The sequence below is a fragment of the Oncorhynchus nerka genome, linkage group LG3 (genome assembly GCF_034236695.1).
Source record: "Oncorhynchus nerka isolate Pitt River linkage group LG3, Oner_Uvic_2.0, whole genome shotgun sequence".
NCBI lineage: Eukaryota > Metazoa > Chordata > Actinopteri > Salmoniformes > Salmonidae > Oncorhynchus > Oncorhynchus nerka.
In genome coordinates, this window is record NC_088398.1 from 57,943,846 (window position 1) to 58,081,334 (window position 137,489).

At 43.0% G+C, this 137,489-nt stretch overlaps 2 protein-coding genes and 1 non-coding gene across 3 annotated transcripts; all 3 read right to left on the reverse strand.

Moving 5' to 3' along the window:
- Positions 1–506: 506 nt before the first annotated feature.
- LOC115111403 (pre-mRNA-splicing factor CWC22 homolog) lies at positions 507–51,504 on the reverse strand. The gene is made up of 20 exons (XM_029637421.2): positions 51,398–51,504; positions 49,959–50,049; positions 42,116–42,375; positions 41,071–41,126; positions 40,815–40,901; positions 40,302–40,544; positions 37,966–38,094; positions 37,620–37,788; positions 37,248–37,437; positions 36,350–36,556; positions 29,559–29,621; positions 29,140–29,247; positions 28,206–28,290; positions 21,634–21,694; positions 10,853–10,930; positions 8,654–8,806; positions 4,252–4,379; positions 4,008–4,109; positions 3,241–3,416; positions 507–1,724 (listed from the first exon to the last, which is right to left on the reverse strand). The coding sequence occupies exons 1-20, from the start codon at positions 51,458–51,460 to the stop codon at positions 1,000–1,002; spliced, it is 3,174 nt and encodes a 1,057-aa protein (XP_029493281.1). The 5' UTR covers positions 51,461–51,504; the 3' UTR covers positions 507–999.
- Positions 51,505–72,005: 20,501 nt separating this feature from the next.
- LOC115116879 (U7 small nuclear RNA) lies at positions 72,006–72,062 on the reverse strand. Its single transcript, XR_003861609.1, has one exon. It is a non-coding gene; the product is annotated as a U7 small nuclear RNA (small nuclear RNA).
- A 20,633-nt stretch (positions 72,063–92,695) lies between these two features.
- LOC135563034 (uncharacterized) lies at positions 92,696–96,404 on the reverse strand. Its single transcript, XM_065005717.1, has one exon. It carries the CDS (start codon positions 96,402–96,404, stop codon positions 92,820–92,822), a length of 3,585 nt encoding a protein of 1,194 aa, XP_064861789.1. The 3' UTR covers positions 92,696–92,819.
- Between the last annotated feature and the right edge of the window lie 41,085 nt (positions 96,405–137,489).

The window sequence follows — 137,489 nt, forward strand, 5'->3', positions numbered from 1 at the left end:
TCTATCTGGAGATCAGTGTGAAGACGTATGTAAATTATGTAAGAGGCATGTATTCATGCATATTGTATACTGTGTGTGATAATGACAGGGTCTTGAATTAATTCTTGCAAGTATGTTCAAAATGATCCTTGAATTGATCTGTATTAACGATCACCTGCTTGGTGTCGAAAAATGGCAGCGATTCAAACATTTTATGAACTGGCTGATGTTCTTTAATCACAGGTGTTCAGTTTAGACGGCACCCGATGTTTTTAAGTGGACAATGTGTGGCTCAGTCGGTAGAGCATGGAGCTTGAAACACCAAGGGTCATGGATTGGATTCCAGCTGGGGCCAGCCATACGTAAAATGTATGCACGCGTGACTAAGTTGCTTTGGATCAAAGCATATGCTAAATTATAAGGACACTGCCATGCATTGCTCTGGTGTATTTCCCCTCTAACCTGTTTCAATATAGTGCAAACAAGTTCAATATACTGTATAATATTTAGTAATAAATCAAGTACAATTGAACTGTTGAAAGGTTTTTAATATGTTGTCTTATTCTTTTTACCCCCCCCCCTCAAAAATAGGTTGCACTAATACAAAATAGGTTGCATCAAATGCAAATTTCACACATTTTCTTGACATTACCAGTCTTACATTGATAGAAAGAAACCTTCATATATACACTACTTCTGCAAGCAGAGCTTTGTACTGTTATTGTTCCAATACAACCACTGAACCATTTCTAAGAAAGACATTTCATTGGGTGATATAAAACATACATTTTATGCATAAAATGTATACATTGAGAGGCACAGAACTATGGCAGAGGATGAGATTGATGAGTCCAATTTACAACTGGCTTATGAACAGTATGACTACAGCGTAGGCTCTGTTTCAACGTTCACACTAGCACACTACTTAGAATGAAGTTCTGGACATGTACTTGTAGTATGCTAGTATGGACATTGGAATGTAAGCCTACTATATTTCCTTTTTGAATAACGTCAGTCCAGCTATCTCTGTCTACGTGGGGAGCTATCCCTGCTCCGTTCCTCATTTCTCCTGGGTTCTCTGTATCTGTCAGAGTGATGGCGGTTCTCCTTGTCCGCCCGCTCTGCTTGCTGCTCCACCCCGTTCCTGGAAGAATCCATGTTTTTCTCCTTGCGGCTGCTCTTCTCCCGTGACTTTGACCTCTCTCTGTTTCTGTACCTGGCTGGTTCCTTCTCTTTCTCAGGGCTGTGGTGTCTGACTCTGTCATGGTCAGCCTGGTCAACCTGGGGTGCTTGGCGTTTCCCATCATATTTCCCCCCATCGTCCCGGTTGTGCCTGCGGGACTCTGGATGTCTGTCACTGTCCTCGTAGTCTCTGCCTCTGTCAGGCCTGCCACGAGGCTGCTCCTCATCTTGGTGCCCCCCACGGTCGCGGTGGGGTCTCTCATACGTGGGTTGCGGCGCGTCTTCTTCTCGACCCCTGTGGCGAGAGAATTTGTGGTGGTCCTCAGGCTCTGGTCTACTCCCACCGCGCTTCGCCGCCTCCTCCTCATCGCTACTGCTGTCATCGCGGCGACGGTTGTCGTTTCTCGGACTCTTATTGGGCCGTTCCTCCAGAGGTGACTTCTGATTTGAGGAGGTATTTTTGGAAGAAGCCTTAGACTTGGTCATCTTGTCTTTCTTCTCGTCTTTGTCACTCTTCTTATTTTTTCTCTGGCCCTTGCTCTTCTTACGCCTCGAGTCAGAATCTGTAAAACAGTAAGTACGTCTTAGAAGCACGAGATAATTCCAGATTTTGAACCTAAATAAATCCAGAAGCATGCAGCACACCACATTGCAATCCCATAGAGCGAGACATTATATATGCTGTAAAATAAAATAGAAAGACAAGAAAAATCACCCAATGACAGTCTGTCATCGCCCAACATCTGCACACACAGATTGTCCGCCAAATGGCACCATATTCCATATATAGTGCACTTCTAGGCCCTGTAGGTCCTGTTCAAAAACAGTGCACTAAATAGGAAATAGGGTGCGATTTCGGACACAACCTGTGTGTGCAGACAATGTGTGGCGATGACAGACTGCTTTTAGCAGGTGCCTGGAGTGCCCTACTCTGCCATGTTAACATGTCACTCTACCCTACAGAGAGCAGGCCAGGGACACCCAACACCACACCAGTCAAACAGTCACCAGACTGCCAGAGCACTGACTGCAGGGAGGGTGTATTTGTGTGTGTGTGGCCATTGCAGGGACTGACTGACTGTCTTTACATGCATGTTTTTCATAGATATTTGCATACAAACACACAGGATGAATGGTAAATAGCCACATCAACATCACAGCAGGAAACACCTCTAGTATCTCAAACAGGCTTGATATCATGTTCAGGACAATTGAGAACCAACAGAAGCTCAGAGGACATTTCAGTGCAAGGTCATTTCAGAACTATTTATTTGATGTGAAAGCAGGGATTGTGTAGAGAACATCTTTCTCCAGGACAATTTCTGCTCTCTTCTCAAATAGGACATTTCAAGTTCTGCTCTGACAGACATTTTTCTTTAATTGAATAAGTGAATACAGACAGGTCCTCGGTTGGCTGTGGTTGCATGTCATCAGCAAGGGACTGACACGAAAAGCCATCTTAATGTCCCACAATCAAACAAGAGGTTGCCTAAACAGGTCTTTGGATAAAAACCTTTGCAAAATGGAATTTGGGGAGAAGCATTTTCCAGGGAAACAGTGAAGTCCTTCAAACATCCAAGTTTCATTTCAATAGAGCTGGTCAATTAAAATAATTAGCATGCCGAGTGAGAGGGGCTGAGTACAACACAGTGACATTCTTCAAGGTGAGGCAAGCAATGACCCATAACCCAGGCGCGCGCACACGCACACAGGCAACAGGCTGTGCCACCCTCACATCAGGGACAGGACCTCCCCGACACAACACAGCACAACACAGGCATTATAATTAGGTAGAGGTGAATGTGGAGGGCAGACAGTTAATAAATACTAAACTATCGAAGGATGAATTAAAGGACAAGCACTTTGAATTCCTCAGAAATAATTCAGATATTGCTGTTAGAAGAGGGCTGGTTGTAAATGGATTGCAACTACCTAAGTGTTTCAATAAAAAGCCTAGTTAGGGTAGCCTGGTCCCAGATCTGTTTAAACTGCTGTTTGTGCTGACAATGACCAAAGTCAATACAGTATAAGAAACAGCTCTGGGACCAGGCTACTGTAAGGGTGGTAAAATGACTGTACCTGAGCTGCTGCTGGATGAGGAGGAGTCACTGGAAGAGTCAGAGCTGTCACTGTTGCTGCTGTCACTGTCTGAGGAGGACGAGTCAGAGGACGAGTCAGTGTCAGACGACTCCACTTCCTGGTTCTGGGTCATGATAATCTTGGGGGCGTTCTTTAGATGCTCACGGAGCTCATCCCTGTGGTAATGAAGAGGAGAGATAGAGCAGGAGAGAGAGCGAATGAAAGGAGAGAGAAGGAGCGAGTGGAAATTATGACACTGGCAAGAGATCACAGGAGGCTGGTTACGCAATACACCAGCCTGTTATAGAGGCCAAGGTTGTGGGTTCAAATCACACAGGGATCACAACACAGAAGGTTGGTGGCACCTTAATTGGGGAGGACTGCCCTATAAAATCAGTTTTATTTTTAAATACATTTCGTTGATGACCTATAAGTTCAATACATTTTCGGATATTGTTGAATTCCGTTTTTGTTGTGTGGATTAAGTGATTCAGTCTGCGTTCTCCGTATCAGATTTTATAGTGCCCTAGTAACGGCCGGAGCGGAATGAGTTGAATGGTATCAAATACATTAACATATGGTTTCCATTAGTTTGATGCGATTCTATTCACTCTGTTCCGGACATTATTACGAGCCTTCCTCCCCTCAGCATCCTCCTGTAGATCACAAACATACATCAAATCTACGCACACATTGAGCCGTCGCTTGGGATGAAAGCATCTGCTAGGTGGCACGTACTATCATATTATTAGGATGGAGGCACTTACGTAAGTCCACCCAGGCCGATAGAGGTGAAGAAATTAATGGCGAATCTGGTGTTCCTGGGGTTGTCACGAGGAAAAAGACCCTCAAAGAAAGGCTGCAGCGTCCTGGAAGACACAGAAAAGACCAGAAGCAGAAAATAGAAAAAAAAGTCATTTTCCATTCAGTTAAATTAATTCAACTTTATTTTTCCTTTCATGGGCAATAAAGAAAAACAGAGCCAGACAACAAATATCAAGATTGACTTACATATCCTTGAGTCGTTCATTGAGCCTGGGAAGTCCCATATAGGCACAGAGCTCCTGAAACAAGATCTTGACGAAGATACGACTGGATGAGGTGGTGGTGTCCTCACTGACTTTAATACATTCCAGCACCTGAGAGAGAAAAACCCAGACGGTGTAACTAGATTAGTAGCGGTTTAAAGGAAATCAAATCACCAACCCCAAAAAATCTTGGCTGACCGAAAGTCTTAAGGTTATTTCGGCCTATCGATTGGTTGAAATGTTTAAACATGTATTATTCCATATAGACACACCCTATGTATTTTAATAAAATCAACTATATGCTTCTGATTCTGTTTGATTAAATAAGACAGAAATTACTCAAGAGGGAGTCAGAGATCAAGATAACCCTTAACCCGACTATCCTCCTCCCGCTCCTGCTAGCTTTCGCAGATTCTGCCATTACTCTCCTGAAGTTGCCGGTAACAGGCTACACGAGGAGTCGGCAACCTTTGTCATGTGGCATGCCAATTTATCTGAACATTTCCACCAATCAACGTGCCAGTTATGGTTTTCATATGCACATTTTCTTCTAACAATTAAATGTATAATAACGCCATCGTATCTCAAAATCATTGTCATGTGGTTAATTAAAATGTATTCAAATCTGAATGAAAATGATAAAGCTAAAATGTTGCATCTATTGCCAACTATGTAAAAAATATCCTACATAAAGCCCTTTATTTTATTTTATTGCAGCCTGCAGGTAGAACAAAAATATTCTGATAAAAAAACATAAAATCACACTGGCTACACATGGCCTGTCTGCAACGAACTTGAAACATTGTATAAACTATAAACTTTGGTCCAGCCGTGCCAGTGAGCTCGGGACAGACACAGCTTTAGGCTATTTTCCATAAGGGATAAGAGGTCATCAGGTAGACCTATTTAAAAAAATAAAGTTTCCACTGGATCAGAGCATGACATTTTCCCCTTTCACGCTCAGTGATTATCGAAAGGCAGAGAGCTGGAAAGACCTTCCAAATACATTGAGTGTCATTCTCAATGGATGTTTAAAAAACAGACTCCACAGCTCATTAGTGGTAGTGCGTTAAGACAATTAGAAATAGCATCAGATCCCCAAATGAGCACATTTATATGCCTACATTTACATGCAGGCCAGGTAGCCAACTTCTATGCGCAATCAGGTGCCTGTCCTTACTCATCATTGACAGTAGCGCTTTCTCACAGGTGTAGCATAGGTTGTGCGCTCTGCAAGCAACGTGTCTACTGGCCATGAGTACGGTAAAAGACTAATAATATACTGAATGCATTAACAGAAATTACCATAACCAAACAAACATTGTAGATGAGAAATTACAGGAATTAACAGTAAATGTAGGCTACTAGTGGTGATATATATAGTGGAGAATAGACACTAAATCAAGGAAAACAATTCACACAATTAAGTTACGAAACAATGAATGTGCACAAATTGGCGGGAGAGCGCATTGGATAGACTTGCATTGTGCGGTATCTTGTGTGCCATAAAAAAATATATATATACAGTACCAGTCAAAAGTTTGGACACCTACCCATTCAAGGGTTCTTCTTTATTTTGACTATTTTCTACAATGTAGAATAATAGTGAAGACATAAAAATTAGGAAATAAAACATAATGGAATCATGTTGTAACCCAAAAAAGTGTTAAACAAATCCAAATATATTTTAAAATTAGTAGCCACCCTTTGCCTTGACAGCTTTGCACACTCTTGGCATTCTCTCAACCAGCTTCATGAGGAATGCTTTTCTAACAGCCTTGGTGTTCCCACATTTGCTGCTTTCCCTTCACTCTGCGGTCCAACTCACCCCAAACCATCTCAATTGGGTTGAGGTCAGGTGATTGTGGAGGCCATCTGATGCAGCACTCAATCACTCTCTTTCTTGGTCAAATAGCCCTTACACAGCCTGGATGTGTGCTTTGGGTCATTGTCCTGTTGAAGAACAATAGATAATCCCACTAAACTCAAACCAGATGGGATGGCGTATCGCTGTAGAAGGCTGTAGTATCCATGCTGGTTCAGTGTGCCTTGAATAAATCACTGACAGTGTCACCAGAAAAGTACCCCAACACCATCACCCCTCCTCCTCCATGCTTTACGGTGGGAACCACACATGCAGAGATCATCTGTTCACTTACTCTGCGTCTCACAAAGACACAGTGGCTGGAACCAAACATGTCAAATTTGTCTCCTATTCTCATTGGTGTCCTTTAGTAATAGTTTCTTTGCAGCAATTCGACCATGAAGGCCTGATACACGCAGTCTCATCTGAACAGTTGATGTTGAGATGTGTCTGTTATGTGAACTCGGAAGCATTTATTTGGGCTGCAATTTCTGAGGCTGGAAACTCTAACGAACTTATCCTCTGCAGCAGAGTTAACTCTGGGTCTTCCTTTCCTGTGGTGGTCCTCATGAGAGCCAGTTTCATCATAGCACTTGATGGTTTTTGCGACTGACCATGTCTTAATGGACTGTCGTTTCTCTTTGCTTATTTGAGCTGTTCTTGCTATAAAATGGACTTGGTCTTTTACCAAATAGGGATATCTTCTGAACACCACCCCACACCTTGTTACAACACAACTGATTGCCTCAAACACATTAAGAGATGGTTTGGGATGAGTTGGACCGCAGCTGTACATTTCAATGAAACATGATGAAGCCCCAAAATTGCCCTCGCTAGAAGCCTGTGTTTCAGACATAAGGAAGTGGAAGGCTGCAAACTTTCCACTTTTAAACTCGGACAAAACAGAGATGCTTGTTCTAGGTCCCAAGAAACAAAGAGATCTTCTGTTGAATCTGACAATAAATCTTGATGGTTGTACAGTCGTCTCAAATAAAAATGTGAAGGACCTCTGCGTTACTCTGGACCCTGATCTCTTTTGACGAACATATCAAGACTGTTTCAAGGACAGCTTTTTTCCATCTACGTAACATTGCAAAAATCAGAAACTTTGTCCAAAAATGATGCAGAAAAATTAATCCATGCTTTTGTTACTTCTAGGTTAGACTACTGCAATGCTCTACTTTCCGGCTACCCGGATAAAGCACTAACACTTCAGTGCTAAATACGGCTACTAGAATCCTGACTAGAACCAAAAAATGTGATCATATTACTCCAGTGCTAGCCTCCCTACACTGGCTTCCTGTTAAGGCAAGGGCTGATTTCAAGGTTATACTGCTAACCTACAAAGCATTACATGGGCTTGCTCCTACCCATCTTTCCGATTTTGTGCTGCCAAACATACCTAGAAGTACACTACGGTCACCAGACGCGGGCCTCCTAATTGTCCCTAGAATTTCTAAGCAAACAGCTGGAGGCAGGGCTTTCTCCGATAGAGCTACATTTTTATGGAATGGTCTGCCTACCCATGTGAGAGATTCAGACTCGGTCTCAACCTTTAAGTCTTTACTGAAGACTCATCTCTTCAGTGGGTCATATGATTGAGTGTAGTCTGGCCCATGAGTGTGAAGGTGAACGGAAAGGCGCTGGAGCAACGAACCGCCCTTGCTGTCTCTGCCTGTCCGGTTCCCCTCTCTCCACTGGGATTCTCTGCCTCTAACCCTATTACAGGGGCTGAGTCACTGGCTTACTGGTGCTCTGCCATGCCGTCCCTAGGAGGGGTGCGTTACTTAAGTGGGTTTAGTCACTTACGTGATCTTCCTGTCTGGGTTGGCGCCCCCCCTTGGGTTGTGCCGTGACGGAGATCTTTGTGGGCTATACTCGGCCTTGTCTCAGGATGGTAAGTTGGTGGTTGAAGATATCCCTCTAGTGGTGTGGGTGCTGTGCTTTGGCAAAGTGGGTGGGGTTATATCCTGCCTGTTTGGCCCTGTCCGGGGGTATCATCGTATGGGGCCACAGTGTCCTCCCGTCTCAGCCTCCAGTATTTATGCTGCAGTAGTTTATGTGTCGGGGGGCTCGGGTCAGTCTGTTATATCTGGAGTACATCTCCAGTCTTATCCGGTGTCCTGTGTGAATTTAAGTATGCTCTCTCTAATTCTGATTTGAAGAAGCACATAAAAGTTCATGTGGAATTTAACAATCACACCTGTTAATTGTAATGCAGTCCAGGTGACTACCTCATGAAGCTGGTTGAGAAAATGCCAAGAGTGTGCAAAGCTGTCAAGGCAAAGGGTGGTTACTTTGAAGAATCAAAAACACTTTTTTGGTTACTACATGATTCCATAAGTGTCATTTCATAGTCTTGACATCGTCAGTTTGATTCTACAATGTAGAAAAAAGTCAAAATAAAGAAAACCCCTGGAATGAGTAGGTGTCCAAACTTGTGACTGATACTGTATATTTTCTACTGGTTATAAGTGCACCATATAGGGAATAGGGCGCCGTAGAGCGCAACAATACGTACACTCCACGGGACTGAGTCTGTGTACAAGAGATGGGCGAACATTCTAGCAACGTTCCTCAGTTTATTGGTCTCTAGGCGATGGATGGTTTCATACTGCTCCATGAAGATGGCCTCAAAACTCTCCATGTAGTCCTTCTTCAGCAGACAAAACCTCTGAGAAAATAACAGTCACGGTTAAAAATGTTAGTTGATCATAGAATAAAGTTGTTTTTAAACTTAGTGCTCTTGAAGGAGAGTGGTAAAGGCCACATTAGTGAACTGTACTACTGTACCCTAAAGCTTACCAACAAATGTAATTTCAAGGTTGATGAAATTCCCATTTTCCCCATGCAACATAAACAGATTTCAACTAAATAAAAGAATGTCTCAGGCATAAAAAAGTATTACATTTTAGTAATTTAGCAGACGCTCTTATTCAGAGTGACTTACACGAGCAATTAGGGTTAAATGCCTTGACAGATGTTTAATTCAGTCGGCTCGGGGATTCAAACCAGTGACCTTTCGGTTACTGGCCCAACGCTTCTAACCGCTAGGCTACCTGCCGCTACTATGAAATATACACTGCTCAAAAAATAAAGGAAACACTTAAACACAATGTAACTCCAAGTCAATCACACTTCTGTGAAATCAAACTGTCCACTTAGGAAGCAACACTGATTGAAAATAAATTTCACATGCTGTTGTGCAAATGGAATAGACAACAGGTGGAAATTATAGGTAATTAGCAAGACACCCCCAATAAAGGAGTGGTTCTGCAGGTGATAACCACAGACCACTTCTCAGTTCCTATGCTTCCTGGCTGATGTTTTGGTCACTTTTGAATGCTGGCGGTGCTTTCACTCTAGTGGTAGCATGAGACGGAGTCTACAACCCACACAAGTGGCTCAGGTAGTGCAGCTCATCCAGGATGGCACATCAATGCGAGCTGTGGCAAGAAGGTTTGCTGTGTCTGTCAGCGTAGTGTCCAGAGCATGGAGGCGCTACCAGGAGACAGGCCAGTACATCAGGAGACGTGGAGGAGGCCGTAGGAGGGCAACAACCCAGCAGCAGGACCGCTACCTCCGCCTTTGTGCAATGAGGAGCAGGAGGAGCACTGCCAGAGCCCTGCAAAATGACCTCCAGCAGGCCACAAATGCGCATGTGTCTGCTCAAACGGTCAGAAACAGGCTCCATGAGGGTGGTATGAGGGCCCGACGTCCACAGGTGGGGGTTGTGCTTACAGCCCAACACCGTGCAGGACGTTTGGCAAATTCGCCACTGGCGCCGTGCTCTTCACAGATGAAATCAGGTTCACACTGAGCACGTGACAGACGTGGCAGAGTCTGGAGACGCAGTGGAGAACGTTCTGCTGCCTGCAACATCCTCCAGAATGACCGGTTTGGCTGTGGGTCAGTTATGGTGTGGGGTGGCATTTCTTTGGGGGGCCACACAGCCCTCCATGTGCTCGCCAGAGGTAGCCTGACTGCCATTAGGTACCGAGATGAGATCCTCAGACCCCTTGTGAGACCATATGCTGGTGCGGTTGTCCCTGGGTTCCTCCTAATGCAAGACAATGCTAGACCTCATGTGGCTGGAGTGTGTCAGCAGTTCCTGCAAGAGGAAGGCATTGATGCTATGGACTGGCCCGCCCGTTCCCCAGACCTGAATCCAATTGAGCACATCTGGGACATCATGTCTCGCTCCATCCACCAACGACATGTTGCACCACAGACGGTCCAGGAGTTGGCGGATGCTTTAGTCCAGGTCTGGGAGGAGATCCCTCAGAAGACCATCCCCCACCTCATCAGGAGCATGCCCAGGCATTGTATGGAGGTCATACAGGCACGTGGAGGCCACACACACTACTGAGCCACATTTGGACTTGTTTTAAGGACATTACATCAACGTTGGATCAGCCACATTTGGACTTGTTTTAAGGACATTACATCAACGTTGGATTTAAATTTTGTGTGACTCCAAATCCAGACCTCCATGGGTTGATAAATTTGATTTCCATTGACAATTTGTGTATGATTCTGTTGTCAGAACATTCAACTATGTAAAGAAAAAAGTATTTAATAAGAATATTTCATTCATTCAGATCTAGGATGTGTTATTTTAGTGTTCCCTTTATTTTTTTGAGAAGTGTATATTGTGGTTATATTTTGTTATATTTCATATAATAAAACATGTAAAAATATATTAATTTGGTCTACTTACCCCTGCTAGAAGACCAAAGAACTTCTCGTATGTCCTCTGTTGGGCACAGCAGTCCAGAATCATGTTGCACAGCTCTTTCTGTTGAGAGAAGACACACAAAAATAGCTTTAATCTCTGGCACATGGACATAGAGAGGCGATTCTGGCCGAGCCAGGCAGGGCTGCACCTACGGGATATAGAAAATACCTTGTACTGGCCTGGAGTGGAGACCCATCTGTTACAACCTCCTGCAGTCAGCCAGAGGCTGCTTCTGAAATAGGACCCTATTCTCTACATAATGCCATTTGGGCCTGGTCAAATGTAGTGCGCTGTAGAAATAGGGTGCCATTTTGGACAGAGCTATTGTCTTTCCTCTCTCATTCTCCAACAATTATCACAGCCAAGCAGGTTATTGATTTCATAAGATTATATTTTCGATGAGGAAGCCAGCCTTGGGCGACCATGGGCTGCGGTATGATCAATCTTCACACTAACGTCCTGGACAGGCCATGACAAAATGACACTGGTAGTGAGGAGAGATAGGAGAAAGTAAATATATTGGGATAATAATAGGAGAACTATGATATGGAGATGGGAAAATGTATTTGTTATTTGTTTGACTAAAATATGAACACATTCAGATAACACAACACCTCAATGTCTCTCTCAGCACAGTTATTATAATAATGATGGGTATGAGGCTAGGCGCTATATGTATAGTTTGTTACGGAGAAGCCATTCTGTCTGGCGACGGTCTCGCTCTCTCTGCCACAGAGGAAGCCCTGGCAGAAGCATCAGGAGACTTATGTTGTTGTGTGATACAGAGATTGAAAGTGTGATGTTCACACAGTGTGCCCGATTCACACGCCGTCCATGCCTGGTAACACGATGGGAATGCAATGAGACTGCTGTCTGTCCCCCATCTCATCTCAGCTGCTTTCCACCCGGAGGACATTGAGGGTACCTCCCAAATGGCACCCTATTCCCTTGTTTAGGGATGGGCAACTTTGATCGGGTGGGGGCCACATGAAATCGTAACGCATCATGAGGGGATGCAGTGGTTTGTGGGTCTGCATACCCACATCCATACCCAAGTCCAACCTTGAAGTGGAAGCAGCAACAACAGCCTAGGTGCGAAGTGGTAGGTCACACAAGCACACAGAACGGGACCGCCGAGTGCTGAAATGCGTAGCACGCAAAAATGGTCTGTCCTCGGTTGGAACACTCACTACAGAGTTCCAAACTGCCTCTTGAAGCAACGTCAGCACAATAACTGTTAGTCGGGGGGCTTCAGGGAATGGGTTTCCATGGCTGAGCAGCTGTACACAAGCCTAAAATCACCACGTACAATCCCAAATGTCGGCTGGAGTGGTGTAAAGCTCACCGCCAGTGGAAACGCATTCTCTGGAGTGACAAATCCCGCTTCACCATCTGGCAGTCCGACGGACTAATATGGGTTTGGCGGACGCCAGGAGAACGCTACCTTCCCGAATGAATAGTGCCAACTGTAAAATTTGGTGTAGGCGGAAAAATGGTCTGGGGCTGTTTTTCATGGTTCGGGCTAGGCCCCTTAGGTCCAGTGAAGGGAAACCTTAACGCTACAGCATACAATGACATTCTAGATGACTCTGTGCTTCCAACTTTGTGGAAACAAATTTGTGTAAGGCCCATGCCTGTTTCAGCATTACAATGCACAAACAAGGATGCAAACTGCTGAGGGCCCAAAAGGGTGACTTTTTTTTGTTGTTGCACTGAAACATGCAAAAGAAATCCCTGATAGGGGGAAATGCAGGTTAACTAATTAAACAAAGAATATGATCTACATGATCAAGTGGTTAATGTGAACCTAACTCACAGCTAAAAAAAATAAAGAAAGCAATCCAATGTTATTTGTTGCCTAGACTTTACTGAAAATGACACGTCTTGAGAAAAAAAACAATAAACTACTATTGCAGTTAACCATGACAGCCTTTATAATAGAATGCTTGTGACCACACACATCTAAATATTGCACTTAGGAAATAAAACTTCTTAAAGTAGAAATATAATGAAACAAACAGGCATTCTATTTTCTCTCTATTATAGTAGCTAGTATAGCAGACATCGATCAAGTGCACATGGCTACGGATGCTGTGACTAGTAAGTTGGTTGCCTATTTCTTCAGTCATGTGCTGCGCTGCATTCTGTTATGTGAACAATTGGCTGAGAGTTGGATACAGACAGCGTTGCTCCAAATGCTCATCACTTGTTCACTTACAGCCAGTAGTGATCCAATGCCCCCCACTTTTCTAATTGGATCTACTCGAATCACGTAGGTCACCTATTTTGGATCCATAACGGTGAATTTCACCAAAAGGTGACTAGTTCACATCCCTGACAAAGCAAGGTACATAAAGAAATGGTTTGTAGAGATTGGTGTGGAAGAACTTGATTGACCTGCATGGAGCCCTGACCTCAACCCCATCGAACACTTTTGGGATGAATTGGAACGCCGACTGTGAGACAGGCCTATCATCAGTGCCCGACCTCACTAATGCTCATGGCTGAACGGAAGCAAGTGGAAGTACTTGGCGCCGAAGAGGATGGCTGAAGTTTCACATGCTCCTAACCAACTGTGCTATATTGTTCCTTTTTTTGCATTGTTTGTAACTTATTTTTTACATAATGTTGCTGCTATCGTCTCTTATGACCGAAAAAAAACTTCTGGACATCAGAACAGCAATTACTCACCACGAACTTGAAGCTTTTTCCTTTAAACGAGTTCGACGAGGATATAGTGCTTTCCCGGGAACAGGCCCAAATGCCAGTCATTTGCGTGAAGAAAAGAGAGGGGAAAGAGGACGCAGATTGGGCTATGCAGCTCAGCTGTAAAATACAGCTCAGCGTTAGTGTTACTTTTTGCTTTAGTTCATTTGGTAAATATTTTATTAAAACTCTTCAACTGCACTGTTGGTAAAGGGCTTGTAAGTAAGCATTTCACGGTAAGGTCTACGTGTATTCGGCGCATGTGACAAATAAAGTTTGATTTGATGTCCCCACAACATGAGCAGCATCATACCCCCACAACATGATGCTGCGACCCCCGTGCTTCACAGTTGGGATGGTATTCTTCGGCTTGCAAGCCTCCCCCTTTCTCCTCCAAACATAATGATGGTCATTATGGCCAAGCAGTTCTATTTTTGTTTCATCAGACCAGAGGACATTTCCCCAAAAAGTACAATCTTTGTCCCAATGTGCAATTGCAAACCGTAGTCTCGCATTTTAATGGCGGTTTTGGAGCAGTGGCTTTATCCTTGTTGAACGGCCTTTCAGATTATGTAAATATAGGACTTGTTTAACTGTGGATATAGATACTTCTGTAACTGTTTCCTCCAGCATCTTCACAAGGTCCTTTGCTGTTGTTCTGGGATTGATTTGCACTTTTCGCACCAAAGTACGTTCATCTCTAGGAGACAGAACATGTCTCCTTCCTGAGCAGTATGACGGCTGCGTGGTCCCATGGTGTTTATGCTTAAGTACTATTGCTTGTACAGATGAACGTTGCTCCCAAGGATGAACTAGAATTGTGGCGGTCTACAATGTTTTTTTCCTGAGGTCTTGGCTGATTTCTTTTGATTTTCCCATGATGTCAAGCAAAGAGGCACTGAGATTGAAGGTAGGCCTTGAAATACATTCACAGGTACACCTCCAATTGACTCAATTGATGTCAATTAGTCTATCAGAAGCTTCTAAAGCCATGACATAATTTCCTGGAATTTTCCAAGCTGTTTAAAGGCACAGTCAACTTAGCGTATGTAAACTTCTGACCCCCTGGAATTGTGATACAGTGAATAAGTTGGAAAAACTACTTGTGTATTGCACAAAGTAGATGTCCTAACCAACTTGCCAAAACTATAGTTTGTTAACAAGAAATTTGTGGAGTGGTTGAAAAACATTTTAATGACTCCAAACTAAGTGTAAGTAAACTTCCGATTTCAAACTGTATCTGTTCTCCTTTAAAACGGAGGCAGACAGGCAGCGTTTCTGTGTGTCCACAGTCCAGTGAGCCGTGAGAAGAGAAACGGGCTATACTCTGCTGTGGCTGTGAATTGGTTGACAATCACTGCTTCAGTCATTAGCTTTTCTAATGTGTCTATACAATCACAGCTAAGATATTGAGCAGTCCATAAGCTCAAGGTCTCCGTAATTATCCTATCCACTTGGCTGTCGGTCCAAGGAATTCTCTAAATGAATGTGTACCCATAGCCTAGAATATGTGAATTATAGAATGTGTGTGTGTCCTTGTCCACCTGGTTGTGAGGGCAGAAACCTCCATCACTGACACTCCGAGTCCTTGCAGCTGGGTGGGTATTACTTGCTAAGGTCGGCTCTATAGGAAGTGTGAGGATTATATATGCAGACATAGAGAACTATTTCTATATGGTTCTCATAGAGAACTATGTCTATATGGTTCTGTGTGCATGCTTCCCAGCAGCATTAAAGAGTTCACTTTAAATAACATTTGGTTCATTACCATGAAAGCAGTTTGTGGACATGGAAAGACAGCAGTCATGCTTTGGGTTCATTTACTCAATTTCTTACCAAAAACCAATGCAGCTCTGACCATCCCTGCAGCTTACTACGGTATTTCTCTGGGCTGCAAAGAAAGTATTCAGCCTCTTTGCTATGAGATACGAAATTGAGCGCAGGTGCATCCTGTGTCCATTGATCATCCTTCAGATGTTTCTACAACTTTATTGGAGTCCACCTGTGGTAAATACAACTGATTGGAAGTGATTTGGAAAGGCACACACCTGTCTATATAAGGTCCCACAGTTGATATTGCATGTCCGACAAAAAAACAAGCCATGAGGTCGAAGGAATTGTCCGTAAAGCTCAGAGACAGGCTTGTGTCAAGGAACAGATCTGGGTAAGGGTACCAACAAATTTCTGCAGCATTCAAGGTCCCCAAGAAAAACAGCGGCCTCCATTATTCTAAAATGGAGTCAGTTTGGAAGCACTAAAACTCTTCCTAGAGCTAGCTGCCCTGCCAAACTGAGCAATTGGGAGAGAAGGGCCTTGGTCAGGGAGGTGACCAAGAACCTGATGGTCACTCAATGCGCTCCTCTGTGGAGATTGGAGAACCTTCCAGAAAAACAACCATCTCTGCAGCACTCCACCAATCAGGCCTTTACAGTACAGTGGACAGACGGAAGCCACTCCTCAGTGAAATGCACATGACAGTTGGCTTGGAGTTTGCCAAATGGCACCTAAAGACTCTCAGAACATGAGAAACAAGATTCTCTGGTCTGATGAAACCAAGATTGAACTCTTTGGCCTGAATGCCAAGCGTCACGTCTGGAGGAAACCTGGCACAATCCCTACGTTGAAGCATGGTGGTGATAGCGTCACACTGTGGGGATGTTTTTCAGCGGCAGGGACTGGGAGACTAGTCAGTAACGAGGGAAATATGAATGGAGCGAAGTACAGAGAGATCCTTGATGAAAACCTGCTCCAGAGTGCTCAGGACATCAGACTGGGGTCAAGGTTCACCTTCCAACATGTCAATTACCCTAACCACACAGCCAAGACAACACAGGAGTGGCTTTGGGACAAGTCTCAATATCCTCGAGTGGCCAGAGCCCAGACTTGAACCTGATCAAACATCTCTGGGGAGACCATAAAATAGCTGTGCAGCGACGCTCCCCATCCAACCTGACAGAGCTTGAGAGGATTTGCAGAGAAGAATGGGAGAAACTCCCCAAATACAGGTGTGCCAAGCTTATATATATTTCCATGTTTTTATTGCAATAAATTAGCAAAATATATATATATATATTTTTCCTTTGTCATTATGGGGTAGTGTGTAGATTGATGAGGAAAAAATACAATTGAATATATTTTAGAATAAGGCTGTGACCTAAAAATGTGGGAAAGGTCAAGGGGGCTGGAATACTTTCCGAAGGCACTGTAGATAAAGGCCAAAAGGGTCTCACTCCATGCTGCAGCATCATAGGAGGCTGAAAATGAAACAAATCCTACAAACTCTTAAATACAACAGCATAACATTTCTAAACCAACCCTAGACAATCGGAGACTCATCAGCCGAAAGACTAAACTGATAACATTGGTGTGCTTTCTTTTTTGTGTTCACAAGGTGAAGAAAAAAATCCTAGCTGAAATGTACATTTTTGCAATATATTTCACAGCAAGCGTACTTTTATTGAAGCATGTCATTCCGGTATGAGCAAGTAAAATGCATGTAAAACTTGTAAATCTCCATATAAACATTTAAAATATTTAAGAGCACAGATTCTGATTGATAAAGCGGGGCAGACAATCTCAATCTTTGTTTTTTTCTAGCAGAACAAACCTTCACGGTGAAGCATGGAGAGGCAGGCAGGGGTGCTGTGAACAATGAGAGACCTAGCTGTAGAAACGACTGACACTGATTCATTAATTAATTATTAATTCACTCCCCTTAAAAAAATGACATGTTAGCTCTCTCACTGCTGATAATAATAAAGGGCAATAATTAGGCCTGCTGTCAAGTCAGCTACATGGTGCCAGACTAGTAGACAGAAAGGTGATAGAACTGATAATCATCCACACACAGCTCATCTCCTTTATTAAGTTTGCGTCACAGTTCACACCACATAGAAATGAATGACTAATAAGCTGTGCAACTGTCATATAGGCCTATCTAGTAATATTGGCCTGGTGATGGTACTATGCTTAAAGGCTCATCCCAGTTATGACATTATACTATACATTGACACAGAGGACTGAAAGTCATTGAGGGTCAGTTTATCTGATCCAGATTAGCCTAAACCTAGTCCTGGACTAAACAGCATGATCAGTGGAAAAATCACCATTTCAAGTTCTTTCTAAGGAGCCCTGGAGCAGGCTTGATCGGAATCCAGGAAACTGTACTTCAACGTGGGTGGCAGGTAGACTAGCGGTTAAGAGCGTGTGGCCAGTAACCAAAAAGGCGCTGGTTAGAATCCCCAAGCAGACTAGGTAACAAAAAAATCTGCCTATGTGCCCTTGGTCCTGCAAGTCGCTCTGCATAAAATGTAGGGCTGTCCAACTCAAATAAATAATCATCTTGGTCGACCGAGAGTCCTCCTGTTTTTTTAACCTTATTTTTCCATATATTGGACACAATCCTATGTGTTTGAATATAATCAAATACATATGCACCGAGCTTGTCTGATGTTTTAAGCACACTGTTAGATTAAATCATTGAGAAACAAATGACCCAAAAAAAGAGCCCGACGGTCACACTTAAAAAATGACGAGTGAATGTGTGACTGGCGCACGTTGTCTCACTCTCCTCTCTACTGCAGCAAAAGGGCACCAGAGCAAGTGTTTATTGCGCCGTCCATGCTGAAGCTGCACCATTTCAGGGATTTAGTTTCTTACTTGTTTCTGACTGATAAGTTCTGTCACTGATATCGTCTATTTGTTTGGGAAAAACCTTCCCTCAACCCTTGCTCTCTTTATGTGAAACATGTACACATCTCATGCATGTGAAACATAGGGCCTGACCTATAGTCGATCATAAATCACATAAATAAATTGGTCATAAATTCAGAACACAGTAACAAGTGACAGCAAAATGGATGCGGAGGATGTGAAAAAGGAACTTGAAACAGGCAAATGTTTACTGGTTGTTCAGGAGGGAAAGGGGAAGTCAGACTTATTTGTGGAAACTACTAGAGATCAAGATAAAGGAGGGTATAGGAGCAAGCTTTCCGTGAGTATTGTGTGCCAAACAGTAGCTCTTAGATTACAATATCATAAATAAATAAGTGTACCAGAGTCTGTTCTGACGAAAAAAAATATATAAAGCCTTTATTATAGCAGAAAAGGAACAGTTGCTCGCATTCGTGAATTGCATGAATGTCTCGTATGCCGTGATGGCATGAACAAATTAATGATTGATTGATACAGTAGCTTAGAAATTGAAATATAGGCCTAAGTAAGTTACAGTATTTAGACTAAACAGGCCTACAGCTAGGAGGTGGTTATACAAAGATACTATACAAAGCCTACTCATAACGACATTACTTATTATTATAATGATTATCATAATAACAATTGTAATAATAACAATAAGGAAATCAAGAAAAGGGAGGATATAGGAGCAGGAGCTGCATGCATATGCATGACAAACAGGTTCTGTTAGATTATTATATTCTTCTGCCTGTTTGGAACAGTGTAAACACTAAATAAATTAAATGTAATACCAGTCTGTTCTAACGAAAACAATTGTAAAGCCTTTATTATAGCATTGCAAAGATTTAAAAAAACAGACGAATCTGTGAAATTGCTTTATCCAACATTTTGCCGTTGCATGAGGCTTGGTGATCAAGGAATCAGTAAGCTATTAAAACACACACACTCAAAAAGGGAACAAAGCAATGTCTTATTTCTGTAGATATATATATATATATATATATGGATGATTTATAAAGCCAGGTACATTTAACAGTTATTAATTATAGACCTAATTAAGTTGGGGTTACCTCTCTCCTCAACTTTCTTAGACAATTAGGCTAAGGCAAGGGCTGTTTCCTCGTCTCTGCCACATTGCTCTCAATCCCAATATTTTTTTAAATTTTACCTTTATTTAACTAGGCAAGTCAGTTAAGAACAAATTTTTATTTTCAATGACGGCCTAGGAACAGTGGGTTAACTGTCTGTTCAGGGGCAGAACGACAGATTTGTACCTTGTAACCTTCCGGTTACTAGTCCACCGCTCTAACCACTAGGCTACCCTGCCGCCCGATGTTTACGCCCCGATGGTTATGATGGTTACCTTTGCTATTATGCACATAGCAACATACAGAAAGTTGCCAATTCTACCGCGCACTGAAGAATGTCCGCGGTTCTGAAACAGTGACCGTATCCAACGCAGGAGAAAGCACGTGTTATAAAATAGTACTCGATTTATTAGTGTTGCTTCATTATTTTTTACATAATATAACGATATACAACTTCAGTATCACATGTCTTAGGGTAGGGCTCTCCAACTCGGTTCCTAGAGAGCTACTCTCATGTAGGTTCACTCCAACCCCAGTTGTAACTAACATGATTCATTTTATCAACCAGCTAATTAGAATCAGGTGTGCCAGATTGGGGTTGGAGCAAAAACCTACAGGACAGTAGCTCTCCATGAACAGGGTTAGAGAGCCCTGTCTTAGGGTGATGGAAAGTGCCATCCACAATGTATTAGTCCACTGAGACAGGTGTCTTGTGCACCATGACAAAATAAATCTTGGGTGATCAACAGCCTATCGACGAAATGGGGTCAGCCCTACTAAAATGTAAATGTAATTACATCATCAAGAGAGGATACAGAGCAACCACAATTATTGTGTTCCCCTCCAGTCTAATGACCTTGCGTTTCAGCCAGACAGGATCTGCCGAATATGTAGGTCAACCTGTTTAAAATCGGGTTTAAGTGTCTTGTCCCTAAATGACAGCACCGTGTGAACAGCTCATCAGCACTCAGTCACTAGTCACACCTCACGTAAAGACCTTCGTCTACGCATTTAATACAAAGACCTTTCTCCATCTTCTTCCATCTCTAATTATCTGTGACTGCTACGGTAACAAAGATAGGGGAAAGGATAGTAGGCAAGAGTGAAAGAGAGAAGGGGAGAAAGAGACCCCCAAAAAGACTGCGCAAGAAAAATGAAAACTCAGCAAAAAAAGAAACGTCCCTTTTTCAGAACCCTTTCTTTCAAAGATAATGTTGATAAAGAAGCGGTGATCAAAACACAGCCATAGGTTCAGAGAACATGCTCATTAAAATACCACGTTACAAATACATGAACCAAATAGTCTCGTATTTCATTTATTCACGAGCCAAAGAAATAAATACAAGCTTAAGAATAACAGTATAGCTATAGTACTATATGAATACAGCTGTAAACTTCATTATGCACAACTCTTTTCCTGCACTAAATACCTAGATGGGCACAAACTAAGGAATTATTTGGATGTTAAAAGTGACCTAGTAGTAAGCTCACAAAAACAGCCATTTGATATGTTATACAACTGCTGGCCCTGTGGCTATACAGCACAGTGTACCCATGATATACACCTCAGTGATTCCTTTATAAAGCAGGGAAAAGACAGATGTATCAAAGACGCCTGGGTATATTTTCTTTCACTATTTACTTACACATCATAGCTTTATTTTCAACACTTATTTCTTATGGAAGTAGCCAACTTACAATTGCATAAGAGACTAGATATATTGCAGAGTACAGGTACATGAGAGCGAACAGATAATATTATTTCCACCCACAAACATGTGTACTGTAGGCTGGCCACGAGAAAACATGACCTATCGCACAGCTATTTTAAGGTAACATAAATCACAGGCAGTAAATCACTGCGTTGCATTACATAAAACGTGTAGGTGCATTACCGGTGTGTAGGATGTCTCTAAACCTCTCCGCTCTACTGGGGTTCTACTGTAAAGACTACAAGATATTGAAGCGTGTTATTACAATGTCCACAACTGGCACAGTTAAAAATGGGACACTTCGGGGAAACAAACTACTTTATCGGCTAAATCACAGTGGGGAACACCCAGTTCCTAAACGAGGGCTAGCTTTGTCCTGGCGAAGACGCAAAACAAGGAAATGAAGATGATAGCAGACCAGAAACTATTTAGATGAAGCTAAAAGTTTCGATAAACAGCTCTGGAAGCTCTTTGGATTAGATGGTCATGATATGTCAGTCTGGCAGCTAGGGGGAAAGTATACTGGTGGAAGGGTATTGGGAGGAGAAGTATTGTAACCTACCGTTTGGCTGTCAGGAAAGTCCATCTTGATCAATTTGTGGGCACACTCCTCAAAATCCAAACTGTTGAAAGAAGAGAAACATGTATTCACTATTCACCATGACTTAATAAGACAATAATAATTAGCCAATAACTGCATAAGTTTGCATTATCATATTCCAAACATCTTTATCATGCCATATGGACTAGGACAGAGTGTCCAGGCACTAGGCAGGGTTATGTCTTTGCTTGGATGGAATTTTAACTTATCACACAGAAAAAATACACTTTATCTGCCCTCATGTTTATTTTAGAAGTACATTCAGTACGCATTTAGACTTTATATATCCATAAACAAACACGGGGAAAATGTCTTATTTTGTTGTTTGATCACTTTGGAAAATTCCATCCAACACAACTGCATTTAGGAAGCAGGCAAGACTGCATTCTGCAGACATGGTGTAAAACTGTGGTAAACACCACGGACCTCTCATTTCATTCATACATTTCCACCAGCATTCTGCATCTCTTCTCTAACCGCTGACAAACCCAGACAGACACACTGCTGAGCCAACTGTCGGTCCACGTGTTCCAAAACCACACAACACTCTAGAAAGCTGTCCTGACCATTTCATTTACCACGACTAGACTGGGGAATTCTGATGGGACGGTGTTAAAACAGAGGTTGGATAATTATATAGCCTTCTTCAATACGGTTATATAGCCTTCTTCAATACGGTTATATAAGTTATATAGCCTTCTTCAATACGGTTATATAGCCTTCTTCAATACACGTGACATGTCATACATGTTATTATATCACATTCATAAAGGACAATTTGTATAAGCTCCTTTTGAAAGAGACACTGATCTGCGTGGAACTCCACAGGTTATGCATCAAACCGGCTATATTCATGCATCCGTAGAGGTAAAAAAGTAGAGAGCAAGTCCTCATCGAATTTCCTATGTAATCACTTATCAGGGTTCCTAAAGTTCAGTCCTGTCTCCATGTTGATGCTACTGCCTTTCTACCAGCTGGAACAGAAACCCTTCTCACACTACAGAGCCAAACCCAGATAGGCCAAGTGGAGTTGAACTGGGCCAATGTGAGCCAAAAATAGCTATGTGAAAAGGCTAAGAGAGAACAAGGACCACAGCACTACCTCTTTCAGATTGAGTACAGTGTGGCTATTTATCACACGGAGACAGACAAGCCGGCCAGTCAACGGAAACTGATTTGAGTATATGGCAGAAATTATGGTAGAATTATTGAAAATGTGACAAACTAGGCTATGACAAACTACTTACCTTTACTGGAAGGCCACAAATATGCCAAATGTCTATGTCCCCATGCTTATACAAAGGTGCATTGCAGTATGCAAACACATGTAATACAAATATGTGGGAGGCCTACACTGCACATACAAATACTCAGCCTGTCTATTAGTGGCCTGAAGACATTTAATTCAGAAACAAGGTAAAAGACTGCAAACACGTATAACCTCTTATCTGAAAGGGCTTAAGAGAAGAGGAGCTTTCAGCATCATCATCAACATATGACTGGTAACTGACTGGCCCTGAGGTAGTATGTCTGAGACAGTTGATGGCTATGCACTCTGCTCTTCCAAACATTGCGGTGTGTCTGAGAGTAAGTGGATTGCTCTGCAGTGTGCCATCCTTCCACCTGCAACGTCTTGAGAGCAAGTCTGCTCTGTTCTCTCCTTCCTACACCCTACATCAGCTGGAAAAAGACCAGCTCAGATTTAGAGAAGCAGAAACTAAGAAAAATAGCAAAAAATGGTTGCCATTCTCTTGGACCTCTATGGCCAGGTTTTACTCATTAAGCAGAAAATGGAAGAAACTGTGATTGGACTACCTGGACAAATGTATTGTTATAGTGTGCTTTAATGAAAAAGACCCAGCGCAAAGAGAGAAAACATCCCAAAAAGATGAAACTAGAGCATGGTGCATTCTGATCTTAGACTTCAGCAGGGCTGCTGCATATGAATGAATAGCCTTGCTGCAGCAGTCTCCCTAACAGCAATGTTTTAGCTAGTCACTAAAACACCCCCGTCTCTCTGGACAATGACAAGTCTGTTCCTCTTCAAATCTAACCCAACATCCCTTAACACAATGCTATTAAATTCTGCTCTGCAGAAGTATGTGCCTTTGAAAACTTAACCCTAATAAAACGTTTTATGCCAATTAATTATGAATGCGTGCAAAACACAAACGTTCATTCAATTAAGAGAAAAACAACATTCAGCAAATACAGCTTTAAATACACTGCATTCCAGACTTGTCTATCTGCCGTGGACATGCAGTGCTTTTCAGCCATCTAGGTTTGTCCCAGAGGAAAAGTCTACTGCCCCATTTCTCCTGAAAACATCCCTGGATCTGGACCCTTTCCCATTCTGTTCTGTGGTTTGGCAGTTCTAGTTTACTTTTCTTAACAGAAAAACCACATTCAGGCAGCACGGACACACAAAAAATAAGATGGATTTCAATAAGGGTAATTGAGTCATATCAGTGAATCATTGCAAAAAGTATAGCTAACTTGCAGATGCACTCTGCATTCACCCTATAAAACCTGTGAAAGAGTGAAAATCTGCATTTATCAAAATTAAAATGCACCAAAAAGTTTTTTGGGGCCAAAGCAGGCAGTAAGTTATGTGCAGAATAATTTGTATGGGGTATGCAATGTAAGTAGTGTAAAAACGTTGTCAGCCAAGCTAGCAGAATGATGCTGAAATTTGGAGCGAGAGGCAAATTGAGGGTTCATTTGAATTTCAAAATGTGATCATTTCACCACTTCGCCTGACTTGGGAGGGCTCAGTGACCGCTGGCAAACATTACAGCACGTCTAATCCTTTTCACACACACACACTGAGGTTATAGGAAACACACCATGCTAACCAGATCCTGATAACGGATAAGAAACAGAGGATGGGCTGCACAATTCATTTAATTTTAATAGAAATTGCGACGTTGACATGTGTAATATGCAAATCGCAATGTCTTTGACGTCACTATCCAGTCACCCTCACTTTCATGCAGCTGCTTGCTTCCGACACAAACCAAGTCCCACCCCTTGTCACTCAAGCAGGCACAGCTGGCTGTTAGATTCACTTACTCAGCTTGAGTCGGCATGCTTGTTTGCTTCTTCATGTCAATCCACATGTTTCCTGTATTAGACTATTTGTTTTTGTATCTTTATCTCTGCAAACAGCTAGTTGGTTAAAGCTCTACACCACATGAATCCCCAAAAACATGTTAGCTTCTTATGTTAATTTCTCTAATACAGGCTGCTGCCAGTGACTGAGGCCGCATGTTGTTTGTGCAACGACATGTTCTGAGTCAGAGAAGAACATGTGAAGCATATTTTAAAACCTTGTCTGAATATAACATCTCTATTAAAAATGTATTTCGGGTCTCCTGGGAAACACTGACCAACACTTTGGATTCTACCCTGTCACAACTCCTTCTATAAGGTCTTTTATTCGCCAGCCATATAAATTTGAATAGCCTACTCATTCTATTTCTATGATTCCAATGGTTCACATCACACACACAAACTGCCTTCAATAAGTATTCAAACTCCTCAGTTTATTCCACATTGTGTTACAGCCTGAATTCAATCTGTTTTTTTCTCTCATCCATCTACACACAATTCCCCATAATGACAAATTAAAAATGTGTTTTTAGAAATACCAAATATATTGAAAATGAAATACAGAAATCTAATTCACAAGTTTTCACACCCGAGTCAATACTATGTAGAAGCACCATTGGCGACAACTACAGCTTTGGTTTCTACCCTGTGACAATTTCTACTATTTGGTATTTTTTATTCGTTGTCATGCCAAACACCAGAAATAACTTCTTTGAGTCGTCTTGGGCAAGTCTGCATCAGCTTTGCACATCTGGATTTGGGGATTATCTCCCATTCTTGCAGATTTTCTCAAGCTCTGTTAAGTAAAATGGGGAGCTGCAGTGACCAGCAATCTTCAAGTCATTCCACGGATTTTCAATGGGATTCAAGTCTGTGCTTTAGCTGGGCCACTCAAGTACTTTCACATTCTTGTTCTGAAGCCATTACAGCTTTGCTTTGGCTGTATGCATTGTCCTGTTGGAACGTAAACCTTCGCCCCAGTCTAAGGTTGTTTGCTGACACCACCATGAAGCTGACACCACCATGCTTCATGGTAGGGATGGTGTTAGACGGGTGATGAGCTGTGCCTGGTTTTCTCCAGACAAAATGCTTAGCATTCAGGCCAGTTACATTTTTGTCTCATTAGACCACAGAATATTGTGTCTTACACTCTCAGTCTCTATCACGTGTCTTTTTGCAAACTCCAGGCGTGCTGTCATGTGCCTTTTCTCAGGAGTGATTGGTCACCTCCCTGACCAAGGGCCTTCTTGCCCGATTCCCCAGTTTGTTAGGTCTAGGCTGGGAAAATCCATACATCTTCTATTTCCCAACTTTTAACACTCAAGAATGTTGTATACCCTTCCCCCGATATATAGTACCAGTCAAAAGTTTGGACACACCTACTCATTCAAGGGTTTCCTTATTTGTTACTATTTTCTACATTGTAGAATGAAGACATCAAAACTATGAAAAAAAACATGGAATCATGTAGTAACCAAAAAAAAGTGTTAAACAAAATCAAAATATATTTTACATTTGAGATTCTTCAATGTAGCCACCCTTTGCCCTGATGACAGCTTTGCACACTCCTGGCATTCTCAACCACCTTCACCTGGAATGCTTCTCCAACAGTCTTGAAGGAGTTCCCACATTTGCTGAGCTGGCTGCTTTTGCTTCACTCTGCGGTCCAACTCATCCCAAACCATCTCAACTGGGTTGAGGTCAGGTGATTGTGGAGGCCAGGTCATCTGACGGAGCACTTCAACACTCTCCTTCTTGGTCAAATAGCCCTTACACAGCCTGGAGATGTGTTGGGTCATTGTCCTGCTGAAAAACAAATGATAGTGGGACTAAGCCAGATGGGATGGCGTGTCGCTACAGAATGCTGTGGTAGCCATGCTGGTTCAGTGTGCCTTAAATTCTAAACTAAATCACTGACAGTGTCACCAGCAAAGTACCCCCCACACCACCTCCTCTATGCATCACTGCAGGAATCACACATGCGGAGATCATTCTTTCACCTACTCAGCATCTCACGAAGACATGGCGGTTGGAACCAAAAATCACAAATTTGGACTCATCATACCAGTTTAATGTCCATTGCTCGTGTTTCTTGGCCCAAGCATGTCCTCTTATTGATGTCCTTTAGTAGTGGTTTCTTTGCAGGAATTTGACTATAAAGGCATGATTCATGCAGTCTCCTCTGAAAAGTTGATGTTGAGATGTGTCTGTTACTTGAAACTGAAGCATTTATTTGGGCTGCAATTTCTGAGGCTGGTAACTAATGAACTTATCCTCTGCAGCAGAGAACTCTGGGTCTTCCGTTCCTGTGGCGGTCCTCACGAGAGCCTGTTTCATCATAGCGCTTGATGTTTTTGCGACTGCACTTGAAGAAAATTTTAAAGTTCTTGAAATGTTCCAGATTGACTGACCTTCATGTATTAAAGTAATGATGGACTGTCCTTTCTCTTTGCTTATTTGAGCTGTTCTTGCCATAATATGGATTTGGTCTTTGACCAAATAGGGCTATCTTCTGTATACCACCCCTACCTTGTCACAACACAAATGATTGGCTCAATCACATTAAAGAAATGAATTCCACAAATGAACTTTTAACAAGGCATACCTGTTAATTGAAATGCATTCCAGGGGACTACCTCATGATGCTGGTTGAGAGAGTGCAAAGCTGTCGTCAAGGCAAAGGGTGGCTACTTTGAAGAATCTAAAATGTATTTTCATTTGTTTAACACTTTTTTGTTACTACATGATTCCATGTGTTATTTCATAGTTTTGATGTCTTCACTATTATTCTACAACTTAAAAAAACAGTAAAAATTAAGAAAAACCGTGGAATGAGTAAGTGTCCAAACTTTTGACTGGTACTGTATGCCTCATCACAATTCTATCTCGGAGATCTACGGACAGGTCCTTGGACTTCATGGTATAGTTTCTGCACCGCCAGCTGTCGGTGTGTTGAATTGGCCACTGGTGGACTCCAAGTTCTAGTGACATCAATGATGATCAAAACAAATTGGATGCACCTGTGCTCAATTTGGAGTGTCATAGCAAAGGGGTGTGAATACTTAAGCAAATGTGCTAACATTTCGAACACTATGTGTTTTCAATTTGTCATTATGGGGTATTGTGTATAGAAAGGTGAGTACATTTTTTATTTAATCCATTTTGAATTCAGGCTGAAACAACAAAATGTGGAATAAGTCAAGGGGTATGAATACTTTAAGGCATATATGCCATTTAGCAGACGCTTTTATTCAAAGTGACTTACAGTCATGCGTTCATACATATTTTCCGTATGGGCTGTCCCGGTGATCAAAGTGTTTTGATCTAAATTGCAATAAAAATGTATAAATCGCGGTAAACAAATAGATTTTTGGCATATATCGTGCAGCCCTAACACACACACGCACAGCCCAACTACCCACCTTGACTGGATGGCGAGATAGATGGTACGGCGAAATGCGACTAGGTTGACTTCCGTCTGGTCAAAGATGGTGACTTTCTCTGCTTCTATAAAAGTAAAACAGTACATAGTTATAAGGATGAAGGAGGGTTGTATTGATTGTTACAGTCAGGTGTTGTCATGCTATCGGTCTCCACACACTGGTCAATCTGTTTGTCTCACTCATTCTTTTGGGAGTTATTTCCATTTCCCAAGCATGGCGTTGCCAATGCCAAAGTCGTGTGTTTGATTCCCGCAAGATACTAAAAATGAATGCACTTACTGAAGTCGCTGTGGATAAAAGTGGCCAAGTGGCATGTATTATAATAATAAAACTGGGGTCATTCAAGTTGATACGAAGTTTAATGAATAGAGTGCCGAAGTGTTCTGACAGACCATCTAGGAGAGAGCAGTCAGTGAAACGTAAAAGCAGTGACCGATCTCTTGCTTGCCATGAGATCGCATGGAGACACTGAGAAATGACCATGTGCATCCCTAAATGGCACCCAATTCCCTATATAAGGGACTACTTTTGACCAGAACCCATTATAGTGCATTATATAGGGAATAGGGTGCCATTTGGGATGCACACAGAGAATCAGAGGTCTCCTTCCTACCTAATGGTCTTGGTATGCAGTGCATTTCCTTTGCAGTACTGAGCCACTGGGGATGATGAGATTTCTGGGGCAGATTACCTCTGGGACCATCAAGGACAGCCAAGGCCACCACTATAACCACCACTGTCCCCAAGTTACCGCAGAACAGAACGCGTCACTGAACTGAGCACTGTTAACATAAGTATCCTTCCTCTTGTCACATGTTTAGAGTTTTGAACCATACTCTTTGTAATTGTTGAATGTCAGTGTCCTTCTGTGTTAATCTTTGTGATTTTTCAAATCAATAAGTTGTATGCATACCATCTCCACCCTCTTCCCTCTCCTTTTCTCCATCATTATCATCATCTTCATCATCATCACTTCCATTGGCATCCTCTCCAGAGTCGCTGCTGCCCTCATCCAGGATCTCTGTGGAGAAAGGAGATGGTCATATGATATATTCTACACTAAAACACATTGCTTTCTCCAACATTAGTATTTATTTAACTAGGTATGTCATGGAGAACACCATCTTTTACAATAACTATCTGAAATGATGGCACAGTATGGTGGAATTCAGTTGATCATACAGACTTTACACTGTAGTAGCTGCAACATTAGCTAGGTAGCTGCCAGACAATAACCTATTACACATTAAACCATGTTCAGTTCAAAGTCAAATGTTTTGCTTTGTCTTAAGGCAATAATTGGCATTGTGATCCATCCATCTAGCAACTCACCCTTTTTAATTGCTTTGTACTTCTCCTCGTTCTCCAAGAAGTCTGTATCCATCTTAAAGACATCTGCAAGATACAGAACATTATTGTTTTTAATAGCAACAATTCGTTTGCAATTACTACATTCCAGAGCAATTAAAATCACTGCAAATGAGCCACAATCAGAAGTGATTACCCATAAAAACACACTCATTGTGTATTAGGATGCATTTCATATCAGGGCTTAAAGTGATAATGGCCTTCTTCCCTTCTCTTTCACCCTGAAGGAACGCTTGTATAGATTTTCCAATTAGGACAAGTGTGTATGTGCTGAAGCTACAGAAAATATGTTCATCATCTGTTGAATTGAACAAACATAAATAAATAGAAGCGGAATCTTAATGTCAGTCTGAAAATATAACCCTCTTTTACGAGAGAGCGAGGGAGTGAGATAGAGGGCAGAGGCGAACGCTGTGATTTCTCTCCTCTCAGAGAACATCATTCCACACTGGGACATCTATAGAGAGACTGATAGAGGAAACACCCAGCTATACCAGTATAATTAGCTCAGAATCCTTAGGGGCCTAAAGGACAGCAGGTGAATTGACTGAATAATGGGACGGGGTATTCTCTCTCCCCTGGCAATGAACATGCTGAAAACTAAGCCATCACAGATATGGCTCAATCGTATTTTCTTAAAAACATGTTCTTACCTGGTCTCCTCCCCTTCATTTACACAGATTCAAATAGTCTTGATCGTTGAAAACCACATGGTGGAAGCTAACCATTGGCTGGCTTTCACATGGTCAGTTATTTCAGAACAGCGCAATTAAGTAGGGTGAGGATAGGACTGTTGTGGTGACCATATTAGTGCCACACCGGCAGTCACGAGTCAGTCAAATTCCACATCAAATTTTATTGGTCACATACACATGGTTAGCAGATGTTAATGCGAGTGTAGCGAAATGCTTGTGCTTCTAGTTCCGACCGTGCAGGAATATCTAACAAGTAATCTCACAATTCCACAACAACTACCTTATACACACAAGGGTAAAGGAATGAACAAGAATATGTACATATAAATATATGGATGAGCGATGGCCGAACGGCATAGGCAATATGCAGTAGAGGGTATAGAGTACAGTACATACGAGATGAGTAATGTAGGGTATGTAAACATTATATAAAGTGGCATTGTTTAAAGTGACATTTATTACATCCAATTTGCCAACATACTGATTTGAGTCAGTATGTTGGCATCAGCCACTCAATGTTAGTGATGGCTGTAGTGATGCTGTTTAACAGTCCGATGGCCTTGAGATAGAAGCTGTTTCTCAGTCTCTCGGTCCCAGCTTTGATGCACTTGTACTGACCTCGCTTTCTGGGTGATAGCGGGGCGAACAGGCAGTGGCTCGGATGGTTGTTGTCCTTGATGATCTTTTTGGCCTTACTGTGATATTGGGTGATGTAAGTGTCCTGGAGAGCAGGTAGTTTGCACGTGGTGATGCGTTGTGGAGACCTCACTACCCTCTTGAGAACCTTACGGTTGTGGCCGGAGCAGCTGCCATACCAGGCGGTGATACAGCACGACAGGATGCTCTCGAGTGTGCATCTGTAAAAGTTGGTGAGTGTTTTTGGTGACAAGCCAAATTTCTTCAGCCTCCTGAGGTTGAAGAGGCGCTGTTGCGCCTTCACCACGCTGTCTGTGTGGGTGGACCATTTCAGTTTGTCCGCGATGTGTACGCCGAGGAACTTAAAACTTTTCACCTTCTCGTTGATGTGGATAGGGGGGTGCTCCCTCTGCTGTTTCCTGAAGTCCACGATCATCTCCTTTGTTTTGTTGACGTTGAGTGCGAGGTTATTTTCCTGACAACACACTCCGAGGGCCCTCACCTCCTCGTCGTTGTTGGTAATCAAGCCTACCACTGTAGTGCCGTCTGAAAACTTGATGATTGAGTTGGCCACACAGTCATGGGTGAACAGGGAGTACAGGAGAGGGCTGAGAACGCACCAGTGTTGAGGATCAGCGAGGTGGAGATGTTGTTTCCTACCCTCCTACCCTTGCACAGGGCGGGGTCGAGTTTGGAGGGTACTATGATGTTAAATGCTGAGCTGTAATCGATGAACAACATTCTTACATAGGTATTCCTCTTGTCCAGATGGGTTAGGGCAGTGTGCAGTGTGAGTGCGTCGTCTGTGGACCAATTGGGGCGGTAAGTGGGTCTAGGGTGTCAGGTAATGTATAGGTGATATGATCTTTGACTAGTCTCTCAAAGCACTTCATGATGACGGAAGTGAGTGCTACAGGGCGGTAGTCGTTTAGCTCAGTTACCTTAGGAACAGGAACAATGGTGGCCCTCTTGAAGCATGTGGGAACAGCAGACTGGGATTGGGATTATGTCCGTAAACACACCAGCCAGCTGGTCGGCGCATGCTCTGAGTACAAGGCTAGGGAGCCTTGCGAGGGTTAAAACGTTTAAATGTTTTACTCACTCATGTTTTACTCTTTATCCCCCTACACTTGTGTGTATAAGGCAGTAGTTTTGGAATTGTTAGTTAGATTACTTGTTGGTTATTACTGCATTGTCGGAACTAGAAGCACAAGGATTTCGCTACACTCACATTAACATCTGCTAACCATGTGTATGTGACAAATCAAATTTGATTTGATTCCTGTTTTAGTTTCTGTCTATAGGCTGGGAGCAACAAAATGGAGTCGTGGTCAGAATTGCTGAAAGGGCGAGGGAAGGCTTTGTATGCGTCGCGGAAGTTAGTAGCAGCAATGATCCAGAGTTTTGCCAGTCCGGGCTTTAGGGAGCCAGCTACAATAAATGCAGCCTCAGGATATGTGGTTTCCAGTTTACATAGAGTCCAATGAAGTTCTTTCAGGGCCGCCGAGGTGTCTGCTTGGGGGGGGGTGGGGGGGTATACGCGGCTGTGATTATAATCGAAGAGAATTCTCTAGGTAGATAATGCGGTCTGCATTTGATTGTAAGAAATTCTAGGTCAAGTGAACTTGAGTTCTTGTATGTTGTTATGATCACACCCCGACTCGTTAATCATACGGCATACACCCCCACCCTTCTTACCAGAGAGATGTTTGTTTCTGTCGGTCCCGATGCGTGAAGAAACCAGGCGGCTGTACCGACTCTGATAACGCATCCCGAGTGAGCCATGTTTCCGTGAAACAGAGAATGTTACAATCTCTGATGTCTCTCTGGAAGGCAACCCTTGCTCGAATTTAGTCTACCTTGTTGTCAAGAGACTGGACATTGGCGAGTAGTATACTCGGGAGCGGTGAGCCTGTCTACGGAGCCTGACCAGAATACCGCTCCGCCTGCCCCTTCTGTGGCGCTGTTGTTTTGGGTCGCGTACTGGGATCCGATCCATTGTCCTGAGTGGTGGTCCAAACAGAGGATCCGCTTTGGGGAAGTCGTATTCCTGGTCGTAATGTTGTTAAGTTGACGTTGCTCTTATATCCAATAGTTCTTTCCGGCTATATGTAATAAGACTTAAGATTTCCTGTGGTAACAGTGTATGAAATAATACCCCAAAAAACAAAATACTGCATAGTTTCCTAAGAAAGCAAAGCGAACATCTCTGGCGGAACCATATCACACACGTTTAGTCACAATAATTTGGATTCTCCAAGCTCTGATGCTACTGCTGGTCATTAGTAGCCTTCCAAACTTGCTAACTGCCTGGTACTCAGCACTCTATTGTTCATTTAATCACTATGACATAAATGCAAATGTATTAGAAAATCTAATCAAACACTTCATGAGAGCCCATGAGCTCATGTTGCACAACATTTCTATAGGCTATGCAACTGCGGGAGAAAACAGAGTGACAGCCGCTAATAAAAAGAGGATTCCATCAGCTTTCTATAGGCTAGGCCTACTATATTTATTTCTCAACTTTCCTAATATTAAGTACATTGCTTATATTTCCATCAGGAGTCAAGCCTACGTGAAAATAAACCATGGGGAAAAGTGTCCTCCATTCAGTATTTAAGTGCATAGATGAAATGTATTTTTTCCTGTTGCCCCTGTTTCAAGACCGGTGTATGATAATGGTCCATTCTAAATTAAATGTCAGACATATGATTTGGTATATATAAAGACTAGATTAAATCAAGAATAGTCTGATGGGTGACAATATTAGCCTATCACTTGTGAATTATATATTATCACGTGTGAATGATGCCCAGCATAAGGTCAGAAACGATGCCTTTTTTGGGCAACTTTTTTGAATCAGTCACACACTTTATTTTGAATAGCCTAGCCCATAGGCCTATATGTTTTAATAAGGTTTGTATCACAACTAAAGTAGCCAAATAACTTCTTAAAATGAAGCACATTAATTCGCTTTACAAGGGGTGTAAAGCCTAACTGGCATACACAAGCAGCGCGTGATTTTCAAGTTTGGGGAAGAGCTTACCAACATTTGAAGATAAATATTCTGATCTGTTGAGTCAGCCTCATATTGCTTTTAAAAGTTTTTTTTGATGCTAATGGATGTATTAATTTGGTATCTATCGAATCCCACAACTATGTTTGAAATGTGTTCCTCGCACAGAATAGGTAGACTTTCGTACTACGGGGAAGCAGACTGACATTGGATAGTCCTTTTGCTGTTCGTACGCTGACGAAATGTAAATGTGGACAATTCTTCCAATATCTTCAATTTGCACCTCGGAATTGGAGGACGTGCGCAGTTGCATCCCAATGTGTCTGTCTTCACTTGTAGCCTGTGAGAAAGACCAGATCACGTGACGGCGAGCAATGTAAGTCAAGAGACGCTTCGGATTGCACAGCACACTCAGGGAGAAGGGCACAATGCAGCACTCTGGGCCACAAAAGGCATGGATTTTGGGGGGGTGAATTACAGCCACAAAAGGGATGCCACTGAAATTCAAGACATTATCAAGTGCTTGTCAAATTGGGAATGAGAGACTACTGGAGTGTGCACAGCCTGCCCAAAAAACAAAGCAGAGCTCATGCCTTTCAAGCAATGTTTTTCAAATCATCATTAGTCTCATCATGCAGCCTTACAACGTATTAAACATCTAAACATATAGCCCAACATTGGTAGTAGAACTAAAGGTACATTAATAACTCTAAATTAAGCATATAGGAGTACCTATTTCTTTGTTAACCACTCAAAACAGAATAGCCACGTGTGCGCACTCCTTCAAATCATTGAGAAAATATTTATTTTATTCAGCTTTGTTCAATTGTATTCTTCAGACTATAAAATAATGCCACGGAATTCTAAGCAAATCTTGTCTGCTAAATGAACTAGTGTAGCCCACAGCCATTTGGCATAGCCACATCAGGACAACTCATAGTATGCTATTCTGTTCTTCTGAAATAGACTACATTTTCCTCATATCATGCTTCTTTAGACCAGTCTAAAATAAATAATGGATTTATTGTGAAGGTGACTTTTTGTCTTGTAGGCTATGTGTGGAAGCCAGCAGATGCTAAATGTGTTTATGTAAATTAACTGTCAATTACCGTGAGGACAACAGTTATTTCCTTGACAATCGCCGGCAGACGAAATTGTGACCGCCACAGCCCTAGGGGAGGACACTGTTTTTGTATAAAGTCTTGTCTGGTTAGGCCTACAGTATTTGAAAGCCTGGGCCTACCTTACTCAGGATATTTTCTTGGTTGTAGTGATCCTCTAGGGGCAGCACTGACCCTACTAGGGACTCCCTACTAGAGGCCCCAGAGTGGCGTAGCGGCCTAAGACAATGCATCTCAGTGCTAGAGGTGTCACTACAGACACCCTGGTTCGAATCCAGGGTCTATCACAACCGGCCGTGATTGCGAATCCCAATATGGCACCCCACAATTGGCCCAGTGTTGTCCGGGTTTGACCTGTATAGCCCGTCATTCTTAACTGACTTTCCTAGTTAAATGAAAGTTAAATAAATATTCTATACACAGGGCCACTCAGTGACCAGTTTATTTGGTACACCACCCCCCGTTCACAAAAATGGTTCTATCCTACCGACAGTGAGTCACGTGGCCTGCTATATAAAGCAGGCAGACAGACAAAGGCATTCAGTTACTGCTTGATTAAAAACAAGTGACCTAAGCGACATGGTATGATCGTCGGTGCCAGGCACACCGGTTCTAGTATCTCAGAAACATCCGGCCTCCTAGGCTTTTCACTCACGACAGTGTCTAGGGTTTACCGAGAATTGTGAGAAACAAAAAAACATCCGGTCAGTGGCAGTGCTGTGGCCAAAAACAGCTTGCTGATGAGAGGTCGAATGGCAAGAATAATGCAAGGTGACGGGCCACAAACAGGCAAATAACGGCGCAGTACAACAATGTGTGCAGAATGGTATCTTGGAATGCACAACTCGTCAGTCCTTGTCACAGATAGGCTATTGTATCAGACGACCACACCGGGTTCCAATCCTATCGACTAAAAACAAGAAGAGGCTCCAGTGGACACGCGATCACCAACACTGGATAATTGAGAAGTGGATAAACATTGCCTAGTCAGACAAATCCCGGTTCCTGTTGCGTCATGCTGATGGCAGAGTAAGGATTTGGAGTAAGCAGCACGAGTCCATGGCCCCATCATGCCTGTAGTCAACGGTATAGGCTGGTGGTGATGGTGTGGGGAAGGTTTTACTGGCACACGATAGGTCCCTTGATATCAATTGAGCAACGTTGGAACGCCACACCTTGTAGAATCTATGCCCTGAAGAATTCAGGCTGTTCTGTTGGCAAAGGGGGTCCAACCCGGTACTAGATAAGTGTACCTAATAAACATTATAATCTGTAGCATCTTACTGAGTATATCTTCTTGGTTGTAGTCGTCCTCTAAGGGCAGCATGTGTGTGAACTGATCTTCTTCCTCCACCAGGTCAAGCCCCTCTGGGACGATAGGGTGGTCCTTAAACCCATCCTTCCTGATGGCAAACATCACTTCGATCATGTACTGCACCCGCTTGTCAATCTCTGATTCGTGAAGGATGTTGCGCAGCCGCTCGAAAATGGCTAAAAACAGAAGAGACAGTGTTTAAATTAGATAACAAGCGAAATGGGACGTAAGAACACCAGAGAAATAAAGAAATCCCTTGATTTCTCTGAATGAGCTGTGATGGAGTGCTAAAAGGATTCTGTAGCTTTGATGGAACTAATGCTTCCTTCTCTCAAGCCTGTTCAAACAGTAAGAGCGGACGTGTTCTGTATAGCCATGGACCATTAATGCCCCTAGGGGAGACCTCAGTGTATAGCCATGGATCACCATTCTCTGCATGCGGCTGTAAGGCTGCGTTACTGTATAACCACTTTTTGACTGTACTCTATATCATCTACTGCATCTTTATGTAATACATGTATCACTAGCCACTTTAACTGTGCCGCTTTGTTTACATACTCATCTCATATGTATATACTGCACTCAATACCATCTACTGTATCTTGCCTATGCCGCTCTGTACCATCACTCACTCATATCTTTATGTACATATTCTTTATCCCCTTACACTTGTGTCTATAAGGTAGTAGTTTTGGAATTGTTAGCTAGATTACTTGTTGGTTATTACTGCATTGTCGGAACTAGAAGCACAAGCATTTCGCTACACTCGCATTAACATCTGCTAACCATGTGTATGTGACAAATACAATTTGATTTGATTTGGACCATTAATGCCCCTAGGGGAGACCTCAGTGTATAGCTATGTACCATTGATGCCCCTAGGGGAAACCTCCGTGAGTTTGAGGCCACACTCCTTGAGGAAGCTGATGGACACCTCCACGCTGTCGTCAGTAGGTCTCTCCAGGAGCAGAGTCAACATCTCCAGACACAAGACCTCATGGGCCACATTCTGATTGACGAGATGAGCAACAAACTTTGATGCCGTGAGACATTGTGCCTGAAAAACAAGAATACAAAATGTATTAGAAAGAGTTAAACAGCTGAGCTCTGAACTTCTCCATAATATGTATCAACGTTTTATGTATAAATGAGGCAGGAGTGACTGAAGTAGCTGTAGCAGTCACCGTGTCTTCCCAACACATCGTTATGCCAAAACTAAACGAGGCGGCAGCTAGTCACCTTGTCGTTCCTCCGGTAGCCCTTGCGGAAGTTAAGGATGAGTCTCTTGAGGATGAGCTCTCCTATCTGAGGGAACTTGGAGTTGATGATGGCTACCACAGCAGCATAGACGTGGGTGAAGGTGGCCGAAGCACTCTGGGCCTGCAGGGTGGACCTGGCCAGGAGACCTCTGGAGAATGGACACGGACACACACAGGTGGCACAGACAGAGACAAGGACAGACAGACGGATGGACAGACAAACACACATTAGTGAGCTGCACTTAAAAATGACTTTACCCAAATAATCCATGTCTCAAAGCTAAAGAGTAATACATTTGATTGATAAATCAAGCTGGAGCCATTACCTGCCCCTAACAATGTTCTCCTGCAGCAGCTCCTGAATGATCATGGCGATGTTGGACACATTCACCTTGTTGATCAGACCGTTGATGGACTTCTTCAGAGCCTCCCAGCTCATACGCTGGTACGCCAGACTGGAAACAGGAGAAAAATCATCCTTATCAATCAAATGTATTCATGAAGCCATTTTTACATCAGCAGTCAAAAAGTGGTTATACAGTAACGCAGCCTTACAGCCGCATGCTGAGTCGACTCAGCTCATTTCAGAATGTGATTGCAGCAGGGATGTGTGCAACCAAGTAATAACACTACATATTAACAGCGCATTTCTACAACACACTTTCCATGAAGCAGAAAATATTTCAAATTATTTTGCAAAACAATACATCCTAAAATGTCAGTACCTACACCAGACTACCGCAAAACAAATTCTAATTTTTAACAATTTCAGCCTGGTTAATAGACATATCTGCTTTTCCCACGATAAATAAATATATACAATTGAAGTCGGAAGGTTACATACACCTTAGCCAAATACATTTAAACATTTAAACACAGTTTCACAATTACTGACATTTAATCGTTTCAAAATTCCCCGTCTTAGGTCAATTAGGAACACCACTTTATTATAAGAATGTGAAATGTCAGAATAATATTAGAGAATGATTAATTTCAGCTTTAATTTCTTTCATCACATTACCAGTGGATCAGACGTTTACATACAGTCAATTAGTATTTGGTAGCATTGCATTTAAATTGGTTAACTTGGGTCAAATATTTCAGGTAGCCTTCCACAAGCTTCCAACAATAAGTTGGGTGAATTTTGACCCATTCCTCCTGACAAAGCTGGGTTAACTGAGTCAGGTTTGTAGGCCTCCTTGCTCGGACACATTTTCAGTTCTGCCCACAAATTTTCTATGGGATTGAGGTCAAGGCTTTGCCATGGCCACCCCAATAGCTTGACTTTGTAATCCTGAAGCCATTGCACCAGTCCCTCCTGCAGCAAAGCACCCCCACAACATGACGCTGCCACCTCCGTGCTTCACATTTGGAATGGTGTTCTTCAGGCTAGCAAGCCTCCCCCTTAAACCTCCAATCTTTGTCCCCATGTGCAGTTGTAAACCGTAGTCTGGCTTTTTATGGCGGTTTTATAGCGGTGGCTTCTTCCTTGCTGTGCGGCCTTTCAGGTTATGTCGATATAAAACTTGTTTAACTGTGGATATAGATACTTTTGTACCCGTTTCCTGCAGCATCTTCACAAAGTCCTTTGCTGTTGTTCTGGGATTGATTTTCACTTTACACACCAAAGTACACATCTCTAGGAGACAGAACGCGTCACCTTCCTGAGTGGTATGACGGCTGCGTGGTCCCATGGTGTTTATACTTGCGTACTATTGTTTGTACAGATGAACGTGGTATCTTCATGCGTTTGGAAATTGCTCCCAGGATGAACCAGACTTGTGGTCTACAATTATTTTTCTGAGATCTTGGCTGATTTATCCCATGATGTCAAGCAAAGAGGCACCGAGTTTGAAGGTAGGCCCTGAAATACATCCACAGGTACACCTCCAATTGACTCAAATGAGGTCAATCAAAAGCTTCTAAAGCCATGACATAATTTTCTGAAATTTTTCAAGCCGTTTAAAGGCAGTCAACTTAGTGTAACTTCACTACTTCATCATCTTCGCCACCTTCTCTGCGTCCCAAATAGCACCCTATTCCCAATATTGTGCACTACTCCTGACCAGGGCCCAAGGCACTGATGAAAAGTAGTGCACTACATAGGGAGTTGGGTGCTATTTGAGACGCAGGCCTCGTCTCAGGGTACTCGGACTTAAGGCGCCAAAATGCTATTCCAAGAAATGACAGGAAGGTGACTGAAAACACCTTGAGCTACAGATAGTCTGTCTGAAATAGCATCCAGGTCCATATATAGTACAATGCAGGGATTCCCTATATAGCACTACGTAGGGATTAGGGTGCCATTTCGGACACAAACATAGATATTCACGCCGGTCTCAGAGTCAGCTGTTCATTTTAGCCTCTTGCTTCAACACCTTGCTGCCGCCAGACCAAATGATTATCTATTGTGTTGCCATCAACTTACTAGACAGTATCTTAGAAGAACTTCATTTACAGCATTATTTATATTAGAAATATGATGTTTCATTCTTTGATTGTAGTCTTGAGTGTGACTTCACCATCCATGAGTATTTGTTCTGTGATGACAGGCAGATATAGAATCCATAGAATGGACAAAGCCCCTCAGACCACATCAATCTAAATGGGAATGTCCATTCTAATAATTATATTTCTAGGTTCAGACAACAGCTTAACACACCTGCTCTTGTCAGTGATCTGGGCCTGCATCATGCGCAGTTTGGCTGGGGGGATGTAAGCTCCACCAGTCCTGGTCAGGATAGGGTCCAGTTCCTCCTTCTTCTTCTTCACTGGTGGTTCCTCTGTAGCAGGGTCTTTCTTGGCTGGGGAGGGCGACCGGCCTCTCCTCCTGAACTCAGCCTCTCTGTCACGACTTGACTGGCGCTCGTAGTATCGGTCCCTGTTACGATCATCCTCCCTTGACCTGTGGTTGAGGCAAGGACAGGTCAATATATCAATACTGTAGTGATCTTTTTAAGAATGGGGCTAGGGCTAGTCTAAATGTGGTCTACCCTAAATTAGCTGTAAACATGATACAGATCAATCATATTTAGAAATCCCTTTTTACATTCATCACAAAGTACTTTAGAGTAACTTAGGCCCCAAAGAACAAGCAGAAGTGGCAAGGAAATACCTCCACAGAAGGAAACCTCAAGTGGAAGCGGGCAGACTGTGCCGTGTTCCCTTTTCGTACCTGCCATAACCTCCTCCACCGTAGCGCCGGTCCCTCTCCTGACTTCTGGAACGGGACCTAGAGCAGGAACTGCGGGGATCACCATCCCTGGAACAATGAGAAACAGCTGTAGGGTTGCAAAATTAGAGACTTTCCCAACGTTCCCAGGTTCTTCATAAATACCAGTTGAAGGATTCCCGGAATCAGGAGGGAAGCCCTGGAGAGTAAGGGATGACCTATAGCTCTTATTTGCAGGTTAACAGAGATAGTCACTCACCTGTCATCTGGGGTGGGGCTCCTGCCTCTGTTCGCACTCTGGTCATCTGGACCACGCTGGAACACAAAATGTCAAAATCCCCCATCCGGTCAGTGTTTACCAACATTACCACAGCGCAAACTTTTGTAATCGCATAACGTTAACAGTATGTACGAATATCAGTTTGGAGGGTTTGTTTCCCGGACAGTCGGACACAGATGAAACATAGTCCTCAACTAAAAAGCATGGTCAATAAAGAATCTCCACTGGGCAGTATACCATATTTCACGATACACCGGTAGTGACGCAAGGACCGGTTTGGGTTTTTACTTAACCTTCTATAAATGGTAATTGAATGTACGGTTTATTAAATGTGATATGCCGTCCCCATGTGTAACATCCATTTATTATAGTTTACTTTGCTACTTCAGTCAACTCTCTCGCTTTCAACAGACCTAGAACCCGCCCCGTCATTCAAGGAGCATATTTTAAACGGATTATACGGTCCCCTAGGACACACAACACTTTGATTCCTACTCGGTCACAATAACTCCTGCCTGGCATTTTCATTCATTGTCATGTCAAACACTGTATTCAAATTATAGAATTAGATTAATCATTATATTGCCATGATGCCAAAAGTTAACTTAAGTGGTTGGTTCTAAATCGTAAGTCAAATCACAATTGCAACATTTGGCAAAAAAATAAGGCATAGATTGGGCTGTACGATATGGGTAAACAAAGTGGCAGTGTGGAAATGATCTCAAATGAGCACAGGAAATGCAGAAATGTATTAAAATAATTTGGAGTTGAAAGCATAACACAATCAGAATAGAGAAAGAAACCACTTAGAATGTATGTGTTGCCACACCAGGGTAAGACACTACTCATAAAGCATATTTAGAACTTCTATTTTTCAAAAACATAAAATAGTTTTTTTTTTATACAGTGATACAATATTTTGGCCATAACGCCCAGCCCTAGCTGAAAGTATTTTTGGGGTGCAGGATTACTTTCCAAACTGTCTGGCAAACGGGCCACGAATGTGGCTGAGTCAGTCACTCACCATGATCTGTGCCACGCTGCTCTTCATCCTGCAGCCTACTGCCTCATCACTGCTCCCATCATCAGAGCCGCTGGACTCATCTTCCTCCTGGCTGACACTGGCACTGGATGGGGCCCTACTACCCCTAGTGGCTCTGGAGCTGGCTACTCCTGGACTGGCCACTCCGGGACTGCCTAGAACTATGAGGGCCTCTGAGCTGGCTCTGGGACCTTTGGGTCCAGGACTGGCTGCAGGGCTATCTGCCCCCTCTGTAGCTTCCACTGCAGAAAAAAACAAAGTTTGGTTAATAAGTGTCTTTTACTACGCAGTTCTACGTGATATTGTAGGACAGGGTGGAATGTCCAAAATGACAGTTTTTTCTTGGAGACAAAGTGCATTCAGAAAGTACTCAGACACTTGAATTTTAACACATTTTATTACGTTACAGCCTTATTCTAAAATTGATTAAATTGTTTTTTTCCCCTTCATCAATCTACACACAATTCGCCCCTAATGACAAAGCAAAACCGGTTTAGAAATTGTTGCAAATTAAAAATAAAAACCTGGAATATCACATAAGTATTCAGACCCTTTACTCAGTACTTTGTTGAAGCAACTTTGGCAGCGATAACAGGCTTGACTCTTCTTGGGTATGACGCTACAAGCTTGGCACACCTGTATTTGGGGAGTTTCTCCAATTCTTCTCTGCAGAACCTCTCAAGCTCTGTCAGGTTGGATGGGGAGCGTTGCTGCACAGCTATTTTCAGGTCTCTCCAGAAATGTTCGATCGGGTTCAAGTCCGGCCTCTGGCTGGGCCACTCAAGGACATTCAGAGACTTGTCCTGAAGCCACTGCGGTGTTGTTTATGATCATTGTCCTGTTGGAAGGTGAACTTTCACCCCAGCCTGGAGCAGGTTTTTAAATCAAGGATCTCTCTGGACTTTGCTCCGTTCATATTTCCCTCAATCCTGACTAGTCTCCCAGTCCCTGCCGCTGAAAAACATCCCGACAGCATAATGCTGCCACCACCATGCTTCACTGTAGGGATGGTTCCAGGTTTCCTCCAGAAGTGACGGTTGGCGTTCAGGCCAGAGTGTTAAATCTTGGTTTCATCAGCCCAGAGAATCTTGTTTATAATGTTCTGAGAGTCCTTTAGGTGCCTTTTGGTAAAGTCCAAGTGGGCTGTTATGTCCCTTTTACTGAGGAGTGGCTTCTGTCTGGCCACTCTACCATAAAGGCCTGATTAGTGGAGTGATCCAGAGATGGGCGAACCTTCCAGAAGGACAACCATCTCCACAGAGGAACTCCGGAGCCCTGTCAGAGTGACCATTGGGTTATTGGTCACCTCCCTGGGCCCTTCTCCCCTGATTGCTCAGTTTGGCCGGACGGCCAGCTCATGGCTGGAGATTCTCTCTGACATACATGGTCAACTATGGAACCTTATATAGACAGGTGTGTGCCTTTCCAAATCATGTCCATTCAATTGAATTTACCATAGCTGGACTCCTATCAAGTTGTAGAAACATCTCAAGTATGATCAATGGAAACAGGATGCACCAGAGATAAATTTTGAGTCTCATAGCAAAGGGTCTGAATACTTCTGTAAATAAGGCCTCTGTTTTTATTTTGTATACATTTCTGGAAAATTATTTTTGCTTTGTCATTATGGGGTAGTGTGTGTAGATTGTTGAGGATTTAAAAATATTTTTGTAATTCATTTAAGAATAACTTACAAAATGTGAAGAAAGAGAAGAGGTTCTGAATACTTTCCGAATGCACTGCATGTCTTAGATTCATTGCGCTTGCATATTTTATTTATTTAACGGGGTGGATCAGCTTTAACATTGCAAATACATTGTGGCTTCCCTCAATGTAATTGCCTGCATCATTTCCAATCCCCCATATATATTTTCTTTATAAATATAATACTTTAAACATATTTTAAATATATTTTCCATTATCTTCCCCCAACTAACCCTCCCCTAATGGACAACGACACTTAGACTTCTACTCACAGCTTATACATTTCATGGACACATATATTAGTTATCTATTGTTTGTTTTTAATCCCATCCTTCAGCTCCCCTCAACCCCTCCCATCCATCTCTGAACACCATCCAGTTTTGATTTGACATTTTCAGGTGTGCCGTTTAAAAAAAATCGAAACCTACATACATTTTACGGACACAGTATATTTTAACATCAGTGAGCTTGTTTTTTGTTATTTTTAGTCCCACCCTTCAGCCCTTCCCATCGATCTCTGAAGACCATCCAGTCCCAGTCTTCAGCTCCCCTCAATCCTTCCCATCGATCTCTGATCTCTCTCTGTTTTGATTTATATTTGACATATATTTCATTCAACGGTGCTGTTTCACCAAAGTTCTGAACCTTTCTATTCTCATAGTTTCTACAGATTGTAAAACATTATTTTTTTTGCTAAGAGTATTATTATATTATGCTCGTCTATTGTTGAACACGTTGAATGTGTTTTTAATGAAAGTGGGATATGGAAATGTGTCTTGAGTCTTTTACAATATGTAGACTATCTACATTCAGACCACAAGCAATCGACAAGCAAACAAGAATGAAAAGGAGCGAGAGTGAACTTCAACTGACATTCAGTTAATGCTCTATTTGAGAACTGACTGTGCTGAAGGCTTAAGAACAGGAAGGCTGTATTAAATAATTGATGAAGTGCACTGTAGTGGCCTGCTGAGATAGATCCCTAGTTGGACCAGTCACTCATCTCCTGCCCAGTCCACAGCTCATTCCTTCATGCCTGTTGGCTGATTTCTAAGTAGACTCTGACAACGTTAACTTAGCACATCATGAAGTTATTACAGCAAACGTTTTCAAGAAACAATGAAGCATGAAAGTTAAATATTGTGAGAATTACTTCATGCGCTGTCTATGCATACAGCGAGACAATTACAAAATCACATGAGAATAAGAGTGGTCTACTAATTTCATAGCTGGAATCCCAAAGCAGTGCGGAGTGTCTTGCAGGCAACTGCCATCAAAGTTAAAAGGTGTGCCAAAAGGTCTCCGACAGCAATATCAATTTCTAGATGCTACCACAGCACTCGGCTCTGTTACACACACACACACGAGAGAAGACTCTGCAATGCATTGTTGAGAATTGGCAATGTGTGATTTGCATAATAACAATTTTAATATTCAATGGTGACACTGAGGAATAAAATGTTATTTGTCACATGCGCCAAATACAACAGGTGTAGTAGACCTGAGTGAAATGCTTACTTACAAGCCCTTAAGAAAAAAAGTGTTAACTGCATTGTTGGTTAAGAAAGTATTTACTTAAATAAACTGAAGTAAAAAAATAAAAAATAAAGAGCAACAATAAAATAACAGTAGCGAGGCTATATACATGGGGTACCGGTCCAAAGTCAATGTGAGGGGCACCGGTTAGTCGAGGTAATTGAGGTAATATGTACATGTAGGTAGAGTTAAAGTGACTATTCATGGATAATAAACAGAGAGTAGCAGCAGTGTAAAAATGAGGGGGTGGGGACTAGAGGTCGACCGATTATGATTTTTCAATGCCGATACCGATTATTGGAGGACCCAAAAGGGCCGATAAGGATTTTATTTATATACACACACGCATACATACTACACATGACAATTACAACAATACTGAATGAACACTTATTTTGACTTAATATAATATATAAATAAAATCTATTTAGTCTCAAATAAATAATGAAACATGTTCAATTTGGTTTAAATAATGCAAAAACACAGTGTTGGAGAAGAAAGTAAAAGTGCAATATGTGCCATGTAAAAAAGCTAAAGTTTAAGTCCCTTGCTCAGAACATATGAAAGCTGGTGGTTCAATTATCCCAGTTCTTCAATATTCCCAGGTAAGAATTTTAAGTTGTAGTTATTATAGGAATTATGACATGTCGACTATCTCTCTCTATAACATTTGTATTTCATATAACTTTGACTACTGGATGTTCTTATTGGCACTTTAGTATTGCCGGCATAATCTTGCGAGCTGATAGGCTTGATATCATAAACAGCGCTGAGCATTCAAGCATTGCTAAGAGCTACTGGCAAAAAGCAGTAAGTGTTGTTTAAATGAATGCTTATGAGCCTGCTCCTACCTACCACCGCTCAGTCAGACTGCTCTATCAAATCATAGACTTAATTATAACATAATAAACACAGAAATACGAGCTTTTGATCATTAATAATGGTCAAATCCGGAGACTATCATTTCGAAAACAAAACGTTTATTCTTTCAGTGAAATACAGAACCATTCCGCATTTTATCGAACAGGTGGCAACCCTAAGTCTAAATATTTCTGTTACATTGTACAACCTTCAATGTGATGTCAGAATTATGAAAAATTCAGGCAAATTAATTGCGTTTTTCACACAGTTCGCAACGAGTCAGGCGGCCCAAACTGTTGCATATACCTTGACTCTGCTTGTCCTGAACACAAGAGAATTAACACAATTTATCTAGTTAACTTCTCTAGGGTAGGGGGCAGCATATGGAATTTTGGATGAAAAGTGTGCCCAAATTAAACTGCCTTCTACTCAGGCCCAGAAGATAGGATATGCATATAATTGGTAGATTTGGATAGAAAACTCTAAAGTTACCAAAACTGATAAAATAGTGTCTGAGTATAACAAAACTGATTTGGCAGGCGGAAACCTGAGAAAAATCCATTCAGGAATTAGGATTTTTTTGTTGTTGCAGTTTTCTATTCAATGCCATTACAGTATCCATTGACTTATGACTCAAATTGCAGTTCCTATGCCTTCCACCAGATGTCAACAGTCTTTGGAAATAGTTTCAGGATGGTATTCTTAAAAATTAGGGAGTAAGAGCAGTCTGAATGAGTGGACCCTGCCATGTCACAGAGCTTTTTCATGTGTGCGACCGAGAGTGCCCTTCTTGTTTACCTTTTATATTGACGACGTTATTGTCCGGTTTAAATATTATCGATTATTTAAGCTAAAAACAACCTGAGGATTGATTATGGATTTACGGATACAATTTAGATTTTTTTTTGTCTGCCTGTTGTGACTGTTTGAGCCTGTGGATTACTGAACAAAACGGAGGTTTTTGGATATAAAGAGTCTATCAAACAAAAGGAACATTCATTGAATAAATTAATGTCTTCTGAGTGCAACCATATGAAGATCAACAAAGGTAAGTGATTAATTTTCTCTATTTCTGACTTGTGTAAGTAACTATTCTACTTGGCTGGTTACTGTTTGTAATGATTTGTCTGCTGAGCTATGTCCTCAAATAATTTACCGTAAAGCATTTTTTAAATCTGACAGCGTGGTTGGATTCACAAGAAGTTCATATTTAAACATGTAAAATCTTTGTATCTTTTCTGAATTTTTATAATGAGTATTTCTGTATTTCAATTTGGCGCTCTGCAATCTCACTGGATGTTGGCATACCCTAGAGAGGTTCAAATAAATTAATGTTAGCAGGCAATATTAACTAAATATGTAGGTTAAGAAAGGCATTGATGTTTATGGTTAGCTACATTTGTGAAACAATTGGGCTTTTTTCGCCAGCACCGCATTGATTATATGCAATGTAAGACAAGCTAGTTGAGTAATATCATCAACCATGTGTAGTTAACAAGTGATTATATGAAGATTGATTGCTTTTTATAAGATAAGTTTAACGCTAGCTAGCAACTTACCTTGGTTCCTTGCAGCCACAAGGTCCTTTTGACACTGCACTCACGTAACAGGTGGTCAGCATGCCACGCAGTTTCCTCATAGCGCCAATGGCCATAATCGGCATCCAAAGAGGCTGATTACCGATTGTTATGAACACTTGAAATTGGCCAATTAAAATCGCTCGACCTCGAGTTGGGACAATGCAAATAGTCCAGGTAGCCATTTGATTAGCTATTCATGAGTCTTATGAACAGTCAATGACTAGAGAGGCTGGAATCAGGCTGGATGGCAGGAAGCTTGGCCCCAGTGATATATTGGGCCGTACACACTACCCTCTGGAGTGCCTTGCCGTCGGATGCCGAGCAGTTGCCATTTTAAGTATCTGAGGACCCATGTCAAATCTTTTCAGTCTCCTGAGGGGGAATAGGCATTGTCGTGCCCTCTTCACGACTGTCTTAATGTGTTTGGACCATTATAGTTTGTCTCATTGTTGTCGGTGATCAGGCCTACCACTGTTGAGTTGTCAGCAAAAAATGACAGTGGAGTCGTGCTTGGCCATGCAATCATGGGTGACCAGGGAGTACAGGAGGTGACTGAGCATGCACCAGAGGGGCCCCTGTGTTGAGGATCAGCGTTGCATATGTGTTGTTACCGACCCTTACCACCTGGGGGCGGCCCGTCAGGAAGTCCAGGATCCAGTTGCAGAGGGAGGTGTTTAGTCCCAGAGTTCTTAGCTTCGTGATGAGCTTTGAAGGCACTATGGTGCTGAACACCGAGCTGTAGTCAATGAATAGCATTCTTATGTAGGTGTTCCTTTTGTCCAGGTGGGAAAGGGCAGTGTGGAGTGCAATAGAGATTGCATCACCTGTGGATCTGTTGGAGCAGTATGCAAATTGGAGTGGTCTAGGTTTTCTGGGATAATGGTGTTGATGTGAGTTTTGACCAGCTTTTCAAAGCATTTCACGCCTACAGACGTTAGTTCTTCGGGTCAGTAGTCATTTAGGCAGGTTCCTTGGCGTTCTTGGGCACAGGGACTATGGTGGTCTGCTTGAAACATGTTGATATTACAGACTCGGTCAGGAACAGGTTGAAAATGTCAGTGAAGACACTTGCCAGTTGGTCAGCACATGGTCAGAGTACATGTCCTGGTAATCCGTCTGGCCCTGCGGCCTTGTGAATGTTGACCTGTTCAAAGGTCTTACTCTCATCGGCTCGTCCTGTATTGATGCTTTGCCTATGTGATGGTTCGCCGGAGGTCATAGCAGGATTTAGCAGGAAGCGTCCGGGTTAGTCCCGCTCCTTGAAAGCAGCAGCTCTACCCTTTAGCTCAGTGCGGATGTTGCCTGTAATCCATCGCTTCTGGTTGGGGTACGTATGTATGGTCACTGTGGGGACGACGTCATCGATTAACTTATTGATGAAGCCATTTGCAACCAAAAGATGGAAAGAGGAACGTTCTTACTCTTTGTGCAAGAACACAAATAGCACAAGTCCCTACTGGACTGCCGTGGGGGGAAATGCAACAGCTCTAACCCTATTCTCTAACCCTACTTTTGCCCAGAGCCCTGGTCATAATTAGTGCACTGAATAGTGAATAGGGTGGCATTTGGAATACAAACCCCTGGGTGTTACAGAGGAACTAGTTTTTTTTCAGCAGCAGACAGCACATTCTGTGCTCTGACAATTTTCAAATGCCCTTGGGTTGAGGGCAGCTTGTGCTGCTCTGCACTCTCTATCATCCCTCACTTTCCTCTAACTCAGAGCAGAGGAAGGATTTGCAACAGCTTAACAGAAGGGATGATTGAAAGCATTATCTGGACAATAAGAGAGGCTAAAACTAGGCTATAACTGTCTGTCAGTGATGAGGTTGAGAAACCATGGAGACCTGGAGTGTTTGATCAGATAAACAACAGATGGGAGATAGCAGGATCCAAGGTTCAACAAGACTAGTGCAAAAAAAATATATGGGTTCTTCTCAACAGAAACTGATCGTTGATAGCCTAGTTGTTCACTTTTTCCACCAATCAAGGGTTTATTTTGTAAGTGATAAGATTTCATCACACATTTTAAAACAAAAGGAAGCTATTTAGATGGTTATCTTGGCCTATTACATAGATTACAATTACAATTTATCTTTAGGTGACAAAACCTTTGTTTATCTGAGGAAAAAGTCATTTCCACTCACTGCTGCTGCTCTGCTGTGCCACATCGTTTTCCCCCTCATCTTCCTCTGACGGGCTCCTGCGGGGCTGACCCATGCCACTAGACCTGGAATGCTGGAGGACGTACAGAGGACACAGCTGGTTTAGACTACATGGATATCTGAACTGAAGTTTGATGTTATGTGTTATGAAAGCAAAGGGCCTGGAAACAAATGGTAATGCAAGCTGCTCACAGAATAAACCCCTCCTTGAGCAGAGACATTAAAATGCATAACAGCAGGCAAATTAATATCATTACTGAGATCATGTTGTAGGCCACTGGGCCAATGTGCTCTGGCTGCCACTACTGGAAGGAAACTGAAATCAGAAGCTGTAGTGTAGAGGTTATATAAACACAGGTTATAACAAACCTGAAGGAAGCTAAATTAAGCCTGCAGCTGATATGAAGTCATAGGTATTTGTTGATTAGATGGAGGCACATAAACAACAAGTAGCCTATATGCACCAGCAACACCTGTGTCTGCAACCACAACAGTACAAGACATCTCAAAGGAAGTGGTCATTTTCCCTTCAAACATTACATAAAGGTTGCCACTTTCCAACCATGCTGCCTCTAGCTCAGCTAGCTCAACCAAATGCAATGTGCTCTATCAGCAGGACTGGCAGGCCTACGCCTGTCTAAGCTCATCCCTCGTGTGTTGCTGAGGCGGGTGTCACTGGGCTGAACCAGTCCCTGATGGAGATGGATAGGGAGCTGGGTAGGAAAGAAAAAGGCAACTAATAGCAACAACCCACGGCTACGCTTTGCTGCTAGATGCTTTCCACTGCATAAATGAAATGCGTTATGAAATTAGACTCTAACATTCAATGACAAACTGCCATGCTGATGGGAATCTAACAATGGACATTTGTACATAGGTGAGACACCCGTCTGCAGATAGCTAACGTGAGACACTGCCATGTTCTGTTGATCAATGTGTACACAAACATAGCTTGCTAACAAAACCCTAGTAGCTGGCGACACACTGACAATCGTTGAACAAGAGGTTTGGACTGAAATGTACACCGTTGTTCCATGTTTCCGTTATCATGTTTTTGTTTTATGTGGCGTAGCTAGCTAGCTAACATCGATATGAAACTAGTTAGCTGCTGCTAGCGATTTTATTTTTTACCCAACAATAAAACATTAACATTTTACTGACCAACGGACTATCTAGCAATCTAACTAACTATCCAGTAACTAACTAGTTACGTCGAGGCGAAACAGCAACTACCCCCTTGCTACATGGCTAGTGTTTAGCTACAAATTCGCTCTCCTCCATGTGTGCCACTTCTTGCATTTGAGAAGCGCGATAGATAACTTTGCTAGCCTGGCTAAAACACAACTTGGAATAACTAATACTTCCGTATTCATGTATGGCCTTTTATCTTTCGTGTATTTGTATGAGTGTAAACTTCTTACCTCTTCTTTAGAAGTAGAGCTCAACTCCACTGCTAAATCGTTGTCGTTTGTCTTCGTAGCCATTTCCCCCCCTGTCCTTTTCCGCAAGTTTTGCTACGGATACCAGTAAGGGCCAAAAAGAACGCATGTAAACGCGAAATCAATGAGGCCTACTGTTCTAATGTAATTTGCAAGCGAACAAATCAAACAACAAAGTCAATTAACTATGTTGCCGTACATCTCATATTACGATGTAACAAGTGCCCTGTATGATGATCTCAGATATGAGGATTAGTGATGCGCTGATTTACTCAACCCCGTAGGGTGGTTTAGGGTCGGTTCTCAAAGGGATACTTTAGCTACTTTACCTGATTCAGATGAACTCGTGGATATCATCTGTTTGTCTCCATGTCCAGCACAAAGGAAGGTAACTTTGCGAGCTGATAGAGTACCACAGTATGAGTCATAATACCCATAAAACCTAGCAGTCAAACAGGGAAATGGTTCCAATCGTTTTTCCACCATACATTTTTCCCATAGGGGATTTTAGAAACACTTAAGATAAGGGCCGTGTTTCATGTAGGCATACCCTGGTGTGTCGTTATGATAACCGTGTAAATCTCTCTAGGAGAACGTGATTTTTATCAATATATTCACCTGTATTTAACACCCCAAAATAAAATGCTAATTAGCTGCTAATGTGGCTATCATAAAGAACTATAAATGCCATGATGCTCTGGGCGAGACTGACGAATCGAGGCAAAGGTAAGAATCTCTGGATTAGCTCTACTTTTAGCTAAATGTAACAATAAATTGGCAACATTTCTTGCAATTGACAATTCTGAAAACTGTCTTATGCAAGTTTTAAATTGTCACAACTTTTAACAAAAGTGTCAACTTGAGATCACGGCAGTAGCTTGCAGGGATTTCTAGTTTTGCACAATGTCTCCTTTGATGCTAATTATCATTTTAGAATCAGAGAGTAAATAGAGCCAAATATATTAATTAAAGTCACCTTGTCTGAGAGAGATTTACATGGTTCTAAAAACGTCACACCATGGTAAGCCTAAACGAAACACATCCCTTATTTGAGGTGTTTATAAAATCCTGTATGGAAAAAATTGTATGATGGGAACCATTTCCCTGTCTGACAGCTAGAGTTTAATTCAATGAGAGAAAAGCTGGGTGAGAAAGGAGTTGGGTTCAGTTGAATCAGTGAAGGTAACCTGTAGTGGACTTGTGATATTTGTTTGTGTCTCTTCTGATCAGAGGGAGGGGGTGCTCCTTCTCATGCAACTTGGGTCAAGATTTGTTTCTTACTTTGCTCTTAGGAACAGGGCACCATTGAAAGGAATGATTTTTGGGGTAGCATTAAGTGTGGCGATGGAGCAATTGAAGTTGAAGATTCCAGGTGTTTGTAACGCCCATCGCTTGGTGCGTCGCAGACCCTGTGGAGAGCGTGGTAAAACAGGATTCACTGCCAGTCCTTTTTGAATTTTGAGTCCGTCTTTACCTGACAAAGTTTGTGCCGAATCCACTGCGTTGTTGTTGTTTTTACCTGAGTGTAACGTTTATGGCCATGTCGCAGCAGTGTGTAGGAAGGAGATTCCAAGATGAGGGAAGTGTGCAGAAGGTCATGGGACAGAGGACTGTGTAGTTTTGGTGGATCAAGTTGTGTGCATTAACTGTAGGGGTGCCCATGTTACTGGTGATCAGAAGTGTCCAGTGCGAGAGGCAGGCTGAAGTGGCTAGAGTCAGAGTAGTGCAGAAGGTGTCATATGCTGAGGCAGTGAAGAAAGTAGAGAGGGATGGGGAATATTTGAGTCATATTTGTGCCATGATAGAGGGACAGAAAAACAAGTGTTTATGATTCAGCAAGGTCTGCTTCTTAATGTCCTTACTGTAGAAATGGTCACGGAAAATATATGTTGTGTTGACAGCTGCAGAGATGTATTTGGGTATACGAGATTTGACTTCAGAAAAGTTACAGGGTGTGTTGAGGGGTGGTGTCCCATCCTCCCAGGCCGTTGGCATGGTCCATAGGGTCAAAGTAGTGGAATGGTGTAGTGGGTTTTTAATGAGTGTAGGTGGTGGTGTCTAGGGCTATATTCATTTTCTTAGAGGAACGGGACTAATGAAGAGAATTGAATGTATGTAGGCCATGACTGGCCTCACACTTCAGTACAGTAGGTGGCGGTGTGCACACCAAAAAGTTGGATGCGATCCTCCAACCAAATCCCGAAGAAGAAGGGAACTGCCTACTGTTCAGATGGTTTAAATGGAAACTGAAATCTGACTGTAGCACGGGAGGTTGGTGGCACCTTAATTGGGGAGGACGGGCTCTTGGTAACAGCTGGAGCAGAACATTTTTAGTCAGGAACAGAAGTGGAGAAATATTATTTTTCTTTTAGCATCTTGAAAAAATGTGAACCTGTAGAGGGGCTATCTTTATCAGCATCATAAAAGCTGATAGTATTTCAACCCCATAAAATATGCATCCAAGCCGAACTGAAATCTTATCTGAAACATATATGGGACGTGTTCACAGTTTTCTATTTCCTGACAACCCTCAAACTGATGTATTCCCCTTTTTCTTTTAGTTAATGCATTTTCCTTCCGGACTCTAATCGTCTTTGCTCTGTGAAAGAAGCAGAAAACTTGACCTTTGCCAACTAGATTGAAGCGTTCATTCTATCGATTTATGACATTCTAGTGATCAAGGGTTTATTTAGTCTTCTAGGGCAACATATAATGACAGAAGAGAAGCTGCATATATCTAATTACAGAAAAGTTAACTAACAAATAGCCTACCAAAAGGTCAGAAATTATAGTCAGAAACATCTAAATCAGGCAAAAAAATATTACACCCCTGTTAAAAAATCGTTCTGCCTACTCTGACTGTAGCCTACAGCGCATTTTCTAAATTGGCAGGTTGGGTCCGATGCGGGCCTCAGATTTTCACTTTATCACATATAGTTGGGCGGTTGAGGATGGGTTATTAGCAATTGCGGGCAGGTACAGGTGAACAAATAGCTAACACAAGTACCACTAATGAGGATGCCTGAAGATACTAGCTAGATATTAACTTAGAAAAAAAGGACGCTAGGTTGTATATTACTGGATCTTAGCTGGAGTCATTATGATTGTGAGGGTAGGAACTAGTGATGGGATTGTCAGGTGTTCTGAAGCATTTGGCGCAATCACCAAATTGTGTTGAAAAACGATTTATTACTCAGAGCTTTTAACACAATGCACATTAGTGACATCTGCTGGTCAGCAATAAATAGCAGCTTCTGGTGTTCACTCATATAAAAGTTTATTCCACATTGTTTATTAAAACTCTGTGGCACAGTGGTTAGTCGAAGGCTTTGAAACCTAATAGTCACATCCCTTTTTTTGCCTTCAACTCAGCTAGCACAGTGGATCTGGGCCGATCCCGGCTGAGACTCGAGGCACTCCGCTGAGAGTCAGATTCGGCTGACGTCATGTGGCCTGAGTTTGGGCCGCCTTCGGCATTATTACTTATGGCTAGGATGTGGGGATTGAGCTCGGGCTGATTCCGGTGTGAGTTATCTGCCCCAAATGTATTACTTGGGGCTCAGGCAGATTGGGGCTACTCTCTGGCAGATTACACGGGCTGCTTTATTTAAGTAATATTTCATTCTTTATTTTTCAATATTTTCTCATTGTTTCTGTAATCAAAAAATACAATTAACATTTAAATGAAATTCTTTAAGAGTCCTGTGTAGTACTTTAGCATTTTTATACTTTGCGAAAGGCAATTGATAAGCATAAAACAAATTGTCAGGAGACTCCCAAGTAGCTCCGCAGTCTAAGACACTGCATCGCAGTGTTGCTACAGATGCTGGTTCAAGACCTGTGCTGGCTGCACCCGGGATGTCCTTGTCCCATTGCGCTGTAGGGACTCCTGTGGCTGGCCAGGCGCATGCACGCTGACAGGTGTATGGTGTTTCCGCCAACACAAAATATTTTTTGTGGATGGGTAAAATTTGTATATATAAAATGTATAATAGTAATGATTAAAATTACTAAATCGGGTAATTTTGTATACATTTATTTACATTTGCATCGGCCCGCTTCTAAGATGCCAGAAGAGTCGGCTGAATTCCGGTAGACGGAAACGGCCGGATGTTCTTAGGCCTATTCTGGGCAGTCATTCATTTTGATTCCGGGCCGAGTCCGACACCCGATTCCGGGCTGATTCAATCAGTTCTGACCCCCGGAAGAGGGCCGCTTCTGGGCCGATTCCTCAATGCTAGCTGGGAAGTCAAATAATTTGATCCAAAAATATGAATTCATGGAATTAGCCTACTTATGCATAGGACAAAAGCTTTATTATTATATAATAGATAAGGTAATTAACTGCGGTCCTTCCACGGGGTGCAGAAATTCATACTTTTGAGAAAAATGTTTATGGAATACAACCACTGACTTTTTCCTAATTTGTGTTGCTCAACTCAGCACGAATGTGCATGTGCCAATTGAATATCAGCTTATGTACAGTTGAAGTCGGAAGTTTACATACACTTAGGTTGGAGTCATTAAAACTTGTTTTTCAACCACTCCAAAAATGTATTGTTGACAAACTATAGTTTTGGCAAGTCGGATAGGACATCTACTTTGTGCATGACAAGTAGTTTTTCCAACAATTGTTTACAGACAAATTATTTCACTTATAATTCACTGTATCACAATTCCAGTGGGTCAGAAGATTACATACACTAAGTTGACTGTGCCTTTATTCAGCTTAGAAAATTCTAGAATATGATGCCATGGTTTTAGAAGCTTCTGATAGGCTAATTGACATCATTTGAGTCAATTGGAGGTGTACCTGTGGATGTATTTCAAGGCCTACCTTCAAACTCAGTGCCTCTTTGCATGACATCATGGGAAAATCAAAAGAAATCAGCCAAGACCTCAGAAAACAAATTGGAGACCTCCACAAGTCTGGTTCATCCAATTTCCAGATGCCTGAAGGTACCACGTTCATCTGTACAAGCAATAGTACTTAAGTATAAACACCATGGGACCACGCAGCCATCATACTGCTCGGGAAGGAGACATGTTCTGTCTCCTAGAGATTAATGTACTTTGGTGCAAAAAGTGCAAATCAATCCCAGGACAACAGCAAAGGACCTTGTGAAGATGCTGGAGGAAACAGGTACAAAAGTATCTATATCCACAGTAAAACGAGTCCTATATCAACATAACCTGATAGGCCGCTCAGCAAGGAAGAAGCCAATGCTCCAAACCCACCATAAAAAAGCCAGACTACGGTATGCAACTGCACATGGGGACAAAGATCATACTTTTTGGAGAAATGTCCTCTGGTCTGATGAAACAAAAATAGAACTGTTTGGCCATAATGACCATCGTTATGTTTGGAGGAAAAAGTTTGAGGCTTGCAAGCCGAAGAACACCATCCCAACTGTGAAGCACGGGGTGGCAGCATCATGTTGTGGGGGTGCTTTGGTGCAGGAGGAACTGGTGCATTTCACAAAATAGAGGGCATCATGAGGGAGGAAATTATGTGTATATATTGAAGCAATATCTCAAGACATCAGTCAGGAAGTTAAAGCTTGGTCTCAAATGGGTCTTCCAAATGGACAATGACCCCAAGCATACTTCCAAAATTGTGGCAAAATGGCTTAAGGACAACAAAGTCAAGGTATTGGAGAGGCCATCACAAAGCCCTGACCTCAATCCTATAGAACATTAATGGGCAGAACTGAAAAAGCGTGTGCGAGAAAGGAGGCCTACACCCCTGACTCAGTTACACCAGATCTGTCAGGAGGAATGGGCCAACATTCACCCAACTTATTGTGGGAAACTTGTGGAAGGCTACCCAAGTTAAACCATTTTAAAGGCAATGCTACCAAATACTAATTGAGTGTATGTACATTTCTGACCCACTGGGGAATGTGATGAAAGAAAGAAAAGCTGAAATAAATGATTCTTTCTACTATTATTCTGACATTTCACATTCTTAAAATGAAGTGGTGATCCTAACTGACCTAAGACGGGGAATTTTTACTATGATTAAATGTCAGGAATTGTGAAAAACAGAGTTTAAATGTAGTTTGCTAAGGTGTATGTAAACTTCTGACTTCAACCGGTGGTTGTATTCAATAAAGGTTTTTATTAAAAGTGTAAATAGGGCAGGTGTAAACCACAAAACTTTACTGACTTTTAACATCACTTTGTTGCTGCAGTCTGGGCATTGATGTAGAAGAGGCTCTCTCTAGACAGGTGCTCTCCTTTGGGGTGTTGTTGCAGACTCTCTCATTAGCTCTCTCGTTCACATCATGAAGGACTGTGAGGTGCTTTCTGTTGTAGACCTTGCATGATGCTTCACTTGGCTGACTGATGGCCTCGGCTCCAACAGCAGCATATGTGGTTGCTCTTTATCCAGCTGATTGTCTGTTCTTTTGTGAGCTGCTTGAAGTTAGCACAATCATTGAGAAAGTGCTTGGTGTTTTCACAGTAGGGACAGACTTTTCCTGTGTCTTGGCGGCGGCAGGATCGGGGGTTGGTTCTGGAGCAGGAGAGGCAGAGTCTGGCGATTTCGTTAGTGTAGAGGAGAATGGTGGTTATTCTGAGAGGGGGTTTGTGTTTTCTGCGCTGATCCTTCCCACAGTTACTGGTGAACACAGACCCATCTTCCTGGATAAGGATTTCGTATTCCAATGAGTCAGCGAAGTTGAGTAGTGTGTGAATGTGAATTTTTAGCTGGTGGACAAACCTCTTGAAGTTGGACCTTAGGTCATGTGGGAGCTTTCCTGACAGCCGGAAAACGTTGGACCCGCTCCATGTCACCTTTCCTTCCCAGCTGCTCCAACATGGACACCAGGGAACAGATTGAGTGCCAACATACAGAAAGCCTTACCATCTCCACTGCGAATTTCAGGGCCATCCATAAGGTCAGCGACGCAGGGCCAGCTGATGTGGTTGTCCATACTGCTTAGTGAGAGAGTATATGGTGTCTGAATATGGGTACCTGAATCTGCGATCAACAGGGCCTCTTCCAGTCTCAGGTGATTGGTGAGGATCTGGAACTTGAACCTTTCGGTCGTATCTGCTGACAGATGTTCTCTGGGGCTATTTTCATACGTGCAAACTCTCTCGGGCCAGGATGGACAAAGTCTGGTATGGTAGGAAGTATGTTTTTTTCTGGTTTGGGTGCACCATGGAGAACTGTGATGACGGGAAGCAGAACGGTGGCAGTCAGGCTAGTAGTATCCTCTATTTGATCTGTCATAGTAGTCCTGACATCGCCAGGGGGGTTTCAGGGTTCCCACAGAGAAGGGTGCCAATGTCTGTCTTCAGTGTGATGGTGCCGTCTGCTTGGGGCTACAGAGTGGTCAGGTGACACAGCTGCTGCTGATCTGGAGGGGGCCTGTGCCATCTCTGAGTGTCTTATGTGCTCTCTGAGCGCCGCAGCCACAATGTTGGGGTCTGATGAACACACATCCTCATCTTTGTCTGGAGGTTGGCTCCTTGTGTGAGGCGCAGGTACTGGTCTGTCTCTGATGTGCATCTTCTGACTTTGGTGTTGCTTAATGGTGTGTTGAGATGTGGTTGGCCATGGTGTCTGTAGCTGAGTAGAATCTGGAGCCTTGAGTTCTCGCACCTCATAGTGAAGTGTTTCATAGTCATCCTTGGTGGCCTCATGTCAGTTCTATTATTGTTTCTGATTGTTCTCTTGCCTTGCGCAGGAGGGCTGCATTCTTAATTTTTATGTTTTGGTACGTAAACCTGTACTCGTGCAGGTGGCTAACCTCGCTGCAAGGTACTTGATTTCTTGCTCCATCTCTCTGAAGGTGACAATCCACTCACGGGGACTGCTGCTGGGTGAGGTGGAGAGTGCCTGATCATAGAAGTCTTCTTCTTCTCTTTGGTTGGACGTAACAGTGCGTGGCAAGGTGCCTAACATAACCTGGACCTCTCAGGTCAGAATCTATCACATTATCTGGGAGGCAAGTCTCACGCCGGGGCTGCGTGATAGTTGGGTCAGGCTGGTGCATCCTCTTGATTGTGGTGGTTCCTATATCCGGCTCTTCTGAAGGACCATGTAAAATAGGGCAGGTGTAAACCTGTGTTCTGATAGCTAAGCAAGGTTGCTGTGTTGGATATTGAATCTGGCCCACCAACAAAATTATTGGCCCCCCAAAGCCCCAAAATGTATTTTGAATTTTATAATTTTTTAAATAAAAATAATAATTTAAAAAAAATTCAGACCCGAGATATCAAAAAGTCCCAAATGCAATGTCCCAAGAAGGAAGTTACTCTACCTAAATAATGCACAACTACATGTTTTACTTCATTCATGAGGAGAGCAAATGCAGGAGACAGTTAACTAATAAAGCAGGCAGCAGACCATTTTGTGGTGTTGAAATGTAAAGCTGCCAAATATTATTTGGCCCCCCAAATTAATTATGTATTTTATATCAATAATAAAAAATCTCAGACCCGAGATTCAAAAAGTTCCAAATGCAATGTCCCAAGAAGGAAGTTACCTAAATGCTACCTAAATAAATGCAATCGTTAAATTTTTACTTCATTCATTTACATTTACATTTACATTTAAGTCATTTAGCAGACGCTCTTATCCAGAGCGACTTACAAATTGGTGCTTTCACCTTATGACATCCAGTGGAACAGCCACTTTACAATAGTGCATCTAAGTCTTTTAAGGGGGGGGGGTGAGAAGGATTACTTTATCCTATCCTAGGTATTCCTTAAAGAGGTGGGGTTTCAGGTGTCTCCGGAAGGTGGTGATTGACTCCGCTGTCCTGGCGTCGTGAGGGAGTTTGTTCCACCATTGGGGGCCAGAGCAGCGAACAGTTTTGACTGGGCTGAGCGGGAACTGTACTTCCTCAGTGGTAGGGAGGCGAGCAGGCCAGAGGTGGATGAACGCAGTGCCCTTGTTTGGGTGTAGGGCCTGATCAGAGCTTGGAGGTACTGAGGTGCCGTTCCCCTCACAGCTCCGTAGGCAAGCACCATGGTCTTGTAGCGGATGCGAGCTTCAACTGGAAGCCAGTGGAGAGAGCGGAGGAGCGGGGTGACGTGAGAGAACTTGGGAAGGTTGAACACCAGACGGGCTGCGGCGTTCTGGATGAGTTGTAGGGGTTTAATGGCACAGGCAGGGAGCCCAGCCAACAGCGAGTTGCAGTAATCCAGACGGGAGATGACAAGTGCCTGGATTAGGACCTGCGCCGCTTCCTGTGTGAGGCAGGGTCGTACTCTGCGGATGTTGTAGAGCATGAACCTACAGGAACGGGCCACCGCCTTGATGTTAGTTGAGAACGACAGGGTGTTGTCCAGGATCACGCCAAGGTTCTTAGCGCTCTGGGAGGAGGACACGATGGAGTTGTCAACCGTGATGGCGAGATCATGGAACGGGCAGTCCTTCCCGGGAGGAAGAGCAGCTCCGTCTTGCCGAGGTTCAGCTTGAGGTGGTGATCCGTCATCCACACTGATATGTCTGCCAGACATGCAGAGATGCGATTCGCCACCTGGTCATCAGAGGGGGAAAGGAGAAGATTAATTGTGTGTCGTCTGCATAGCAATGATAGGAGAGACCATGTGAGGTTATGACAGAGCCAAGTGACTTGGTGTATAGCGAGAATAGGAGAGGGCCTAGAACAGAGCCCTGGGGACACCAGTGGTGAGAGCGCGTGGTGAGGAGACAGATTCTCGCCACGCCACCTGGTAGGAGCGACCTGTCAGGTAGGACGCAATCCAAGCATGGGCCGCGCCGGAGATGCCCAACTCGGAGAGGGTGGAGAGGAGGATCTGATGGTTCACAGTATCGAAGGCAGCCGATAGGTCTAGAAGGATGAGAGCAGAGGAGAGAGAGTTGGCTTTAGCAGTGCGGAGCGCCTCCGTGATACAGAGAAGAGCAGTCTCAGTTGAATGACTAGTCTTGAAACCTGACTGATTTGGATCAAGAAGGTCATTCTGAGAGAGATAGCGGGAGAGCTGGCCAAGGACGGCACGTTCAAGAGTTTTGGAGAGAAAAGAAAGAAGGGATACTGGTCTGTAGTTGTTGACATCGGAGGGATCGAGTGTAGGTTTTTTCAGAAGGGGTGCAACTCTCGCTCTCTTGAAGACGGGAGGGACGTAGCCAGCGGTCAGGGATGAGTTGATGAGCGAGGTGAGGTAAGGGAGAAGGTCACCGGAAATGGTCTGGAGAAGAGAGGAGGGGATAGGGTCAAGCGGGCAGGTTGTTGGGCGGCCGGCCGTCACAAGACGTGAGATGTCATCTGGAGAGAGAGGGAGAAAGAGGTCAGAGCACAGGGTAGGGCAGTGTGAGCAGAACCAGCGGTGTCGTTTGACTTAGCAAACGAGGATCGGATGTCGTCGACCTTCTTTTCAAAATGGTTGACGAAGTCATCTGCAGAGAGGGAGGAGGGGGGGAGGGGAGGAGGATTCAGGAGGGAGGAGAAGGTGGCAAAGAGCTTCCTAGGGTTAGAGGCAGATGCTTGGAATTTAGAGTGGTAGAAAGTGGCTTTAGCAGCAGAGACAGAGGAGGAAAATGTAGAGAGGAGGGAGTGAAAGGATGCCAGGTCCGCAGGGAGGCGAGTTTTCCTCCATTTCCGCTCGGCTGCCCGGAGCCCTGTTCTGTGAGCTCGCAATGAGTCGTCGAGCCACGGAGCGGGAGGGGAGGACCGAGCCGGCCTGGAGGATAGGGGACATAGAGAGTCAAAGGATGCAGAAAGGGAGGAGAGGAGGGTTGAGGAGGCAGAATCAGGAGATAGGTTGGAGAAGGTTTGAGCAGAGGGAAGAGATGATAGGATGGAAGAGGAGAGAGTAGCGGGGAGAGAGAGCGAAGGTTGGAACGGCGCGATACCATCCGAGTAGGGGCAGTGTGGGAAGTGTTGGATGAGAGCGAGAGGGAAAAGGATACAAGGTAGTGGTCGGAGACTTGGAGGGGAGTTGCAATGAGGTTAGTGGAAGAACAGCATCTAGTAAAGATGAGGTCGAGCGTATTGCCTGCCTTGTGAGTAGGGGGAAGGTGAGAGGGTGAGGTCAAAAGAGGAGAGGAGTGGAAAGAAGGAGGCAGAGAGGAATGAGTCAAAGGTAGACGTGGAGAGGTTAAAGTCGCCCAGAACTGTGAGAGGTGAGCCGTCCTCAGGAAAGGAGCTTATCAAGGCATCAAGCTCATTGATGAACTCTCCGAGGGAACCTGGAGGGCGATAAATGATAAGGATGTTAAGCTTGAAAGGGCTGGTAACTGTGACAGCATGGAATTCAAAGGAGGCGATAGACAGATGGGTAAGGGGAGAAAGAGAGAATGACCACTTGGGAGAGATGAGGATCCCGGTGCCACCACCCCGCTGACCAGAAGCTCTCGGGGTGTGCGAGAACACGTGGGCGGACGAAGAGAGAGCAGTAGGAGTAGCGGTGTTGTCTGTGGTGATCCATGTTTCCGTCAGTGCCAAGAAGTCGAGGGACTGGAGGGAGGCATAGGCTGAGATGAACTCTGCCTTGTTGGCCGCAGATCGGCAGTTCCAGAGGCTACCGGAGACCTGGAACTCCACGTGGGTCGTGCGCTGGGACCACCAGATTAGGGTGGCGCGGCCACGCGGTGTGGAGCGTTTGTATGGTCTGTGCAGAGAGGAGAGAACAGGGATAGACAGACACATAGTTGACAGGCTAGAGAAGAGGCTACGCTAATGCAAAGGAGATTGGAATGACAAGTGGACTACACGTCTCGAATGTTCAGAAAGTTAAGCTTACGTAGCAAGAATCTAATTGACTAAAATGATTAAAATGATACAGTACTGCTGAGGTAGGCCAGCTGGCAGTGGCTGCGTTGTTGACACTACACTAATCAAGTCGTTCCGTTGAGTGTAAAGTTTCTACAATGCTGCTATTCGGGGGCTAGCTGGCTAGCTAGCAGTGTTGATTACGTTACGTTGCGTTAAAAGAACGACAATAGCTGGCTAGCTAACCTAGAAAATCGCTCTAGACTACACAATTATCTTTGAAACAAAGACGGCTATGTAGCTAGCTATGTAGCTAGCTACGATCAAACAAATCACACCGTTGGGACTGTAATGAAATTAAATGAAAATGTGATTCTACCTGTGGAGCGAAGCGGAATGCGACCGGAATGCGAAAGTTCTATTCAGTAGACGTTGGCTAGCTGTTGGCTAGCTAGGAGTGACTCCTACGTTAAGGACGACAAATAGCTGGCTAGCTAACCTCGGTAAATTAAGATAATCACTCTAAGACTACACACTCTAAACTACACAATTATCTTGGATACGAAGACAGCAAAGACAACTATGTAGCTAGCTAACACTACACTAATCAAGTCGTTCAGTTGAGTGTGATAGTTACTACAGAGGAGAGCGAATGCAGGAGACAGTTAACTAATTGGCTCCCGAGTGGCACAGCTGTCTAAGGCACTGCATCTGTGCTAGAGGTGTCACTACAGACCATGGTTCAATTCCAGGCTGTATCACAACCTGCCGTGATTGAGAGTCCCACAGGGCGGCGCACAATTGTCCCAGCGTCATCCGGGTTATGGTTTGGCTGGGGTATGCCGTCATTGTAAATAAGAATTTGTTCTTAACTGACTTGCCTAGTTAAATAAGTGACTTGACAGTTAACTAATAAAGCAGGCAGCGGACTATTTAGTGGTGCTGAAATGTAAAGCGGCAACCGCGTCCGTACTGGTTCCTGTCGTGAGTCTTAATTGTATTCATAGAGAAAATACTTATTTTCCACCATCATTTGCAAATAAATCCATTAAAAATCCTACAATGTGATTTTCTGGATTTTTTTTCTCATTTTGTCTGTCATAGTTGAAGTGTACCTATGATGAAAATTACAGGCCTCATCTTTTTAAGTGGGAGAACTTGCATAATTGGTGGCTGACTAAATACTTTTTTGCCCCGCTGTATAGGGAGCCATTTGGGATGCATTCGAGGTCTACTGAGGTCCCTGTGGCCAGACAGACAGCTCAAGTCCTGCTGTGACCTCAATGAAACACAGACACTATGGTCTAATTCAATTAACCAGCCAGCCTGGCAGTGGCAGCTAGGACATGTCACTGTGCTTCCCTCCCCTAGCCTTAAGCACTCTGCCTGGTGGCATTCACTCACATTACAAAGGCTTATCATCACACAGACGGGGTTAGAGTTTCTTTGGGTCACTGGTTTCACCAAAACAAACATAGCTAGGAATACTAAAATTAAGGATCCTGGATTTCTCATCAAATAAATACATTTGTTTCATGGCTTTACATTTACATTTAAGTCATTTAGCAGACTTGAAAATGTGAATAGACACGCATCACAACCTCAGTATCCCCTCATCCATCCAGGCACTCAAAGACAAATGCTCCCTCCCTAAGGGCACTCCAGGATTCAGCTATCAACCAATGCTCTTTGGGTTATAAAAGTAAAGGCCATTTTCTATTCCAGCCTAGTTTATTCTATTATTTTGCTGTTGTTTATATACAATAGGTTAAACTAACATCTAGTACACTGTATTTAGTACAGGGACTACAGGAAACTGAGTTCACCCCCATCCACATCAATGGTGCTGTTTTGGGGAAGTTCGAGAGCTTCACGTTCCTCAGTGTCTACACCACTACGGAATTAACATGGTCCATACACCCACACAGTTGTGAAGGAACGACAGCACCTCTTCTCCCTCAGTAGACTGAAAAGATTTGGCATGGGCCCTCAGATCCTCAAAATATTCCACAGATCCACCATTGAGGGCATCTTTACTGGCTGCATCACCGCTTGGTACGGCAACTGCAAGGCACCCGACCGCAAGGCGCTACAGAGGGTTGTGAGTACGGCCAGGTACATCACTGTGGCCGAGCTCCCTGCCATCCAGGAACTCTATACCAGGCGGTATCAGAAGAAGGTCATAACAAATTGTCAAAGACTCCAGCCACCCAAGGCATAGATCAGGGGTATTCAACTCTTACCCTACGAGGTCTGGAGCCTTCTGGTTTTCTGTTCAACTTGATAATTAATTTCACCCACCTGGTGTCCCAGGTATAAATCAGTCGTTGATTAGATGGGAACAATGAAAAAATGCTGTAAAATTGACTTCAAGGTCCAGAGATGAGTTTGAGTGTCATAGACTGTTCTCTGCTATCGCACGGCAAGTCTGGAACCAACAGGACCCTGAACAGCTTCTATCCCCAAGCCATAAGACCGCTAAACAAGACTGCTAAATAGCTAATCAAATGGCTACCCAGACGACCTGCATTGACCCCTATACTGACTATGCACACACACTGGACTCTACCCACACATTCACACATACTTACCACTGACACTCCAACACACACATGTATGCACACCATACATGCATGCATGCATACATACATACATACACACACCGTACACTGCTGTTCCTGCCTATCATCTATCCTGTTGCCTAGTCACATTTTCCCTACCTACTGTGCATATGTACATAGCTACCTCAATTACTTCGTACTCCTGCACATTGACTAGGTACGGGTACTCCCTGTATATAGCCTTGTTATTTTTACTTTATATTGTTATTTGTTATTCACTGTGTATTTATTCCTCATGTCACTATTTCTATTTTTCTATTACATTTTCTATCTTTAACTCTGCATTGTTGAAAATGATCCATAAGTAAGCATTTCACTGTTAGTCTACACCAGTTGTTTACGAAGCATGTGACAAATATAACTTGATTTGATATAAAACATTTGTTTTACACTCTGCAACTCTGCAGTGAATGGCCTCCATAATATAGCTCTTTTGGGAGGGAATACTGTGTCTCTGTTCGCTCATGGACGTCTTTGGCATTTTCTCTGGCTGGAGTGAAAGAGCAATGCCTCCAAGGCTGCCTTTCTCTCCTCCGTGGCACTTTGCTCCTTAAACAGATCATTGTGAAGGGACCTGTGTTACATTGGTGTTATTGTTATTCTCTCCCTTGACTTTTTCCACAAGGCAGTTAGTGTCAATAGTGTTAATGTCAAGGGATGTGAAACACATATTGCAGTTTAGGGCGAACTAAGCTGTCCTCCACATTCAGTGGCTGAGCATTCCACAGATAATACATAGAGGGAGCAGTGTTGACATGTTTTATTGTCAATATTAAGCCATGAAAAGCAATTATTAGAACACAATAAATGTGCCGTGATGATCAAGAAACATTTTAAACCATACGCGTCTCTTGATGATTCATTATAAGCAAGACAAGATTTTTATAGTATAACCCAAAAGAGGAGATGCCTAGAGAATAGATCCTTCTCTATTTATATAATATTTATGTCTCAACACAAAGATTGGTATGATGGATGTGAAGGGAATGTTTTTTTTCCAGTCGCAAAATGTAATGCATAGTCATAGACTTCACTATTACTTAGCCAATCTATCATTTTTGTTTTGTAATTGAGCTGCAACCATGACATGAGCCATTAAATACACAACACTGTCATCTACTGGTCATAGTGAAATACACTGACATTATATCTGTGCCATAAATCAAGACTAATCGACCTCCTGTCTTTTGAAAAGTAATATCTGGCTGGTTCTACATTACAAGTGGTGAGATCATATTTAGCATTTTATCTTATTCAGACAACGCACTGTGTGCTTTAAGGCTGAATCTGATGGCTTCATCACAATGTATTTAATAATCCACTGTCAATATTTACCATTGATGCACAGTGGAGAAAAGGAAAAATGGATGTTCTGTGTATTAAAGAGACCACCAGACAATGGATTGCATACTCGTATCAACCATAAAAGAGACTCATCTATAGTCTACTGCTACTGTCTATCAAGCAAATACAGTGTCTCTTTATCTTTACTTTATTAATATAAAGGAAATATAATTTCCTGAAGCGAATATTAGTAGCTAACAACCGGTAGGCTTGAGTGAGCTAGGCAGTGCACGTGAGGGTGAATACCAAAATAAACCTCTGGCTCACGATCGTATGTGGATCAGGTTACCCCCACACATAGCTACACACGGACACACAGGGTCACACACTGACACACACACAGACACTTGTGAGTAGCAGCAGGACAACTCCTCATTGGTCTCTGGTTGAGGAGTCAGACGCTGAAAGGTCATGGAAGTAATGAATAGCACCGTTCCAGCCAATTGATTTACTGTGGCTGAGTGTGGATGGGGGCATCAGAAAACCTATCTAGAAATCATACGTTTATGCACTGTGTGGGTCTCTGTCTCTGACTCTGCCTCTCTATCGGTCCATCCTTTCTCTCTTTGTCTCTCTCTCTCATTTTAACATTCATAGAGCAAGAAGGCACTGTGCTCTGGTCTCATGGTTATTTCATACAATTACTGTGCTTAAAGTTTTGCCTCATTCCATCCTTCTTCCTAAATTAAGACATCTGATTTTGGTTCACTGTTACTCCTGTCATTTGGCGCTTTTCTAAGACTATCACTGGTGGTGGTATCCTAGAAAATATGAAGATGGAAAATGAAGAGGAGGCAAACTACCTGCCCTCCAGGACACCTACACCACCCGATGTTACAGGAAGGCCATAAAGATCATCAAGGACATCAACCACCCGAACCACTGCCTGTTCACCCCGCTATCATCCAGAAGGCGAGGTCAGTACAGGTGCATCAAAGCTGGGACCGAGAGACTGAAAAACAGCTTCTATCTCAAGGCCATCAGACTGTTAAACAGCCACCACTAACATTGAGTGGCTGCTGCCAACACACTGTCATTGACACTGACTCAACTCCAGCCACTTTAATGATGGGAAATTATGTAAATATATCACTAGCCACTTTAAACAATGCTACCTTATATAATGTTACTTACCCTACATTATTCATCTCATATGCATACGTATATACTGTACTCTACATCATCGACTGCATCCTTATGTAATACATGTATCACTAGCCACTTTAACTATGCCACTTTGTTTACTTTGTCTACATACTCATCTCATATGTATATACTGTACTCGATACCATCTACTGTATGCTGCTCTGTACCATCACTCATTCATATATCCTTATGTACATATTCTTTATCCCCTTACACTGTGTATAAGACAGTAGTTTTGGAATTGTTAGTTAGATTAGTTGTTGGTTATCACTGCATTGTCGGAACTAGAAGCACAAGCATTTCGCTACACTCGCAATAACATCTGCTAACCATGTGTATGTGACAAATAAATTGGATTTGATTTGGGTCAGAAGTTTACATACACTCAATTAGTATTTGGTAGCATTGCCTTTAAATTGTTTAACTTGGGTCAAACGTTTCAGGTAGCCTTCCATAAGCTTCCCACATTAAGTTTGGTGAATTTTGGCCCATTCCTCCTGACAGAGCTGGTGTAACTGAGTCAGGTTTGTAGGCCTCCTTGCTCGGACACACTTTTTCAGTTCTGCCCACAAATTTTCTATGGGATTGAGGTCAGGGCTGTGTGATGGCCACTCCAATACCTTGACTTTGTTGTCCTTAAGCCATTTTGCCACAACTTTGGAAGTATGCTTGGGGTCATTGTCCATTTGGAAGACCCATTTGCGACCAAGCTTTAAATTCCTGTCTTGAGATATTGCTTCAATATATATACATAATTTCCTCCCTCATGATGCCATCTATTTTGTGACGTGCACCAGTCCCTCCTGCAGCAAAGCACCACCACAACATGATGCTGCCACCCCTGTGCTTCACGGTTAGGATGGTGTTCTTCGGCTTGCAAGCCTCACACTTTTTCCTCCAAACATAACAATGGTCATTATGGCCAAACAGTTATATTTTTGTTTCATCAGATCAGAGGACATTTCTCCAAAAAGTATGATCTCTGTCCCCATGTACAGTTGCAAACCGTAGTCTGGCTTTTTTATGGCGGGTTTGGAGCAGTGGCTTCTTCCTTGTTGAGCGGCCTTTCAGGTTATGTCGATATAGGACTCGTTTTACTGTGGATATAGATACTTTTGTACCTGTTTCCTCCAGCATCTTCACAAGGTCCTTTGCTGCTGTTCTGTGATTGATTTGCACTTTTTGCACCAAAGTACATTCATCTCTAGGAGACAGAATGTATCTCCTTCCTGAGCAGTATGACAGCTGCGTGGTCCCATGGTGTTTATACTTAAGTACTATTGTTAGTACAGATGAATGTGGTACCTTCAGGCATCTGGAAATTGTTCCCAAGGATGAACCAGACTTGTGGAGGTCTCCAATTTGTTTTCTGAGGTCTTGGCTGATTTCTTTTGATTTTCCCAAGATGTCAAACAAAGAGGCACTGAGTTTGAAAGTAGGTTTGAGTTTGAAACTTGAAGTACATCAACAGTTACACCTCTAATTGACTCAAATGATGTCAATTAGAACACCAGAATCTTCTAAAGCCATGACATAATTTTCTGGAATTTTCCAAGCTGTTCAAAGGCACAGTGAACTTAGTGTAAACTTCTGACACACTGGAACTGTGATACAGTGAATTAGTGAAATATTATAAGTGAAATAATCTGTCTGTAAACAATTGTTGGAAAAACTACTTGTGTCATGCACAAAGTAGATATCCTCACCGACTTGCCAAAACTGTAGTTTGTTAACAAGAAACTTGTGGAGTGGTTGAAAAATTCGTTTTTTTAATGACTCCAACCTAAGTGTATGAAAACTTCCGACTTCAACTGTATATAGTGCACTACTTTTGACAAGGACGCAAAAGTAGTGCACTATATAGGGAATAGGGTGTCATTTGGGATACACAACGATGTGTGTGTGTGTGGTTTCGTTTTACCATCCTTGTGGTTACCAGAAGTCCTCACAAGGATAGTAAAACAAGGGAAATTCGGACAAGTGGGGATATTTCACTGGTCCCCACTGGAAAAATGATATTTTATGCTTGGGGGCTAGCTTTAGGGTTAGGGTTATAATTAGGGGTTATGAGTTAGGGTTAGGTTTAGGGTTAGGGTTATAATTAGGGGTTATGAGTTAGGGTTATAATTAGGGGTTATGAGTTAGGGTTATTTATTTTTATTTTTATTATTTAAAAAAAATGTATTTCACCTTTATTTAACCAGGTAGGCTAGTTGAGAACAAGTTCTCATTTGCAACTGCGACCTGGCCAAGATAAAGCATAGCAGTGTGAACAGACAACACAGAGTTACACATGGAGTAAACAATTAACAAGTCAATAACACAGTAGAAAAAAATAGTTTATATACATTGTGTGCAGAAGGCATGAGGAGGTAGGTGAATAATTACAATTTTGCAGATTAACACTGGAGTGATAAATGATCAGATGGTCATGTACAGGTAGAGATATTGGTGTGCAAAAGAGCACAAAAGTAAATAAATAAAAACAGTATGGGGATGAGGTAGGTAAAAATGGGTGGGCTATTTACCGATAGACTATGTACAGCTGCAGCGATCGGTTAGCTGCTCAGATAGCAGATGTTTGAAGTTGGTGAGGGAGATAAAAGTCTCCAAAAGTCTTATAATTAAGGGTTATGAGTTAGGGTTAGGGTAAGGGTTATAATTAGGGGTTATGAGTTAGGGTTAGGATTAGGGGATAGGGAAAATAGTATTTTGAATAGGAATACATTTTTTGGTCCCCACAAGAATAGTAAAACAAATGTGTGTGTGTGCGTGTGCACATGCAAGCATGCGTCTGTGTAAATTCTTGTGTGTGTGTCATTAGACTACAAGTCCACTGGAGGTGAGCCCTGCGAAGCAAAATAAATGGTGTAATACAGAATATGAAGGTTGGTTTTATCAGACTATTCCTTCGGGCTTGGAGATCTAATGGAGGGAGAGGTGTTGCTGCTCTGCTGTTCACTGTATGAAAGGGAAGCATTTCATTTCAATTTAAACTGAACGCACGAAGAGAAGGCACTGACAGTGACCTCTGTGAAAAATGGTGTGTGTGTGTGTGTGTATTATGTCCAGAGAAGGCCAATTAAGAGAGGCATATTCAGAGCTATTCATACTGGAGCTGTTTAGTGATTTGCATCTGATAAAGCTTTGCTTGAGATCTGACAATTTCCCAAATTTGGCAACCTTTTTGAATAAATTGAATTGCGTGTGAGTATACCACAGGGAGTGAGGTGTACCTGAACGGCATACCAATACACTGTTAACAGTCTACCTATACTCTCTGAGTTATTATCCACAGAATTAATTGTCCCTTGGTAAATATGTGATAGAGAAAGTTTTGAAATGACTGGTTTGAACTATGACAAGTTGATCAAGATGAGTCTAGCCTATATTTTCAACATAAGGGGCCGGTGTTGTAGGCACAGATTAAAGAACAACTGCCCCTAAAAAAAACGTATAATTCAAAATCGACTACAAAGTGTAAATAGGATCATTCTGGTCATAACCCAGTGCAGTGTTTTTGTGGACTTTACGGTAGTATTTACTGTATTATACTATAGTATTGACAGTTAACTATAATATAAAACTGTAGTAAAAGAACTGTAGTATATACTATTTAATGTCATGTTTTTGCGGATTGTAGTATATTTGAGTATTTACAGACTGTGTTTTTTGCGGACTGTAATATACTGTATTATTTACTGTAGTGTTTTTGCGGATATTACTGCAGTAAATACTCAAATACTGCAGTATTTACTATAGGGTTTTTGTTTTATTATCTTTGACATAGGCTTTCTCCTTGAGTAAACCTACTGGAGAAATACTAATAGAGCAAATGTTCTATAACCTCTAGGTAGGTAGGACTGGGGTCTGAATGGATAGTTTAGAGCTTCTGCTCTTTTCTATAGCCTGTAGGTAGGTAGGACTGGGGTCTGAATGGATAGTTTAGAGCTTCTGCTCTTTTCTATAGCCTGTAGGTAGGTAGGACTGGGGTCTGAATGGATAGTTTAGAGCTTCTGCTCTTTTCTATAACCTGTAGGTAGGTAGGCCTGGGGTCTGAATGGATAGTTTAGAGCTTCTGCTCTTTTCTATAGCCTGTAGAACTGGGGTCTGAATGGATAGTTTAGAGCTTCTGCTCTTTTCCATAGCCTGTAGAACTGGGGTCTGAATGGATAGTTTAGAGCCTCTGCTCTTTTCTATAGCCTGTAGGTAGGTAGGTAGGCCTGGGTTCTGAATGGATAGTTTAGAGCTTCTGCTCTTTTCTATAGCCTGTAGGTAGGTAGGACTGGGTTCTGAATGGATAGTTTAGAGCTTCTGCTCTTTTCTATAGCCTGTAGAACTGGGGTCTGAATGGATAGTTTAGAGCCTCTGCTCTTTTCTATAGCCTGTAGGTAGGTAGGACTGGGGTCTGAATGGATAGTTTAGAGCCTCTGCTCTTTTCTATAGCCTGTAGGTAGGTAGGACTGGGGTCTGAATGGATAGTTTAGAGCTTCTGCTCTTTTCTATAGCCTGTATCTTCTTCAAGTTTTTATTGGCAGATTCGCAACCAACTGAAAGGTGCATACACCGCCACGTACTGTACTGGAGTGTGAGGCCAGTCACAGCCTACCTATACTACTATATTCTCTTAACAAACCCTGAATTTCTAACAAAATCAAGAATTCCCTACAAACCTCATCCCTTCCACCCAAAATACCACTCAAATCCCAAAACTATAACCTGCAGGGAACACAATATATGGTCTATACTTGTACTGTAGGTTTCTCACTTATGGGTGGCACAGTTTGGGATATGGGGAGGGGAATGGGCAGGGTATATGCAAATTAAATACTGTATTAATTACTATAGTTAAAAAAGCGTAGTGTTTTTGTGGACATTACTGTTGTATTTACTACAGTGTTTTTTTGTGGATAATACTGTAGTATATACTATAGTATTCTACGGTATACTACAACATTATAAAGTCAGTATTACATATAATCAAGGGTTACTACAGTGTGTAGTATGGTACTATACAGTATACTACAGTTCCTACAGAATTATACAGTAAGTTATTTTGTGTACTATAATTATTCTCCACAATTTCGATATTGTCTCATCGCTGCATTTCCCAATGGGCTCGGGAGGTGAAGGTCGAGTCATGCGTCCTCCGAAACATGACCCGCCAAACCGCAATTATTAACACCTACCCGCTTAACACTGAAGCCAGCCGCACCAATGTGTCGGAGGAAACATTGTTCAACTGACAACCGAGGTCAGCCTACAGGCGCCCGGCCCACCACAAGGAGACGCTAGAGTGCGATGAGCCAAGTAAAGCCCCCCCGGCCAAATGCTGGGCCAATTGTGCGCCGCCCTATGGGACTCCCTATCACTGCCGGTTGTGATACAGCCCGAGATCGATCCCGGGTCTGTAGTGACACCTATAGCACTGTGATGCAGTGCCTTAGACTGCTGTGCCACTCGGGAGGCCCCCAGTACTGTATTATTCTATAGTAAACTGTAGTATTTTTGGTCACACTTTATTTGGATAGCCCAGATTTTCCATCTGAAGATGCTCATACTATCTGAAGATGCTCATACTAGTCATACTATCTGTTGATAAGCAACTGCTTGCTAAGGTTACGGTTAGCGTTCGTTAGGTTTAGCATAAGGGTTAGGGTAAGGGTTATGACAAAGGTTAGGGTTAGCATATAGTTAGTTGAAATGTTACTGATAGTCTGTAGATTGTCCATCTGTAGATGCTAGACAGACTATCCAAATCAAGTGTTACTGTATTTTTTCATATGGGAAAGTCAGTCTCACATTTTAATTCAGTCATGCCGCTAGCATTTCTTAATTAACCAAATAAAAAACAAGGCCAAATCAGGAAGTTCAGTCACCCTTTAAAGGTCAACTGCCTCTTAGAACCAACATCTCTGGTTTTAAACATACATTTACTCCAAAGTGTCAATGGGATAATTTTGGTGAGTTTGTCACGATTTACAGGAGCGTTGGTGCTGTATTACTGTATTACTTAATGCTCACTTTTGCCAATGATACCCAATTGCCCAGAGACAACACTGGGGTCTGCCCCCAGTTGCTATGTGGACATTTGTTGTCAAGTCTTCATATGGGTCTGATCAAAGAGGTTGGTGGCACATTAATTGGGGAGGATGGGCTCGTGGTAACGACTGGAGCGGAATTTGTGGAATGGTACAGAATACATCAAACACATGGTTTCCATGTGTTTGATGGCATTCCATTTGCTCTGTTCCACCCATTATTATGAGCCGTCCTCCCCTCAGAGCCTTCACTGCTTGATCAGCATGGTCTTCATTCACCCAGAGATTGGCCAAACAAATTAGCTTTATCCTGTCAGATCCAACAATTACTGTCTGCTCACATTAGGCCCAAGAGGGAAGGGAACAGAAGTGTTTTCTCTAGTGGGTTAGCAGCAACACAGCCCTGTTCATGTCCTCTTCATCTATCTACCCCGTGGTGACTTCGAGAACTAAAGCCTGTTGGGCCTAAGAATCCTAGCCTGGTTCCAGATCAGTTTGTGCTGTCTTGCCACAAGTTTGTGCTGTCTTGCCACAAGTTTGTACTGCTATTGCATGACAATAGAAGTTGGCAAAAAACACAAACTGATCTGGGACCAGGCTACAGGAATCCCTCCAGCCCTCCCTGGTGGAGGGTTTGGCCTAGCTAGCAGGACAGAAAGATCACTGCCTGGTCCAATATCTTGCTTAGATAGTCTGCAGAAACAACCTCCAGCAACAACCAAGGTCAGGGGATGGAAATGGTGTAACTGACTCAGAGCTGTCTCTCCTCAAACACTGACAGATGAGAGATGAGACTGATCCACGAAGACAGAATAGGACAGTGGTAGAGGGTCACCGAGAGAGCTAGGAGGGAAACTGCTCTGATGGCTTTAAAAGGTGGTTTATGAGGATCTAAACTAGACAAGATATGTGATGGATATATTGATTGTTCATCCCTCTGTCAGCAAGACATACTGAATACTGTATCTGCACTGTAACAACAATTAGGATGTACCTTTTAGATTCAAAATCCAAGTCCTTGTGATCAAAACTGTAGTGAACTGCTGTCCAATCATCAACAATGTAATCATATCCTGTATCCTTTAAGTGGAGTCGGTGGACAGACACTTTACACTTCTACTAACCACCTTCAAAGTCCATTATCAGCCTTACCTAATTAATATAACATACATTGTTGCGTTGCTCCTAAGCAGGGCGAGGGCATAAGAGAGGAGGGTTCATTTCATGCCAGTAAATTCAACTTTAGAGGCGTTGCCGCTTTGGTATGGCTTTTATTTGTTTTAAATAATTGCCTTAATGAATGCTTAACCCATGTATGATGAAAACGTCTGATAGATGGCTGCATTTGATGACATGACCTGGGGATAAATCACAGTATGGACAGAGAGAGGGGGGGAAGAAGGGAAGGGGGAGGAGAGGGAGACAGACAGAGGTAGAGGGGGTGGGAAAGGGAAAGAGAGGAAGATAGAGACAGACCAAAAATAATGGTGTTCGAAAAAAGTTCCAGTCGCGAGGACCACAAATACAAATTCCATCTTGACACCGTTGCCCTAGAGCACACAAAAAAACAATACATAACTTGGCCTAAACATCAGCGTCACAGGTAACTTCCACAAAGCTGTAAACGATCTGAGAGACAAGGCAAGAAGGGCATTCTATGCCATCAAAGGGAACATAAAATTCGACATACCAATTAGGATCTGGCTAGAAATACTTGAATCAGTTATAGAACCCATTGCCCTTTATGGTTGTGAGGTCTGAGGTCCGCACACGAACCAAGAATTCACAAAATGGGACAAACACCAAATTGAGACTGCATGCAGAATTCTGCAAAAATATCCTCTGTGTACAACGTAGAACACCAAATAATGCATGCAGAGCAGAATTAGGCCGATACCTGCTAATTATCAAAATCCAGAAAAGAGATGTTAAATTCTACAAACACCTAAAAGGAAGCGATTCCCAAACATTCCATAACAAAGCCATCACCTACAGAGAGATTAACCTGGAAAAGAGTCCCCTAAGCAAGCTGGTCCTGGGGCTCTGTTCACAAACACAAACATGCCCCAGGACATCAACACAATTAGACCCAACCAAATCATGAGAAAACAAAAAGATAATTACTTGACACATTGGAAAGAATTAACAAAAAAACTGAGCACACTAGAATGCTATTTGTCCCTAAACAGAGTACACAGTGGCAGAATACTTGACCACTGTGACTGACACAAACTTAAGGAAAGCTTTAACTATGTACAGACTCAGTGAGCATAGCCTTGCTATGGAGAAAGGCCACCGTAGACAGACCTGTCTCTCAAGAGAAGACAGGCTATGTGCACACTGCCCACAAAATGAGGTAGAAACTGAGCTGCACTTCCTAACCTCCTGTCCAACGTATGACCATATTAGAGATACATATTTCCCTCAGATTACACAGATCCACAAAGAATTCGAAAACAAACCCGATTTTGATCAACTCCAATATCTACTGGGTGAAATACCACAGTATGCCATCACAGCAGCAAGACCTGTTGTGACCTGTTGCCACAAGAAAAGGTCAACCAGTGAAGAACAAATACCATTTTAAATAATGCTTATTTATTTTCCCTTTTGTACTTTAACCATTTGTACATCGTTGTACATCGTTACAACACTATATATATATATATATATATATATATATATATATATATATATATATATATATATATATAATATGACATTTGTAATGTCTTTATTCTTTTGGAACTTCTTTGAGTGTAATGTTTACTGTTTATGTTTATTGGTTATTTCACTTTTGCATATTATCTACTTCACTTGCTTTGGCAATGTTAACATATGTTTCCCATGCCAATAAAGCCCCTTGAATTGAATTGAATTGACAGAGGTAGGGTAGGAAGGGGAGAGAGAGAGAGAGAGAGAGAGGAGAGAGAGAGAGAGAGAGAGAGAGAGAGAGAGAGAGAGAGAGAGAGAGAGAGAGAGAGAGAGAGAGAGAGAGAGAGAGAGAGAGAGAGAGAGAGAGAGAGAGAGAGAGAGAGAGAGAGAGAGAGAGAGAGAGAGAGAGAGAGAGAGAGAGAGAGAGAGAGAGAGAGAGAGAGAGAGAGAGAAACTGAGAAAGAGATCCCAGACATCCAGAAGAACTCATAAAGGTTCATGTGGTTCCATCCAGAACTGCTCATAAAGGTCACATGGTTCCATCCAGAACTGCTCATAAAGGTTCATAATGTGCTTCCATCCAGAACAGCTCATAAAAGGTCATAGTAGGTCACGTGGTTCCATAAACATTACTTGATGTTCATTCATCACCAGGTGAAATGAAAATCACAAAGCATGCTTCCAGAGATAGAATTCATTCATTCGTTCTTTCGTTAATTTGTTCATTCATTCCACAGGGGTAATGCATTGCAGTTCCTCTCTTCACCCACAATCAACCTCAATGGGAAGTTACTGTGGAGCACATTAACCTCAATGGGACTGTACTGTGTAACACATCCCCTGACTAGGTTGACGTCCCTGAGCTAGAGAGCGTTAAATCTGTTACTATAGGAAAACACCAAGTGGTAGGTCTGTTGACTATGCTAGCCCCTGTGGTGCTCAGACATGCAGGGTTGAGACATTTAGAATCGTCTCCTATTCCTATCCCACGTCTTACTCCATAAAGCTGGTCTAAGCTACTAATAAAGTTTGATGTTAGTTTGACGTTATGTTCTAGCTTCAGGCAGCAGTGGCGGTCTCATGTAGCTCAGTTGGTAGAGCATGATGCTTGCAAGGCCAGGGTTGTGGGTTCGATTCCCACGAGGAACCAGTATGAAAAAAAGAAAATGTATGCACTCACTATTGTAAGTTGTCCTGGATGTATACAATGTGAGCTGTTTATACTCAAGAGATTTAATAATGTTCCATTTAGAGATGCCTTCAGTGCACATCCGGCACGCTCATCAGGCAGGAGTAGGCAGCCGCCTAAGGAGGCAGATTGACGAGGGTAGCACTTCCTGAGCTAAACCGACCAAGACACACATAAAACCTCACATACTTGACAATTTCTCTCAACCAGTGGCATATGGGCTTTTTAGGTGAGCACTGACGCCGTCCTTTGATAAGCAGTACCCACTTTGTCTAAGGCATTGGCGCAAAATATTTACCTTGTCCGTTCCCAGCGCGCCTCTCCAGGGTGAAGTTGGAGAGATGCATCTCTGCTGCGCTCCACCAACGTTCTGTTAAAAAGATAATCTAACATAAATCATGTAGCGGATATAGGATATGGCAGAAAGAGTGTGCCATTTTCTGTAGCCTACAGAATGGAGATAAAATGGATGACAATGTAATGAGATGGACACTTTTTACATCATGCAGGTTTCTCCGATCAAATAGCCAAACCTAAATGGCACTCAATCAAATAAATGAGCTGTTATGTTTGCAAACAACACATCCTAAAAACAGGTCAGGTCAAAGTTAAATGGATAATATGGAATAGACCATCAATCACAACTGTTGTCCAGGAGTTTCACCCCATTGTGGTGATCAGTGGTTTCAAGTTTATATTTGTCAATCTTTGACAAGCTGATCATAGTGAAAAATAAAATACTTGTGCATCTCCCGCTGTGTAAACACATTACAAATAGGCTCACGATAACTCCTGTTAAAGTTGGGTAGCTGATATTCAAAGCTTAAATAGCCAAATTGATTAGTCACAGGAATCAGGACTAATAAAGCCAATGCAACAGCCTGTTTTACAAACGTTGGGCCTAGCACATGGATGGGCATTCATCAAATTCCATTAAGGGCCGACATGGTAAGCTACACCCCAGTAAGCACTAGCCAACAACGTCATTTGGACTTTTTAATTTGGTCCAGTCCGGATGTCATTTTTTTAAAAAGTCTACCACATAGATGGCATTCATAAAATGGAATTTCAGGCAACACTATAGGCTACACCTCAGTAAGCATGGACCGACACTGACGCCTTTTGGACATCTTTTTTTGGTGCAGTTCCAGACTTAATTTCCACATCCACGGACATTGGTCTGGACCAGCCTTGATTTGGCCCAAACATAGATGCCTATAAATGACTTATTTTCAACTTTCATTCAGGACCTAAAATAAGCCTGATTTCAACATTTGGAAAATACATATTTTCAACTTTCATCCTGATTTCAACGTCTGGAAAATATGTATTTTTCAACATCCGTAAAAGATGCCTTTTCAACGTACTGGAAAATATGTATTTTTAAACATACAGAAAATACATTTTCACCTTTCATTGAGAACCTAAATTGAACCTAACTTCAACGTCAGGAAAATACTTTTGCTTACTGGGACTATTCTAGTTTTGTGGGGGCAGCATTTTTTGGTCTAGCCTAGGGCGGCAGAACGGCAAGGACCGGCCCTGCTTCAGTGATATATGTTCCTAATCATAAAGATCAGATCACTTCAATAATAGTGTACACTATAATATGTCTAATTGTCCATGTTGTATATCAAGTACGCTAACAGGTTTGTACATCAATGCTCTTACTTGTTTTCCCAATAATTGTGTTTCAGCTAAATATAATGGCAGATAACATAATAACAGTATAATTATGTACTTTGGTATTGAAGAATATGAGTTCCTGAAATCCGTGAACCCTCAGGAGTGAAACACCATGTAAATTGTATTTGATGAGCATCTTACAGTTTTTTTTCAATTGCTAACAATTATCGGTCAATACTGATGCCAATCTTTCAAAACTCTTTACACAGTCTGCATTACCAACATGCATCTTGGCCAAACAGTTAATCTCACCTCCAAAACTCACTCAAACCACCAAAACACTTCATACATGTCTCAAAGAAGCTTGTTCGACCATAACACTGGCAACAATTCTCACTCAGAAAGCATACATTGTCATATACTAAAGTATATGTTACGAATGAATCAGAAATGCAGCAATTTGTTTCAATACCCATAATTTTTTCTATATCTTTGAATATAGTAATTTACTTGTGAAAAATAAAAAGTTGAAACAAAATACAAATTCCTGAAATTCCAGGGCTGCAATAATACTAAATTGAAAAAAAAACATACTGTACAGTACTGTGAGTGTTCTAGTTCTCATCACCATGTATAGTATAAATCACTCATACTGTACGGTACTGTGAAAGTTCTAGTTCTCCCTCTCTTTGGCCACAAGTTCTCATCAACATCACATCTTATGTCTTCTCTGGCGATGCATCTTGGAAAGTATCTTCCTGAATGTCTAATCAAACCCTGGCAGTCTTCAGGAGAAGTGTCTCCACACCCCACATTCATAGCATTCAATAAGGACATCTGGTCATGTGAATGGTGGTCATAAACCTTCCACCTCCATGCAGAGAAAAACTCCTCTATGGGGTTTAGGAAGGGGGAGTATGGAGGCAGGAATAGTACTGACATCCTGGGATGTGCATCAAACCAGTCTGTGACTGCAGCAGAGTGGTGGAATGCCACATTATCTCACACAACGAAGGTAGGGGAGTTTCTTGCCCCTCTCTCCTCTGCTGGCGCAAGTCGATTATGTAGGTCAAACATAAAATGAATATGCCTCTCTGTATTGTAGGGGCCAATGAGAGGTTTGTGTAACAGCAATCCATCATTGGACAGTGCTGCACACATTGTGATGTTACCTCCTCTCTGGTCTGGGACATCCACGGTTGCTCTCTGTCCAATCACATTTCTTCCCCTGCGGCATGTTTTTGCCAGGTTGAATCCAGCTTTATCCACAAAGATGAATGTTTGCACTTCCATCTCCATTACTCTAAAATACTATCAATACACAGTTTTACAGTAATTTCGTTATGCATAGCTGTGTATGTACCCTGTTTGGTTATTGAACAGACATCTTACCTGGACATATTGATACGAGAGTTCTTTCACACATTCACCGTTTCTCTCAAAGGGTACAGAGTACAACTGCTTCATCCTTATTTAATGTTTCTCTAGGACTCTGGCAATTGTCGTTGTGCTGACCGTATTCACATTCCCAAAAGTGATATTGTCTGCCAGCACTCTGTCCCAAATTTCCCGCAGTTTTATTGCATTGTTGCCAATTAACCATGTCAACAATTGCATTTTCCTGCGCATCTGATCATTTTCTTCCTCTCCCTTCTGTTGGAGGCAACCTTTGGATCCTACTGAAAAACACAAAACAATCAATATATTTCAAAATGTCAGTACATGTAAAAATGGGAACATGCGGTATTGTACTGTAATATGTAATTAAATTATAATTGAAGCATGCAAATCTAACCTGTTGTTTTGCCAGAAAATTCATACTATTGATGCAGCTCCAGATTTGGTTGCACCCTTAAACCGTCCTCTCTCAAAGAGAGACCATAGTTTACAACATGGTCAATAATTGTGGCCCTTATCTCATCAGAGACCACCGCTCTTGGTCTTCTTCTCCTTTGTCCTCCACGCATTCTCCCTCTCCCTGCCACTCTTCTTTCCCCACCAACCTGTCTCCCTCTCCCTGCCACTCTTCTTTCCCCACCAACCTGTCTCTCTCCCTGACACTCTTCTTTCCCCACCAACCTGTCTCCCTCTCCCTGACACTCTTCTTTCCCCACCAACCTGTCTCCCTCTCCCTGACACTCTTCTTTCCCCACCAACCTGTCTCCCTCTCCCTGACACTCTTCTTTCCCCACCAACCTGTCTCCCTCTCCCTGACACACTTCTTTCCCCACCAACCTGTCTCCCTCTCCCTGACACTCTTCTTTCCCCACCAACCTGTCTCCCTCTCCCTGACACTCTTCTTTCCCCACCAACCCGTCTTCCTTGATCCATGTTTCCAAACTAAATCATTCCGAAGCCATCTTCTTTTGTCTGTTTGGTAACGAGACTAAAAACAGGACACTTGGGTAGGCGTTCAGCTGAAATTGCAATCAGCTGTGTTTGGAATAATTAAATATTCTGCTGAGATTTTCTATGTTTCAATCTGGTTACTGCAGAAATGCACAACATTTGCAATCATTCTGTTTTGAATGTGTTTTAACAGTTTTGGAAACAGTGTGTTTGCATTTGAAAACATGTGCTGCAAATATATAGTTTTGCAGGGGCTGGAGTATGAATGACAAAATAGTTCATGGATTTTGGAGAATGTGGTCATTGAATGGATTGTGTGTGAAAGCAATGAAAAATTATTCACAGTTTGGTCCACATACACTTCTGTTTCGCTGACTGTGTGAAGAGTTTTGACAATGTGACTTCAGTTTTGACCAGTGCATGTTAGCAATTGAAAAAAACTGTAAATTGTTATCTTGAATGTGTCTTTTATGGAGAAAATAATTTGTGTATGTCACACATTTTGTTCACCAAAGAACAATGCATGTTTTCCTCCTGCTACATTGTTAACTGAGACAGTCACAGTCAGTCAACATATATTGATGGATGGAGCCTGGTGATGTGGGAGAGAGGTGAAGCAAGATATTGTGTTGTGATAAAAAGGTGCCCAGAGTAAACTGCCTGCTACTCAGGCCTAAAAGCTAGAATATGCATATAATTATTGGATTTGGATAGAAAACACTCTGACGTTTCTAAAACTGTTTGAATGATGTATGTGAGTATAACAGAACTCATATGGCAGGCAAAAACCTGAGACGAAATCCAAACAGGAAGTGGGAAATCTGAGGTTTGAGGTTTTTCAAGTCATTGCCTATCAAATATACAGTGTCTATGGGGTCATATTGCACTTCCTACGGCTTCCACTAGATGCCAACAGTCTTTAGAACCGTCTTTAGAGCTACCACTGTGAAGGAGGGTGGATTGAGGGCTATTTGAGTCAGTGGTCTGGCAGAGTGCCATGAGCTCAGTCTCGCACGCTCCCATGAGAGTTATCTGCGTTCCATTGCATTTCTAAAGATAAAGGAATTCTCCGGTTGGAACATTATTGAAGATGTATGTTAAAAACATCCTAAAGATTGATTCTATAGGTCGTTTGACATGTTTCTACGAACTGTAACGGAACGTTTTGACTTTTCGTCTGGACCTAGTGCTAGCGCCTCGTGAATTTGGATTACTGGGCTAAACACCAAACAAAAAGGAGGTATTTGGACATAAATTATGGAATTTATCGAACAAAACAAACATTTATTGTGGAACTGGGATTCCTGGGAGTGCATTCTGATTAAGATCATCAAATGTAAGTGAATATTTATAATGCTATTTCTGACTTCTGTTGACTCCACAACATGGCGGGTATCTGTATGGCTTGTTTCTGTGTCTGAGGGCTGTACTCAGATTATTGCATGGTGTGCTTATTCCGTAAAAAAAAATTGAAATCTGACACAGCGGTTGCATTTAGGAGAAGTGGGTCTAAAATTCCTTGCATAACACTTGTATTTTCATCAACATTTATATTTCTGTAAATTGAAGTGGCTCTCTGCAAAATCACCGGATGTTTTGGAAGCAAAACATTACAGAACAAAACGCGCAAATGTAAACTGAGATTTTTGAATAGAAATATGAACTTTATGGAACAAAACATACATGTATTGTGTAACATGAAATCCTATGAGTGTCATCTGATGAAGATCATCAAAGGTTAGTGATGAATTTTATCTCTATTTCTGCTTTTTGTGACTCCTCTCTTTGGCTGGAAAAATGGCTGTGTTTTTCTGTGACTAGGTGCTGACCTAACATAATCGTTTGGTGTACTTTCGTTGTAAAGCCTTTTTGAAATCGGACACTGTGGCTGGATTTACAACAAGTTTATCTTTAAAGTGGTGTAAAATACTTGTATGTTTGAGGGATTTTTATTTGGCGCCCTGCAATTTCACTGGCTGTTGGCGAGGTGGGATGCTACCGTCCCATATATCCCAGAGAGGTTAATGTCTCGTTTCCAAGGGAGCCCTGCATGAACACAATTTATAAAATGTACAACATTAAAACATACAATGTAATACATCTCGTAGATCAATGCACTGCTCTCTTTGTTTATAAAGCCCTCTTGTGCAAACTTCCTTCATACTTCATCCTTCATTGTTAAATTACAGACATATGAGTCACCAGCCCCGGATCTCAGGGATGGCTGACTCTAGAGATCCCTTCTAGAGATCCCTTCGGTCTCCACTGAATTAGGTAGATCTGCACCTTACTTGTGGAATGATGTCAAAAACTCTCTAAAGTTGGATGTCTTGGTACCGCTAGGGCATTTCAGACAGCTGGTTTATTACTTTTCTACTGAGGAATGTTGTTTTTTCATGATCGTGTTTTGTATGTTACTTTTCTTAAATTACTTGTAAATAGTGTATGTTTTTTATTGTGTTGGAATTGTAAATATTCTGAATTTGTATGACTGTGTGCAGGGCTCCCTTGTAAAAGAAACCTTGGTCTCAATGGGATTTTTCTGTTTAAATACATTTTAATAATACAAAATACATTCAATAATACAATCAATTTAAGAAGCAAACATATTCCTCAACAATGAGGTCATCCATTAACAACTTGAACTGCCCAAGAGGCAGAAGAGCATCAACGTGCAGAGAGCTCTGCAGATCATTGCATATACAAGGCACAAAAAAACTGAATGCAGATTTACCTAATTCTGAAGAGATCAATGGGGCCTCTAGAGTTAGCCATCCCTGTGATCGGGTCTGGTGACTCGCATGTCTGTAATTTAATAATGAAGTAAGGTATGTTGTTTGAACAAGAGAGCTTTATAATCAAAAAGAGAGCAGGGAAATGATCTAGAAGACTTAAGAGAGGGCCAGCCTACTTTCTGACACAGAAGACAGTGATGTGTATTGAACCTGTCACCTGTAATAAAGTGCAGTGCACTATGATAAACTGTATCCAATGGTTTCAATACAGCGGCAGCCACATTCATATAGACGATTTCACCATAATCTATAACTGGGTTGAATGTTGACTGAATTATTTGTTTTCTGCTATTTAACGGAAGGCATGCCCTATTTTGGTCTCCCGAGTCGCGCAGCAGTCTAAGGCACTGCATCTCAGTACTAGAGGCATCACTACAGACCCTGGTTCGATTCCTGGCTGTATCACAACCACCTGTGATTGGGAGTCCCATAGGGCGGTGCACAATTGGCCCAGCGTCGTCCGGGTTAGGGTTTGGCTGGGGTAGGTTGTCATTGTAAATGATAATTTGTTCTTAACTGACTTGCCTAGTTAAATTAATAAATAAAAAATGACTACTAATAATCAGTGGTGAACAGCATCAAAAACCTTCGACAGGTCGATTGAAAAGGCCAGCACAATACTGCCTTTTGTCAATGCAATTTACAATGTAATTTATCACCAAAGAAGCAACAGATATAGTGCTATGATCTGGCCAGAAAACCAGACTGATGGACTTAGAATACATGTTGTGGCTAGAAAAGATCTAATGTGTGTGTTGGAAAAGATTCAAACATTTTTGCTAGGCAAGACAGTTTAGAGATCATACGATAATTATTCATGTCAGAGGGGTCACTACCTTTGTAAGTGACCCTATGGGCCCTGTTCAAAAGTAGTGCACTATGTAGGGAATAGGATGCCTTTTGGGAAAATAATGTGTATTATCTCTTTTGAAAGACAAGTGAAAAAAGATTTTGGTGAAGAATACAACACTAATCTTTGTAGGGGATTTACATGAGCATTGAGCCTTCAAGCACTGACACTGACAGGCAGGCAGGCAGACTGGTGAAGCACGCTTCTTGAATCCTGAAGTACTACAAGGTGCAATGATTCTAGTACTATCTACAGCACAAGGTGGCATCTACAGCACGGAGTGTGCATCCCAAATTGTACCCTATTCCCTATATACAGTTGTATAATACTTTTGACTAGAGCCCTATTGGCCCTGATCAAAAGTAGTGCACTAAATATGGAATAGGGTGCCATTTGCGAGTTTCTAGGCTTCAATAGGCATACAGACTGCTTCATTAAATCTGTATGTCACATCACCCCAGATTTACTCTGTATGGACAGAAATGCTTACAGGCCAAAAACTCTGCCGACACATTTCTCCTTTCTCCTCTTTTCTCCATGCCCCCGAGGCTTAGTACGCTGATCTCAGAGAAAAAGTCTTGCTCTCTACTCTTGGTTGTGTAGGCTATGTGTTTGACACAGACCTCCCACTGGGCACACACTGGTTGAATCAATGTTTCCATGTCATTTCAATTCAATTACGTTGAACCAACGTGGAATAGACGTTGAATAGACATCTGTGCCCAGTGGGCTGCATAGACAAGTCTGTTATGATTATCAAAGTTCCCAAAAATGTGGGTAATCTTTGTACCTTATCACGCACGTAGGCTATATAGAGTAGCTGGGGTTTCTTATTTGCCTTCCTGATGCTGTTGTATGGGGAAACCTGTACTGTATAGCTTGATTTATAATGAAATTGTTGTTTTATTTCATTGTTTTGAAATACCTTGGGGTATTAGTTATGAAGATGATGTCATATCCCTCTTGGTTATCTTGTATTATTCACTTTGCACTGTGTAAAACTATTCTCTGTGGGACTGTGTATTATATTTTCCCTATGATTTTATTGGGTGAGAGAAAATAAGAGTCTGTTTTTATATTTAACATGTGGAGGTGGAGAGGATCTGAGAGATGTGAGTCAATTGCTGTACAGATCAGTAGGCAGAATTTGAATATAACCATGTAATCAGAACTGGTTTCCTTAAAGTGGTGTTCCCACAGTGTGCTGGCTTGGCTGGGACTCACATTATAGTCAAGATGTCTCTGGCCAAGTGCCTCACACCCCATATATTTTAAGATTGCCATTTACTGAAGCTACTGCATAGAATAAATCAAATGTAACTTTATTGGTTGTGTAAACATATTTTGCAGATGTTATCACAGGTGCAGAGAAATGGTTATGTTCCTAGCTCCAAAAGTGCAGTAATACCTAACAATAAATTTTAAAAAATACACGTAATATACAAATGAATGAAAGAAAGGAATTAAAAATCTAGAAATATTAGAACGAGCAATGTTAGAGTCCAGAATATGAATACATATATGTATATGATAGTGTGTATAGACATTATGGACAGTATATGAATAGAAAAGGTGTGTACAGCAGTAGTTACATTGGATGATGTAACGGCGTTCATCTGTTGTGGAAAGAGAGTCGGACCGAAATGCAGCGTGGTGGTTACTCATGTTTCTTTAATGAAAGAAAACGGAACGATACATGAAATAACTGTGAATACAAAACAACAAACGGAACGTGAAACTTATTACAGCCTATCTGGTGAATACACAAAGACAGGAACAATCACCCACGAAATACACAGTGAACTCAGACTACCTAAATACGGTTCCCAATCCGAGACAACGAGAATCACCTGACTCCGATTGAGAACCGCCTCAGGCAGCCAAGCCTAACTAGACACACCCCTAATCATTCACAATCCCAATGCTATAAAACCCCAATACGAACACAACACATAAACCCATGTCACACCCTGGCCTGACCAAAATATACAACGAAAACACAAAACATATTGACCAAGGCGTGACAGAACCCCCCTAAGGTGCGGACTCCCGGACGCACCTCAAAACCATAGGGAGGGTCCGGGTGGGCATCTGTCCATGGTGGCGGCTCCGGCTCGGGACGTGGACCCCACTTCATTAAAGTCATAGTTCCTCCCCTTCGCGTCCTGGGATAATCCACCTTTGCCGCCGACCATGGCCTAATAGTCCTCACCCAGATCCCCACTGGACTGAGGGGCAGCTCGTGACTGAGGGGCAGCTCGGGACAGAAGCAGCCCGGGACTGAGGGGCAGCCCGGAACTGAGGGGCAGCCCAGTACTGAGAGGAAGCCCAGTACTGAGAGGAAGCCCAGTACTGAGATGAAGCTCAGGCAGGTAGTAGGCTCCGGTAGATCCTGGCTGGCTGGCGGATCTGGAAGATTCTGGTTGACTGGCAGATCTGGAAGAGACTGGTTGACTGGCAGATCTGGAAGAGACTGGCAGATCTGGAAGAGACTGGTTGACTGGCAGATCTGGAAGAGACTGGTTGACTGGCAGATCTGGAAGAGACTGGTTGACTGGCAGATCTGGAAGATTCTGGTTGACTGGCAGATCTGGAAGATTCTGGTTGACTGGCAGATCTGGAAGATTCTGGTTGACTGGCAGACCTGGAAGAGACTGGTTGACTGGCAGATCTGGAAGAATCTGGTTGTCTGGCGGATCTAGCTGCTCTATGCAGACTGACAGCTCTGACTGCTCCATGCAGGCTGACAGCACCCTGCAGACTGGCAGCTCTTTGCAGACTGACAGCTCTGACTGCTCCATGCAGGCTGACAGCACCCTGCAGACTGACAGCTCTCTGCAGACTGGCAGCTCAGGCTGCTTCATGCAGACTGACAGCTCCTTGCAGACTGACAGCTCCTTGCAGACTGGCAGCTCTTTGCAGACTGACAGCTCTGGCTGCTTCATGCAGACTGGCAGCTCCTTGCAGACTGGCAGCTCTTTGCAAACTGACAGCTCTGGCTGCTTCATGCAGACTGACAGCACTTGGCAGACTGGCAGCTCAGGCTGCTCCGAACAGGCAGGAGGCTCCGGCAGCGCAGGAGAGGAGACAGGCTCTGGCTGCGCTGAACAGGCGGGAGACTCCGACAGCGTAGGAGGAAAGGAAGGCTCTGGCTGTGTTGAACAGGCGAGGTGCACTGAAGGCCTGGTGCGTGGTGCTGGAACTGGTGCTACAGGATCGAGGACACGCACAGGAAGCCTGGTGCGGGGAGCTGTACCGGAGGACTGGTGTGTGGAGGTGGCTGGATAGACCGGACCGTGCAGGCGCACTGGAGCTCTTAAGCACCGAGCCTGCCCAAGCTTACCTGGCTCGATGCCCACTCTAGCCCGGCCAATACGAAGGGCTGGTATGTACCGCACCGGGCTATGCACCCGCACTGGAAACACCGTGCGCTCCATAGCATAACACGGTGCCTGCCCGGTCTCTCTAGCCCACCGGTAAGCACAGGGAGTTTGCGCAGGTCTCCTACCTGGCATAGCCATACTCCCATTAAGCCCCCCCCCCAATAATTGTTTTGGGCTGCTTTTCGGGCTTCCAACCGCGTCGCCGTGCTGCCTCCTCATACCAGCGCCTCTCCGCTTTAGCCGCCTCTAGTTCTTCCCTGGGACGGCGATATTCTCCCGGCTGCGCCCAGGGTCCTTTGCCGTCCAGTTCTTCCTCCCATGTCCAATTCTCCAAGTGGTGCAGCCTCTCCCACTGCAGCTGCTCCTCACGATTAACAGGGAGAGTTGGCTCACGTCTGACTCCTGACTCAGCCACTCTCCCTCTGAGCCCTCCCCCAATAAATATTTGGGGGTTACTTTCGGTTTTCGCTCTGCGCCGCCGTGTTTTCCTTTTCAACTCCATTTGCCTATAGCCCTCTTCACACTGTTCCAGCGAATCCCAGGCGGGCTCCTGCACTCTCTCTGGGTCGGCCGCCCACCTGTCGATTTCTTCCCACGTCGTATACTCCATGCCATTGCTGTCCATAACGTCCTCCCTTCGCTGCTCCTGCTGCCTGTTACCACGCCACTCGGTCCGTGTGTGGTGGGTGATTCTGTAACGGCGTTCGTCTGTTGTGGAAAGAGAGTCGGACCGAAATGCAGCGTGGTGGTTACTCATGTTTCTTTAATGAAAGAAAACGGAACGATACATGAAATAACTGTGAATACAAATCAACAAACGGAACGTGAAACTTATTACAGCTTTTAGAAATTGGATATGAAGATGGGTGAGCCGGTCAAGGATCGATTCAGACAAAGTGGTAAATTTTATGACAAGTAACAGTTTATTCAGAGTGAAAATATCTAGTACAGCGCAATTACGGCTCTTCCGTTAGTTCGCGTGGAACAGCAGGAAAGAGACCGTTAATATTCAGTACACCACTAATATACGGAACAGACAGAAGGTTGATTCTAGGAAGATCGGATCTCCGGATTGGTTCAGCTGGTTGTAGTCTGTAGTCTTCCGCCATTGGCTCAGTTGTCTGTCCGTCATCGTAGAATCTTCTTCGGGCACAGTGTTCGGTTAAAAGGGAGATTATGTGTGTAATGTGGGAGCTATCCTGTAGGGGACCCCACAGGCTTTACTGTGAGTTGTAGCCATGTAATTAGCAGTAGGTTAGTCACCTGCATACGAAATAGCAATTCTTTACAAAACCCTCTCTTCACGTCTCACCAGAGACGTGACACAACCTAACTGGATCCAGACACAAAGAGAAACTTCTCCCATAAGGGACTATGAAATAAGGCACGGTATTAAACAGAAATAGATATATATGTATTACCATCATTTTCTCCATTCAATCCCACTATGTACTAAGTTGGCTACCAGCCACCTAGGAACTTAGAACCCTCATTCAACAGAGCAGAGAACAACAGCTCAGAATAAAAGTAAAATGCTTGTCCACATATGCCAACTATTCCCGCAGGAAAAAGTTGTGATTCCCTCTCTTCACATCTCCAAAGAGATGTGACTTAAACTAGGCAAGTCAGGCGGAATGATCCACTTGCATAACACATACATACATCCCCACAAGGCAACAGCAGATATAGTGTAAACCTAATAGGCACTCTCCTCCTCATCCTCGAATTCAAGTAGGTCTTTATCCAGCAGAGGAAACATCTGGGAAGGGGAGGAAGGGTCAATAGCTCTAGAGATGACCCTAGTAGTAAGGGAACGGATGCATGGAATGCAACAGCATCCACAGAGAACTAAAATGGCAGCGAACACTGAAATGGATACCAAAATGGAGGACACCAGGGTTTTATATTTACCAAACGCACTCATCCAGGAGTCCCACATCGATGTATCTATCCCAGAATGAGATTTCATTTTACCATTAAGCGTCCGCAGACCTTCCAGAGCGACCGTCAAACTACCATCCGAGGCTGTGTTATTAGGGATGAAAGTACAACACTGGTCACCAAACATAGAGCAGACTCCGCCCTTCTCAGAGAGTAACATATCAATGGCAATACGATTTTGGAAAGCCATCAGGCTGGTTGCAGCCAGTTGACCATGTACTGCTTCAAAACCCTGCTGAGTCCAGTTGCCTAGTCTTTGGACGTTGTAATGAATATAGTTAATACGATCAACATTCTTGTTAATTGTGCACCACCAACAGATGGATGATTCAAACCCTGCAGCTACCTGATCTATTAACTTATACTCATCAGGCACTCCCCTAGGGACTCCGATAGCGTCTATGTAGGATGGGTCTCCACTAGATGGGGTGGTGTCCCTCCTTGAACGTCCCCTATATCCGGGATTCACTCCCTGGATCCGCAGAACAAGGTCCTCGGCTCCTATAGGGTAGATAGAAACAGGCAACAAGAGAGTAACAAGTGCACAGCGTCCAGTACTGTTGGAGGGTAACTTATCAAACAGGACCGTACTACCACACCACCACCACACATCTGCTCTGGATATTGGCCTGAGGCTCCCTTTAATATTAATTGTATCCAAACACCAATCCGCAGGAATCCATCCCACCTCGGTTCCTCCTCCCGTCATATTGACACAAGTCAAATTTGCCCTTGCAACCTGGTTGGAAAACACTGGGTTCCTAGTGGTGAATTTAGTAACCGGATAGACCTCATCCCAGGCAGTACAATTATCCCTGGGGTTATCTGTAGTCATAAGAGGGATTAGACATGCTAGAGTCACTACTGCTGGGACAATGCGGAGCAATGGACGAGCTCCCATGCACACCACACAACTCTGCCTGGTGGTATTTGCAGCTTCCTCGGTCAATAATAGCCAATTATTGGAAAAACCTGAGATTCCTGTGGCTGTTAAAATGACATCATCCGGACTTTTAAGCCTGGATATTGCCTCCACCGGGCCAAACAGTGGGGATGACGGGGACCCTTTTACGGGTGTGGCCATGTCATTCCTTACTGTAACCGAAGTCGGTTTAGAATTATTAGTCACGCAAATTCGCCACAACCAATAACTGACCCCGGAATTCCCTGGGGCCAGTATGAAATCATAACACCCTAAGGACTGGCCCCCTGGCCTGACAGTAAGTTTCAGTCCCGTATTTGTCTTAGTTAAAGTCAGTCGCTTCCGCCATTTCACTGCCCCCTCGTCTGTTGTCCAGTCTTCCCACCCATTACCTGTCTCCCCCACCAAATTCCTCCAAGACCAATCTCCAACCTTCCCTAATGTCATATACCAGACATGTCCGGCAAACCGGAGTGCATTGGCCCCCACCTGTTCCCTCCCCTTTAGCCTAGAGTACCCTAAAGTCCCCCAAGGGATGTTAATGATATTAGTTGCGTGTGCGGGGACGCAAACGGTCGTGCTCCGTATGTCGTTGGCCTTACAATCAGTGTCAGGGGTGGTGGAATGCCTCTTATGCAAATGATTGGTCAGTTCTATATGTGCCATGGATGTGGTCAGGTTGGATGACCCATTAGGGGTCCTATATCTGCTTGTAATGTGGGTGTATGATGCTCTAATACCCACAGGAGAATCCCCATGGAAACTCCTGTGACTACAATGAAAATAACAAACACGGGGCCTGATATCCCCAATCTCGTCCAGGGATAGCCCCTATCTCTGGACGACCTGTTAGTTGGTGTGCTGGGGAGTTGCTCCCACATCCTCACCAACTAAGGGTTCTGTGGTTGTAATCAAATTTAGGTCGCTCAAATCGACCCTGACTTCAGTCAGAGTTCTGGAAGGAGTCGGTGCTGGTGTACAATGAGTCAGGTGGTGCCAAGGTGCGCCCGATTTACCTTTGACCTGGACTGAGTGTGAAGTAACCTCCTTCACTTCGTACGGTCCAGTCCACCTGGGATCCGCCCACTTTCTTTTGTGGACCTTGATCCTCACCCAATCGCCGACCTTTACCCTCAGTTGCTCCGGATCTCCCGTCAGCTCCCCCTCATGGACTTTGTGTATCTGTTTGGAAAGAGCTGCGGACAGTTCCGTCAATTTTCTTACATAGTCAGTCATACCTATCTGGTGTACATCAAGAGGGGGCATATGACCTCCCTCTCTTGGTGGACCTGGCATTACTCTCCCTGTCATTATTTCGTGGGGTGAGAGATGAGTCCCTGCCCCAGGTGATGACCTCATGGCCATCAACGCCAGTGGCAGGGCCTCCACCCATGTCAGTTTGGTACCAGCACACACTTTGGCTATCTTACACTTAAGAGATTGGTTGCAGCGCTCCACAAGGCCTTGGGCCTGCGGCTTATACACGGAACCAAACTTGTGTATAATGCCGAACCTCTCCTCCACCTGTCTCAGATGTTTGTTTGCGAAGTGGGACCCATTGTTGCTTCGGATATGTCTAGGGACCCCATATCTAGGTATTAGTTCTGACTGCAGCCACTTAATGACCGTTTGCCCATCCTCCTTAGCTGTTGGAATTGCTTCTACCCATCTAGAGAATCTATCTACCATTACTAGCAAATATCTCTTCCCGTTCTTTACATTGTCTTCTCCCATGTCTGTATAGTCTATACTGATGTCTTGGAAACATGCGTTTGGCACCGGGTAGGCCCCCATCGGGGTTTGGTAGGGCTTCTTTGGATTGTGGCTCCCACATATGTTGCATTCGTCACAGAATACATCTGTCATGTCCTTCATGTGGGGGTGCCACCATATGTATGAAACCTTCTGTAAAGTTCTGGGTTTCCCTTCATGAGTGGGTCCATGGGCTTCCCTTATCAGTTCTGGACAGAGATTAGCCGGAGCCACCAGTCGGCCGTCATGGCATCTCCATATTCCATCTGGTCCCTTGGAGCCTCCCTTCTGTGTCCAAACCGAATGTTCGTAAGGGCCCGCCTCTTCCTGTAGTTCTAGTATGTGTTGGCTTGTCAATTCAGTCCTTGCCGGTTCTATCCCGAGCACCATCTGTCGGGGGCTGTATCCTCCTGCGGCCTTGGCTGCCAGGTCTGCGGCATCATTTCCTTGATTGATTCTGCTGGTCAGTCTTTGGTGGCCTCGGCATTTCATTATGGCCACTGTCTTTGGTAAGGACACGGCATGCATCAAACGTTCCATTTGGGCTCGGTGCTTGATGGGTAGGTTACCTGTGGTGGTAAAGTTGCGCCTAACCCATTGTGGTCCATCTATGTGCACAGCTCCGTGTGCGTATGCCGAGTCCGTGTAAATGTTTACAGTTTTTCCTTCGGCTTTCTCTAGAGCTTGAGTCAAGGCCACAATTTCCGCAAGTTGTGCCGATGCTGGCTGGGGGATAATTCCTGATTCCAACGTGACATGTGTTTTGTCATGCAGCTGCTGTACGACCGCATAGGCAGCTACGTTTCCTGTGTCTCCCTTGTAGCAACATCCGTCTGTGTACAGCCATAGGTCTGGAGATGTCAGTGGTTCATTTTCCAGGTCTGGTCTCAGTTTGAGCTCTTGTGCTGCCCTCTCTTGGCAGGAGTGTGCTAGGCCATCTTCTGCGGTAAGTGCATCTGCCATGTTCTTGTCGGTGTTCACAAAGGTGATGTGTGACTGGGTGCATTTGTTCTGGATTTTGTTTTTTCTGTCTGCACTGAAGGTAAATTCTTTGCTGATGAGGTATGCTGCCACCCCGTGGTGGGTGTGTATTTGCATCTTGTGGCACATTACCAGATGGGCTGTCTTCTCAATCGCCTTGGCTACCGCCGCAACGTACCTGGAGCAGGCGGTCTGGCCAGTTTCAATGTGGTCAAGTTTTGAAGAGTGGTACATAAGTACTCTTCTCTCCCCCTCATGTTTCTGAAAAAGGACGGCGGATGCAAAACCTTCCTTTTCAGAAACATCCAAGTGAAATGTTTTACCGTAGTCTGGTGCCGTGAGAGCAGCCGCCACAGACAGGTCAGTCTTCAGGTGCCCAAACGCCGTTGAAGCTTCAGGAGTCCATGTAAGTGGGGCCTGTAGGTTTCTTGGGCCAGCTTCTCGAACAATTTCTCTCAGAGGTTCAGTTCTTTCAGTATAGTCTGGGATGTGAGTACGGCTGTATCCCGTCAACCCCAGGAAAGAGAGCATTCCTGAAACAGTAATGGGCCTGGGATGATGTAGGATTGAGTCTCGGTGTGATTTTGAGAGTCCGACCCCCTCGCTTGAGATTTCCCTTCCCAGGAACAGAACGGTTCGTCTGCATGATTGGACTTTTGACATCTTGACTTTGTAGCCTTTGACTGCCAGAAAGTCTAACAGGGTTTTAGTCATTTCTAGACAGAGGTCTGAGGTGGGAGCCCCCAGCAACAGGTCGTCTACGTATTGTATGAGTATCACTCCTTCTGGGATTTTCAGTTCTGCCAGGTGAGTCTTCAGAATATAATTGAAGATTCCCGGGGAAGAAGTGTAACCTTGGGGAAGTACGGAATAGGTAAATTGCTGATTCTCGTAGGTAAAGGCAAAAAATGGCTGGGAAGCCTCATCCAATGGGATGCTGAAAAAGGCATTGGCCAAGTCCACTACGGTGAAATACCGATGTTTGGGTGACAGGTTGCTCAGTATGATGTGTGGGTCTGGAACAGGTAGATCGATGGGTGTGGTAACTTCATTTACAGCCCGGAAATCCTGCACCATCCGGTATGTTTCTCCTCCTGCCTTCAGAACAGGAAGTATGGGGGTGTTCCAGGGTGACCGAGTCCTGTATATGCACCCAGCTCCACGGAGGCCTTCGATAGTGGGTCTGATCCCCTCTATCTGTTCTTGCTTCAGTCGATATTGGGTTCGAAATATTGGTACCTGTGCCGGATTGGTTAGGGTAATGCACACTGGTTGGACCGGTAACTTTCCCACGTCAAATGGTGTGGTTGTCCATATTGCCTTGTCTATGGAGTCCAAGACAGCAGGGGAGGAAGGGTGGTCAGAATATGGTTTCCCGTGATGCCTGGGGAGAGTGAGGCGCTCAGGCTGGCACTGTTCTTCAGTGTCCACCATAGTCAGACGCCACATTTCTTCAGTGGTTGCCTTCAACAGGCCTGGTGCACTAGTCGTTTCCCAAGTGAGTTTCGAGGCCCTTTTTATCATTGGACCCAGACTTCGGGCCTCGTGTCCATTCCCTACTGCGAGGGTCACGTGTGGAGCAGAGTCGGGTCCCAGTTGATACCAAGGTTTAATATGGTGTGGGAGTATGACTGGGGCTGCCACCCCATCAGGGCCGCACACGATGGTAAGGCAGCGTATGTTTGGGGTAAGATGCATCATGTTTCCATCCCAATCTTGTGTGTAAGGCGTCTTCGTCGTCAGTGACGTTGAGAGTGCAGTGCAACTCTGCCTGTGGTGTCTTATAGGGATGAAAGGTGTATATTAGCTTCCTCCATTGGTTGAATTGAAATTGGATGGCAGGAGTTCCAGGTCCAGATGGTAGGCACTTGAACCAGTAAACCTCCTGTGTGGTGGATAGAGCAGGTGCGGGTATAATTGGGAGCATCAGGATTCGGGCCCTTGGCGGTGGATCGAGCGCGACCTCCACACCTGACTCAGTTAGGTAGATTGCGCATCCTAACTTACAGAGTAGGTCTCGACCTAGTAGGTTGATTGGGCAATTTGGACAATATAGGAATTGGTGTTTCAAACTGGAAGGGCCCCACTGGAACAATAGGGGAGTAGTTTTGTATTGATCTTCAGGATTTCCTGAAACCCCCACCACCTTTACCTTGTCTGAAGAGAGGGTTTGATTAGAAGTGATGGCGGAATATGTACATCCCGTGTCCACAAGGAACCTGGATTTGGAGGGGCTGGATTTGGAGGGGCGGCGTATACGACCGGTGCCTGTGCGGGGGTCGGTGGTGCTGGAGCGGCCACCAACATCTGGTTCATGGTCTGAGTGAAAATCTTGGCTATATCAGTGGGTTCCTCCGCCACCATTTGCTTTTTAGGCTTTGCGGTCTTTTGGGCCTCATTCAATTGTAATTTGAGCAACTGGAGTTGCAGCGACAGAACTTGTGAATCAGCCGTGCCCTTGTCTTTGTTGTATTGAGAGATGTGATGGTGGACATGGGAGTTGAATTGGGCAGTGGGCAAGGCCATCAGCCCCACTGTGGCCCTAAGCTTGGTTTTCACTTCTGTGGGTGTCCCATTCACCACCATCTCCTTCCACATGCTGAGAGTGGTTCCGCTTTGGTCATGGGGTTCAATGTGGACTGACCTCCAGGTGGTCTTGGCCCTATCTAGGTATTGAGCTGCCTGCTCCCCGTCTTCCATGGCAAAAGAGGTAAGGGTTGCATAATTTTTCTCGGTGGGATATGCCCTTCTGAGCTCATTCCACAGTGATACTCTGTATTTCTCAGGTTCTGTTGCTGACCCCAATTTTCCCAGTCCTGCTATGTTTATTAGGGCATTCATGGTCGTGTAGTCGGTTGACATAGCCAATAAGGCCTTCATGTCCCCCAAGGCAAGCCGGACCCCGGAAGTTAGGGACTGAAGCTGAAGCAGCCAGGCTGAGGCACCCCCATGTAAGCTCGGGAGCTGTTCCATCAGGGCCGTTAAATCTTGCATCTTCCAGGCAACGTATTCCTCTCGGTGCGTTGTGTCGTCCATCCTGAGTGGCATTTGATGCGACCCATGTCGTCTTTGGGCTTCTTCTTCTTCTTTTCTCCTTTGTCTGGCTATGAGGCGCCTCGACCGTCTTACTGCCGTTTCAACAGGGGTTGATTTTCCCTTAAAAACTCCTTGTATCAGGACTATTTCATCCGTTTCTCCTGCGACTTCTTCCATGAGTTTCAGTTGGCTTTCTGCCTCCCATACACCTGCAGCCGTGAGGGGAACGTCTTCCTCTGTCTCCTCTTGTGGTTCCATATCATCTCCTTCCTGTTCTTCCGGTTCGCTGAAAGACATTAAATTTTCTTCTTGTCGGCGGCCACTTGTGAAATACTCCTTACTAATATCGCTCCTTGGTTCCCCTCTATGTTCTCTGTACACTCTGGATGTGCAGGAGGTGGGGGTTCCCCTCCCCTCTGACTTCAAGCTGCTCCCGCTGCCCCCTGCTCCATCTATGAATAGATTCCTCGTGTGGCCACTGGGGTGGAGCTGTTCTCGCATAGATCGAGGGGCATGCATGTCAGATGGCCCTGGTGTACACCTTTGTGCGCCCACTGGTGTGGAGTAATCCTGTGGGCCAAGCTTTAATTCTTCACACTCCAGGTGGCCCCCTGTGATCAACGTATCCCCTCTAAGTACTCCTTCTTTTACAAGGAACACAGGGGCCTGTGTTGACGCGGGCCCGGCCCTTTTCCCCTTATCAGTATAAGGTGGAGGCAGATTTGGTAGCACCGGGTAAAGGGGTCGGGTCGTTGAGGGCACATGTGTTGGCGGGGCAGAGGGAAATGGATTTGGCGCCATCTCCTGGTGGTGGTCCGTCTGCTCATCTTCCCCTTGTGAGGGAGTGGCCACCCCCATCATTTCCGGTTTTTTATTCAGTTGTGCTCTTAGGAACTTGGGCCATCGAAGAGGCGCTATCTTCAGTTCCACTTCTGCCCTTTCTCTCTGTTTAGTCCCTTCTTTCTTAAATACGTGATTTTTGTTCTTTTCTGCCTCGTTCTCTCTAGCTTCCTGCAGCGTCTCTCTTAACCCACATTCCATTGTTTTCAGCTGAACTGCGGATGGGGGTCCCCCTCCTAAATAACCTTCCTGTGTCCATTTTAGCTTTAATCCCTCCCAAACTTTCTTCATGTGCTTCCATTGTTCCCTTCCCCCTGATCTATATTCTATTTTTTGTTCTAGGAACTCATTAAACCTCAGCTTTGGAGTATTGGGGGTCGCCATTGTGAATTTGCTTTAATCGTAATTTTATTTAATTCAATCGGAATTTAATCGTAGTTTTATTCGGAATTCTCTCCTTTTATCTGAATATAGTTAGTATATACTTCGCCCGACGTTGATTAATACCCACGATGTACTCGAAGAGACACTGCTGCCCGTGCTCTGTCTTATCTCTAAGCTTCTCCTTTGTATGTTTTAGTTCGAGAAAAACGCATGGGTCGGTATAACGTTTGTGGAGCGCACAACCAAGGGATCTATTCGACTAATTAGTCTCAACATTCAAATATTATATTCAGATATTATTTCAATTATACATCAGTCATTTCGTTTCTGATTATACATTTAACACAGAAGTCATAGGTACATACAATATAGAGGTTTCGGATTTATCCAATATCCCTTATTATAATTGTATCTCTCTCTCTCTATCTAACCACCAACAATCTTAATGGAAACAATTACAACTACATTGCATTTTAATAGAAACAGTTACAAATAGACAAAACAAGACAAAACATACAAATACAGGTTATATCTCTGACTTCTATTAATCGACCCCTATCAGACCTGACTAAGCGGATTTACTGGATAGAATTCAACTTCTAGAATCCAATTATATCCCCTACTGATCCCTATCGAATTAATCCCTATCAGAATTAATACACGTTATCTCTCTGACCCCTGAAAGCCGATCCCTATCGGTGAATCTCTTATCAGTCTAGCCTCGACCGGTTCCCGGGACAAAATTGCAATTTCTCCCCTCGGCGTTAGGTTTAATGAATAGTAGTTAACTATCCCCTGACTGATCTCTATTCCCGACTCTTATCAGTGAATTTCTCAGACTAGCCTCTACCGGTTCACGGGACAAAATTGCAATTTCTCCCCCTCGGCGTTAGGTTTCTGACTGATCTCTATACCCGACCCCTATCGAAACTGACCCCTATCAGAATTGATACACATGTCCGACCCCTATCGAAACTGAATTTATATATGTTCGACCCCTATCGGAACTATCTAGGCCTTTAAGTGATCTCTCATCAATTGAAAGCTATCAGACTGTGACTGATATCTCATCAGTGATTCATATCACACCGGCCGTCGCCGGGTCGTTACTAGATATGTTCACTACACTGTTCTTTCGACTCGTCAGCAAATTATAAATTTACACAAGAATTCATACTTACTCGGAAATACTGATCAAAATTTAGGCAGACTATACGACAATATGCAAAGTTTGATTTAACAGGTTTTGCTTACCTTATTTATGGTGCACCTTTAGATTAGTTTCCCGAGTTGAGCAGAATTGTTGTCCACCCCCCGAAAATCAAATCATCACCGTCCTTCTCGAATCTTCCTTTCCACGAGCTCACCCCCTCTATCACACCCAATCTGCTCACTTCGACTGGACCGTTAGTTAACAATCCTCTGCTACCATTTCTGTTAGTAATTAGATATGTAGATGGGTGAGCCGGTCAAGGATCGATTCAGACAAAGTGGTAAATTTTATGACAAGTAACAGTTTATTCAGAGTGAAAATATCTAGTACAGCGCAATTACGGCTCTTCCGTTAGTTCGCGTGGAACAGCAGGAAAGAGACCGTTAATATTCAGTACACCACTAATATACGGAACAGACAGAAGGTTGATTCTAGGAAGATCGGATCTCCGGATTGGTTCAGCTGGTTGTAGTCTGTAGTCTTCCGCCATTGGCTCAGTTGTCTGTCCGTCATCGTAGAATCTTCTTCGGGCACAGTGTTCGGTTAAAAGGGAGATTATGTGTGTAATGTGGGAGCTATCCTGTAGGGGACCCCACAGGCTTTACTGTGAGTTGTAGCCATGTAATTAGCAGTAGGTTAGTCACCTGCATACGAAATAGCAATTCTTTACACAGCCTATCTGGTGAATACACAAAGACAGGAACAATCACCCACGAAATACACAGTGAACTCAGACTACCTAAATACGGTTCCCAATCCGAGACAACGAGAATCATCTGACTCCGATTGAGAACCGCCTCAGGCAGCCAAGCCTAACTAGACACACCCCTAATCATTCACAATTCCAATGCTATAAAACCCCAATACGAACACAACACATAAACCCATGTCACACCCTGACCTGACCAAAATATACAACGAAAACACAAAACATATTGACCAAGGCGTGACAGATGAGCCTTGACTAGAATACAGTACACAGTGCCTTCAGAAAGTATTCTTACCCCTTGACTTATTCCACATTTTGTTGTTAGACTAAATTCAAAATGTATTAAATGTGTTTATTTGCCATCTACACATGGTACTCCATAATGACAAAGTGAAAACAGGTTTTTAGAAATGTTAGAACATTTATTGAAAATGAAATACAGAAATATCTAATTTACGTACCAGTAAAAAGTTTGGACACATCTATTAATTCAAGGGTTTTTCTTTATTTGTACTTTTTTCTACACTGGAATAATAGTGAAGATATCAAAACTAGGAAATAACACATGGAATCATGTAGTAACCAAAAAAGTGTTAATTTTTTATTTGATTATGTTATATTTGAGATTCTTCAAAGTAGCCACCCTTTGCCTAGGTGACAACTTTGCACACTCTTGGCATTCTCTCAACCAGCTTCACGAGGAATGCTTTTCCAACTGTCTTGAAGAAGTTCTCACATATGCTGAGCACTTGTTGGCTGCTTTTCCTGCACTTTGCGGTCCAACTCACCCCAAACCATCTCAATTGGGTTGAGGTCAGGTGATTGTGGAGGCCAGGTCATCTGATGCAGCACTCTAGCACTCTCCTTGGTCAAATAGCCCTTACACAGCCTGGAGGTGTGTTTTGGGTCATTATCCTGTTGAAAAACAATTGATAGTCCCACTAAGCGCAAACCAGATGAGATGGCGTATTGCTGCAGAATGCTGTGGTAGCCATGCTGGTTAAGTGTGCCTTGAATTCTAAATAAATCACAGACAGTGTCACCAGCAAATCACCCCCACGCCATCACACCTCCTCCTCCATGGTTCACGGTAGGAACCACACATGCAGAGATCATCCGTTCACCTACTCTGCGTCTCACAAAGACATGGCGGTTGGAAACAAAAGTCTCTGCATGTGGACTCATCAGAACAAAGGACAGATTTCCACCTGTCTAATGTCAATTGCTTGTGTTTCTTGGCCCAAGCAAGTCTCTTCTTCTTATCGGTGTCCTTTAGTAGTGGTTTCTTGGCAGCAATTCGACCATGAAGTCCTGAATCACGCAGTCTCCTCTGAATAGTGGATGTTGAGATGTGTCTGTTACTTGAACTCTGAAGCATTTATTTGGGCGGCAATCTGAGGTGCAGTTGACTCTAATGAATTTATCCTCTGCAGCAGAGGTAACTCTGGGTCTTCCTTTCCTGTGGTGATCCTCATGAGACCCAGTTTCATCATAGAGCTTGATGGTTTTTGCAACTGTACTTAAAGAAACGTTCAAAGTTCTTGAAATGTTCCAGATTGACTGACCTTCATGTCTTAAAGTAATGATGGCCTGTCGTTTCTCTTTGCTTATTCTTGCCATAATATGGACTTGGTCTTTTACGAAATAGGGCTATCTTCTGTATACCACCCCTACCATGTCAGAACACAAGTGATTGGCTCAAACACATTAGTTGAAAGAAATTCCACAAATTCACTTTTTACAAAGCACCCATGTTAATTGAAATGCATTACAGGTGACTACCTCATGAATCTGGTTGAGAGAATGCCAAGAGTGTGCAAAGCTGTCGTCAAGGCAAAGGGTGGCTACTTTGAAGAATCTAAAATATATTTTGAATTGCTTAACACTTTTTTTGTTTACTACATGATTCCGTACATGTTATTTCATAGTTGTGAAGTCTTCACTATTATTCTACAATGTAGTGTCCAAACTTTTGATTGGTACTGTACGTATTCACACCCCTGTCAATACATGGCAGCAACTACAGCTGTGAGTCTTTCTGGGTAAGCCTCTAAGAGATTTGCACTCCTGGATTGTACAATATTTTCCCATTATTATTATTTTTTAACTCTTAAAGCTCTGTCAAGTCGGTTGTTGATCATTTGCTTGACAGCCATTTTCAAGTCTTGTCATATATTTTGAAGACAATTTAAGTCAAAACTCTAACTAGGCCACTCAGGAACATTCAGTGTTGTCTTGGTAAGCAACTAAGTTTATATTTGGCCTTGTGTTTGAGGTTATTGTCCTGCTGAAATATGAATTTGTCTCCCAGTGTCTGGTGGAAAGCCGACTGAACCAAGTTTTCCTCTAGGATTTTGCCTGTGCTAGTTCTGTACAGTTTATTTTCATCGTAAAAAAAAACTCCCCAGTCTTTGCCGATGACAAGCATACCCATAACATGATGTAGCCAACACTATGCTTGAATATATGAAGAGCGGTACTCAGTGATGTTTTGGATTTGCCCCAAACATAACGCTTTGTATTCAGGACATTGTCAAATTGTTTTGCAGTTTTACTTTAGTGCCTTATTGCAAACAGGATGCATGTTTTGGAATATTTGTATTCTGTATAGGCTTCCTACTTTTAACTCTGTCATTTAGGTGAGTATTGTGGAGTAACAACAATGTTGTTGATACATCCTTAGTTCTCCTATTACAGCCACTAAAGTCTGTAACTGTTTTAAAGTCTCCATTGGCCTCATGGTGAAATCTGTGAGCGGTTTCCTTCCACTCCGTCAACTGAATTAGGAAGGTAGTGACTGGGTGCATTGATACGCCATCCAAACTAATGAATAACTTCACCATGCTCAAAGGGATATTCAATGTATGCTTTTTTTTACCCATCTACCAACAGGTGCCCTTCTTTGTGAGGCATTGGACAACCTGCAGTTGAATCTTTGTTTGAAATTCACTACTCGACCCGAGGGATCTCGACCGAGGGACCTTGCATGTGTGGGGTACATCGATGAGGTAGTCATTTAAAAAATCATGTTAAACAGTGTTATTGCACACAGTGAGTCAATGGAACTTATGTCTGTGTGGATGGTCCATTTCAGGTTGTCAGTGATGTGCACGCAGAGGAACTTAAAGCTTTCCACCCTCTCCACACGGCCCTGTCAATGTGGATGGGGGTGTGCTCCCTCTGCTATCTCCTGAAGTCCACGATCAGCTCTTTTGTTTTGTTGATGCTGAGGGAGAGGTCATTTTCCTGGCACCACTCCACTAGGGCACTCACCTCCTCCATGTAGGCTGACTAGTTGTTGTTGGGACTTCAGGCCCACTGTTGTGTAATCTGCAAACTTAATGATTGAGTTGAAGATGTGCGTGGCCACGGAGTCATGGGTCAACAGCGAGTACAGGAAAGGGATGAGCATGCACCCTTGTGGGGCTCCTGTTTTGAGGACCAGTGTAGCAGAGGTGTTGTTGCCTACCTTCACCACCTGGGGTCGGTCCGTCAGGAAGTCCAGGACCCAGTTGCACACGGCAGGAGAATAGATCTCTGTAGTGAAAGCCTTGTCAAAGCAGCATGGATCAGAATAGGGAGTACAGTAGAGGTGTATATTGTCTTGAAACTTTAACTGTAACTTTCTTAAACTGTCTATAAAAGTTCAACGTTAAAATTGGTAATGTAATGTTATCAGCTTAGTCAGGAGGGCTGATCAGCAATCAAGTCAGCGAAGTAACACACACAGGACCACCGTAATGAGAATTGACTCATCAGTCAATAATTGACTGATGCCAGGTCAGGTTTGTGAGCTTATCTTTATGCATCATGTACTGTGAAATAGATTCCTTTGAATCATGATCAATGACACATTGCAACGACACAGTCATGGACATGGCCCCGTGTGGCTCAGTTGAAAGAGCATGGGACTTGCAACACCAGGATTGTGTGTTTGATTCCCATGGGGGACCAGTACGAATGAAAATGTATGCACTCACTACTGTATGTCTCTGGAAAAGAGCGTCTGCTAAATGACTAAATTGGTAAAGTCATTTTTAAATCATACACCTCAGTGTGTGAATTGACACCTGAACTTGTTTCACTTACCTAAACCCATTCCCTTCAAGGCTCATTTAATTCCCCCTAGTCTTCTTCTTCACCCCCTTCCTTCCACAAAACAATCTCACAACACAACACCTTGCTGTAGTTAGAGCCAAATGCAGCACGGGATACTTACAGTGTGACTGCCATACAAGAGACAAGAGGAGTTGGCTATCTGGACTTTTACAGCACAGGAATGACAGATCCCAAGGGTGTTGAGAGAGAAAATTGAAAAGAGAGTGGGAGACTACCAGAATATAGAGTAAACCTAATCTGGCTTCTCTACTGTGGAAACTATGAGAGAAAGAGAGAGAGAGAGATTTGCACCATGCAACACTCCTGGATGTAGCTACTGTGGAGACGAGGAGAGGGGGAAGAAAGGAGAGGGAGAGAGAGTCTCTGATTTGTACCATGCAACTGTCCTCCTGGCTCCAATGTTCTCCTCCTTACTCCCCAGCAGGACAGAGACAGACAGAGCTTGTTTCTCTTCCTCTCCGCCTGGAGTGAAAGAGCGGAACAGAGGGCTGCCAGTCCCCCGCCAGTCCCCCAGTGGAGTAGTCTGACTTGGCTTGGTGTGAGGGCCAGATGCTGCAGATGGATGGAGCAGGGCTCAGACTTAGCCACCATACCTCCCCTGTCCCTGGCTGCAGCTAGCTTCCCAGGGGCCACGCCACCCAATCTATCACCTCCCCCCTCTCTCTCCTTAGAGGAGAGGAGACACTTCACTGACTCACATGCTGGCTGTGGAATAATGGTGTCCGTCCACATGAGGAGAGGATCACCAAATGAAGGCTTGAGAAGAAAGATATGAAAATCCTCCACACTGCACTCGCCAGTATTACTTGCTTATTTGAGCTTACCCATCAACCTCACAGCCTTTGTCAAAGCAAGATGAGACCGATAGAAACAGATACACCTCTATCTCCATGTGCAACCACCCTCAACAACATGTACTGGATGGATTCTGTTCTGGTTATCTGACAGACAAGACTGAGCACTATTCCTGTTTTACCTGCTGCAATCATCACAACTCATCCTGACTAGGGATCAGATCAGGAGATCATCTCATCTATCATTCCAAGGGTATATAGCCTACATGGAGTTTTATGCACTTTCAAAATAATAACAGGAGCTGTCTAAAATAATGTACAGTACATAGATAACAAGGGGATGTTCACTCACTGTTTTCCTGCTCCCAAACTTGATATTTTAATAAAGCTTTGGTGATTTAAGATTTATTTTAAAGCGGTCTCACAAGCCAAACGCTTTATCAACAGTCTAGACTACTTGGCGAATGCATTGGGCAGGACAAAACAAAACAGCCTTCATTGAGAGGAGGGGAGGAGAAGCTTGGATTTTAATCAAATGAAACGAAATGGGAAAAAACATACTTTTATAATGTTTGTAAATAAAAAGTTTACGTGCACAAAAAGCACATATCTCTTGTTCCATGAGCATGTGGGCATGACTGGATAGGCTGCGCTTCCACTGTCAAAATCCATGCTATAACCCTTGCCATAACCAACCTCGTTACCAGATTTTGGTTGGTCTTGATTATCCCCATCAGCGTTGCTGAAATTGGCACTTTGGCGTCTGTATTTTAAGGACACACCTCATATATTGCCGCCCCTCCCACCTGGTGCAAGCGAGTTTATATAAAACAAGTAAATTACCAATCCTGGCGCTAGGGTTTGAAAATAGAAGAGCGCTGGATTTAACAGGATCGAAATTGCAAAGGAGAGTGCGTTTGACAATTGCGCTGACTTAATGCCAGCCTAAAATAGAGCTATAGTTGTTTGACAACGACAACCTGCCCCTTCCCATTCTGTTGTCTAATGTAGTGTAGAGGAACAATGTGTAAGACAGAGTTTGTGTCCCAAATGGCACCCTATTCCCTATTTAGTGCACTACTTTGAACCCTATGGGCCCTGGTCAAAAGTAGTCCACTAAATAGGGAATAGGGTGCCATTTGGGACGCAGACAGCTCCACCCTCCTCAGTCTGCCCCCACAGTGTGAGCACATTGTTTAGTATGCAGCTGCAGCTGCTGCTGCCATTGTGCCTGTGCTGTTCATTCTCCTCCCTCCTCCGAAGGCTACCCTGAGGGAATGTCTTCCCCCTCTCTATCCAGTCTTCCCCTCTTCCCTGTCTCTGTCAGTAGGCCCACATTTTTAGCCCCACCTTCGTCTAGGGAACCTCACAGACACACAGGAACACATATTAAGACACAACTGCACAGACAACCAGGCCCAACAGTCAGCAAAGGCATTGTTACAGAGAACTGTGTTATCAAGACAAAAATATTTGAGTAAAGCATATTTTTGAGGGATTTTTTTGGAAGGCAGGAGAAATGCATTCTCAGCATTAAGCCTATGTGTTCCAGCTGTCCTGTGTGTGCTGTGACTAGAGTCTGATCTGTGGGATTAATTGCATCGTTAGTGCTGTGTATTTAAACGTTTTTTAGCCTCTTTAAAACGACAGTATGTGCTTATTGATGAAGCTCACAGGAGATGATCGAGATTGTTTGAGTCATTCAATAAACCTGAGACCTGGCCCATTCAGTTCTGTCTCTTTCCTCACACTGTCTGCCTGGCTGTCTGCTTACATTTGCATGGATGATAATGATGAGTAGATATTACTTTATTGTAAGTTGTGTTCCTTTTTTTTGTTGGTCCAATGATACTTATATATAATAATGAGTGATGATATCCAATTACAGCCATATGTGTGTATGGTTAGCCTACTGAGGTTGGGCCCTGTGCGATAGTGATAGTGATACCCTGCCCTGCTTTTAACACAGGAGACAAATTGGCTTTGTGTAAAATGTCAGGGCGGGTTTTATGGGCACTCCCTTAGGGGTGATGCAGAGTAATTGGGGCCTGTACATTCATCTGGCTCCATTGATGGAAGATCGGGTGGGTTCCTACACATTATCCACACACGCACATAGAAAGCATACACATAGAAAGACACACCTACACAGCTAAGTCTAAATCATGACCCACATTCTGCAGCCACTCGGTCATACCTCTAGTCTATGTTGCGTGTGTCCATGTTTGGGTCCATGTGTCTGTGTGTGTATTTTCTGACATCAGCAGGTGACTGGGTTGAATGGATATAATGGCTTTTACAGCTGCTTCCAAGGACCAGACAAAGCCATTAGAAACACATCAGTCAAACACATACAGTAAGCGCCAAAAGTATTGGGACAGTGAGAGTTTTGTTGTTGTTTTGGCTCTCTACTCCAGCACTTTGGATTTGAAATGATACAATGACTATAATGTTAAAGTGCAAACTGTCAGCTTTAATTTGAGGGTACTTTCATCCATAACAATTGAACTGTTTAGAAATTACAGCACTTTTTGTATAGTCCCCCCCATTTCAGGGGATCAAAATAGTTTGGACAAATTCACTTACAGTACCAGTCAAAAGATGGGACACACCTAGGATTTTAATTTATTTAGACTTTTTTCCACATTTTAGAATAATAGTGAAGACATCAAAACTATGAAATAACACATATGGAATCATATAGAAACCAAAAAAGTGTAAAACAAATCAAAATATATTTTATATTTGAGATTCTTCAAAGTAGTCACTCTTTGCCTTGATGACAGCTTTGCACACTCTTGGCATTCTCTCAACCAGGTTCACCTGCAATTCTTTCCAAACGTCTTGAAGGAGTTCCCACAAATGCTGAGCACTTGTTGGCTTTTCTCCTTCACTCTGCGGTCCAACTCATCCCAAACCATCTCAATTGGGTTGAGGTCAGGTGATTGTGGTGGCCAGTACATCTGATACAGCACTCCATCACTCTCCATCTTGGTCAAATAGCCCTTACACAGCCTGGATGTGTGTTTTGGGTCATTGTCCTGTGGAAAAACCAATGATAGTCCCACTATGCGCAAACCAAATGGGCTGTCGTATCGCTGCAGAATGCTGTGTAAATCGCAGACAGTGTCACCAGCAAAGCAATCCCAAACCATCACACCTCCTCCTCCATGCTTCACTGCGTGAACCACACACGCAGAAATCATCCATTCACGTACTCTGCGTCTCACAAAGACACGGTGGTTGGAACCAAATATCTCACTTTTGGACTCAAACTAAAGGACAGATTTACACTGGTCTAATGTCCATTGCTTGTGTTTCTTGTCCCAAGCAAGTCTCTTCTTATTGTTGGTGTCCTTTAGTAGTGATTTATTGGCAGCAATTCGACCATGAAGGTCTGATTCATGCAGTCTCCTCTGAACAGTTGATGTTGATGTGTCTGTTACTTGAACAAGCATTTATTTTGACTGCAATTTCTGAGAATGGTAACTAATGAACTTATCCTCTGCAGCAGAGGTAACTCTGGGTCTTCCTTTCCTGTGGCGGTCCTCATGAGAGACAATTTCATCATACCACTTGAAGGTTTTGCGACTGCACTTGAAGAAACGTTCAAAGTTCTTGAAATGCTCCAGATTGACTGACCTTCATGTCTTAAAGTGATGGACTGTCATTTCTCTTTGCTTATTTGAGCTGTTCTTGCCACAATATGGACTTGGTCTTTTACCAAATAGGGCTATATTCTGTATACCCAGTGGTGGGAAAAGTACCCAATTGTCATACTTGACAAAAAGTAAAGATGCCTTAATAGAAAATGACTCAAGTAAAAGTGAAAGTCGCTGAGTACAATGCTACTTGAGAAAACGTATTTGGGTTTAAATATACTAACCTCTTCGATGTAATGGCCAAATGTAGATTTCCACCTAAATAGACATACCCAAAAGTAACTGCTATTCATGTGTAATTACATGATTCTGACATGCCAAACCTTGGTATGTTTGGAAAGAGGACATCTGGGAGATTATTTGGAAATGATCAAAAGATAGGAGTTACGTAGTTCAGAATACACAACATCAAGCACACACAAAATAACAGTTTTTTACATTTTGAAAGTAATCTTTCATTGACAAGCTACAAGTGAATTATTGATGCCCAGAGCTGGAAACACATCAGATAGCTTCCACAACATGTGTCAAGTGTCAGTATGTAGCGGGTAGGACGAAGTCAGGCGCAGGACACAGAACCGAGAAAAACTTTACTTTACTTGAAAATAAACCAACAAAATATTCCACGCTGGGAAACACACCAGCTCACAGAAATACTGACCACTAAACAACAAACAAACACGCACAAAAAACATGGGGAAAACAGAGGGTTAAATAATGAACATTTGGGAATTGGGGAATTGAAACCAGGTGTGTGAAACAAAGACAAAACAAAAGGAAAATGAAAAGTGGATTGGCAATGGCTAGAAGGCCGGTGACGTCGACCGCCGAAAGCCGCCCGAGCAAGGAGAGGGACCGACTTCGGCGGAAGTCATGACAGTATCCCCCCCTTGACGCGCGGCTCCAGCAGTGCACCGACACTGGCCTCGGGGACGACCCGGAGGACGAGGCGCAGGATGACCCGGGTGGAGACTGTGAAATTCCTGCAGTAACGAAGGCCCCTCGACCCGACACCTTGAGTCCATGATGGCTCGCACAGTATACGCCGGGCCCCCGGAGGGAGTTTTGGGTCATCTCCGCCCAGGGGATGAAAGCCGTCCAGCACACCCACATCCTGGTTAACTCTCTCCACCTGCCCGTTACTCTCGGGGTGAAAACCTGAGGTAAGGCTGACCGAGACCCCCAGGGGTTCCATATACGCCCTCCAGACCCAAAACGTAAACTGGGGACCCCGATCAGAAACTATATCCTCAGGCACCTCGTAGTGCCGGAAGACGTGGGTGAACATGGCCTCGTCAGTCTGTAGAGACGTAGGGAGACCGGGCAAAGGAAGGAGACGGCAGGACTTAGAAAACCGATCCACTACGACCAGGATCGTGGTGTTTCCCTGTGACAGAGGAAGATCTGTCACGAAATCCACCGATAGGTGTGACCACGGCCGCTGTGGAACGGGTAAGGGTTGTAATCATACAGCCGGGACAGTGCATCTGCCTTCGCATTCTGGGAACCTGGTCTGTAGGATTGGGTGAAAACTCGCCCTTGCCTTGCGAGGGATCTGTTTCCTCACTGCCCATATGTACTCCAGATTGCAGTGGTCAGTCCAGATGAGGAAAGGGTGTTTATGCCCCTCAAGCCAATGCCTCCACACTTTCAGAGCCTTTACAACAGCCAGTAACTCCCGGTCCATAGTTACTCTCCACCGAGCTGAGCTTCTTCGAAAAGAAAGCGCAGGGGCGGAGTTTGGGTGGTGTACCCGAGCACTGAGACAGCACAGCACCTATCCCAGCTTCGGACGTGTCCACCTCCACTATGAACGCCAAAGAGGAATCCGAATAAGCCAGCACAGGAGCCGAGGTAAACATAGCCTTCAGGTGACCAAAAGCCCTTTCTGCCTCAGCCGACCACCGCAGCCGCACTGGTTCCCCCTTCAGTAGTGAGGTAATGGAAGCCGCTACCTGACCAAAACCCCGGATAAACCTCCGGTAGTAGTTGGCAAACCCTAGAAACCACTGCACCTCCTTTACCGTGGTGGGAGTCGGCCAATTAAACACGGCTGAAATGCGGTCACTCTCCATCTCCACCCCTAAAGTGGAAATGAGGTACCCTAGGAAGGAGACGGACTGTTGGAAGAACAGATATTTCTCAGCCTTGAAATACAGGTCATGCTCCAACAGTCAACCCAAGCACCCTGCTCACCAGGGACACATGCTCGGCGCGTGTAGCGGAGTATATCAGAATGTCGTCGATATACACCACTACACCCAGGATTGGAAGACTGATGGAGCATTCATCAGCCTGTACGGCATGACGAGGTATTCATAGTGCCCAGAGGTGGTACTAAATGCCGTCTTCCACTCATCCCCCTCCCAGATACGCACCAGATACGTGCTCCTGAGATCCAATTTTGTGAAGAAGCTCACCCCGTGTATTGACTCGATTGCACTGGCCAAGAGAGGCAGCGGGTAACTGTACCTCACAGTGATCTGATTTATGCCTCTATAGTCAATACACGGGCATAAACCACCCCCCTTCTTCTTCGCAAAAAAGAAACTCGAGGAGGCAGGTGAAGTGGAAGCCGGAATGTATCCCTGCCTTTGCAAATAGGGGCTACCGTTCTCATACCAGACTGAATCAAATCAAATCAAATCAAATAGAGTCCCCAAATATGGGGACTTAACATTTTAAGAGGTTTTAAGTATCAAAAGTAGAAGTAAAAGTATAAATAATTTCAAATTCCTTATATTAAGCAAACCATACAGCACCATTTTTGTGTTTTTTAAATTTTTTTACTGATAGCCAGGGGCACGCTCCAATACTCAGACATCATTTACAAATGAAGCATGTGTTTAGTGAGTCCGCCAGATCAAAGGCAGTAGGGATGACCTCTTGATAAGTGTGTGAATTAGACCCTTTTCCTTTCCTGCTAAGCTTTCAAAATGTAACGAGTACTTTTGGGTGTCAGGGAAAATGTATGGAGTAAAAAATACATAATTCTCTTTAGGAATGCAGTGAAGTAAAAGTAAAAATTGTAAAAAATACGGAAGTAAAGTACAGTACAGATACCAAAAAAATTGGGTTACTACATGATTCCATGTGTTATTTCATAGTTTTGAGGTCTTCACCATTATTCTACAATGTAGAAAATAGAATGTGAAAGTAGGTGTGTCCAAACTTTTGACTGGTACTGTAATGTATTCACCCCCCTTGGCATTTTATAAGATTTGATGCAACCAATTACCTTCGGAAGTCCCATAATTAGTTAAATAAAGTCCACCTGTGTGCAAGCTAAGTGTCACATGATCTCAGTGTATATACAGTATATACCTGTTCTGAAAGACCCCAGAGTCTGTAACACCACTAAGCAAGGGGCACCACCAAGCACTATGAAGACCAAGGAGCTCTCCAAACAGGTCAGGGACAAAGTTGTGGAGAACTACAGATCTGGGTTGGGTTATAAAAAAATATTAGGAACTTTGAACATCCCATGGAGCACCATTAAATCCATTATTAAAAAATGGAAAAAACATGGCACCACAACAAACCTGCCAAGAGAGGGCCTGTCACGCCCTGACCTGAGAGCCTTTTTATTTCTCTATTTTGTTAGATCGGGGTGTGATTTGGGTGGCAATTCTAGTTTTTCTATATCTTTGTTGGCCGGGTATGGTTCCCAATCAGAGGCAGTTGTCTATTGTTGTCTCTGATTGGGGATCATACTTAGGCAGACTTTTTTCCACCTTAGGTTGGTGGGATCATGTTTTTGTACTGTTGCTTTCCAGCCCTACAGAACTGTGTGTTTCGTTTTGTATTCGTTGTTTTTTCAGTGTCATCAATAAAAGAAAGATGTACGCCTACCACGCTACACATTGGTCTACTCCTTCCATCGATGAACGTGACAAAAGATCCCACCTCAACTGGACCAAGCAGCGTGCCCGGGAGGAGATGGCATCCTGGTCTATAGAGGAAGCTGAGGAGAGAATATCCTGGACTTGGGAGGAAGTATTGGAGAGATATGAAAGCCTGCTGGGGAAGCAGGCGGAAGCAGCAAATGAGCATCAACGACGACTCCGGGGGTCGCAACCACGACGCAAGCACGAGAGGCAGCCCCAAATGTTTGGGGGGGAGGGAACACGGGGTGGTGTCTCCAGTCTGGTACGTCTTGTGCCTGCTCCACGCACGAAGCCTCCAGTGATGATCCATGGCCCGAAGCCTGCAGTGATGATCCATGGCCCGGAGCCTCCAGTGATGATTCAGGAGGGCATTAATCAGAGAGGCAACAAAGAGACCAAAGGAAACCCTGAAGGAGCTGCAAATCTCCACAGCGGAGATTGGAGTATCTGTCCATATGACCACTTTAAGCCGTACACTCCACAGAGCTGGGCTTTATGGAAGAGTGTCCAGATAAAAATAAGCAAACATGTTTGGTGTTTGCCAAAATGCATGTAGGAGACTCCCCAAACATATGGAAGAAGGTACTCTGGTCAGATGAGACAAAAATCTAGCTTTTTGGCCATCATGGAAAACACTATGTCTGGTGCAAACCCAACACCTCTCATCACCCCAAGAACCTCATCCCCACAGTGAAACCTGTTTCAGTCTTAAAGAGATTTGAGACTGGGACGGAGGTCCACCTTCCAGCAGGACAATTTCCCTAAGCATACTGCTAAAGCAACACTCGAGTGGTTTAAGGAGAAACATTTGACTGTCTTGGAATGGCCTAGTCAAAGCCCAGACCTAAATCCAATTGAGAATCTGTGGTATGACTTAAAGATTGCTGTACACCAGCGGAACCCATCCGACTTGAAGGAGATGGAGCAGTTTTGCCTTGAAGAATGGGCAAAAATCCCAGTGGCTAGATGTGCCAAGCTTATAGAGACATACCCCAAGAGACTTGCAGCTGTAATTGCTGCAAAAGGAGGCTCTACAAAGTATCGACTTTGGCGGGGGTGAATAGTTACGCAATGTTCAATGTTTTATTTGTCTTATTTCTTGTTTCTTTCACGATAAAAAATGATTTGGCATCTTCAAAGTAGTAGGCATGTTGTGTAAATCAAAATCTATTTTAATTCCATGTTGTAAGGCAACAAAATAGGAAAAATGCCAAGGGGGTGAATACTTTCACGACCCACTGTATGTGTATTAAAACCTCTTAGGGATAGTGAGACGCTAGCGTCTCAAGTGGCCAATAGCCTCGGGAAATGCATAGCGCCAAATTCAAATAAAATGCGATAAAACTCAAACTTTCATTAAATCACACATGCAGGGTACACAATTAAAGCTACACTCGTTGTGAATCCAGCCAACATGTCAGATTTTAAAAATGCTTTTCGGCGAAAGCATGAGAATCTATTATCTGATAGCATGCACCCCCCCCTGAACCACCTGAACGAGTTGTAAACAAAAGAATTAGCGTAGCCGGCGCTACACAAAACGCTGAAATAAAATATAAAACATGCATTACCTTTGACGAGCTTCTTTGTTGGCATTCCAATATTTTCCATAAACATCACAATTGGTCCTTTTTTTAGATTAATTCCGTCCATGTATACCCAAAATGTCCATTTATAAAGCAGGTTTGATCCGGAAAAAAACAGCTTTCCAAAACACAACGTCACTACAAAACATTTCAAAAGTTGCCTATAAACTTTGCCAAAATATTTCAAACTACTTTTGTAATACAACTTTATGTATTTTTAAACGTTAATAATCGATCAAATTGTAGACGGGGCAAACTGTATTCGATAGAGAAAGTAAACAAAACATGCTCCTTTTTCCCTCTTGCGTAACTATCAACAGTTTAACGTTGTTCCAGGATGTGCCTCTTCTTCGTTTCACCAATGATTAACTTCAACCTAATTCCAAAGACTGGTGACATCCTGTGGAAGTCGTAGGAACTGTAACATGGGCGCTATCTAATTTCCCTTGGCAAAGACAACTGAGGATTTTTATTTATTTATTCTGAACAGTTTTTCCTTGGGGTTTTGCCTGCTACATAAGTTCTGTTATAGTTACAGACATGATTGAACCAGTTTTAGAAACTTCAGAGTGTTTTCTATCCACACCTACTAATCATATGCATATAATATATTTCTGGCATGAGTAGCAGGAAGTTGAAATTGTGCACACTATTTATCCAAAAGTGGAAATGCTGCCTCCTATCGCTAAGAAGTTTTAAAGTAGTCTTAAGTGTAGTATTTGGTCCCAAATGCATAGCAGGCAAAGACTACATCAGGCTTGTGATTACAAATTTGTTGGATGCATTTGCTATTTGTTTTGGTTGTGTTTCAGATTATTTTGTGCCCAGGCAGTCACTTTAAATGTAAATACGATTAGAATACGTTTGTCATGTTCATTATAAGGATCGGACCAAGGCGCAGCGTGGTATGCGTACATTATTTTATTTAACTGAATGAACACTGAACAAACTAACAAAACGAAACGTGAAGCTATACAAACGAGTGCTGACAGGCAACTACCCATAGACAAGATCCCACAAACACCAAAGGGAAATGGCTACCTAAATATGAACCCCAATCAGAGACAACGATAAACAGCTGTCTCTGATTGGGAACCATATCAGACCAACATAGAATACTAAACCCCAGACATACAAAACCCCTAGACCACATATGTCAGAGTCAAGGCCCGCGGGCCACATCCGGCCCGCAAGAAGGTTTTTTACGGCCCCTGGGATGATCTTGATTTATTATTAGAACCGGCCCGCAGCAAGCCGGCAGCCCGCAGATCTTTTACACGCACCAATACTACATTTCCCACAATGCAAAGGTGACGCACCGAGCAGTAGGCTGCTTCATTTCAATATTTATTGGCACAGCAGTCGTCAGCATCACAGTAAAATTAACTTTCAGATACCCATCAAAAATGGCAAAACGGAAGGTGGATACTGAGAACCGGGGTTTCAAACAAGGTGGGAGTCGGAGTATATGTTCACGAAGGTAGCTGGAAAACCTGTGTGTCTTCTGTGTGGAGAAAGTGTGGCGGTACTGAAAGAGTATAATCTGAGACGACATTATGAAACGAAACACGCGGACAAAAACAAGAATATGGACATGGAACAAAGGCTACAAAAGGCAGAGGAATTAAAACGAGGCCTCAAATCTCGACAGGCTCTGTTCAAAAAAGCCAAATCACAAGGCCAGGCTGCTGTCAAGGCCAGTTTTATTTTGGCAGAAGAGATCGCTAAATCAGCCCGGCCATTTACGGAGGGGGATTTCATCAAAAACTGCATGATTAAAGTTTGTGACGAAGTTTGCCCAGAAAAAAGGCAACTCTTTTTAAATGTGAGTCTGAGCAGAAACACCATTGCCGAGAGAGTAGACCAGTTGTCCATCAATCTAAAAGAGCAGCTTGTGAAAAAGGGAAAAGATTTTATTGCATATTCCTTGGCTGTGGATGAGAGCACCGACATTTCTGACATTGCCCAGTTGTCAATTTTCATCCGCGGAGTGGACTCCAACCTAAAGCGTGACAGAGGAGTTTTTGGCTTTACGTCCTATGCATGGCACAACTACGGGGCATGATTTGTATGAAGAGGTGTCAAGATGTGTAAATGAGATGGAGCTGCCTTGGGAAAAACTCGTGGGTTTGACAACCGACGGAGCACCTGCGATGTGTGGACACAGGAGCGGACTGGTGGCGAAGATACGGGAAAAGATGCAAGAGGAAAAACGCGACAGGTGAGCTGACAGCTTATCATTGTATCATACACCAGGAAGCGTTGTGCGGTAAAGCCTTGAAAATGGAGCATGTAATGAGCATCATCACGCGCACAGTTAACTTTATCAGAGCCAAAGGTTTGAATCACCGCCAGTTCAAGGCATTTCTGACGGAGTTAGAAACGGAGCATGGTGATTTGCCTTATCACACAGAGGTGCGATGGCTAAGCCAGGGAAAGGTGCTTCAAAGATGTTTCGAGCTTCGTGAGGAGATTTGTCTGTTCTTGGACAGCAAAGGGAAAGACACAACACAACTCCGAGACGAAATGTTTCTGTGTGAAATGGCTTTTCTGTGTGACATTACGAGTCATCTGAATGCAATAAACTTGCAGCTGCAGGGTCGGGATCGTGTCATCTCTGATATGTACAGTACAGTGAAGGCATTTAAAACCAAACTGACTCTGTGGGAGACGCAGATGCGGAAAGAAAATTTGAGCCACTTTCCCAGCTGCCAGACCATGAAAGAGAAGCTCTCTACCAGTGCGTTCCCGAGCACACAGTTGGCTGATAAAATAGGTATGCTTGCCGCTGACTTTCGACGCCGATTTGCTGACTTTGAAGCACAAAAAGCAGGTTGGAACTGCTCGGTAACCCATTTGCTGTTGACGTGGAAAGCTCACCACCAAACCTCCAAATGGAGTTGATTGACCTCAATGCAATGATGCACTGAGGGCAAAATATGCGGCAGTGGGTGCTGCGGAGTTCGCCCGTTTCCTCCCGGCACAATGCCCCAGCTGCGCATCCAGGCTGCTCAAACGTTGTCTATGTTTGGCAGCACATACCTGTGTGAACAACTGTTTTCTTTGATGAACCTGAACAAAACATCACACAGAAGTCGACTTACTGCTGAACACCTCCACTCAATTCTGAGGATTTCTTCAGCTCAGAGCCTTACCCCGAACATTGATGAACTTGTGGAAAAGATGGGACACCACCAAGTATCACCCTCAACCTCAAACAAGTGAACATTACTGTGCAATCACATATTTAGAGTTTTTACTCAGTTCAAGTTTAAAAGTTAAAATTTAATATTTGTTTTCACTGCATGTTACTTCTCCTTAAACAAAGTGTTGTTTTTGATTAATAGATTTTTGCACTTTATTTTTTGTATTTCAATCCAATTATATTTTAAAAATATTTCAGTTGAGTGGATGATAGAAAATTGCTATTATTGTTTTTTCTTTGAAGTAAATTTAGCCCACTTTTGCTAAAATAGAAAATATAGTCTACTGATGGTGCCTTGAATACCGGTTTCTTTCATTTAATGTTCATGTTATGGGGATATTTATATAAAGGAAATTTGTCTTTTGTGTCTGTTGAAAATTAAAGATTACTGACAGAGCCATAAGAAAATATTGCTTTATTTATCTGATCATATTGTAATATATTTGTTAGGTTTTCAGTAGGTTCAATTAGGTTCACTAGACTATATGCGTCATTTAAAAATTTTTCAATGAACATTCGAACAGTCCGGCCCTCGTCTTGTAGCTGATTTTTTTATTTGGCCCTCCGTCCATTTGACTTTGACACCCCTGCCCTAGACAATACAAAAACCCTAGACAATAGAAAACTAGCGTACCCACCCTAGTCACACCCTGACCTAACCAAAATATAAAGAAAACAGAGATATCTCAGGTCAAGGGGGTGACAACGTTTCTAAATACTTCGACACTAATGTGTATATGCAACCATGATTACAGATCATCCTGAATTAACCGTGAATAATGAAGAGTGAGAAAGTTACAGAAGCATAAATATCATAGGTTAGCATGTCGTGGGGGTATGATATTTGTGTGTCCTATTAGATCCATGGTTGTACAAGAACCCCCTTTGTTCTGTGATGGACGTGCACACAGACTTGGCGCAGTGCACTTGTTTTGGCCCAGCATCTACTGTATGTCTGGGTCAGGCCCTGCTGTCTGTACTGAGGCATGGAGGTTGGTGGGTCCCATGGCAGGTTGCAGGGGGAGGAGTCACTGTGATTAATCACCCAGGACTTTCTCTAGTACACCAAGCCACCAGCCCCTTACAGTATCCGTCTCAGTTGGAATATGACTGCGTCCTTCTACTGTGGCACCGACCACCACACAACAGGCGTCAATAGAATAGATCTCATTCACAAGTCTTAAGATTTCTTTGGGTGACTAGAGGTGTTTTTCACAACAACAAAAAAATCAGTGTATAGTGGGGTGGACTTTGCAGTCTATTGGTATGCAACCTATTTTCCAGTCTTTTCAGTTTGTAGCCTGTGTGTTTGCAGACCATTTTTCTAGTATTACAGGCGTGTTTCTATACAGGCATTATAACCCCCACCTAAACAGAAGTTTAAAAACTATGCAGGGGTCCTGTTAATTCAGAGTTGGACTAATGGGGTTTCCTGTTACGGAGAGTTTAATTAAACTATCACAAATAAGACAGACACCATGTGGAACTGAATTAATTCATCACACTCACTTTACTACAACAGGTTAGTAACCTGTGTGAAGCAATCAGTAGGGGTATGTGTAGTTTGTAGCCTGTTGTGATGGAATCAGTAGGGGTATGTGTAGTTGTAGTCTGTGTGAAGAAATCAGTAGGGGTATGTGTAGTTTGGCCTGTGTGAAGGAATCAGTAGGGGTATGTGTAGTTTGTAGCCTGTGATAAGTAATCAGTAGGGGTATGTGTAGTTTGTAGCCTGTGTGAAGGAATCAGTAAGGGTATGTGTAGTTTGTGGCCTGTGAGAAAGGAATCAGTAGGGGTATGTGTAGTTTGTATGATAAACTGATAAACTGTGAAGCAAAACACATTGGAGCCTTGTGTGAATTTACTCACATTGCACTGGCATGTGCCATAGACACAGTAACAAAATACATAATATTTCAAAATATCAAGATTTGTATTTGTTTTCAACAACAACAAAAATGGAGGGGGGAAGTAATACATGTTGGTTCATTCTAGATTATGAATCATCCTGAATGCTCAAACGGTGTACTTGCTTGCTCATAAATTATCCATTGAGTTGTGATATGAACATGCATGTAGGGAAATCCTCAGTCAAACATACACTTACTTGGCGGCATCGAAAATGGCTCCCTATTCCTTATGTAGTGCACTACTTTTTAGCGTTCTATTTTGGACGCTGGCTAGGTAAACCTGATGTCTAATCAGAAGAGCCTTCATTCTTATAAATAAAAAAGCCGTCCTCGAAAATAAATAATGCAATTCTTGCATCTCTAGTCTCTCACTCGATGAAAAGTCTCCATCAATTGCATGGGTATTGTTTGTTATTATTACCTGCCCCTGCAGGAGAGATTTGTTCAACATAATATAATACTGTGAGGCGCTACGCGGTGCAGCGGCTGCCACATTTGTTCCAGTGTGAGGTAGTCTTTCATAATCACTGATATAGCCATTGAGCAGACAGACGTGTGTTTGTGTGTGTGTGTGCGTATGTGTGTGTTTGTGATGCTGGGGACTAGGGATGCAGTCATTTGCAACAGCTGTGTGAAATGAAATGCAGGCTGAAGAGCCAGTCAGTCTTAAATCATTATTACAGCATCATGTCAGAGAGCAGAGCTAAGTAGAGCAGAGCAGAGCTCCCCTAGGCTGATAACATAACCTGCAAATATTGCCTCTCTCTTTCGATCTTTCTCTCTCAATTCAATTCAACTGGCTTTTATTGGGATGAGAAACATGTTTCCATTGCCAAAGCAAGTGAAATAGATATTAAACAAGAGTGAAATAAACATTACACTCACAAAAGTTTCAAAGGAATAGAGACATTTCAAATGTCAAATTATGGCTATATACAGTGTTGTAACGATGTGCAAATAGTCAAGTACAAAGGGGAAAATAAATCAACATATATATGGGTTGTAATTAAAATGGTGTTTGTTCTTCAACGGTTGCCCTTTTCTTGTGGCAACAGGTCACAAATCTTGCGTGATGGGACACTGTGGTATTTCACTCAATAGACATGGGAGTTTATCAAAATTGGATATGTTTTCAAATTCTTTGTGGGTCTGTGTCATCTGAGGGAACTCTCTTTCTCTCTCTCTCTCTCTCTCGCTGTCTCTGTCTCTTTCTCTCTCTCTCTCAGTTCATGCTGGGAGTGTTTTGTAGTTGAGAGGCCGTGTGGAGGTCTCTGTCCTTATTTATTTTCTTGATTCTTTCCTTGGTCTAATATTTCAAATGTTATTTTCTATGGTGGAGGGTTAACGCACTGTTAGTTTAGTTGTTTTGTTCAAAGTTAGGGAGGAAGAGGATGGAGTTTTAGTTTCCTGGGGTTTGAACGGTGTGGTGTGCGCAATGGCTTTGCAGCCTTGCGCGGAGGAGACACTGTCTTTACGGCATTGATTCAGGTGTGTTTCTGAGAATGGAGATAAGGTGGAGGAGGTTCTGCTTGCGGTTGGCGAACAGGTAGGAGCAGAATTTATACATTCTGCATCCAAAATGAACAAATATGTGGTTGTGTTCATAAAAATAGTACATTTAGTGGGTAGTCTGATTGCTATTGAAGTATTTGTAAGGGACGTGTTGATGCTGATTTCTCCTCTTTTGACAAGAGTGATAGTTGCATTTATTACGGATGATCAAATCTGGAAAGAGTCGTTTTGGTAAATTTGCTAGGGGTTTTCATGCAGATGCAGTTTTTATTTATTTTTTATCCGTTATTTTACCAGGTAAGTTGACTGAGAACACGTTCTCATTTGCAGCAACGACCTGGGGAATAGTTACAGGGGAGAGGAGGGGGATGAATGAGCCAATTGTCAACTGGGGATTATTAGGTGACCGTGATGGTTTGAGGGCCAGATTGGGAAATTAGCCAGGACACCGGGGTTAACACCCCTACTCTTACGATAAGTGCCATGGGATCTTTAATGACCTCAGGCAGTCAGGAAACCCATTTAACGTCCCATCCGAAAGACAGCACCCTACACAGGGCAGTGTCCCCAATCACTGCCCTGGGGCATTGGGATATATATTTTTTTTAGACCAGAGGAAAGAGTGCCTCCTACTGGCCCTCCAACACCACTTCCAGCAGCATCTGGTCTCCCATCCAGGAACTGACCAGGACCAACCCTGCTTAGCTTCAGAAGCAAGCCAGCAGTGGTATGCAGGGTGGTATGCTGCAGTTAAGCATGTTGTTTCGTTCTGGAGGCAAGTGTTCAAGTTTCTCATTAACAATGAGCAACAGTTAAATGTGCATTTTAAAGTGAGGCAGGGGCTCTACATGGGGTTTGCCAGCACAGATAGTCTGTGGTGCTTTGAGTGTGGGATTTGGGGCATAAGAGCTTTGGGTGCCCACAAAAAGGTCATAGCCAAGGTGAGGGTACAAGCGCAGTGAGGGAAATCAAGGTCAATGATCCATCCATGAGACGCAGACAGCAGAGGCTGGGCCTAGTCATGCTATAGATGGTGGTGTATGGGAAAATTCAAAATTCTGCTTTTCTGTCAAGAGTATACAGCTCTCTCATCTTCAGAGGCTAGGAGTGTATTGGGGGAACTAGAACATTGTATTAGTGAGATGAAGGTAGAGCAGGTGGGGCAAGGCAATGTAGGCCTCCAGGCTAATTTAGCTGAATTACGTAGGGACCCAGGCAGTTTTTTCCAAGTTAAAGCAAAGGAAGCACTTGTAAGAGCTAGGTTCTCCATGCTCAAGGAGATGGATGCTCCCAGCTCCTTCTTCTTTAATTTGGAAAGACAGAGTGGTGCCAAGGGTATGCATTGTCTACAGCTGTTGGGTGGGCAGGTGACCTCTGTGGTGCGGGAGATGCGGGAGCAGACTGTGGAGTTTTATACTGAGTTGTATAGGGCAGAACTGTGTGATCCTATGTGTGCTCAGCTTTTGTTTGCAGAACTCCCTAAGCTCTCTCTTGCACAGAGGGATGAAATGAACATTCCCCTGTTGTCCCATGAACTGGCAGAGGCTGTAACCCAGATGTTCCCAGGCCATGCACAGGGAGTCGATGGACTCCCAGTGGAGTTTTATTTAAAAAATCTGGGGAAACATTGAACTGGACTTCTTTTGCGTGTTGCATGAGTGCGTAGGAGTAGGAGAGTTTCCGCTGTCATCGGGCGGCTCTAACTCTCCTACCCAAGAAAGGGGACTTAAGAACTGGAGGCCTGTGGCATTGCTCTCTGCGGACTTTTAAGATATTTGCCAATGTCCTCGCTAACAGACTGAAGTCCCATCTGGACTCTATAGTACACAAGGACCAGACATATTGTGTACTGGGATGCTGAATCAAAGACAACTTATTCATAATCAGGAACATGTTGTACTTGTTTGGATTGGTGTCTTTAGACCAAGACAAGGCTTTTCATAGTGTGGACCATGAGTATCTGTTTAATGTGATGTCTGTGTTTGGTTTTTGGCCTGTGTGAAGATGTTGTATGATGGGGCATCATGCATGGACAAGGTGGGAGGGGGATTCAGTAGGTCATTCTGGGTTTAGGTGGGGAATCAGGCAAGGATGCTCTCTATTGGGGCAGTTATATACACTAGACATTGAGCCTTTTTTTGGGCCTGCTACGCAGGAGACTGCAAGGAGTGTGCTGGATAGGCATGGGTATGTTGACAGGTATAGCAGTGTTGGCGTATGCAGATGACATTTCTGTGATGGTCAGGGAGCTTGTCAGCTAAGGTGAACTGGGGCAAGAGCAAAGCTCTGTTATGTGGGGTGTGGAGGAATACCCCCCCCCCCTCCTCATTCAAGGGGGTTTGCAGTGGGGTTGTGAAGGGTTTAACATTTTGGGGGTGTACCTTGGCTCAGAGAGGTGGGTTATGAAGAACTGGGAGAGGCTGTCACAGGTAGGGATGTCAAGACTGGCCAGATGCAGGTGGCTCCTGTCCCAACTGTCATATAGAGGGAGGGTGCTGATAATCAACAATCTGGCGGCATCCTCCCTATGGCTTAAACTGCCTGTCCTCAACCCCCCCCCCGCTGGAGAGGCTGAGTAGAGAAGGTCTCTGGTTTTACTCTGAGATGCTGAGGGCCTGGCAGCTGCTAAGGACCACATGGGAAGGGGGTGTGGAACCTAGGCTGTGGGGGTGGGGGGGAGCCTATCCATCCTATCCATACTGCAGAGGCGACTGATGACAGCGGGCTTACTAAGGCTGAGTGACTTGTGGCTGCAGGGGGAGGAGGGGTGGAAAACCCCAGAAGTCCTGGAACAACAAACATAAGCTGCTGGAGAGATTCCTGGGGAAGGTTCAGGAGGCACAGAGCCGATAAGGGGGTTGTTTGAGCTGCCAAAGGGGGAGGGGCCACCAATGTTTCCGCTAGTGCAGATGATGGCAGAGACTGAGGACTGGCAAGCGAGTCTGGAGGACTGGTTGGATTTTAACACTCTGAGCCTGGGGGAGTTTGAGGGTTTGGGAGATAAAGCCCTCTATAACCTCTGCATTAAGGTGAGGAACATTAGGAGCCTGACAGGAGTGAAGGCACATCAGTGGCAGAGGGTATGTGGGGCAGAGAGTATGGTTGGTTTTAGATGGAGATGGCTCTCCCCTGTAGAGGGCTCTGCAGGGAGCCCTGACCACTAACAGCTGGTTGGCACGGGTCGACCCGGGAGTCGGACAGGGGTATCCTTCCTGTGTCATGACTGAAACTGTGCATCATGTGTTTTCTATGTGTGCCAGGTTAATGCAATTAATGTCTCTTTTGGAATGTCTGTGTGAGAGGTTTGGGGTGGAGTTTTCTGTCTGAATATTTATAATGGGCTACAGCTATTCGAAGTAGAAAAAGGCCATATGTGTGTTATTGAATTTTGTGTTTGGCTAAGAAGGAGGAACAGGGTCAAAGGTGGGGGGATAACAGACCCCGTATTATTATTTAATGGGATGGTCTCTGCGCAACTTTGAGTGGAATTTGAGTTCTATAAAATGATAAAAAGTGTGGAGATGTTTCAGTAGATATGGTATGCCGGGGGGGGGGGGGGGGTGCGCGTCCGTACAGATGGGAAAGATGGGTAGGATATATGGTTGTAAAAGTGGTGAGGTTTTGGTTATTGTGATGGGTGGTGTTGTTTTATATCGTGCGGTAGAGGGCGGTGAGGTTTTAATGAAAAGAGGTTGTATCATTAAAGAAAGACAATGTCAAAAGTATCTCTCTCTGCCTCTGTCTCTCTCTGTCTCTCTGTCTGTCTCTGCCTCTGTCTCTGTCTCTTTCTGTCTCTCTCTCGCTCTCTTGCTCTCAATCGCTCTCTGGTCCCACAGTTGACAGTGCATGTCAGAGCAAAAACCAAGCCATGAGGTTGAAGGAATTTTTCGTATAGCTCTGAGACAGGATTGTGTCGAGGCACAGATCTGGGGAAGTGTACCAAAACATTTCTGCAGCAGCCGCCCGGCCAAACTGAGCAATCTGGGGAGAAGGGCCTTGGTCAGGGAGGTGACCAAGAACCCGATGGTCACTCTGACAGAGCTTTAGAGTTCCTCTGTGGAGATGTGAGAACCTTCCAGAAGGACAACCATCTCTGGAGCACTCCACCAGTCAGGCCTTTATGGTAGAGTGGCCAGATGGAAGCCACTCCTCAACAAAAGGCACATGACAGCCCGCTTGGAGTTTGCCTAAAGACTCTCAGACCATGAGAAACAAGATTTTCTGGTCTGATGAAACCAAGATTCAAATCTTTGGCCTGAATGCCAAGCGTCACGTCTGGAGTTATCCCAAGCTTATAGCATCATACCCAAGAAGACTTGAGGCTGTAATCACTGCCAAAGGTGCTTCAGCAAAGTCTTGAGTGAAGGGTCTGAATACTTATGTAAATGTTATATTTCTGTTTTTTTATAAATTAACAAAAATACCTAAAACCCTGTTTTTGCTTTGTCATTATGGGGTATTGTGCATGGGAAAAAACATTTTTATCAATTTTAGAATAAAGCTGTAACATAACAAAATGTGGGAAAAGTCAAGGGGTCAGAATATTTTCAAAAAAGGCACTGTATCTAAGCACCAGACAGAGGGACAGACAGAGAGAGGGACATGTAGATTAATATGCATATTTGCTCAAATGCATGCAATGCCTGACAATATTCCAGAAATGCATGGCTTTGACATGTAATCTACAGGGTTGCCAAAGTGGTTCCTAATTTGGCTTCTTAAATTGCTCTTTATATGATTAATGGAGATAATGTTTTGGGCCTCCAAGCGAAAACTTTGGCAGTGATATAATTTTAATTGTGATGATGAGTAAAAAACACCTAATCACCTAATTTTAAAGGTCTAATATGCAGAAATTGCGCCACCATTTCCTGCTTGCAAACAATTTTAGTTTTTGACAAAACAAGCAAGGTATGTATAGTGTAGAAAATCATTGTACCATCTAAACTGCTGTGAAATATATTTTCAATAACCAAAAATATTGTATTTTCAGCTGTTTGAAGCTGGTGTACAAAACTGAAAGTCAAAGATGCAAAAATTAAAATATCATCACAGGAAGCATAGAAATAGTGCACACAGAACATATATACAGCTTCTTAAACTTACTTTTAATGAGAATGCCAGATCTATAACTCGTTTTTCTGTCTGCATTTGGTTGGGTTGCCCAAAAAGTTACATATTGCAGCTTTAACTTTCTGTCATAAAGAGTACATATTCAACTTAATAAAAAACAACGTTTTCCCATCTCAAGAGGTAACATAAAATATGACTAGTGCCTCTTAAAAATACAAATATAGTGCCCGAGATCGTTTGTTTATTTGTCACTACATGGCCGATAATGTATCATGTTTGTAAAAAAAAGTGTGGTCATTTAATTGCATTTTAGTGCTTTTGGTATGTGTCAAGTACAATAAAAACGCATTTCGATAAAATATTTGATTTGGCCATTTTTTAAAACATTTTAATAAAAAAATATATTTATACAAATACATTACATTTTACTTTTAAATGCACAAAACATTTCCAAATCTTCCTCTCTCCCCAGGTCCTCCAAGAGAGCAAGATCCAGGTCACCCCCAGCCCCAGAGGGCCAAGATAGGACAGGAGTTGTCAGAGTGCAATCTGAGAAACCTCTGCCATCTCCCGGAGCTGTCATATTTTTCATCAGCTTGTATTTTTAGAGTGCATTTAGGTCCGTTGGCTCAATCATGTGCTGAGAGCTGTAGGAGCAGGAGACAACCACACATACACACCATCATTCTCTGCCCCCTCTCATGTCGCTTTCCCCAGATAGCTCTGTGGCAGCCACCTTTCAAAACCTTGTCTGCTAAATTATAATGTTTCTTAAGATGTTTTTTTTATGTCACTCCAACAGCCACATTAAAATCTACAGCTGCCCCGGAGCTGAGGGAGCTGACTGGGAGTATATGTCAAAAATGGTACCCTATTCCCTACAAGGTGCACTACATTTGACGAGAGCCCTATTGGCCCTGGTCAGAAGTAGTGCAGTAAATAGGGAATTGGGTGCCATTTGTAACTGAACCTGGGCGATTTAGAGGTTGCTGGTACATGTCTTGCCAAAACATGATTCTTAACAGAGAGAGACATAAATAAAGTCTGGGCTGTAAAGGTATATCCAGTATCTGTTTAATAAAAACAGTGTTCTGTTTGGGGAAGAATCTGTCATTTAGAAGTTTTGAATATCTCGAACATGGCAGTTGAAAATGGATGCTTATGGGGCCTGGGTATCTACTGTCTGAATCCCAAATGGCACCCTATTCCCTACATAGTGCACTATGGGCCCTGATCAAAGTAGTGCACTATGTAGGGAATAGGGTACCATTTGGGACGTACACTATATCGCAGTAAGTAAGAGGAACAACCAATTAACACACAACATCACACTGTCAATGGCCACCAGAGGATGGAGTTGTCAGTTTGGGATATCCTTGATAGTGGAGTGAGATTGAAAGGAGAGTGTCATCACTCATGCTGCTGTCAATAAAACAAATCATCTTTTGTCATGCACTGCACCCCGGGGTGTCAATTAGCATGTAAATGATAAAGAGTACCTGAAACATTATGAAGCAGTTCTCTTTGTCCCTCTCAATTGGATGTTTATTGAAGGCTGTAATAATGGGTGAGTGGAGCATTCAGAATACATTGATTTTCACCACAGGTTGTGATCACACACTGTGTCCCTAATGGCACTGGTCAAAAGTAGTGCACTATATAGGGAATAGGATGCCATTTTGGACATAGCCCAAGAATCGGCTGATTGCTTGATTGGACACTGTAAAAACAGTATGGTGAGTGATATGATCATCATTTAATTTAGCATAGTTCTTCCTGTAATGTTTTTATGACATGTTCATAGAATGCACTTAATTATTTATTTATTTAAACTTGATTCTTTACAGTCAACAGACTGTCCTTCCTTCTCCCTCTTCCCTGCGTGGCTGATTCTAAAGGGAAATCAGTCCAACCCTGAGCTCTTCATGCCTTTATCATACTATAACCAGCCAGCACCACAGGGGCACCATCAATCAGGTATTTATCAGGATCCAAGGACAACTCCAACCTTACTGGAACAAATGGCTGCTTAGATTAAACGGAAACTAATCTTGGGTAGATACAGTTGAAGTCGGATGTCTACATACACCTTAGCCAAATACGTTTAAACTCAGTTTTTCACAATTCCTGACATTTAATCATAGTAAAAATTCCCTGTCTTAGGTCAGTTAGGATCACCACTTTATTTTAAGAATGTGAAATGTCAAAATAATAGAGAGAATTATCACATTCCCAGTGGGTCAGAAGTTTACATACATTCAATTAATATTTGGTAGCATTGCCTTTAAACTGTTTAACTTGGGTCAAACATTTTGGGTGTCCTTCCACAAGCTCTCCATAATAATTTGGGTGAATTTTGGCCAAACTCCTCCTGACAGAGCTGGGGTAACTGAGTCACTTTTGTAGGCCTCCTTGCTCGCACACACTTTTTCAGTTCTGCCCACAAATGTTCTGTAGGATTGAGGTCAGGGCTTTGTGATGGCCACTCCAATACCTTGACTCTGTTGTCCTTAACCCACAACTTTGGAAGTATGCTTGGGGTCATTGTCCATTTGGAAGACCCATTTGCGACCAAGCTTTAACTTCCTGACTGATGTCTTGAGATGTTGCTTCAATATATCCACATAATTTCCCTACGTCATGATGCCATCTATTTTGTGAAGTGCACCAGTCCCTCCTGCTGCATAGCACCCCCACGACATGATGCTGCCACCCCCTGTGCTTCAAGGTTGGGATGGTGTTCTTCGGCTTGCAAGCCTCACTCTTTTTCCTCCAAACATAACGATGGTCATTATGGCCAAACAGTTCTATTTTTGTTTCATCAGACCAGAGGACATTTTTCCAAAAAGTACAATCTTTGCCCCCATGTGCAGTTGCAAACTGTAGTCTGGCTTTTTTATGGTGGTTCTTGAGCAGTGGCTTCTTCCTTGTTGAGCGGCCTTTCAGGTTATGTCGATATAGAACTCGTTTTACTGTGGATACAGATACTTTTGTACCTGTTTCCTCCAGAATCCTCACAAGGTCCTTTGCTGTTGTTCTGGGATTGATTTGCACTTTTCACACCAAAGTACATTCATCTCTAGGAGACAGAACGCGTCTCCTTCCTGAGCGGTATGACGGCTGGGTGGTCCAATTGCGTACTATTGTCTGGAAATTGCTCCCAAGGATGAACCAGACTTGTGGAGGTCTACATTTTTTTTCTGAGGTCTTGGTTGATTTCTTTTGATTTTCCCTTGATGTCAAGCAAAGAGGCATTGAGTTTGAAGGTAGGCACTGAAATACATCCACAGGTACACCTCCAATTGACTCAAATGATGTCAATTAGCCTATCAGAAACTTTTAAAGCCATGAGATCATTTTCTGGAATTTTCCAAGCTGTTTAAAGGCACAGTCAACTTAGTGTATGTAATCTTCTGACACACTGGAAATGTGATACAGTGAATTATAAGTGAAATAATCTGTCTGTAAACAATTGTTGGAAAAATTACTTGCGGCCTGCACAAAGTAGATGTCCTAACCGACTAGCCAAAACTATAGTTTGTTAACAAGAAATTTGTGGAGTGTTTGAAAAACGAGTTTTAATGACTCCAACCTAAGTGTTTGTAAACTTCCGACTACAACTGTACAGACGAGATGTTGATATACCCACCAGATCCTTCAGAGTGAAGAAAGTGTACACGAAAAATCAAATGTTATGATTTTATTTTACTTCCATGAATACATATATCAATATATGTCATATACCTACAGAGTAAAGAACAAGTGCACAAACAATAATATATCATTATAATTGTTGTTACCTAGTTAGCTCTGGGATTTGAACCAGCAACCTTTAATTTGCTGACCCAACAGTCTTATCCACTAGGCTACTTGCCCACTGGTACATGTCATATATATACTCTTTATATACCAACCCGCAGCCCCCGCAAGGCCCCCCAGATAGTGTATGAACACGTCATAAGCCACGAACAAAATGTTTAGAATGATATGAAATTAATTTCAAAACTGCTAAATGTATCTCAGCCTCATGGCAAAATGTGTAGAATAACAGGAAATTAGCTCTAAAACAGCAACATTTTCTCTCAGCCTCATGGCAAAATGTGTGAAATAGCATGAGAGTAGTTATAAAGCTGAGCAGGGGCCCTCGCTACACTGGCTCAGTTGATTGGATAGTAACAGAATTCTCCTCTGTGCCTATAAGCATTTTTCACACGACAGACCGCCTACTCAGTAATTCACTACCAACCATCCAGCTGACTTTGTTTGCATCCCAAATGGCCCCCTATTCCCTATATAGTGCACTACACTGGTCAAAAGTAGTGCACTATATAGGGTGCCATACAGGACGTAACCTGTGTGAAGGAGAGGTGGAGAATTGCAGGCATCAACAATAAAGACAAGATGTCCTATAAAAGTACAAAGAGACCAGCGTGAGGATGATAGCTGTGAAGAGAGGAATGAAGAGGGGACTGGAGGAAGAGATTAGAAGGAGGAGAAGATGGAGAGAGGGATTCCTTGAGTAGTACTTGACGCTTGAAGCACAGTGAGTACTGATCTACGTATAAATGTAAGAATATGATACACTGGCTTGAGAGAGATTGAGAGACTGCAGTTCCTCAAAGTGTAAAACAGACAGGTAACAATAGTCATCTCTTTTGAAGATGAACAAAACTAAAATCATCCCTTCTGAAGATGAACAGGTTTATATAAATGATATAGAAAAACTAACAGGAAACAGTGTAAATCATTGTTCTCCCAGCTAGCACTGTATACATTCATCCCTGCTTTCCATTGTTCCAACCATCTTTTTTAGTAAAACCACAATATAAAATACAACACTGTATCCTAATTGAGCCTGCATAGAAACACCCTAGACTCAAAAAGAGGGCAAAATAATCAAAACGGATGCAGCAATGAAACATAACATCAACTGCTGTCTTTGTGCTTCCCAAATGCCACTCGTCCCAAATGCCACTCTAGTCCCTATATAGTGCACTGCATTTGTACAGAGCCTTAAGGGCCCTATTCTAAAGTACTGCAATATAAAGGGAATAGGGTGCCATTTGAGACGGTCCCTTTTTATGTTCTGTAATCCTCTATCTCTGCCCTGGGCTAACACAGAAAACTGGAAGTAATATCCCTAGATGCTCAAAAGACAACAAAGGGAATAAGAGAGAGAGCGAGAAAGAGGCAGAGAGGTCTCCCTTTCCAATCAGTTTCCCTCCTTTTCATTCCCCCTCTCTATATATTAATTGTGATACTCCAAACCCATTGTGACACAAATGAGAAGAGACAAATACAGTTATTACTGGGATAATCATCTCAAGAATAATAGTTTCAGAGAGCAGACGTTTGGAACATCCCCTAAAGTTAGAGACAGATGATATTGTGTGTAACTCTGTGATCAAGGTCTCTCCTCTCCTCTCTCACTCTTTGTCTATATGTCTCTCTCTCTCTCTCCTCTCTCTCCCGCTCTTGCTCTGTGTGTTTGTATGTCTCTCTCTCTCATTCTCTATTTTTCCCCTCTCTCTCAATTAAATTCAAAGGGGCTTTATTGACATGTGAAACATGTTTAAATCAAATCAAAAGTTATGTCACATGGGCCGAATACCCCAAGAGAAAAAAAATAGTATACTTAAATGTACAAACATTTTTTAATATTATACTTCAAATACGAGATGTACTTTTCTAGTATATCGTAATTATACTATAAATATAATATCATTACACTTCAACACGCTTATTAAAAGTGTGTTAATTGTTTTTTCAGTCTTTTAGTATACTATAAATATGCTATAATCACATTTTAATACACCTATTTAAAAAAAAGTGTACTTTAAAATAATTGTTTTTCAGTCACTATCATTAAACTTACACTCTCGTTAAAACTGTATTTTAATTTCAATCGCTTTAATTCTAATTTAGTATATCCATTAAAAATACACTTGGAGTTGTTTTTAAGTTGAAGAATTGGTTTGGGTTTTTATAAAACTCTGCTTGTGAGTCGTCAAGTACACTATAAATACATTGGCTTGTGAAAGTATTCAACCTCTTAGGAATTTTTCTTATTTTGTTGCCTTACAACCTGGAATTAAAATAGATTTTTGAGGGGTTTGTATCATTTGATTTACACAACATGCCTACCACTTTGAAGATGCAAAATATTTTGGGGGGTGAAACAAACAAGAAATAAGACAAATTAACAGAACTTGAGCGTGCATAACTATTCACCCCCAAAAAGGTCCATTTTTGTCTCATCTGACCAGAGTAGTCTTCTTCCATATGTTTGGGGAGTCTCCCACTTGCCTTTTGGCAAACACCAAACATGTTTACTTATTTTTTTTTTAAGCAATGGATTTTTTTTCTGGCCACACTTCCGTAAAGCCCAGCTTTGTGAAGTGTACGGCTTAAAGTGGTCCTATGGACAGATAAAGCATGAACCACTGCTTTTAATCAGGGCAAGGTGACCGGAAACGTGACTGAATACAAACAGTGTAGCTATTCTCTCCGCAAGGCAATCAAACAAGCTAAGCGTCAGTATAGAGTTGCAATTCAACGGCTCAGACACAAGAGGTATGCGGCAGGGTTTATAGTCAATCACGGACTACAAAAAAACCAGCTCCGTCACGGACCAGGATGTCTTGCTCCCAGACAAACTAAACAACTTCGCTTTGAGGACAATACAGTGCCACTGACACGGCCCACTACCAAAACCTGCGGTCTCTTCTTCATGCAGCCGATGTGAGTAATAGATTTAAACGTGTTAACCCTCGCAAGGCTGCAGGCCCAGACGGCATCCCCAGCCGCATCATCAGAGCATGCGCAGACCAGCTGGCTGGTGTGTTTACGGACATATTCAATCAATCCTTATCCCAGTCTGCTATTCCCACATGCTTCAAGAGGGCCAGCATTGTTCCTGTTCCCAAAAAAGCGAAGGTAACTTAGCTAAACAACTACCACCCCGTAGCACTCACTTTCGTCATCATGAAGTGCTTTGAGAGATTAGTCAAGGACCATATCACATCCACCCTACCTGACACCCTAGACCCACTCCAATTTGCTTACCTCCACAATAGGTCCACAGACGACGCAATCGCAACCACACTCCACACTGCTCTAACCCATCGGGACAAGAGGAATACCTATGTGAGAATGCTGTTCATCGACTACAGCTCAGCATTTAACACCATAGTACCCTCCAAACACGTCATCAAGCTCGAGACCCTGCAGACCCTGCAGACGACACTACAGTGGTAGACTTGATTACCAACAACGACGAGATGGCCTACACTGTATACTTGCAAAGTATTCATAGTCTTTGAATTTCATCACATGTATTGTGTTACGAAGTGGGAATAAAAATGTATTTAATTTACATTTGTTGTCAACAAAACAATGTAGTCAATTAAATAAAACAAAAACAATTAGACATTAACAGTAAACATTACAACAAGTTTCAAGAGAATAATGTTTAAAATAGATTATTTGCAGTATATTTTTTTGTATAACATTTTAACTGTGTTGTGACAATGTGCAAATAGTAGAATGTAGGAATGACGGGGGGAAATGAATAGGCAGATAAATATAGGTTAAATTTACTTCGGTGTTTCTGACCCACTGATTGACCATTTCTTGTGGCATGACAGCAGATCACATTTTGCTGCAGGGATTGCACACTGTAGTATTTCTCCTAACAGATACAGGAGTTTGTAAAACTTTGATTTGTGTTTGAATTCTTTGTGGGTTTGTGTAATTTAAGGTAAATATGTGTTTCTTATATGGTCGTACATTTGGCAGGAGGTTAAGAGGGCAGCTTGGATTCTACCAATTTTTGGGGGCAGTGGGCAAATAGCCTGTCTGTTCTGGAGAGACAGGTCTGCCTATGCCTGCCTCTCTCAATAGCAAGGCTATGCTCCCTGAGTGTGAGTACATAGTCAAGGTTTTTCTTTCTCCCACTGTCTTTCTCATTCTCTTACTAAGTAATGAGCCAAACTCTTCTCCTACAGTAATATGTTATAATCTTCCTCTATCAGACTCTATTGTAAGGAATGACAGTGAAATCACACTTAATTCCTTTGTTGTGCCATTCAGAAACTAAGCATGTCCCCAGAACAGAATAGAACAGAACAGAAGCCGTTTATTCACATACAGTTGAAGTCGGAAGTTTACATACATTTAGGTTGGAGTCATTAAAACTCATTTTTCAACCACTCCACACATTTCTTGTTAACAAACTATAGTTTTGGCAAGTCGGTTAGGACATTACTTTTGTGCATGACGCAAGTAATTTTTCAAAATAATTGTTTACAGACATTATTTCACTTATAATTCACTGTATCACAATTCCAATGGGTCAGATGTTTAAATAACACTAAGTTGACTGTGCCTTTAAACAACTTGGAAAATTCTAGAAAATAATGTCATGGCTTTAGAAACTTCTGATAGGCTAATTGACATAATTTGAGTCAATTGGAGGTGTACCTGTGGATGTACTTCAAGGCCTACCTTCAAACTCAGTGCCTCTTTGCTTGACATCAAGGCAAAACCTCAGAAAAATAATTGTAGACCTCCGCAAGTCTGGTTCATCCTTGGGAAAAATGTACAAATGCCTGAAGGTACCACGTTCATCTGTACAAACCATAGTACACAAGTGTAAACACCATGGGACCACCAGCCAACATACCGCTCAGGAAGGAGATGTGTTCTGTCTCCTAGAGAGGAATGTACTTTGGTGAGAAAAGTGCAAATCAATCCCAGGACAACAGCAAAGGACCTTGTGAAGATGCTGGAGGAAACAGGTACAAAAGTATCTATATCCACAGTAAAACGAGTCCTATATCGACATAACCTGAAAGGCCGCTCAGCAAGGAAGAAGCCACTGCTCAAAAACTGCCTTAAAAAAAGCCAGACTACAGTTTGCAACTGCACATGGGGACAAAGATCGTACTTTTTGGAGAAATGTCCTCTGGTCTGATGAAACAAAAATAGAATTGTTTGGCCATAATGACCATCGTTATGTTTCGAGGAAAAGGGGGGAGGCTTGCAAGCCGAAGAACACCGTCCCAACAATGAAGCACGGGGGTGGCAGCATCATGTCGTGGGGGTGCTTTGCTGTAGGAGGGACTGGTGCACGTCACAAAATAGATGACATCATGAGTTAGGGAAATGATGTGGATATATTGAAGCAACATCTCAAGACATCAGTTAGGAAGTTAAAGCTTGGTCGCAAATGGGTCTTCCAAATGGACAATGACCCCAAGCATACTTCCAAAGTTGTGTCAAAACGGCTTAAGGACAACAGAGTCAAGGTATTGGAGTGGCCATCACAAAGCCCTGACCTCAATCCTATAGAACATTTGTGGGCAGAACTGAAAAAGTGTGTGCGAGTAAGGAGGCCTATAAACCTGATCCCGTTACACCAGCTCGGTCAGGAGGAATGGGCCAAAATTCACCCAATTTATTGTGGGAAGCTTGTGGAAGGCTACCTGAAACTTTTGACCCCAGTTAAACAATTGAAAGGCAATGCTACCAAATACTATTTGAGCATTTGTAAACTTCTGACCCACTGGGAATGTGATGAAAGAAATAAAAACTCAAATAAATCATTCTCTCTACTTTTATTTTGACATTTCACATTCTTAAAATGAAGTGGTGAATCCTAACTGACCTAAAACAGTGAATTTTTACTATGATTAAATGTCAGGAATTGTGACACTGAGTTTAAATGTATTCGGCTGAGGTGTATGTAAACTTCCCACTTCAACCTATCAGAGTTTCACAGGAAACTCCTATCTCAGTTGTCAACACACTGACTTTAGGCTCTCCAGACACTAACAGAATAATGCAGATTTTAATCTGATATACATAGTACTTTTCTGCATACACAGCATACATCTTGTAATATATTATATTCAACACTGTTTTTCTAAGAATGAAGCTTTTTTGATTGGCTGCAATGGCCATATAATTATTTATTGATTTGTTGATTTGCTTAATAAGAACCTAATTGGTCAGCACTCAGTAATTGTGTCATTACAACCAGTTTTCAACCTGAATATATTGTCACATGGTTGGATGTAATCTGGTTGCTGACATCATTACAACCTGTTTACAACCTGAATGTATTGTCACATGGTTGGTTGTAATCTGGTTGTTGACATCTGTTGATTATCATTAAATGTTAATTACACGATTAAACTAATCATGAAACTTTATATAACTAGGAAGTTGGGGCACCACGGAACAATTTTGTTTATAGTGTCAATTTCCCGAATATAACTCTCAGATATTTTCATATCTTATCAAAACAGTTGCTTATTAATGAATTGTATTACCTCATCGGTCTCATTACTGAACGTCGCAAACCCTTGGATATCTGCTCGAACCCTAGCATAGAATCATGAATCAGCGATATGCAAATTGGCTTAATTATTTATTTACTAACTAACTTAATCAATCACAAAATTACATAAACTCACACACAAATAGTTCATACATTTGTTACTACATGATACAAACAAAAAGTTCCTAGCGGACGAAACCCATATGACGGCATGGTAGACAAAGGAAAGGGGTGGGGACCGCTCAAGAGTGGGAAACTCAGAGGATTACTAAACTCATAGATACTTTGAACATTAACAACCGGTCATTTGAAAATAAATTGCAATTATATATCTACGAGTGTCTGCCTTTGTTGTCCCTCTCTGCGATTGTCGGTCTGTCTGCTGGATAGTCAGTCTACAGAGAGCCTCTGGATTGTCCACCAGAGATCAAAGTCGTAGATTGTTAGAATGGAAACTTCAGAGTACCATTTGGAAATGTTCTTAGATCGAATGTGTTTACCAGACTAAAATATTTCA

What these genes read in the sequence shown, in the direction of transcription:
- LOC135563034 (XM_065005717.1), bottom strand. Translation starts at nt 96,404, where the DNA reads ATGATGCATCTTACCCCAAACATACGCTGCCTTACCATCGTGTGCGGC.
- LOC115111403 (XM_029637421.2), bottom strand. Translation starts at nt 51,460, where the DNA reads ATGGCTACGAAGACAAACGACAACGATTTAGCAGTGGAGTTGAGCTCT. An exon ending in TTCCCCTAGGGGCATCAATG is followed by an intron (nt 36,557 to 37,247) that starts GTACATAGCTAT and finishes TTCTGTTTTTAG; the next exon opens with CCATTTTCGAGCGGCTGCGC. An exon ending in AATGAACGACTCAAGGATAT is followed by an intron (nt 4,110 to 4,251) that starts GTAAGTCAATCT and finishes TGTGTCTTCCAG; the next exon opens with GACGCTGCAGCCTTTCTTTG.